General features: G+C 33.8%; 3 protein-coding genes across 3 annotated transcripts; 1 reads left to right on the top strand and 2 right to left on the bottom strand.

The window, feature by feature from the left end:
- Nucleotides 1-22,095: 22,095 nt before the first annotated feature.
- Nucleotides 22,096-36,388, bottom strand: LOC145304739 (fibroblast growth factor receptor-like 1). The gene is made up of 4 exons (XM_080146704.1): nucleotides 36,226-36,388; nucleotides 28,808-28,936; nucleotides 26,206-27,266; nucleotides 22,096-22,715 (listed from the first exon to the last, which is right to left on the bottom strand). The coding sequence occupies exons 2-4, from the start codon at nucleotides 28,875-28,877 to the stop codon at nucleotides 22,098-22,100; spliced, it is 1,749 nt and encodes a 582-aa protein (XP_080002830.1). The 5' UTR covers nucleotides 28,878-28,936; nucleotides 36,226-36,388; the 3' UTR covers nucleotides 22,096-22,097.
- Nucleotides 36,389-62,773: 26,385 nt separating this feature from the next.
- Nucleotides 62,774-65,103, top strand: LOC145303848 (uncharacterized). Its single transcript, XM_080145501.1, has one exon. It carries the CDS (start codon nucleotides 62,904-62,906, stop codon nucleotides 64,521-64,523), a length of 1,620 nt encoding a protein of 539 aa, XP_080001627.1. The 5' UTR covers nucleotides 62,774-62,903; the 3' UTR covers nucleotides 64,524-65,103.
- Nucleotides 65,104-67,958: 2,855 nt separating this feature from the next.
- LOC145303836 (fibroblast growth factor receptor-like 1) lies at nucleotides 67,959-120,259 on the bottom strand. The gene is made up of 15 exons (XM_080145475.1): nucleotides 120,102-120,259; nucleotides 111,302-111,446; nucleotides 96,523-96,647; nucleotides 84,628-84,751; nucleotides 80,376-80,444; nucleotides 79,369-79,480; nucleotides 78,540-78,603; nucleotides 77,796-77,915; nucleotides 77,153-77,266; nucleotides 75,423-75,524; nucleotides 74,842-74,952; nucleotides 74,269-74,424; nucleotides 73,529-73,669; nucleotides 70,043-70,240; nucleotides 67,959-69,694 (listed from the first exon to the last, which is right to left on the bottom strand). The coding sequence occupies exons 1-15, from the start codon at nucleotides 120,172-120,174 to the stop codon at nucleotides 69,534-69,536; spliced, it is 1,815 nt and encodes a 604-aa protein (XP_080001601.1). The 5' UTR covers nucleotides 120,175-120,259; the 3' UTR covers nucleotides 67,959-69,533.
- Between the last annotated feature and the right edge of the window lie 23,920 nt (nucleotides 120,260-144,179).

Raw genomic sequence — 144,179 nt, 5'->3', positions numbered from 1 at the left:
AGCTAGAAAATAAAGGAATCATTTTTAATATTTTAGTAACTTGTAACAAGTCATGTTCATTAAAATCTCATAAAAGGCTTGAACGGTAAATAATTCTCTGTGAAGCTTGGTATTGGTTCAAGGCAGGTGTATATAAGGAGTATTTAACCTTCATACAACCTTAAAGATCCCCCCCCCCCTCCAAAAAAAAAAGTATTTAAAATGAATCTGTATTAAAATCTTTTGGCTGTTGGTCTGTCAATAAGTAATGACATATAAGATACAGGAATGCCAGTCTAAACTGTCTAACTCTGTTTTCTCCTTTTTACAATATTCTCTCTCCTTTTTAGTCTCTCTTTTTAGAAGCGTGGCTACTCTATAAATAATATATTTCCATAGGTCAGACCGTCCGACCGCAAACCACGATTTCACCGTGCACAATTACCCACTAATTAATATTTGATTACAGTTGATTAAGAATGTTTTACTGTACAATAGTTTACTGTTCTAATCTGATTTGAAAAGATTTACATTTTCTGCGCTACTTATGGTCAAACTTGTCCTTGTATGGTCATTGTTTAACTAGATGTGAGAATGGTCTTGAAGAAAATAACATTTTTGTGGTGTGAATTCACTGACACATATTTTCACATCCATATAGTGCTTCATATTCGCAAATGACACAATAGCAAAGAACAAGAGGGACTGTTTAATGATGAGAGTGAAGCAATGAGAAATTAGCAACTTGTGCTGTTGTAATAGTATGCGGTTCTGATGATTCAATAAATGATTTATGGATATACTCCCTTTCGTGGCAATGCTCCCTAAGGGGCGATTCTTCGTATTTTCACAGTAGCTTTTCTCCTATTTCTAGCCCCTGCAGGGGGCTCTAACCCTGCGGGGCAATCACCTAACCCAATATAACCTAACCTAACCTAAAATAACCTATTGAAAGCCATTTTAAAAATAAGATGAATCGCTTCTTAAAGAGCGTTGCCACTAAAGGGACTATTCCCTGATTTATTTGCGGAATTACATGCACACCGACATATATGTACTACATTATACAGCTGCTTAAAAAATACCAAGGATACATATTTTCATACCAAAAGGTCCATAAAAGACAGAATAATAGATATGATATATCATTTTAAAAAAAAGTTATATCATTCGTAAATTTTAGGGTAATTTTGTATATGATTATTGGTTATGTACATTAATTTATCATTAATTGACACTTATCCCTTAATTAACTTTTAATGATCCCCCTCCCCCGGGATCATAGAGTTTAACTTAAAGTCAAGAAAATAAAACATTATGATAACCCGTTTTACCCCATCCCTTATCCTCTACCCCACTTTTGCTTTCATTACAAAATTCTTCCATCCTAACTTAACAACGCTACTCAATATATAGCTCACCAAATTTACACATAAGGTGACGTTAACATGGGAAATACATATAATTAATTATGAAAATAATATATCCAAGTGCGTCTGTCGATAAAAAGAGAAAGACGCAATAAATCATTTAGCTCTTTATTTTTAATTTTCTAAGTTTAAAAATATTGTACTCGGCTATTCCTTGGCCGATTTAGGCTTTTAATCATATCCTGGCCGATACAAATTTAGACCGTTGACTAATCAAAAATCGGTTCAGTTAGAGGGATACCCAACGTCTCAATTTATTGCTACCAAAAGTCTTATAACTACGTTGCAATTATATAAAAACCCGTAAATTGAGTTTAATCAAAGGAGTATACTACACATTTCAATCACGCCCCCATCCCGTGATACAGCGTGGCATTAATTTGTCATCGACCCAAAAAAAAGTCCTGTTTTTGGAAAGGGGAAATGGCTAAGAAATTTAGTTATGGTAAGGGGGGGGGGTAAATTTTAAAATTTTGTTTATTCCCCCCTAAATTTTTTTTTGGGGGGGAGGTAAATACCCCCAAGGTAGGGGTAAATTTTAAATGGGGGGTAAAATGAAAAATTCGTTTGGGGGGGGGGTGTAATCCTCACTTTATCCCCCCCCCCCCTTGGACGTCTATGGGAGGGGGGGGGGAATATCCCAATGCAGATTTTTTTTCATTGTTGAGAGAGTAAGGAAACCTAAACATTAAAGAAAACGCGATGCGTGTTGAAAATAAACCAACAATCACCAAGTATTTGTAAAAAATTGCATTCATTTAACTTTTTAAAAAGAAGTAAAAAATGCGCTACTTTTGTATCTTTAAATTAAACTATAGTTCAATTTTAGTTAAAAGAAATGTCTCTAAAATACAATTAAATTTTTACATGAAGGGAAGTGACATTGGACTGTAAAAAGTTTTATGACCATATTATCTTATTCGTTTAAAAGTCCTATGGAGTTTGGAGCTCTGAACTGGATATTTAAATCAGTTTAGTGGTGAGCCAGATCGGGGTGAGCCAACTTTCCACCAATGAGAGCACAGCATTTTATGAAATGCCGCGCTGTGATTGGCGGAAATTCGGCGCACCCCGATCTGGCTCACCACTAAAATGATTTAAAGATCCAGCTCCGTATTAAAAGGGGTAGAAAAGGAAGAAAATATCGTAAAATCAGCTAAAGACATAATTATGAAATAGCCTAAAACTATCCTGTGACTTATGAGGCGCTTCACTAAAATATTAACATAATCTTTCGAATTCTTAGATAAAACATTACAGCTTTATAAAGTAATCTGTTAACATACTCACATGGTTAAGTTAAAGGAAGCGAATTTTGACTTTGACTCATTTATAGTCGGAAATTTTGTAGCCATCTAGCTCTATTAGGAGCTGAGATAATGGGGGAGGGGGGATGCGTAAATGGGCCCGACTTTTAAAAGTTAGAAAAGATTATTTTTGTAATTGTAATTTGTTTGATTTTTATCATTCTATTTTTAAGATTTGATATTTTTCTTTTTACCTAACTTAACAGTTGTTTTTACCAGGGATTTAAAGGGATAAGATAATGGCTTATAAATGTATGTACAACCCCAATGAATATACACAAAAATACATCTACTGTAGATTACAATTAGTGGTTGAAAAACGTCTGGAGACTCAACTTAATCAATCAACCAATCAGAATGCAGTAAAGACCCTTGAGTTTTTAAACTAACGAATACAAAAACGTTGTGATACAACATTGGGGACTAGTACAATAAACAGCCAAATGTCCCCTCCCTCCCTGTATTTTTACCCCATCTATATCCATTTTTCGCTAAACTTTAGATAAAACTTAAAGTCTACTCTACCAATAAGTCTAAAAACTTCTATTCTATATAGTTTATTTTCTTGCCGCTAGATGGTCCATCCATAATTTTTTAAAACCAATATTTAAAATACCGTGATTTTATTTTTCTCTTTTCTCTTTATTTTTTATATCCATATCAAAATCTTTATATCTATTTACAAAATTTCACGACATTTTATCTAAATTTAAAAAAGGGTCTTTACAATAGGTATCAAAACTAGGTTGGGTTAGATCTTTAAACGTTTGTTAGTTGAATATAATCTCTAAAAATTGTATCATGCAAGGACTTTTCTCGGAAAGTCCACTAAAACACACAAAAACTAATACTGAAAAAACTACTCAGATTTAAAGGAATTGACTTTTCCTAATGTGGCTTTTAATCTGACTGATTTCGATTTGCACTGGATTATAACCGGTTCCAATTCATATGAAAACTAATGTTAGTTTAGAATACATCAAAAATCATCAACTTTATACCTGTTTTGTTGCCCAAGCCATTCAAAAATGATAAAATATTTGCAGTTGCAAGTAATAAATAAAAACAAGCTTGAAATTTTAAATCAAATCAATGCTTAACATATGTGGAATTAGTTGCTTTGCCCCTAAAGTGAGGAAATTGGGAGGAAAAAGATTTCCTTTAACGTGCAGTTGTCCGTGGATATGTATCAGTTTATTTCCAGCGGAAATTAATCAGATTCGGAGCCTTGATGAAAATAAAGAGCTCTTTTGTTAAATACATATGTTTAATATATGGTTTTATAGACATTTTTCCGCGGACACGTAAATGAAAAACTGGTTTTAATTCAGTGTAATTGAAACGGATTAGGATCCGTAGTGGAAAATAAATTACTAGAATGACTTGTACTAAATGTAGCAGTGTTTTAAAAACCCCAACATTTTAAATGTTAGCAAAAAAATAATTTAAAAAAAATCAATTTGTCAAATGTTATTTTTAGGAATAAATATTCAGGACGTTCAAGCTTTTTTTGTTGGGGAGGGAAAGGGTAATAACCCACAAATAATGATTTTTAGAATATTTTTTTTTGTGGTAATAATGTTGATATGTGTTATTAGCATTATTAGATTTATTCCTTTTCAGAATTGCACATTCGCTTTTTTTTCCGAACACCTTTTTAGTAACTGATTGAAAAATGGACCAAACTTTTTCTCTTTATAGAGACAGAGAGAGGAAGATAGATGAATTAAGCAGAGAGAGAGGGAGAGGGGACAATGGGCTGTTTATTACACTAGTCTTCAAAGTTTTATATAAATGTTTTCTTATAAGTTAGCTTGAGAGTGGTTGGTTAATCAAGTTGAGTTTTTAAACGTTTCAACCACTAATTTTAATATAAAAAAGGGGTAATTTTGTGTATCATTATTTGGGATGTACACTAATTTATCGGCCATTGTCTTATCCCTTTAGATCCCTGTGAATTAAGTTGGGATTTAAACAAGTTATTTAGCAAATAAAAATAATAAATATGCTCATTAGTAGCGCAGCAATAGCAAGCTAGCAACCATTTCTTGATAAGTTAGATAACCATTTGTAGAGTAGCTTGATCCTGGGATGGTCTTAGCCAACTTTAATTTTAGGATGGTTTAATGCTACTTTTCTACCCTTCCCAAATATAAAGCTATTAGTATTTGTATATATTATTAAATTTCAAGTTCTAATTTCTTAATTCATAATATGTAAAATGAGAATTCGGTAAATTTTTAATTGCGAAGTTACTCCATAAGTGGGTGTATAGCAAAGGACAATTTAAACATTCATGAGCTATCTGTCAAGTATTGAAAGATTTACGGACGGACCTACCTTAAATATAGAAAAGCTTCGCTTTAAAAATACTTAGTATTCAATACAACAAAACTAAGTTTAAGGAAAGGATAAAAAACTTACAAAAGTGTCTTAGAACTGAGACAATTAATATAGAAGATCTTTTTACACACACTCTAAATCAGCCAACAGAAGGAGTAATCCGGCCATAATATTGGTTAGCATTTACAGATTTTAGTGCGCAACTATAAATAAACAAAGGGGCCCGTTTGCTTAAAATCTATATATATGTATGACGGATTATGGTGCCAAATTGACCATTCAGATGTTCTATGACTGTAATTCTATTCTGTAATATTTACAAGGACGATTTTGTCAAACAGGAGCGAAGCTGTATGAAATGATAAGCTACAAGAGAGAAAAAAGGAAGGAAGGGAAAGAAAATAATAATAAATAAAAAGAATAGAAGAAAGAAAGACAATTAAAAAAGATATAAAGAACGAGAGAGATAGATAGAATAGTTATTTCTCGCATCGTATTATAAACGGCTTTCCGCGGATATAGAATGTACAATTATAAGATTAAAACTAGTTTTTTTAGCCCCGAGATGCCGAAGGCACGGGCTAAAAAACTGGTTTTAATCTTATGATTGTACATTTCTATATTCGTAGAAAACTGGATATAATACGATGCTAGACATAGTTTTTTCGTATGGATGAGAACCGGTTCCTATCCACCGGATTCGAATGAATACGAGAAAACAAATGATTGATAACGAAAGAAAGATTCTCTTTGTCACAATGTTACATGCGAAGCATCTCTATAATTAAAAACATTAAGCAATCTGTTTTTATTTGATTTTAGGATCGATTGATACCAGGGACATTGGGCTGTTTATTTCGCTAATCCCCAAAGTCTTATTCTAACGTTTTTTTTTTTATTTGTTGGCTTAACAACCTTAGGAACTTTATTGAATTCAACCACTAATTGTAATCTACAGAAGTGGTAAATTTAGTGTATCATCAATTTATCGGCCATTGACTTTATCGGTCCTTAAGATCCCTCGTTTTATACTGGGTTTTCTATTAAAAATTTAAAATATGAATAGTGTTTGTTTGTCTGACCTTCTGTTTTATTAAGCTTCGCTTTCAAGGATGTTGCCATCCTGGTTCTTTTTAATTCCGACTTCAATGAAAATGCTATTTAATGTTTACCGCCCTGGCTTAAAATTATTTAGAAACCTCTAATTCGGTTACCTTACAATTCAGCTAATTTCAGCAAATAGCAAAATAATTGTTTCAGCAATGGATATAAGATACACATGGATATATTGACAGGGAAACATTTTTCGTCTAATTAGCTTGCTATGCTAATATTGACCTTATTTTTAGGTCCTTTATTATTAGGGTGGGAGGGGATGGATGGGAGGTATCAATTTAGCCAGCTCCCACCATCACTTTATCAAATCTAGTAAATAAGTAAATAAGCGAATTATAGAAAAGGGTCCTAGGACAAACGCAGGAGTCCCAAACGTCGGGGTGGACAAACGTCGGAGTGGACAAACGTCGGAGTGGAAACTTAACCTAACCTATTTTAAACTATCTTATAGGTTTTTAAATGCCTGCGGGGGGCTTATTTGTATATTTACATCTTAACCTAACCTAACCTGTATATAAATACTGAATCAAATTAATATTTAACACTCATGCGTTTGTCATCTCCTACGTTAAGGACTCCTGCGTTTGTCCTGGATTCTAAAAAGGGATGGAAAGCTTTGCTATGGTGGTGAAATTACCCCCCGGAAGGTACATACACCTCCTCTATGAAATAATTTTTGATACTAGTCTTCTTTTTTAGCAATTTTAAGGAAACACTTTTATTTTTTGTTAAGTCATTTTTTCATCAAAATACACAATAAAATAAAATCCTTTTAGATTTAGTTCAAATCATTCCGTATCAATCCCTCCCAATCTTAAAAAGTAACTGGATGTTCGTCTGTCTATGTGTAAAATAAGATCTTGCATATATCTTAACATTTTGTTCCACAAGTTTTTTGAAAAATCAAAGTTTTAGTTAAGGGCATACCCACTCCCCCTTGGACATACCCCACTCCCCCTTGGACATAGGATATAGGATTAAAAAATCATCTAATATGAGATGTTAAAACTAATTACTAATGCTGCTATGCCAGATGCATGATAACATAATAGAATAAATACTTTATGCTAATTTTTGTGAAGATTTCTCGACAGCGTTTTCTCCAGTTTAAATACATGTGTCTGTTGTCTTCGCTACATCTATAATACTATGGGGAATATTAAGTGGATTTACTCGGCTGCGATTATAGTTAGACGCCGGATTTAAAATAATAAATAAATAAGAATATGACCGTTTGTTAGGCTTTTCAAAATTGATTTAGATTCATTCTTGTTTAATAATACTTGCGGCTACGCCCTCTTTAGGCCTCTAGGGGCACTTAAGGAGGGAGGAATTGAACTGAATTAACCCAATTTCTTAATTTAGATCTTAAAAGAAAAAGTAAAACAAATTTTTTTTGGGGGGGGGTAGAATTTTTTTTTTTTTGGCGGGGTAACTTCCCCCATTTTTAAATTTAGTTTAAAAAATTAAATTAAAAAAATATGGGGGGGGGATTTTTTTCTAGAGGCGATTTCTCTTGGGAGGGTTGTGGTACCCTCTCTCCAAAAAGTTAAAAACCTTTCCGGGACCTATGAGAAGCTACCCTGTTAAGGAGAACCCGATCGGTTCAGCAGTTAGCGAGATCCTTCGTTACAAACAAACAAACAGACAAACAAAGAGTGCAATTGGGGGTTAAAAATGTCCAAAACCAAATTGTGAGAAAAAATCTTATTTTGACTGAAAAAAGTTCAAATCATGGTAAACTCATTTAAGATTTTCTATATATATATATTATATTTTTCAACCTAAATATGAAATGTATTTAAGAATGGATAATTTTTCAAATCATCAAACAAAAATGACTTTATATTTATTTTTTAATCTAAACTTTTTAAATATTATCATTTTTGGGATGGTGGTGTATTTTTTACAGTGGGAAATTTTTCTTGGAAGGGACAATTTACCCTCCTACAAAATAGGTAAAACCCTTCCCTGAACGCATAAAAAGCTTCACTGTAAAGAACAAACATTTCGGTTCAGCGGTTTGCAAGATTTTACATAACAAACACAAATCCTGTTTCTTTTATGGAAGGATTCATTTAAGTTTACGTCTAAAACAAAAAAAATATAAAATCCGCAAATAAAAACTACAGATATATTGAAAACTAAGTGTTACAGATAAACAGACAGACAGACAGAGTGGCGAGGAAAGCTAAGCTCTGTAGAATATAATTTGCAATTATTGAATATGTTTAGGTAAAAGACGCACATGTAGTTTGTGAGTATCCTAAAAAGATATAATTATTTATTATGTTTGATATATTGATGAACAAGCGTTACAGACGAACAGACAGAGTGATAGATTGGGGAGGAAAACTAAGCTATATAGAATATAATTTGCAAGTATTGAATATGTTTAGGTAAAAGACGCACATATAGTTTGTAAGTATTCTGGAAAGATATAATCATTTATGGATTTGATATATATTGAAGAACAAGCGTTACAGACGAACAGACAGACAGACAGAGTGGGGAGGAAAGCTAATCTACATAGAACCAGGAAGGGAAAGGATATTTGGGCTGTTTATTACACTAGTCCCCAAAGTTTTAACATAACGTTTGTGTATTTGCTGGATCAGCAATTTTGGGGACTTTTTATTGAATTTTGATTTGTTGGTTAATTAAGTTGAGTGTTTAATCGTTTTATCTAGTAATTGTAATCTACAGGTTTAAGTAACATTTTTGGGGATGTAAGATAAGATAAGATAAGATTTATTTTCCTCAAAGGTACAACATATTTTATTAGATATATATTATAAATTATGTTACTATGCTTGATTTGTTTGATTCATCTGGTTTGTTGTGTTTGGTGCAGGTTAGATAATAATATACATAATAACAATTATTAAGTACCTAGCATGGAATTGGCCGAACTTCATCTCCACCTAGTTACCAGGCCAGTTTAAATTGAATGGAGACAATATTTTACAATAAAAATTCCATGCAACATTGTACCAGATAGTTGGCATAACCCTTTAAGGGTTGTGGAGCCACTGGTGTACTTTGACGCTTGCCAAGCCGATACAATGTTATATGTGCAAATAAATAATAATCTTAACAATGAAACAATATCTTGCTGTGTATTTCAGACATCCTCCTACTATCAGTTGCAACTTCTCCAAGCGTGAATTCGGAACAATTAAGGAACCAAAACCTCCATAAGGAGTCGCTATTCCCGTTGAGATCCCTTTTCAGCTCCAAATAGACAGTTTCCTTTATATCAAATTATTTTCATTATAGAGTGGAGTTTTGTCCGGGTTTTAAGGACATCTCCACACCAATAATTACAGGATAACGGCAAATTTCGCGATAACACTTGGTCCAATCCAAAAAATCCAAAAAAAAACCAAAGAAAAGTCCAAAAAAGGACAAGAATACCCTAATAATAATCATATCGTGTACTTAAGTGAACAAGGTGTAATGGTTGGTTTCGATTCCTACGGAATCTGATTTTTATTTTTGAGAATGGATATAAAAAATCCTAAGAATAGGTCATATGCGATTCCTACGGAATCTGATTTTGGTATTTTGATAATGGGAGTGTGTCCCTAAATATGTATGGTTCGATTCCTCCGGAATCTGATTTTTGTGTTTTGAGAACTGGTCACAGCATGGCTGTGAATGGGGCAACAAAATGGGAGAGGAAGAGGGGGGGGGGGAGGGGGTTTTAAGGGAAGGCGAAAACGTATCATTAATCCATTGATTCCACCCCTTTTTGAAGGTAAAAGGGTGAAAGTGGGTCATGTTAAAAAAGACTGTGGCGTGCTATTGCGCGCGTAATTTGGTTATAGCTTTGCTTTAGTGAGGTTTAAATCTTACTATTGTTTAGACACGAAATGTTCGGAGAGGAAGAATACCAACAAATGTGGCAGCCGCTACGCAATAGATTGACAATAACATATGAACGACTTCTCAATATAGTTAATGGTGACAATGTCAGTGACGAAGTACGTCGTGAGGTAGCCCGTCTTCTATACCAACAGGGTTATTTAGAAACCGAGTTGGCCCTCACACTATACGACCCAAACAAGGACATGGAGTTTCATGAAGCTAAATTGGGTGAAATTGCTGAGCGGATAACTGCTCAAGAGGGGGCCTGTCTCCAGCTATAGTTCCAGAAGTTGGCCATTTCCGGTTTGAACCAGTTACGGTCAAGTTCTCTACGACTTTATATACAAGATATCCGCAAAAATATCCGCAAAAACACCCGCGGAAATGTCCACATGATGTTCACAAAAATCAACAAAAATCAACAATGAATCAACAGAAAAAAACTGCAAAAAGTTACTGATATGGCTATTGAAATATAAAATTGTTTTTGAAGAATAATACAGTTTAGTTTTATCCAAAAAAGTAAAAGTATTAAAATATCATAAATTATCATAAATTCATTGATTTGTTTAATAAATCCTAGATATCTTGCTATGAACTTTTATTTTTTATGAAGGATGTATAGAGTAATAGGATGTCTGTTAATATTTCGCTATGGATTAATTTTCATTAGCATAAAAAAAAGTGAAGTGAGAAACTGGTTAAAATAAGGGAGATGGGTCAGGGAATTCAACAGGTTAGGGGGAGGAGGGGGGGAAAAAACTAGAAGGGGAGTGGTGGGTGGTTTGTGCGCGGCCGTGACTTCCAGCTAGACAGACGGAGCGGCGCCTATCGTTTGGTATATACTGGGGGGGAGAAAAATAGGGGGAGGGGGGAAGAGTGGTTTTCCGGTAAAGCACGGCAGAATAAAGCAAAAGAATAAAGCAAAAGAGGGGGCGGGGGGGAGACAATTGGTTGTAAAGCATAGGGGGAATACGCGGGAAATCGGAAGTAGGGAAAGTTATTTATTAATTAATAAGTTAAATTAAGATTGAATAATGTATGGTATTAAGACACAAGGGGGGTATAAATATGGGGGTGGGTAGGGTCAAAGTTCAATTGTCTCAGAAATGTCAGATCAAGAAGAGGAAGTTGGACAAGGCCAAGGTGCTTTACCGGATGGGGCGCCGGAAGTTCCGGAGGAGGCTGGAGGAGAAGAAGATGTTCCCCTCCAAGACCAGGTGCAGGAGCTCATCGCCATGTTGAACTCAAGCGATGAAATCGATGATCCTGCACCCGTGCACGGCGTCCAGCAGCTGCTGAACCTCGCGGCAGTGCCTGATCTACTCCCATTTCCGGGGGTAGACAGGCGCTGTCTGGACCTCTGGTTTATGGTCAAGAGGAGGTTAATGGGCGTCGTGTACGAGGGCGACAGACTTATGTGGAGGAGATTCCGCCAAGATGCCATCGATGAGGAGATCCTCCGCATGATGTACTCCAACTATGGGTTAGTCGTGAGGCTAATTTCAGTAATGCCCACGTACGCCCGCTCCTTCCAGGCCAACATGGATTCCATCGCCACCATGGACCGCTTGGTCACCGTCCAGCAGGACCTTGTGGAGGAGCTCCTCCAACAGGAACCCGACGACGTCGATGACTCCAGCGACTACGACGAGTAGATGGCTATGCCCACTACATGAGCTTAACCAGTCCAGTCAGCGATAGTCATATATTAAACAAAATTTTCGATATCTAAATTTGAATAAATAAATATATTTTTGGTCAAAATTATGAAAAAACTTTGTTATTTTTTTATTAGATAAAATAGAGGTAGAGGTTGCGCGATTCGTTAGTTGCTTGATAAAAAATATATAATATAATAGAAGAAGTCAAAGTCAAAATATAAAATGTAAAATGAATAAAGTGGATAAGAAACAAACTATGCTAAAGCTACTCTATACATAGGTATGTATGTCGGTTCCTACGGAACCTACTCGTTGAGATTTGAGGTTAAAGAAATGCTGTTTTATTATTTTTTTGGTATAGAAATTAAGTGCTTACAAAAAGTCGAGGGCTAAAGATACGAATAGAAACTTAGTTAGAACAAAAAATTGTTAAATAGAGGAAGAGAAAAAATAAAGTATTTGCTTTTTTTTTAAGAAAGTAAGTAATAAGTAAGTAAAATATCTTTCTTGAGAATAATTTTATTATCAATCAGTTTAATTTCAAAAATAAAATATTTGCTTTTTTAAAATATTTGCTTTTTTAAAACTCAATCTTGTTTAGGTAATAAGTAAAACATTTTTTCTTAAAAATATTTTTATTATCAATTAGTTTAATTTCAAGTGGAAGGTTGTTGAATATAGTTGGGAAAGAGTTAAGAGGGGCGTGCAGGAGAAAGTTTCTATTGGTGCCCGGTTCGTAAGCAAAGTTGTTCCTGTTCCTAGTGCCATACGTATGTCTGTCTTGAACAAAATTCCAGGTGTTTTCGAAAATTTTGGGAAAATTGCCTAATTTATAGGCGTGCATAAATTTACAAACATTGAATTCAATTAACAGGTTAAATGGAAGTATGCCATTAGATTTAAAGAATTCAGCTGTGTGAGCTCTGCTAGGTAAATTTTCGATTGTTCTAATGGCTTGCTTCTGCAACTTAATGATTGGTGCTAACAGATACATAGGACAGGCAGTGAACAGGAGACAACAATATTCGATATTCGACTTAATATAAGAAGAATAGAGTAGCTTTAAGTGTTTCTTGTCCAACAAATGACGCATTACTTTCATACTATAAATTATTTTAGAGACTTTGCTATAGACTTTTTCAAGATGATAAGAAAACTTCATTTTCTCGTCCAATTGAATTCCCAAGTGTTTGATACTACCCTCATTGGTACCGCTCACAAGATCCAACTTAGTGATTTTTGACTCATCATTTTCGTTATGATTATTCATGTTTACATAGACTTCAAAGTTGGTCTTAGCGGCGAGCTCAGCGGGGGTGAGTATCTCACGGGGGGAGGAAAAGACCATACATTTGGTCTTGCGGGGGTGAATAAGAAGTTTATTGGCATTGTACCATTGGGTCAGTCTGGGGACAAGCTCCTTTGCAAGGTTGATCAATTGTATAATATTCTGCTTTTCAATGAAGCCCACTGCGTCATCAGCAAAGAGATTGATTAGGATCTCTTCACTGCATGAAACAAGGTCATTGATAAAAATCAAAAAAAGAATTGGTCCCAGGACTGACCCCTGAAGTACGCCAATGATAATGAATTCAATTGTGGAGGAGAAAAGGCCCTTAAAATATACACGCTGTTTCCTATTTGCATAATAACTACGGAACCAATCAAGTGCAACCCCCCTTATCCCTGAATTCTCCAGTTTGCTAAAAAGGATGTCCCTATTTATCATGTCGAAACACTTCCTTATGTCCAAAAATATGGCCATACAGGAAGTGTCTCGACTGAGTGCTTGGGTGATCAATGTGCTTAAGTTCAATACATTGTGAAAGGTTGAGATTCCTTTCATGAAGCCAAACTGGCGGTTGCTAAAAAAAGACCGATCTTCCAAGAACTTAACCAGCGTTTCACAGACATATTTTTCAATGGGCTTGGAAAAGTTGTCAATGAGTGAAATTCCTCGATGATTATCTGCCTCGCTGAGTGAACCTGATTTGTGAAGGACAACTATTTTGGAAGTTTTCATTTTTTCAGGAAAAGTGCCATTTTGAAGTGATAAATTATAAACATGTGTTAAGGGAGTGGCAATGGTATCAGCACAGCGAGACAGAACATACATCGAGACATCATTTATGTCTGTGGAACGCTTAGGTTTAATACTACGAATGATATTAATAACCTTGAAGGGGTACAATGGCTCAAAGAAGAGGGAATCTTGACATGGGGGTGGTAAATATTCAAAGAAATTTTTGGGGGTGGAAGGAATTTCAGGCCTTAGGGAAGACCCAATCTGACTAAAATAACGATTAAATTCATTAGCTATTTCTTGGTCATTTTCAATTTTGTTTGGGCCTACTTGAAGGTATGTGCACTCAGGGGAAGATTTACTAAACCCAATGACTTCCTTTAGGGTTTTCCAGAGTTTTTTCCCATCCCCGTTTGCATCTCTTATTTGTTGTCTGTAATATTCAATCTTTGCTCTTCTCACTTGCCTATTGTAATTATTCCTATAGACATTGTAAATACTTTCATTTTCAATTGTTTTGTCTTTTAAAAAGTTGTACAAAATATCTCTATGCAATCTACAACGCAATAAAAAGTCTGACATGAAAGGCTGCTGAGGCTGGGTACGTTTGTTTTTTCGTTTTTTTCTAACTGGACACTTTTCATTATAAAGTCTCAAAAAGGTTGAAATAAAGTTATCATAAGCAATGTTTGTGTTGTCTTGGTTTAAAACGTGATTCCAGTTAGTGTGGTAGAGTGCATAGTTTAAGGCATCAAAGTTTTCATCATTCAATTCTCTTTTTTCAAAGAAATCTGGAGGTTTGGGTTTATTTACTCTGTCTATTCGGAATGAATTAATAATTGGCAAGTGATCGGAGATTTTTGAAGTTAAGACAAAGGAAGACATTAGGTTTTGAATAAAGTTACCTACCCCGAATAAATCAAGAAGGGTTGCAGTGGTTCTAGTTACTCTAGTAGCTCTGGTAACGGTATTTATGATACCGTTAAAGGAAAAAGACTCAATAATTCTCATGGAGTTGCTATTTATATTATTTATTTTGAAAAGATCAAAATTGAAATCTCCTACAATGAAGTATGGTATGCTTAAAGCTGCTATTCTATCAATCAGGTCCAAAAAAAGTTCAAAAAATTCTTCTATTTCAGCACTACTCTGATTGGGTGGCCGATAACAGTTTAGTAAGCAAAACTTTAGTCCATTGTGGGAAATTTTTAAGCAAATAGATTCAAGAATATTTTCTTTAAATGAAAATTTATCAAATAGTTTATCTACTTTATAATATTTGCTTACTAGAATACCCACCCCTCCCCCCCTACTTTTTGTGCGGAGTTTAACATGCCAATCGTAATTATTAATTCCATAGCAATCCATATTTACATCCTTATTCAGCCATAATTCTTGAAAACACAGAACATTTAAGTGGATATCATGTTGTCTAAAGAAGTCTACAGTGGAGACAATATCATTGTATTTAGAATGTAATGACTGACAATTAATACTAAAAATATTGAGAAGGTTTTCATTGAATGTTTTCAGTTTCTGTACGATACCTTGTTCACTTGAAAAAACGCAATTTATTCCGAATTCGTTCTCAAAATCGTTAAAGTAGTCGCCGTAAATCGGATTCATAAGATTTAGACCAATGTTATCGTTTAAGTTACCGTAATCCTGGTTAATCTGATCATTAGGGAGGTTTGTCATAGCAGAGCTGGTCCAGGAGCACCGCAGGAGGAATCGTCTTAACATCAAGTATGGACATCTGAAACACAGTAGATATTAGTGGACAAATAAAAATAGGTAATATACAATATATTATCGTTAAAGCGAAAAAAATTACCATATTTACTATGGTTATTCCGATAGCGTTTAGTTTATGTGTGTGTTGGGGGTGGCAACACATTTCAAGCTAGTTTAGTTCCCCCTACTCATTTTCATACAAGTTCCAAGTATTTTATATGCTAATCAGCAGAAAAATAAGAAAAATAGATTGAAATTAATATGCTATGTTGGCGTTCTAACAAGTTGGGTAATATTTAATATTAATATTATAATAATATAGAGTTTACGTGGATATAAACATTAAGTTTTTCGAAATAAATCACTTTGTAAATGAATTTAAAAATGATGATAATAATTTTGTTAAGTACCTTTTTTTCCGACGTATAAGATACTTAACCTCATGATGTGATTACCGCCTTTGTAGCTTTGCTTTGCTTAGCTTTGTTGGCGGTGTCTCTAGCTTTGGCCCTCGTGGCCACAGGATCAGAAGGTGCTGAGTCAACGACAGGGGCAACAGGTACAGAAGGTGCTGAGTCAACGACAGGGGCAACAGGTACGGAAGGTGCTGAGTCAACGACAGGTGTAGATGCGGCAGATGCGGCAGACGTGGCGGCAAGTGCGGCGGTGTGTGTGGCGGTAGGTACGGCAATAGATGCCGCAGGTACGGCGACAGACACGGCGGCAAGTGCGGCAGACGTGGCGGCAGATGCGGCGGCGGTCACGGCGGCAGGTGCGGCGGTGAGCGCGGCGGCAGGTGCGGCAGTGAAATCAGCTGTAGCGGCGGCTGCGGATGCGACGGCGGCAGGTACTGACTGTGTGGGCTGTGCGGCTGGTGCAACTAGATTTATCTATCGGCCATTGTCTTATCCCTTTAGATCCCTTGTTAAATAAATATGTTGCCACGCATATGTACTAAAAAGACACATGTGTATAATGTGTAAGCATCCTAAAAAGTTAAAATTATTCATGGATGTGAAATTTGATCTATTTCCGCTACATTTGTAGTAAGGACTAGGAAAGACCTATTTTTAAAAGCGAGGCTTTTCTATAATTAGGGTTGGTCCCTTCGCCCGTCTGGACGTCATTGACGGTTAGCTCTTTTTATTTATTAAGGCATGTTAGAATTGTCCTATTGATTTCAAACTTTGCATGATAATTCCTATAACAGTTACTATAATAGTTACCAGAAAGTCTGTACGCCCATTTAAAACATGTTGATTTTTAACCTTTCTAATAACATTTTTTACATGTGATGTAATTATCTTATTTGTCTAATTTTTAGAATAATGATTTCTATTACAACAAGGTACAAAGTAATAAGCGTAGCATCTCTATAATCAAGTCCTAAATATATAAGTGTAACCTTACATAGTATCCTGTATTTAAGGAGTTTTGAAAAATTTTACTTACAATTTTGTTTAGACTTTTAAAATTCTTGTCATACTAAAATGGATGTAGAATTCACGTGGATTTTATGAAAAATAGTCGTCAATGTAGGTTACTAACATGGAACTCGTTTATTGGTCATTTCTTTCATCTAGTATTAGGGGAGGGTATATGGTAAAGCGGATGGATAGGGTGAATCGTCATTTTAGCCTGCTACGAGTTTCACTTTATGAGAGAACATGAAAATCTGGTGTAAGACCTAAGTGATAAAATAATTACTTGAGTGAAAAAAAAATCAATCAAAAATTCGAATCACACATTTTATGATTTTAAAGATATCCATTAGTTGGATATAAACTATTTCTAAACCCTAACTATTTCAAATTTAGACAGTATTTTGATATATTTTCTAATATTTTAACTTCAATATTGAAGCTCTATAAGTAGTCACATTAAAAATCTTGAATATTGCCAATTTCCTCTATGTGTAAAAAGAACCTGTTTTTAAGCGAAGCGGCTACACCCCTACACCCCTAGTGGCCTTTAGGGGCATTTGAATTTGAGAGGAGGATAATCAATATTCAATCTTAGTTTTAAAAATAAAAAATAAAATTCATTTTTTTTTTGGAGGGGGGGGGGGGTTATTTTATACGAGGGGCGGAAGGTGGTGTTTCCATCCCCCAAAATAGCTATAAACTTTCCTAGGACCTTTAAATATGAACCATATCTGTTCAGCGGTTCCAAGATACGTATGTATAGACAGACAGACACATAGACATCCTGTTACTTTAAGATATAGATATGGTAAGTTTGAACTGTCTGTCGGTAATGCAATAGATTAGTTTGTAATTGTTTGTGTAATAGTGCCTATAAAATTTACGTCATACTGCATTGGTCAATTAAAATGTATACTGGCTTGCCATTGGTATTCCAGTCTGTATATTGGCCTATCATTAGTCATTTGTATTGTATGGCGTCATTCTTTTATTGGCACTGTAAAGAGCTTCGTTTGTGTATGTGTGTGCCTTATTATAACATTTATTTCAGTTGAAATTTAATGCAGTTATTTTATCAACTTAAAACAACTTTATGTTGATTACAAGTCAGTGATAAACACTATTGTCGACATAAATGTAATGTCTTATCATTCTAGGCATCACTAATAAAGAATAGATAAAGTTTTTCAAGTCAAAATTAGGCATGTATGAAATTAGCTTTCAATTATCAATTTAAAATGAACTTAATGACTAAGTGTCTATAGAGTGACTACATTGTACCTTATCGTTAGAAGAATCGCCATGAATTTTTTTTGTATTCTTTTAAACAACGGGAGCATTTTTAATTTTTTTATTAGAGAAATCTACTCAGAAAAAGTCTGTAAAAACTAGAGGGTTTAAAAAAATGATTTATCTTCATGGGAAAATGAAATATTAGGACTATTTCTAAATTGAAATCTTATTAGACCGTTTCAAAGGTTAAGCATTTGGGTTAAGAAATTGATATGTCCTTAATATTAGGGATACATGTATAGGAAAATGAAAATATTAAAGCAAAATATGTATTTCCTAATAAATCTTTACATATAATAAAACCAAGCTATAATCGTTATCAACAAACAAAATTATGAATGAATTTAACTTTAAAGCTATGTAAAGCATAATGTTTTTTTGCTTACACTTGCAGTTACCGAGATCTTACAGGGGACAGATAGACATATACGCATGATTTTTATTAATATTTGAAAATTAGAGCAAGACATTAGAGTTTAAATAACTTTCCCGAGGACCTGAGGTCTTTGAAAATCAACCAATAGCGTCGGGAATATAAACACAGCTACAAAAGAGCAGAAAGCAATCTGCTAGCAGACGAATAAGGCCCTTAATCGGGAGATCCAGGTAGTTGTCTGGTTATAGATCTATACTATATGTTATTTGAAAGTTATAATTTGAAATAAAAATGCTAGTATAACCTATGTAAAGCTTAATGTTTTGTTTATAAATTGAATAAATATTTATACTCCACACCACCATGCCTTCAGGGTACTGCCGCAGCTCAGCAAATATTTTTATATAGCTAAATCGTATTTTTTTTACATTTGAAAGTGATTGCTATTACTGCTGTATTAGTTACATAAAAAATATCCAAATAGAGGGAATTCCATGGCCTATAAACAGGCACTACTAACTAAAGATCGCGTAATAAATAAAAAGAAGAGTGAATGCCTTGGCCATAAAAAAGGAGCAACTTATTAAACCATGCAGAGATTAAACTTACAGAAGTACACACACAATACTACTACCGACTGGTACACATACTCATCAAAAATTGCTTTACTCATTGACACAGAATATTTTTTTAGCATTTCTATAAAAACACTTTTCCCCCACCACACCTGGCTATGCAGTATATTTCTTACTGCGAGATGTATGTCTTGGGTTAGATCCTTAAATATTATAATTTTCCCAGATCAAATTTACAAAGCTCAATTCTTAAAAAAAGTTAATATAAGATGTTGAAATTGATTTCTCTGAGGTTTGTTTACCTAAAGTGAGTGACAAAAGTTAGGTAATGTTCTTGGTCAAATACATTAAAATCGATTTATAAATTTAACTTGAAAATGTTTTGCCAAACAAAGCTTTTATGTAGCAAGTTAGATTTGTACAGATTTCAGTGAAAAGTTTGATAAGTAGTTTTACAATATTTTTAAGCATTGGACTAAAAAAAGTATTATTTAGTTTCTATAGTGATGTTTTAAAGTATTGGACGGTAATAAAAGGTACATTAATTTGTTTTTAGTGACAATTGTGATATTTTTAAGTATCCGACTGAAACAAAAGATATATTCATGTGTATTTGGTGAATATTATGGTATTTTAAGTATCTGTCAGAATGAAATATAATTATGTGTATTTGAAGTCTATTGTGATATTTTTAAGTATCCAACTGAAGTATCATTGGTGACTATTTTGATATTCTTAAGTATTGAACTGAAATAGAAGGTATATTTATGTGTGTTTAGTGTCTATTATGGCCTAAATTCCCTGCTTCAGGTTTTTACAAAACAAAGATGGAAATAATCTTTTGCTTAATAGAATTATCCTATCAATTTTGAACTTTTTACAATGTTCAATCATACATTTCATGGAATTGTATCTTAGAATTTTTTATTTTATCAATAGCCAAGATAATACAATCTCAATTGCTATTTTACATTTATCTACATTGTGCGATAACCGTTTATGTAGTATTTATAAAGTGTTAACGAGGGACGTTTCTTTAAAACAGCACAAAACTACAATAGAAATTAAAAAATCGCCCAAGGAATCACCCTTTAAAACAATTTTGATATAAAACTTCTATGTGGCAAATATACTACAAATTGGGGCTCAACTGACTTTCTGAATATTTATTTTATAAAAAAAAATTTTACTTGTAGTTTAACATAAACATACATATCTAGTTAGGTTAGGTAGAACAAGCTGCATACATATGGGGTTTTACAAGGCAGGGAGGGGACAATTGCCCCCCAAAAGTTTTTGAACTCGTTCTGTTATTTGTTAGAATAAAAACATTGAATATTAAATCAGGAGTTGTACAGTGTTTAAACTTTTCTCCCACTGATCTACATGAAATGGTAATTTTAGATGAAATTGTTAATGTTAGCTTTAGAGCTTTGCTTGAATGAATGTTGTTATCCTTGTTTAAATGATTTGTAATATTTCAAAGATTAAAATAATAAGAAGTTGGGAGATAATAATAATAAGATAACGACACCTTATTTCAAAATTTCTTCTTAATTTAAACATCCTTGAAGCCCCCTTTAAAATTAATGTGGTTATTATATCAACATAAGCCATAATGTAAATCGTATAATACTATATCTATAATACAAAGTAGTACGATGTCTGTCTGTCTGAAGCTTAAGATCTCAGTAACCACTGAACCGATTGGATTCTACTCTTCAGGAATATTCCTACTGGCCCCTTATTTCTTTTTTTGAAAAGTTCAAAATCAGTGGTTGCAGCTACAATTTTTTATTTATTTATTGTTTATTTTTGTATTTTTTTTAAATTACCTCTTGGGGCAAAGCTACTAGAGGCTATGGGCGAAGCCGCTAGTGTCAAATATAAAGCAAATTCTTTTTAATGCTATGTATCCTTATATAAAACTAGTAGGATGTCTGTACCGCAGGATCTCGCTAACCGCTGCATCGATATTCATATTCTCATAGGTCCAGAAATTTTTTTTAACCATTTTGAGAAAGGACAGTACCCTTATAAGGGAAAAACCCCACCCCAAATTTTTCTTGTTTTTTAACTAAAATTGAAAATGGGCTGAGGTCGATTTCTCCTCCCTACCTCAAGTGTATCTAGATCTATCTCTAATGGTGCAGCCGCTAATCCTAATATATGAAGTATTAAGGTTTACTTTTGTAAGCTTAATATTTCAAAATCTTTTTAACTGATCAAGTTCTCCTATAAAAGGACGATTCAAAATGATCCCGATGGTTATAGGCTATTTTCTGCCCCCCTATAAATCCCTAAATTGTAGAGGCGCAGCGCTAGTTTAAAAAATGAATGTCGAAAGAACACCAATAGACAAACGAACGGACATTTACAATTATAGAGTAGCTAGGTACAACACTTTAAAAAAACAGAAAAGAATTTTTTTTTTCAAAATTTTTATTACATTAATAATTGAAAAACTAAAAATAATACATTTATATTAATTAATAATAATATAGGTAGTATCACAGCGATTTTAGACATATTTTATAGTAAAAACTGGTCATTTAAGTTAGAATGAAGGTTTTCCCTCATTTTTTGTCTCCTTCCCCTGATTTTCTCCTTTGAGATTTAATCCTTTTTCTAACTAAAAAGTCAGTTTTAAATTTCAAAATAAATAAATTTGGTTTCTTTCACAGAATGTAATCTAATTTTAAAAATAATCTAATTGTCTTTTTTCACACTTTTTTTTACATAAAGCTACATAAATTGTTTACATAGAATTACTTTTTATTCCACTAAAAAGCTCTTATAGCACACTGAATGAATTTTTAATTCAAAAACATGTCTTTCTAAGGACTTAAAAGGCCTTGTTTTTAAAAATAATATGACACTTTTTAATAAAATATGGCACTTGTAAAGATTCTAAATATCTTTTTTTTAGTAGCGAAGCTACTTTTTATCTATCATTGTTCACATCAATGTCTATAACCGCCATAGACATAGGCTGGCTGTCCAACTGGCGAAGTTCTATGCTGTTGGTGGCTGTACAAACCGCCGTTATTGCTCCCGCCGCCTGCCGTTACATACCGAGGAACTTCATACGTATTGTTACCCCCGCCGAACTGACTAGAATGTGAGTCCGTGTAAATGCTCGAACTGCCGTTGCTGTTATTGTTGGAAACGGTGGTGCCGCCGGCCTGCAGCGTGGAACCGTTATTGTACAACCACTGGACCGGAGTCGGTGGCGGCGGTAGCGGCGCATTATTTATGCTTCCGCTAATGCCATTATACAGAGAGTCTAAAGATGGCGGCGGATTAATCATACCACCGCCGTTATTAGACGATGAACAGGTAGTCGGCGGCAGTTTCTGGATATAATTATTGCCGGTGTTCACGTTATTGTGGTGGTGATGACTGATTAAATTGGACCGCACTTCGGCGGATTCGTTTCCGACGGCGGTAAACGATGAGCTGGGATCGGCGGAGCCTTTCTTGGAGTTCCGGTTTCGGAGCAGGCATATTACAAGCGCAGCAAGGATGAAGAGGGTGAGAGAGGCGAGGCTGATTGACAGGGCAAGCACCAGAGGCGATTCCTGAAAGTTAAAAAAATAGTTAAAAATTGTACATAAATTTTATTACTAAATAGTTATTCCTTTTGTATTAATTCAAACAAAACCCGCCAATTTGTAATTTTGAGGTTTATATATTAGAGTAAAACTCCAGAGGGAGAAGGAGTTTAATAACTGTATCTGCCCATTGCAGTGTCCTTGTGCCGACTCTCAATTGGGTCATTGAAAATCAACCAATGGTGTACTGTGTATTAACACAGCTAAGTAGCAGAAAATAATTTGATAGCAGACGAAATAGGTCTTTGAAAAAGGGAGGGAGGTAGTTATCTGTATATACATTAGACTATAAAAGTTGGATAGATTTTTAATCAATATAATAGATTTGAAATCTGCATAAAATTTTAAGGATTTTTTATAAAATTAGTTTTTTATATAATTCTTTATTTAAAGGCGCAAATACAAATTAAGTTAAATAATTTTGAGATCTGTGATTGGTGGATTGAAAACTATCTGCGCTCTGATTGGAGAAGCTTAAGTGACGTACATCATTCAATCAATTAGAGCGTAGGTAGTTTCCAATCCAGCTATCCTATTGGTCAAAATTTATTAACTTAAATCGTATTTGCGCCTTTAAATAAAGAATTATATAAAAAACGAATTTTATAAAAAATCCTTAAAATTTTATGCAGATTTCAAATCTATTATATTGATTAAAAATCTTTAAAACTTTTATAGTCTAATATACATCTATACTATAGATCTGTTATTAAAATGACGATATAACTTTAGTATTTATCTTAATACAAAAATGTAATAAAGACGTAATTTAAAAATCATATTTATTCATATTATTTCATGAAAAAAAGTGCAAATTCTTTTGATAAAAACCATTGAAAATATTAAAATGACTGCCTTTTTTGAATGAAAATATTTCTATTTGAGAGAAATTCATTTTCCTATTCACTTAAAAAACACCCCTCTGTCAACTTTTGTTATTAGAATAAATATGTGTCGCAATTTTTTCACCTATGGTCATAATTTATACCACATATTATCATCGACATAAAGCTATGAAATGGTAAGTCAACAAGATGGTTCCAAGTTTAATAGGGCGGAATAATAGAGAGAGAGAGAGGGAACAATGGGATGTTTAATATACTAGTCCCCAAAGTTTTATAATAACTTTTCCTATTCGCTGGCTTAAAAACTTTGGGAACTTTAGTGAATTTTGATTGGTTAGTTTATTAAGTTGGGTGTTAAAACTTTCAAGCACTAATTTTACGCTACAGAAGAAACAATTTTGTGTATCATCATTGGGAATGTTCATCAATTTAACGGCTATTGTCTTATCCCTTTAGATACCTAAGAATAATGGCCCATTTTAAGTATATTAGAATTTAAAAATTTTGCAAAAATTCTTTCAACTAATTTGAATGTTGAAACTATTATTTCAAAATTTTTATTCAAACAAGAAATAGAAATCCGCAGGGCTCGGCAGCCGTGTGCAAGCCGAAAATTTACAAAGGGAACAGCGGAAATAGTCATGTGTGACGTCATAAAAATGCGTCTAAAAGGGAAGGATTAGAGGAGAAGTGAGAAAAGAAACCCTAGAACTAAACAAAGAGATGGACAAATGACGTCACACATGACACTTTCCGCTGTACCATTTAAAAAGGGTTAAAACACCAAGTTTAGTTTTAAAAGTAATAAAATGTTGATTTTTGTTCGGCTTTTGCACTGCTGCCGAGAACTTCTATTTATTCATCTAAATATCTATCCACCTACCTATCTATCTATTTATTTCTTTGCTTTTCTATCTATCGAACTATTTTATAATTAATATATCTATCCTATCCATCTCTTAATCTATCTAAAACTTTGATATCAACATGAAATGATATAAAGACCGCACAAAAAGAGCAATTACACTTCAGGTTTTAGCATTACAGGAGCATTTTCTAATATTTACGTTTAGTTTACTATAGATATTACTACTAAAAACAAATATCTACCATGTAACATTAGATAAAAAATGTGGATATAACTAAGATTGAAAGTTTTATAGGGGCTACCTTAAAAAACGTCTAAAAAGTGCTCCTTTTAAAATGAATTTTAGCGAGAGAAAAAAAACCTTTGTAACCAGTTTTACTACTTTTGATGTAAAATTATATGCAAAATTATTTTGCAATCGAAAAGATAGGAGAATTTAAAACGAACAAGGATGACAACATCCATGAGTAACAAAGCAAATAAAATCATGAATTGGACAAACGGGCAAAGTAAGTTAAAAAGCAGATGTTCAGGGGTCATAAAAAGAAAACTATAGGATAGAAAATCTCGAAACCCATTCATTTAAGTATAAGTCTTTTGTAGCATGACAGAAAGACTTACAGACCAAGTAAGTTGTTTTGAATGTCTTTAGTATGGTATGAGAGAGAGAGAGAGAGAGAGAGAGAGAGAGAGAGAGAGAGAGAGAGAGAGAGAGAGAGAGAGAGAGAGAGAGAGAGAGAGAGAGAGAGAGAGAGAGAGAGAGAGAGAGAGAGAGAGAGAGAGAGAGAGAGAGAGAGAGAGAGAGAGAGAGAGAGAGAGAGAGAGAGAGAGAGAGAGAGAGAGAGAGAGAGAGAGAGAGAGAGAGGGTTAGAGTAAACTATTGAAAAATTTATAAATAGAAAGATAGAGGGAGAGAAAGAACTCGAACAAATGGCTTAACAGATTAAAAAAAGAAATTATAACACATAAAAAACTATTCATAAAATCCAAAACTATAGAGTAGATGCGCTTCAAGAAGATAAAAGAAAATAGACCAAACCAACATTTAATTATTGCTTTCAGTTAACAAAACCGAAGGCCGGCTTGGAGTCCTTTAATTTCAATAATCACAATAATAATTCAACCGAAGCTATTCTAAAACTCTTCTGTTATAAAAAAAAATAAGTGTAAAATCCCGCCATAGAGCAATAAAACAAAATTGGATTTCTTGAAAACGTATGCCTTTTGAAAGTAAAATACTTAAATGTCCCCTTTTAGTATGAAAGTAAAAAGAGCTTATTTAAGCCAACTTCATGTTTAATAAAATAATTGAAAAAAACATTTTCTTTCTCTTTTATCCAAAATGACCCAGATGAATAAACGCAAAAAAGGATTATTTTGGATTAGTGGAAAAAGCCAAAACTATAAGTCTTTTACTTTCAAAAGGCGTAAAAGGAGCAATTATGTAAATTTGTTTAAGGTTTTTTTTACAGACCAAAACTTATGTCTTTTTATTGTGGTCAGTGTTTCTTTTTACAACTTGGCTTAATTTATTTACTCACAAGGATATTTCACTTGCAGAAAAACTATTCTTCCGTCTATCTTTATCTATAAATTTCAAAAATTAAGTTGCCTAAATGCAGTGTAGCTTACTTACACTCTACAAAAATATATGGTTACTAAAAGGAATCTACATGATAACTACGACACCTATCTTACATAGCAGATGAGATACTTTAGTTATTAGTAAAATTAAATCAATTACCTTAGGTATAACAGTGAGATATGCTTGCTTATAGTTAAACCCGCCAAGAGAATTTGTCACAAAGCAGATGTACATCCCGCCATCCGCCGGTGTCACATTATCCACCTCCAGCCGTGACATGTAGACATCGTTGCTCACTTGTACCGCCGCCGAGGAGCCGCCGTTATGATGCCGCCGTGATATAATGCTATAACTCTCATCGCCAACGCTAATGATCTGGTTATTGGCCGCCCCGTCGAAGCCCATAATGCCGCCCATATTGTTGTTGTTGACATTAGTGCCGGCGCCAATGGCGAGCATACTGCTGGCGGCACGCGCGTCTAGCTTTTTCAGCCATTTGATTGTAGTAGGGACAGTTGAACGGACCCGACAGTCTAGGACGGCCTGACCGCCAGCCGCCACAGTTTGGTTAGTCGGTGTAGTGTAGAACACTGGCGATTCAACAACGGCGGTGCGTACAGCCAGTCTGTATTCTTTCTTCACTTTTCCCGCCAAATTTTCGGCGGTGCACGAATAGATGCCGGTTTCGTCGCCCGTCAAGTTGATAAGGCGCAATTCTGAATCTGACCGTCCGTTGCGTTTGACTTTGTTATAGGCTAAAATTTCAACGCCATCTTTGTACCACGTTATGGTGGGTAATGGTTTACCGGTAGCAGAACAAGACAGCGTGATGGAATCGCCGAACCGTAGCTCATAATCCTCACGGAAATTAACGGTTTCCTGGGTGAGAGCAGGCGGCGCTAGCTCGGGCAGCTCGCCATCCGCCAACTCCGGATATTCGGCAGGGTCAATAACGATCAGATTTATGATAATCTCCTCCGAGCCGAAACCGTTAACGCCACGGCACAGATACACGCCGGAATCGGACAGCTCGGCGTCGCGAATCTTGAGATTGCGGCGGTTCGGCTTGAAGCGCGGCCACAGGTACTCCTCTATCTTGTCGCCGTCCTTGCGCCAGTCCACGTAGGGAACGGGCTTGCCCTCGATAGGACAAGTCAACTTGATTTCATCCCCCAGACGACGGACAAGGAAGAGGTTGTTCTTTGTAGCGACGGGCGGACCTAAAATTAAAACAATTTCAATATTCTTTTTTGTTAGATTATTTTCAGGGTTCTTTCAAAACAATTTTGCCTCCAACGTTTCCTCCAATAAAAAATCTACTCCAGAATAATGTACTTCACTTTTTTTGTTAATGATTATGGTATGCTTTTGTATAAAAGACATAAAATAATAACGTTTGTCTAAATAATGATCTCTTTCATACCCAAAAATTTCTTAAGAATTCCAACAATCAAAATATTTAAACAATAGAAAAAGTAATAAAATGCTTTATATGTTTTGTTTTTATATATTTTATAGGTATATCAAGTTATACTGCAAACATAAAAATATTTTGCTTCTTTTTTTTATGGCTAATTCATGTAAATAAATTACATATTTATTTTTATTGTTGTTTTTATTCCTACTTGTTGCTTCGCAATGAATTTATTTTTGAAAAAGAAAAAACAGTCAAATCCCTTTTTTTTTGGGGGGGGGGGCAGGGTGGGGAAAAACCCAGGGTTTTTTAAAAAAGCCCAACCCAACCCATAAAAACCCTTAAAACCCTGGGTTTTTATGGGTTTTTTAGGGTTTTATTGGGTTTTCTCATTTAGGAGTCAAATACATTTGATATATTGATGAAATATTAATGTTTATGTTGTTGTAGGTAAAAGGTAAGCAAGATTTCACAATAAACAAGATAGATAATGAAGAAAGCTGGCATTCCGATCAATTATAAACCCTTATTAGCAATGGTGCACAAAATATTCTATTAAGGTGGAGGGGAGGTTAAAAGCTTCAAAACATGGAACCTACTCCTCTATTCTTAAGCTGTCAACACCCCCCCCCCCCCCCCTCCCAGAAATTATTAAGGTCTTTTCCTTTTTACGTCCACTTAATAAAACCCTCTGCACGCCACTGTAACTATTTCCTTTCATAAATTGTTGTTTTAGTTTAACAAATCAATTATAATTATGTAATTTACACAATTTATATATCATCAATTTAGTAGCAAAGCGTTTTCTGAAATTAAGTTTTGAGAGAAAGTGATTTCATAAACATTTGAACAATAAGTAGGGCATCATTTATATAATTACTTCATATTTTTTTTATGTTTTTTAGGTAAAATTTGCTTTAAAATGTTATTAGATCCTAGTATTTGAGTAAATAGAGGTTTAATTTGTAAATTTTAATGTGAAATTTCAATGTTTTTTCAAAAACCCAAAAAACCTTGGGTTTTTTTTCAATGGGTTTTTTAAAAAACCCTGGGTGGGTTTTTTTGGGTGGGTTTTTTGTATGCCCACCCTGGGGGGGGGGGGGGGTGGAGGCTGAAGGCCCACTCCACCCTTAAAAAAATAGCATGAAACCTTTCCTAGGCCAGTACTAAGCTTCTCTAAAAATTGTAAACAGATCTGTTTAGACATTAAAAATATCTCATTGAACACTCATTTATCTACTGTAGTATATAATAACAGCTTAAGGCTTTACATTCTTTTCCGTGAGAATGAATTATTAAAAGAGTAATATAAAAAATAAAATGTGCAAGCATTTTTGCAAGTCTTACCTTTTATAACCGTGGCCGAAGTAAATGCGGCAAGCAACGAAAATGCGGTTAGAATATTACTCCACGCCATTCTGGATATGTTACTTAATATCTCTGATATTTATACCAGCGGTGAGTTGGTCATCCTACCTGAAATAAAAATACATTTTATTTTTGAAAGCGAAGCTTTATACAATTAGGTAAGTTAACACTTGTAAAACATCTGAAATATTGAGTTTAAAGTGTTTATTTTTTTCACCAATAACTTTAATTTGCAGAAGAAGTACCTAATTTCGTTTATTGTAATTGGGGGTGTACAACAATTGTCTTATCCCCGAAGATACCTGAACTTTAATATGAAAGAAATGTCTAATTGTTGTTAAACTTGGTGAACCAAACAGGGGCGTCCAAGCTTTTTTTTTTGGGGGGGGGGGGTAAAAAATTTTTAAGGGGGGGATAATTCGTTTTTATGGGGGGGGTAAAATGGCGCAAAATCGCGCCGCAAATTTTTTTACCCCCCCCAAAATTTTTACCCCGGGGGTAAAATTTGCTTGGGGGGGGGGGGTAATTACCCCCCCTGAAATCTGTTGGAAGGGGTAAATTTAGTTTACCCCCCCCCCAAATTTACCCCCGGGGTAAAATTTTTGGGGGGGGTAATTTAGATTTTATCAAATATATAGTATTAAAAATGCGCGTGAAGCGCGCAAAAATTTATTTTATTAGAGATTTTTTATTTTTTTTGGGGGGGGGGTATTTACCCCCCCAAAATTATTTGGGGGGGGGGGGGTAAATACCCCCTCCTAAAAGGTTGGGGGTGCCTAGGGCACCCCCAGGGTAGGGGTAAATTTTAAATGGGGGGGGTAATCGCCCCATTACCCCCCCCTTGGACGTCTATGGAACCAAAGTTACTCTATAACTGTGACAAAATATCAGTACGTTCATTCGCATGAATTGATAACGTATAAGGAAAGAAAAAGAAAGCAAGGATGAAAACATTCATAAGTAGCGAAAGCACAAAAAACCGTGGACTTTACAAACGGATAAAGTAAGTTATAGAGCAGGTGTTATGTTGTAACGTTATGTCTTATGAACAGACGGACATAACGTTATGGACTGACTGACGGACAGACAAATTTGATTATAGTTGCTGCGCTACTAAAATTTTATAGATAGGTTTCAAATGACAAAATGATAAAAAAAATCAAATTAAATTTAGCAGATGGTAAGAGTTAAATTATATTTTAATATCAGATTACAAATTGATACAAATTAAATGAAAACAATCAAAATATTAATATCTACAGTCAAAAAATAATATTAGAAGTTTGTGTAACTAGGAAAATTATGTCCTTTCAGAAACAAATTATTTAAAAAAAGTAAAATTTGTCAATAAAACATAAAATATGACATTTTTGAATAGGGCATATTAGATTAATGGTACATACAATATATTTGTAACAAATCTTCTAAACAAAGAAAGCTAACACACTAATGTATTGTCTATTATGGACATACGGACAGACGGACGGATGGACTCTAGTTGTAGAGTGGCTACACTTCTTATAAGCGGGGGAGAAAAATAATAGGGTTAAAAACTTTAAAATGTTTATACATTGTCTTTTAAAATTATTTCATCTTATAAAATAAAAGACCTGTGGGGTTTATCATAAACTAACCTAACCTTAGGAATAGGATAATTATTTGCCTTAATAGGGGTTTCACTTTTAAGTAAAGTTTTTTATTTCATCCTATAAAATAAAATAATTGAATTTGCTTGTTTATCCGTTTAGATCTCGCAAATAACTATTAAGAAAGAGTTTTTAATATAAGGAAAGCTACACATCGGTTCCGGGCTGGTTTTAATCTATTTTATTTTGAGTCTTGTGATGGTTTTATGCTCATCTCCCTCCCCAAACGCTAAGGGTGCAACCACTAGTTTTACAAATTTGCTATTTTTAAAACAATCAGCGCTTAATATTTTTTGAAAAAACATTTTCAAGAAGTTTGTAATATGATTCCACCCTCCCTCAAGTGTGAATTCAATACTACAAAAATTTGAAATTAGCCAACAAATAAAATATAAGATTTTTCTTTTGCATTTATTAAAATTTTTAAGAGGACAAAGTAAATATACTTACAACTTATCAAATACTTCTTCAGCTAATACTTTTAAATATCATTTTGTTGTATTTTCAAACACCTATCTCCTTAGGAAAGTGATTTTTTAAAATATCAGCAGAATATAAGCATTTTAAAGCTTAGATTCTATTGTAATATCTTGTTCTAAAATAACTCTGAAACCTCCCTAACACTTCTTAACCTCCTGAGGTGGATACTTAAAAACATCAAAAACACTTGAAGACACGTTCGACGACTCAGTCTTCCACGACTCGAGGTTAGATTTTTACCTCTTCTTAAAAAACACTTCAAGACACGTTTGAAGACACGTCAAGTTTTGTGTAGTTTCGCGTAATTTTCCGTTAAAAAATCCTACTGCTTTCCCACCTTTTATCCTGTCATTAATAAGAGTTAACAACTTCTTTTCTTAAGTTTTTTTTACATTTTTTCAAAATGAAAATCACAAGCGATTTCTCACCTAGCATTTAGGAACTCTATATTTGAAGGGTAGAAAATAGCATAAAACCATTTATAATTGGATATTGTATTGTATAACAAACAATTTTCAATGAATAATAAAATAAAGCTTCGGTCCCTCGGAAAATAGCAATTGATAATAAACTTATGATATTTAATTTTACTATCCGTGGAAATATTAAATAAATATTTAAATGAAAAAATTTGTAAAAATACTCGTTAGTCCCCCTATGACCTCCTACTGAAGGAAAGTGCCTATTTTACAGACTAACATACACACACTGTTCGATGTAAATTGAGAACACTTCGAAGACGTCTTAAACTACCTACTTGAAGACTTGTCTTCAAAGAGTAGCTCTTCAAGAAAAAGTTTTTAAGAATTACTTTTTGCCAAAATACTTGAAGACTACAATACTTCAAGACGTCAACAATGTTTTAAGTATCCACCTCTGTAGCTTAAATTTCTCATAAATTTCTCATAAATTCAAACGTTTTTTTAAAGAATATTTTAGACGATTTTTAAGGGTGAAGAGAAAAAAGTTTAAATTATCAAGTTTAAAGTGACTTATAGAGTTTTTGCTGTACAAAATCTATATTTTTTTACTTATTAATCCCTTTTATAAATCTTCAACCCATTTTTTACAAGAATTCTTATCATAATAAATGAGTTAAAAGTGTTTTACCATCTATTGTTCTATCTCTGTATGCTTAAAATTTCCCCCTAAAATTTTAATTGCAAAATAAAATTATGTGTGCCTTCTATTTCGCAAGTGCATCACTTTAGCTAGTCATCAGAACAGCATATAATTTTAATAGCTCAAACAGCATTAAAAACTCTTCATATTTTACTCAATTTCTTATTTCTAACAGCTTAAAAACAATAAGGTTTCTTAATAAGCAGTATCAAATATTTTTAATGACAGTGTTAAAGAAAGTATAAGTTGCCAAATTAATTTTGGAATTATTTGCAATACTTATTCATCTAATATTTTATATCTAAACCTAATCCTTAACTCTATTGCTTATATGCGATTGTGATATATTACTTTTATGCGGAATTGTAGGCCTACCAAATAAAGTAAATTTTATGTGCCCTATCTATAATTAAAACAGTTAATGAATGGAACAAAAAAAAGTAAAATAAAATACTCCTTAGTATTTCCTGTTTGTTTTTGAAATCTTTGCAATTTTTGGGAGGCGAATCTTCTCTAAAATTAGAGTTACTTCTAGATATTGTAGCATATTTTTATTCATTCCGGCAATAGCAAGTTATTGTTTAATCCTTATATAAAAGTAACAGGATGTCTATCTGTGTATGTATCTTTCTGTCTGTCTGAAGGATCTTGCTAGCCATTGAACCGATATAGTTCTCTTTTAAAGTGTAGCTTCTAATAGGTGCTGGGAAGGTTTATAACTATTTTGTGGAAGGGTAAAGCCACCCTCACAAGAGAAAAAAAAGCCCCCCCCAAAAAAAAAAAAAAAATCTCTTGGGCTTTTTTTTCTTTAAAATATTCACAATTTTTTCTATTTTGTACTCTTAACTTAGAAAAATGACTGACTAATAAAAAAAATAAGTTCTCATTATTGTTATTTTTATATAGAGATAAGATGATTTATTATAAGTGCAGCTACTCTATAAATAGAATCTGTCCGTGACTCTGCATTTTTTATTCTCTAGTGTCCTATCCCTAAGGTAGACAATCCCTGCGGGGCTTTTCTTACCTTGACTTACCCTAACCTAACCTAAGATAAGCATAAAAACTACGTTATGTGGACCAAATACAAAATAAGGACAACCACTTTATCTGTTTTCGAAATAAAATAAAAAGATTTCACTAAGACTTAATTATGAAGTAATTGCGCTACCGAAAATATTTTTGGCTTTTATTATCAGCTAAATATTATGAACAAGGATAATTTTGTCCTTAAGAAGCGCAGCCACATTTTTTATTATAAACTAAAATAGAAGTCTTAAGTTGGTTTTAAGCTATTTTCATATGTTAGAGGCGTAACCGCAAGTGTTCTATGCATTAATTTTTTATTTTTGGGGGGCATTTCGTATTATAAAATTCTCACAAAAGGAAATATGCAAAATTTTCAGTAAACAAACGTACAAACTGTACTTATAGAGTAGCTAAGCTTCTAGTAAGGGTAGCTTGTATAATAACTAGATAAAGTACCTTATCTTATTAAACAAATATGCAGGGAGGAATGGGACATTACACTAGTACCCAAAATTTTATTACAACGTTATCTAATTCGTTCCCTTCAAGACTTGAGTACTTTTAGTAGTGTTCAAACTTTTCAGCAAATTATCTAAACTACAAAAGAAGTAATTTTGTTTATTGCCATTTGGGATGTTCATCAATCTATCGTTCATTGTCTTATCCCTTTAGATCCCTGCAAATAAGTAAGCAAGGCCACTATACAGCATGTGTTTTCCGTTAGTCCGTATATGATGTAAAATAAAACCTATGTCAATTTAAATACCAATTACAAAAATAATTAATAAGAATTAAACAGCAAATTGTTTTTAAGTTATTTTTTAATCTTAAGGAAATTTTAGTAAATCAAATGAAGACATTTTTCTTGTTATATTAAGTAAATGTGCATACAAATAAACTTAATAAGTACAAAATTATTCTTCATTAATAAAGTAATTTATTCATTTTTAACAAATAATTTTCATGAATCATCTAATTTTGTTCAATTTCTGTTATAAGGTTATTGTTTGTCCGTTAACCACTAAACCGATTGAGTTTTCCGTTTTTGGGAAGCTTTACATCGGTCCTGGGATGGTTTCAAGCCATTTATGATTTAATACATATTTATTAACTAATAATTAAAAAAATTCTTAAAAATTATTTTTTTAAACACCATTGTTTGACAAGTTATAAATTAAGCTTATCATTAATGTTTTTCTACCGGGGATAAAACAAAAATAATAAATCTGTCATCAACCAAAAATATTATCATTCATACAATTTTTTTGTGAATATTTGTGACTCTCAGCCACTAGCTTAAAGGGAGAGTAGGAGGGGGGGGGGGGGGGGGGGCGCGAAAATAGACAGTTGAAAATGCTCTTAAAAGAAAATTTGAAAAATTAATATATTTTAAAAGGGAAAAAGACTTCAAAGAAAGAAAAAAAAATAATTTATTTTGGCTGTCATAAGTCCTAACGAAAATAATGAGTTAAAAATTTTACTTTTTAAACATTTTCTGTAATTTCCTTGCCTGTTAAACTTTGAGACGTTATAATGACATAAATTTGACATCAACCATAGATACTAGAAGTATATATCTACCATTTAACGATATTTTAATAGCAAAGCAATACTACAGTTTAATTGACATAAGCTGAATCATAATAAGGCTTCAGATAGGTTCTTGGAGGGTTTAAGGCTATTTTTTTACTATTATAACGTCGACAATATTATCTTGCGCTGGCCAATCCCTGCCCCCCACACACACATCATTCATTTTCCATGTATGGGTAGAAAAATAACAAAATATACCCCTTGTGTGTGTGTGTGTGTGTGTGTGTGTGTGTGTGTGTGTGTGTGCAAAAAGATTTCATGTTAGAAAATGAGTTTTACCAACAAAACTTCAAAATATTTTTTTTGCCTTAAAATTCTTTGCTTATGTGTATTTTCTGTGTGTTTTGGGAGGGTGGTGGTTCCCTTCCCAAGAATATCTATAAACTTCCTTGGACCTATAAAAAGCTACATATCGTAAAGGAGAATCAAATCAGTTTAGCGGTAATCGAGATCCTTCTGTACACACAGACATCCTGTTACTTTTATATATAGTATTAGTATATCTTACTCTATTTACATATTTTACCATTTCTTGTCTTTCTCAATGGTTTAACTTTTTTGCTGTTCAATGAAAATATAGAAAATTGAGAAAGGGTTAAAACTATGCAAAACCAGGCAGGAAAGGGAGGGAGAGTACAATGGCAGATAAATTAATCTACACCTCATTCTTTACCCGTCTAAAAATATTTTTAAAAAATACTACAGCCAATGCTACAAACATTGGGATTGGAAATTATTAAAAATTTATTGTCCATTGTGGCATCCCTATAGATCCGTGGTAAAACCTATTTTGGATGAATTTCTTCATATCTACAAAAATTCTCAGAAAACAAGACGGGGCAACATAGATAGATAAGACAAAATAGAGTGAAATAGATAAATAGAAAGAGAGAGAAATAAGGAGAGAAAGAAAGGAATAAGAAAAGAGAAAAGATATATATAAAAAAGAAAACTATAGATAAATAAGAGAGAGAGATAGAGAGAGAGATAGAAAGAGAGACAGAAAGAGAGACAGAAAGAGAGTGGGATAGAGAAAGAGACAAATAAGGAGAGAGAGAGAAAGAGAAAGATATAGAGAAAGAGAGAATGAGAATAAGATGAAAATAAATAAAGAGATGGATAAAATAAGATAAAAAGGAAAAAAAAGATAGATAGAAAGAGAGAGTGGGGGAGAGAGATTAGGGAGATAAATAATACTTTTAGAGAGATAGATTAATAGGAAAGAAAAGGAAAAAACTTCGACGGAGCTATACAGAAAAATGAATAGATAATTATTAAGAATAGATAGATAATTAGAAAAATATATAGAAGAGAATAGATATAATAAAATAGAAGATATAATCAATAAATATCAGAAACAGTAGGTTTAAAGAAAAAAAAATCAGCCATTAAGAAACTGAGAAACCTTTAGAGCGAAATATTAAATTACTTTGTTGGAAACAATTACAGCAGGCTATTTTACAAAAAATATAATTTTAAACACAATAGAATGACATTTGAGATTTTTAATAATAAATTAAAACTTACCCTATATATTTGATCTCCTAACTTTTTTATTTATTATATCACTTAATAATTTTTATATATTTGTGTTTTTTTTAACTTTAAGGGTTTAAATCATTTTTATTTGAATGTTTATAAAATTTTACAGCACTTTCTTAAGACACAACTCAAAGGTCCAAAATTTACTGAAAATTGTTGAGAAGAAAATAATATTTGTGTAGCTAGTGTAAGCACTTGTTTCAGGGATAAATATACAAAACAAAAAATCTTCTAAATTTAATTTTAAAAATCCTCTAAATCTTTACAAAAAAATCTGCGAAATTTAAATTTAGAGGATTTTTTACATATGATTTATTAAAATAAAATACGCATATTAGATATATTTTCCCCTGTTAAATCTTCTGAGAGATTTATGGTACGCGCCGGTACATATTTTGTCGCGTACCGTTGCAATAGTGACGCACGTAGTAAAGGCACATGAAAAGTTGAATTTTTTCTCCGCTTTTCAATCAAAAGCTAGCTTAATAAACGCAAAAAATTAAAGTTTAATTCATAATCAACAGGCGTTTTGATTAAAAAAATGCAACATTTCATGTAAAAGCTAGCTTTAGAAATATACATTTTAGTTTTAAAAAACTGCTTACTGCCTATGTTAGAAGAATTCCTACTGAGAGGTTTAGGGTACACCAAAAATATTATGAAAAAAACACTCTTTATATTCATTTCATTGCTATATTTTTTTTAAATTTCAAAAACATTGAGCTACATCTGAAAAATACACAATGATTTTTTATATTTTTACAATTTTTTAAAAATATTTGAAAAGCCCTAAAGCCAATGTTTAGACTGTTTAGTATCTGTCAAGTTGGGTTAAAATAGGGGCAGGCAGGGGGTTAAACTGCCCCAAGGGGGAAAGGAGCCGAGTAGAAAAATAATATTGTTTTACTTTTCCCCCATGATGGGTGAAAAATGGTGAATACAGAGAGGGGCGCTCAAAGATGAAATTGAAATCTCCAGGAATTATAAAGAGGGGGGGGGGGGGATTAAGAGTCATGTGTTGTTCAGATTATGGGTTCAAATGGGTTAATGTGGGGGGAGGGTCAATTGTCCGGGAGGAGAAAGGAAACTAGATTCCCCGGGGGATTAAGATTTGTTTTGTGGAGGGAGAGGGAGGGGGGGGGGGGAATGTTAGTAAGGGGAATGGGGGACACTAGAAAGGGTCAAATTGCAATAAGACGCACTGTGTCTCTATAAGCATAGTTTTTTAAAGGAGCAGCCAAATTTATAAGCGCGCTTCGCGAACAAAAATTTTTACTTCTGTTTTTTTTTAATGAAATGTGGGCATGAAATGTGTAGAAATTCGCCATAAATATAGTTATAATAGAATTTATATTGATAAAAATTTTCCTAAAATGTCCCCCTTAAAAATCAAACTGATAATTGACAATTGTATATGAGAAAGAAGGGATTTAGTTGTAAGATGTTTGGACACTTGAGAAAAAATTCTAAGTAACTGCAATGTTTGCATATTTTTGGTAAAAATTTTGGCATTTGTCACATTTATACGGTTTTAGGCCATTTCACGCGAGTATTATTTTAGTTTTTACCTTTAATATATAAATAAATATATATATTGTACCGCGTTTGTTTGAAATATAGGCTTTAAAGCAAGTTGAAAATGATTTTTTTTCATTTTTTTGGAAAATAAATGGGATTTAAAAAAACTGGAATGAAAAAAACGACCATAGAGTTTTTACAGTTTAAGGTCACCCTTGAACGTTTTTTTTTATCTCTTAAAATGTAAAATTACTTGAAAATAAAAAAAAATGTGTTGCTTTGTTTGGATGTAACAAGGTGATGAGATGGGGCGGATAATTAGGGAAGCTAATGGGGTGATGGACCATGGAAAAATCGGGTAGTTGGGGGGATTTTTCTTTACGGGGGTAGAAAGGGGTATTATGAGAAGTGGAAAGGGGTTAATCAGACAGGGGATGCTAATGAGTTTTGTCTGAGAAGAAAGAGTGAGGGGGGGGGGAGGATAAATAGGTCCATATTGCAAAATCAGGAAAATTAAATTTTTCCGAGGGAGGGTTAGAGGAAGGGGGTTGGGCTTATTTGGAAAACTAAATGGAAAAGTATAGTAGTGATTTCGGGGTGTTTTCTCAAAATTGGTAAAAGTAGGAAACAGCAACAAATAGATTTATATTTAGGATATTAAATAATTATTCCCTACTCTACAAGGGGGTAAAATAAAGGGGGGGGGGTAAAAGGATGATTAACCCCCTACACAAATTTTTGGGATGGTGTAATTTAGATTACCCCCCAGACATTTGAAAACCCTCACCCCTCCCCCCAAAGAAAATATAAAGCTTGGACGTCCTCTTGATACTCAATTACCTCTTTTTGAACAATTATTAAAAATTTTAATTTTGCTATTTAGTATTTTTTCGGTTTTGTCTGACACCTAAGATTTTAGAAAGATGGATTAAATGAGGGGGGGGGGAAATTTTGTTGTTCGTGTTTAAATAATCTGACATTCTAGGGTTAACTTGGGGGGAAATTGATATAGGCATTAATTTGGAACGGATGATAGACATATACATATTTGATTTGTCCCTAAGTAGCAAAGCAATAACAGAAACTGCTTAAATAAAGGATACTGTTTAAGGACGTACTTTCATTTTTAGGACTTTTAGGACTTACAGAGATGCTTAGCTTATATTATTGTACCTTGTTTTTTAGGAATCAGTATTGAAAATAGGATAGGATAATTATATTATACAAAAAGTTGTTGTCAAAAATTTAAAAAAAACTTGAATGTATATTGTTTAAATGGACGTACGGACTTTCTGGTAACGATTATAGAGTTTCTTCGCTTCCTAAATCGAACCTAACTGTTATAGGAATAATCATGCAAAGTTTGATTCAAATTATAGAAAAGCTTCGCTTTTAAAAAAGCAATAATAACAAGTAATAGATATTTAGAATTTCGGGATCATGTTGGAAATGCATGCAAAGTAAGCCCCTTGCATAAATTATCAGGGATATAAAGGGATAAGACAATAGCCGATTAAGTGATGTACATCCTCAATGATGATACACAAAATTACCCCTTCTTTAGATTACAATTAGCGAACACTCAACTTAATGAACCAACCAATCAAAATTTAATATAAGTCAGAAAAGTTGTTAAGAATACGAAAATATTATTATAAAACTTTGGGGATATAGTGTAATAAAAGGTCTAATAACTCCTCTCTCCCTGATGACACAAGTAACCCTACTGCAGATCAAAATTATTGGTGAAAACGTTTAGACACTAATAGTTTGTACGAACCAATCAAGATTCCCCAAAGTTTGTTTTAATAAAACTTTGGGGACCAGTAAAATATGCAGTCTAATGCCCCCTCCCTTCCCCCCTGGTACATAATACATGATTATTTAATTTTCTATCCCAGCATGGCAAATACTTTTCATTATTTACAAAATTTTGTAGTGATATAGTGATATATAATTACTTGGATATTGCAACAAATTTTTATGTACTCGATCTAATAAAGTGATAATAACAGCTGGCTAAAATAGCAATACCCTCCATCCAAATCCCCTTTACCCAATCCCCTCCTTCCTATGGGATGAACGAATAGACCAATAAATGAGGTCCATATTAGACCACAGTTTTCGTTTGTCAATAAAAAACTTCTCTATAAATATGTAAAAGTTTTTACTTGTTCGTATATGGATAACACCATGTCATAGTAGAGACGTTAAAAACTGCTATCTATGTACATTGTCGTGTGCGTGACATTTATTGTAGTTTAGTTTAGTTTTAGAATAGACAATAGTCGTTTAACTAAAGTCTTGGAGCTAGTAAAAGTGGTGGCACAGATTATGACGTCAAAAAATTAACCAATGAGAGGCCAGTATACACTGTAATTGACCAATGGTAAAATTTATAGTGGCTTCTCATTGGTTAATTTTTTTGATGTCATAATCTGTGCCGCCACTTTTACTAGCTTCTAAAGTCTTGGTTGTCTGATTAATTTATGAAAGATATTGATTTCTTTTTTATTTCTGATATCCTATCATATTATTTGGGGTTTTTTCTCAGGTAAAAACTCACCACTGAACCGATTCAATTCACCATTAAGGGAAGCTCCATCATGTATGTAGCTGGATGTCAATTCAATGCAAGGGGTGCAGTCACTACTCTAAACAAGGATGACAACATCCATAAAAGCGAAGCACTGGAACGATAGGACAAACGGACATTAACACTTATATAGTGTCAGAACTGAATAAGCAGACTATAAATGTATAAGAGTCGAAGCAAAATTGTGAGTAAATTTGTTGAACAACTGCTTGAAACAGGATAATGTTTATGGACATACTTACATTTTTAGGACTTGATTATAGAGTTGCTTCGCTTATACCATTATACTTTGTTGTCCCAGGAATCAACATATCAAAAATCAGATCAATCGGATGATTAGATCACATAAAAATGTATTGTTAAAAAAGTAAAAAAAATCAACATGTTTAAAATAGACGTACGGACATTCTGGTAACGATTATAGAGTTGCTACGCTTTCTAAAGGAATCCCCATGCAAAGTTTTAAATCGATAGGACAATTCTAACATGCCTAAATTAACGAAAAAAGCTATCCGTGTGTGACGGACGGACGGACGGACGGATAAATGAATAGGACAACAAACGATAAATTCCCCAAATAAGTTTAAATATACCATTTAAATATGTAAAGGAAAGAAATTGGCGTAAATTAATTTAACTGTCATTGCCCCTTCTCTCTCCTGATATGATATACAATTACAAATTCAAATATAAAATTTTCAAATTTTGAAAGATCAAGTAGGGTCAATATTACTTACACGCCTCCCCATCACTTTTCATTCTAAAAGCAAAACTTTTCTACATTTAGGACTTGTCCGTACGTCTGTCTGTTGGTTTGTTTGCTATGTGAAGCATCTTGGAAAATGTTTATTTGTTTTAGACATAAGCAAATTTTAACAAGAATGGCGACATCCATGTGCTATTCAAACTATTTACAAAGTTTTATGACGATAAGATAATTCTTTCATGACTACAAAGCAAGAAGAAATAGAAAAAAGCTTCGCTCTTAACAAGGATACATTTAGAATCAATGGCGTGCACAGGTTTTATCCAGGGGGTGAAATTTTATGGGGTAAAGAAGGGAAATCGCCCTACCGATCAATATTTAGGGGGGTGGGATATTCACCCTTACTCCCCTAATTATATAGAAAACCTTAAAAGTCTGGCAACATTCAATCTACCTACATACAAAACAATTAAACAAACACCCCCCCCCCCCAAAAAAAAAAGGGAATACCCCATCCCAATTTTGCTTAATTGCCTTCTCTCTGATGATACTTATGCACCACCAATTTACATTATTTACCCCTCCCCCTTCCTCTCAGGGTTGTGGCACCTGATTTTAAATATATTTTGCCTTAAACTTTTGTTCTTTCAACATGAATAGTCCTTAGTTTCATTTACAATATTTTTAAAGATTATTTCTTTTTAACTTGTGTAAAAGTTTGAAACTAATTAGTTTTTTCTTTTGGTGCATTTTCACTACCTTGCCTATGTATTTCAAATTTCACCTATCTACAACCCTACTCCACCCCCCCCCCCTCCCAAAAAAAGAAGGTAATTGTCCTCCTAAGGTGGGATGGGGGTAAGGTGGTTTTTGGACAATAATTAAATAATAAATAAGAATGCAAAGGGAGGGGTTGGGGGCATTTAAGAAGCACTGGAAAAAATAAAGGGTTAGGGGGGGTTGGGGGCATTTAATAAGAAGCATAGGAATGAAGGAAGGGGGAGGGGCTGAAATGTCCTCAAATTTTGTCTGATGAGCATCTCAGAGAAATAGGGATAGGGTAAAATAAACAAGGTTGATTACATTCAATTTCAGCAAAGCTCCATTGAAATATTATAACAAAAAAGTAAATAGAGAGAAAATAAGAGAGAGTGAGATAATGAAAGAGAGAGATAGAGAAAAAATTGAAGAATGAGAGAGATTGGGAGAGCGAGAGAGAGAAAGAAAGCGAGAGAAAGAGAGAGAGAGAGAGAGAGAGAGAGAGAGAGAGAGAGAGTATGAATAAGAGAGAAAGGGAGAGAAAAGGGTAAGAGAGAGAGAGAGATTAAGAATGATACAGAGAGAGAGATAAAGAATGTGGGAGAGAGAGAGAGAGAGAGAGAGAGAGAGAGAGAGAGAGAGAGAGAGAGTAAGTATAATACAGAGAGAGAGATAAAGAATGTGGGAGAGAGTAAGAATAAGAGAGAGAGAGAGAGAGAGGAAAAATTAGACTGCGCAATGACTGTACTTTTAGGATCAGTAAGTTACCAATGAACAGACGTTTGATCATACCTCACATATAGTGTAGTGAAGCTTCGCTAAACAAAAATATTTTATAAGTAAATATACTCTACCCTAGTTCCCTGATAAAGGTAGACTATAATTATTTGTATGTTTATTTGTTTTAAATGGGACAATTTACTCGTATATTATTTTACTTAGGTTAGGTCCACAGTCCCATACACAAATAATCAAAAGACACACGCTTGCAGCAGAAATTCACTGGAAATGAATATAATTTCAGTGAATTTATTTGTTCAATTGCATATTATACATAATATTTGTATTTTATTAAGTAAGGCCATAGAAATTATAATAAAATACAATTATAATACAACATCCAAAAGTAGCAAAGCATAAAAATATCATTGATGGACAAACGGACAAAGTTGGTCTACAGAACAGATGTTTCATTGTCATAAAAAATATAATACTGTCAGTTACGCACTTGAGGTTGGTGCAGAGTTGACCACGCCCCTCTTCAACTTTCTAGTTTAGTTTTTAAAGAAAATTAAAAAAGGGGGATCATTATTTTCTAGGGGCGATTACTCTTGGGGGGATGGTGGTACCCTCCCCCGAAATAATTATAAACCTTCCTAGGACATATGAGAAGTTAAAAAAAGACCCATATCGGTTCAGTGGTTAGGAAGATCATTCGGTGCACACACAGACAGACAGACAGACATCCTGTTACATTATATAAGTATATGTATGAGGATTACCTTGGATTGCCTCGTACGGGCGGATTTCAATCCAGGACTTTTCGACTTGATGTACTGTCCAGGTCCTGGTCCAGCAATCCAGGAAGACTAAGGGCGACTGATACGCACCCTTCTATGTCCAAACACTCGAGGATATTAGGTGAAGTAACATCCATCAGACAACCAACTCTCTGTTATGCACGACCTTTGTCTGAGAAGTCCTAACTGTGCATGGTAACGAGTTGCGCCTGTTTTGGGCCAAGAAATTCCCCCCACTCTAACTCTTTACGTAGTACATCTGACATAGTTGCAGTGGGAACCATTTTTAACGTCTTTAGTTATGACGCAGAACTATATTTAGAAACCTTGCTTTAAAAACATACAGTTAGAATAGATGAACAGAACGATATTCTATTCATGGAATAGCATTTTTTGTAAAAAAAAAAACAAGGATGACAACATCCATGAAAGCGAAGCTCTGAAATGGAAGGACAAACGAACATTAACACTTTTTGAATGTCAGAACTGAATAAACGGATTATTAATGCACATGTCTATACAAAATTATAAGTAAATTTGTTGCAAAACTGATTAAATACATGTTACTGTTTAAGGACATACTGACGTTCTTAGGACTTGATTATAGAAATGCTTCTATTTTAACACTATACCTTGTTGTAATAGGAATCAGCATTCCAAAAATCAGATGAATCGGATAATTTTGACATACAAAAATTTGTTGTCAAAAAGTAAAAAATCAGCATGTTTTAAATGGAAGTATTGACTTTCTCGAAACGATTATAGAGTTGCTGCTCTTTCTAAATAGTACCTAACTGTTATAGGAATCACCATGCAAAGTTTGAAATCGATAGGACAATTTTAACATGCCTAAATTAACGAAAAAAGCTTTTCGTTCCGGACGGCCGGACGTACGGACGGACCGACCCTTATTATAGAAAAGCTTCGCTTTTAAAAATCTGTTCTTTTATCTGCAGAACATCTGTAGCATTTATTCGGTATTCTTTCAAAGTATTTATTTATGTAGCATTGTGTTATTTTTTGCCAGGGATCTTAAGGATAGGACAATGGACGATTAGTAAAGCGGAGGGGGGGGGGGGGGTATTTCCTATGCCTAGGCAATGCGGGGGGCTCTAACACTTCGGGACTTAACTTGCGGTGCCCCAACCCTGTTGGGCTACCCAGTACCCAAAATAGCCTAATTTAACCTGACCTAAAGCATAAACAAACAAATGAAATTTTTTATTAAAACTATGGGGGGGAAGGGTGTGGGGTGTTACCTGTGATCCAAAAGGTATTTTGTGTGAAAGCGCCAGCAAAATTACTTTAATTTAGATCATGATAATTGGTAGAAATGTTTGGACAGTGACACTGTTAATTTGTACAACAAAATCAAAATAACCCCTAAGATGTTTCTCCTTGTTCCCTTTCTCCCTGGTTATTTTACATTTGATTCTAATAAAACACAGCTTTTCTATGACTAATATTTTCGATAATCATTTGACAATTGACTCGTCCGTGAGTCAATAATTTTTATTTCGAATAAAACTGTTTGTTCCGTGTTAATATTTATTTTCCAGCGTTTAGGTGGCCGTTACCCTTCGGGGAAACCAACAGATCTATAGTATAGATGTATATACAGATAACTACCTCCCTCCCCTTTTCAATGACCTCTTTTGGCTGCTACCAAATAGTTTTTTGCTACTTGGCTGTGTTAATATAATCGACACCACCATTGATTAATTTTCAATGATCTAATTGAGAGTCGGACAGTGCGATGGGGAGATACAGTTATTTAACCCTTTCTCCCTCTAGTGTTTTACTCTAATGGAAACCCTGTACCTAATATAACTTATCCTGACTTTAAATAAAGTAATTAAATTAGTTTCATGTTTCCTATGCTTGACATTAAATTTTACTTATCCTTGCTACTTCTCTGTGAACATTGTTATACTTGATAAGATCATTGTAAAAAACCAGCTGGTTAAAGAAATAGAAAAACAAGGATGACAACATCCATAAGTAGCAATTTTCTAATACCATACGGTTGGACAGACGAACATTAACACGTGTCAGAACTAAATAAGAAGAATTTTAGCTTATAAGTCTATTATATGTAAATTTGTTCAAAAATTGCTTAAATACTTTGGACATGCTTACATTTTTAGGACTTCAACATTAAATTAGCTTATAATATAGAAATGCATTGCTTTTTAATAGTAAATTAAGGAAGATTAATTTATCTTCCAGTTACCTTGAGCCTTGCTAACAAGGAGCCACATTTTTTGTGGAAGGGGGGGGGGGCAAGGTTGAGGTTGGAGGCGGTTCAATATAATTTGGGAGGAGGGGCTTAATTTGAATAGGGTGGGGTTTGATGACAAAAAGGTCTAAATAATGGCGATTGACAATGATGGATCATTTAAAATTGGGTTCTAAGATTATTTTATTCTATTAGCTGTATAAGAAAACTTTAGGGTTGTAATCTTGCAGTGATATTATAACGTTAAACATTTTTAAAACATACCTGAAAAAGAAATATTACTAGCTTTACTAATCCACACAAACATGATAATAGGCTAAAATTGCAAATTTCTTGTTGATTTTATGAAAAAAAATTTAAATTTCAACTGGTAGGACATTCGACTCTAAATTAAAGTTTAATAACCCCAAATGTTATTCGTTGGCTAAAAATTTTAAGTGCTTTTATTGAAAATAGATTTGCTGTTTCGAAACTAGTAGCGTCTTAACTTTTCAACCAATAATGTAATCTACAGAAGGGATAATTAACATTGGAGATGTATATCAATTTACAGTCCAGTGCATTATCCCGTAAAATCCCTGTATCTAAAATATAATTCAAAACGAAATATCTGATTGAAGATCTAAATCTCGCACTGTTTCTTGCTTTCCAGGGAATATACCTACTGGTCATTTAGCAGTTAAACGCTGTAAAGAACTTTGCTAAAAAGTAATTTTATAATTAACATATAAATACCCTTTTTTTCTAAATCCTCCATCTTTTGTCCAACCCCTATCTCTCTCCTTATCTTCTTATTGATTCTAATTTTAGGGTTGTAGATAAAGTATATCTGACATGAAAAATATATCTTCTAACCGGTTTATGATAATAACAATAATAAAAGGAAAATCTCATTATTCGCTCTTTTTTTAAGTGCAACTACAAATCCTAGCGATTTTAAAGACTAAAAATGATAAAAAGATTTTAGAATAAAATAAGCATAATATTTGAATTATAAACCTATATATTTAATAACATCCAAGAAAAGCCACAAGGCAAATAAATTAAAGAGTAACTGCACTGTTGATCAACAATTTTTTGGCTGGAAATCCATAGTTTGAAAATTATAGGACAATTCTAACATGCTTAAATTAATCAATTTATCGCATCATATTATAGACAGCTTTCCACAGTTATTTAGAATGAAAACATATACAAATAAAACCAGTTTTGTGGGCCCTGAGGTGCCTAAGGCCCATGGTAAAAAAATTAGCATTAATTTTATGATTTTTATTTTAATAATTGTGGAAATCTGATTGTTATACCAAGCTAAACATTATTTTTCAGTATTGCATAGAGCCGGTTCTAATCCAGCGGATATAAATCGGTTTGGAAGCCATACTGGAATAGGTATTTATCGCATTGTATTATAGACAGCTTTCCGCGGTAATTTAGAATGAAAAAATATACAAATAAAACCAGTTTTGTGGGCCCTGAGGTGCCTAAGGCCCATGCTAAAAAATTTAACATTAATTTTATAATTTTTATTTTAATAATTGTGGAAATTTGATTGTTATACCAAGCTAAACATTATTTTTCAGTATTGCATAGAGCCGGTTCTAATCCAGCGGATATAAATCGATTTGGAAGCCATACTGGAATAGGTATTTATAGGTATTATAGACAGCTTTCTGCAGTTATTTAGAATAAAAAAATATACAAATAAAACCAGTTTTGTTTGCCCTGAGGTGCCTAAGACCCATGCTAAAAAATTAAACATTATTTTATGATTTTTATTTTAATAATTGGAAATTTGACTGTAAAACGAAGCTAAACATGATTTTTCAGTATTGCTTAGAGCCAGTTCTAATCCATCTGATATAAATCGGTTTGAAGCTATACTGGAATATATATTTATCGTATTGTATTATAGACAGCTTTCCACAGTTATTTATAATGAAAAAATATACAAATAAAACCAGTTTTGTAGGCCCTGATGTGCCTAAGGCCCGTGGTAAAAAAATTAACATTAATTTTATGATTTTTATTTTAATAATCGTGGAAATTTGACTGTAATACAAAGCTAAACATGATTTTTTAGTATTGCTTAGAGCCAGTTCTAATCCATCGGATATAAATCAGTTTGAAGCCATACTGGAATAGTTATTTATTGCATTGTATTATAGACAGCTGTCTGCGGATATTAAAATGGAAAATTATAAGATTAAAACCAGTTTTGTAATAAAGGCCTGTGATAAAAAAAACTGACATTATTATTTATGATTTTTATTTTAGTAATCGTGGGAAAATGTGGAAATTTGACTTTAATATGAAGCTAAACATGATTTTTCAGTATGGCTTAGAACTGGTTCTTATCCAGCGGAAATAAATTGGTTTGTAAGTCATACTGGAATAGTTACTTATTGCTTTGTATTATAGACAGCTGTCCACGGATATTAAAATGGAAAATTATACAATTAAAACCAGTTTTGTGGGCTCCAAATGGCCGAAGGCCTGTGCTATAAAAACTGACATTATTCTTTAGGATTTTTATTTTAGTAATTGTGGGAAAATGTCTGTAATACAATGCTATACATGACTTTTTCAATATGGCTTAAAACAGTTTCTTATCCAGCGGATATAAATCGGTTTGGAAGCCTTACTGGAATAGTTATTTATCACATCGTATTATAGACAGCTGTCCGCAGATATTAAAATAGAAATACAAGAGTTAAAAACTTAAAAACGAAGTGAAAAACGTTATTCTATAGCCATTAAATTACTAACAATATTTGTTAAAAAGTATCGTTAAATTGGATGGTTTGTAACGTAAAAACAACGTAAAAAATTGATTAAAATAACGGTTATTCTATAGCCATTATATTGCTAACAATATTTGTTAAAAAGTATTGTTAAATTGGACAGTTTTAACGTAAACATGATGTAAAAAACTATTTAAAAAAACCGTTATACTATAGTTATTAAATTATTAAAAATATTTTTATAAAAAGTATTGTTAAATTGGATGGTTTTAACGTAAAGACCATGTAAAAAAGGATTAAAAGACGTTATTCTATAGCCATTAAATTACTAATAATATTTGTTGAAAAGTATTGTTAAATTGGACGATTTTTAACATAAAAACAACGTGAAAACGATTCTAAAGCCATTAAATTACTTACAATATTTGTGCCAAATTGTCTGTAATATGATGCATTTCAGTGTGGCAGAGAACCAATTATAATCTAGCGGATATAGCCATATAGGTTTATAAAACTTTAGGTACCAAATGTAATTTACAGTCCAATGTTTACTAAAGGTTATGAAACTTTGGGTACCGAGTGTAATTTACAGTCCAATGTTTACAAATGGTTATAAAACTTTGGGTACCAAATGTAATTTACAAACCAATTTTTACTAATGGTTATGAAAGTTTGGGTACCAATTAGAACATGTTGTATAGTTAGGTTGCTAATATGGACCTCATTTATTGGTAAGGGGTAAGGGGTTGGGGGCAGACCCACATGGCAGGATTTATGCTAGCTTTCATTTACTAGGTTTAAATTTCGGATCAATTACTTTTTTCCTGTAACAAAATTTACATTAACTTTTTGTGCAAAAAAACCCACTAAAAATAAAGAAAGGAGTCTGAATTTTTTTGTGTAGATTTCTTAGGCAAATAAGAATCGCAGTTCTATTATGCTTTGTGCCCGATTTTTACGTTTAAACCCCTATAGTTATGTAATCCGTAGTCCGTAGGTTTTTCGTTTAAATTTCGGATCAATTATTTTTTTCCTTTCACAAAATTAACGTTAACTTTTCCTTGTAGATTCTTTAGACAAATGACAATCGCAGTTTTTTCATGCTTCATGATCAATTTTTACGTTTAAATCCCTTTAATTATGCAATCTTTGTCCGTAGGTACTACATTTAAAAAAGTCTTTTTTTATACTATTAAATAAAAAATGTTGATTGTCTTTGAGTGTCGTTAACTCGTTGGCCTCTCAATGTAGATCGATGAAATTTTAAACATAGCTAGTTAAAGTAGTTGGTAGTCTCTGTATGAAATTTCTTTAATATCACATGAATACAAAAAAACTTATTACAATCATAAAAAACGACGCTAAAAACCATAAACCCCAATTGAAAATAAAAAAAACATTTTTAAAATAAATTATTTAAGACTGTTCACGTTATCGTCAGCTAAGGGGTTAATACGAGCCCACTTATTGAAACCATTTTTAAGATTTTTCATGAAAGTGAAAGTGTTCCCCATTTTCAGGCCATAAAGGGGGAGAGGGAAATGGCCACAAACCGGTTTCAACATATCCAACACAATACAGAATTAATCTATACTCAATCAATTTTAGCTATCTACAAATAATACAAAATATTTACTACCTAACCCCCCCCCCCCACAATTTTTTTTAAGACCCCCCATCTTATTTAGTTTGGGGGAGGAGGGTGGGGGTGTGGTACAGCCGTCATAATTAAACCCATATTCAATGAGCAATTGTAGATAATGGACGGAAATGATTAGGATAATCATCATCGGTTGTGGGGGGGGGGGGGGGGGGGGTTCGGAGGGTGGTGGTGTGTTGGAAGATATTTTTAAAGGAAGCTTGAAAATGACAAAAAAATATTTTTCTAGTATCGCTTCAAAAACAATTAATATTCTGTTCTCAGCCACACTAAAAAATTATGTATAGCATCAAATTATTATATTACTAGCGGCTTCGCCCCTAGCCTCTAGGGGCTTCGCCCTATATAGTTTTGGGAAGTCAACCCTCCTTAATAAAAATATTCAAAAAATTATTCTTTGTTTAATTACTCTGTGGTAAAATTAAACCCAGGTTGTGCCTTTAAGCACAAAATTTTTAATTTGTACAAATTAAACCCAGGTTGTTTGCCGTATACACAAAAATTTCAATTCGTAAAAATCAGACCTAGGTTGTTCGCATACACAAAATTAAAATTAAAAAAAAAACATTTTGATTTTTTTTTTGGGGGGGGGATTTATGGGGGCTTCGCCCCATGTTGCAGTGGGGTTCCCCCACCCCAATTACTGGTTTTTGTTTTTAAAAAATTAAAAAAAAAAATTTTGGAAGTGGGGATTTTTTTATTTTTTTGGGGGGTTGGGGTGTCCCACCCCCCAAGAAAATAGCTTAAAACCACCAGAGGACCAGTAGGTATATTCCCAGAAGGGTAGAGCCCAATTTGATCAGCAGTTACTGAGATTTTACAAAAAAATGTAAAAAAAAAAATTTGGGGGGTTGGTTTTTTTTATTTTTGGGGGGGTTGGGGGAGTCCCACCCCCCAAGAAAATAGCCTAAAACCACCACAGGACCAGTAGGTATATTCCCTGAAGAGTAGAATCCGATCGGTTCAGTGGTTACCGAGATCTTAAGGGACAGACAGACAGACGGACAGACAGACAGACGGACAGACAGACGGACAGACGGACAGACATCAAGCTACTTTGTATTATAGAAAGAAGCTTCACTGTAAAGGAGAACAATATCGGTTCAGCGGTTAGCGAGATCCTTTGGGACAGACAAAAAACGTTTACTACTTTATATAATAGGATATGCAGTTTTCTACGAATTAAAGATTAAAACCAGTGTTTTAACCCGTGCCTTAAGCATTACGGGGCTAAAAAAAGCTGGTTTTAATCTTATAATTGTACATTGTTATATCCGCTGAAAGGTGTTTATAAAACGATGCGATAAATAATTATTCTTTAATTTTTAGCATCAAATTATTTAGCTAAAATAATGTAAAACAAATGAAAATCCAAAGAGCTAAGGGCACTGGCTCTAGCCTATTAAAATCGGCAATATGGGCAACTGTAAAGATATAGAATTTTTCACCTTTGAAATGGATTGGGTATACTTTACACATTTTAAAAGGATGACAACATCCATAGAAGCAAATCTAAATAAATAAGAATATGTTATAAGAAATATTTTAACAAGGATAGCAACATCAATAATTCGCGAAACACATGAATGAAGATTCCCTTACGTCTGGGGAATCTTCATAGCAAAACTTGGGCGCTTATCTCTTTAAGCAGTGAAAAAAAACAGTTTTAAAACTATTAAAATTGAATTCATACAGAAACTTTACTTAAATAATTTTCAAGAATTGTTGGAATATATCAGATTAAAGGACCTATTTACATATCAATTACAGCTATGTAATCATGATTATACCTAATCGTTAAGGTAAAAATTAAACAATTAGAACCTGTGCAAGCCGTACAGACGTACACGCTATTAATGTATAAAAGCCTTGTTAAAACTGTTAAAATATTGGCTAAGGAAATTGATATGTTTAATTTACAACCGTATGTTCCTTCACCCTTAATTTTTTTTTCTTCACATTTTTGACATAAACAAGAATGAACACTAACTGTTTGAACATTTTATCCGCAAAGTAAAGACATTTTTTTCAGTTTTGGCTCATGTGAAGTTTAGAATCCAAGATTTCATCAAGTGTAGTTAAGTATCCATAAGGACGGGAAGTTAAAGGCGGGATTCTCCTTTGATTTTAAGTGATCATCTAGAGAATCCAGAGCATAATCCACGTGCAATGGGATTCGATACTCTAATACCAAAGGATTTAAGGTGAAGTAACATTCATCAGACAACTAACTCTCTGTGATGCACGACCTTTGTCTGAGAAGCCCTAGCTGTGCATGGTAACGAGTTGCGCCTGTTTTTTGCCAAGGCATTCCCCCCACTCGTTATTATTTACGTCGCGCATCTGACATAGTAGCAGTGTGAACCATTTTTAACGTCTTTAGTTAGGACGCGGTGTTGGACCGAGATTTGAACCTATCACCTTCCCGACGAAGAGCGGATGCCACGGTCGCGGTTTTATTGACAATAATTAACATTTTGAATTTTGGATTAATTTTATCATTGCTTCTTACGTGATTTTAATGTGACTGAACGATTTTTACAATATTTTGCATGGTACAGATAGATATAACCTTAAATATAAAATCTTTACTTACTGTTTATTAGTTCTCTGTATTGTGCATGCTTAGAATATTAGTGACAAAAGTAAGATGATCTGTCTAATTTGACCGATCCGCTTTAGGTCAATGAATGAGGAGAAGGGGGGGGAAGGTGATGGGATGAAGGAATGGGGTTAATCTAGGACAAATAAGTTCGTATGCAGCGCAGCGCGTTTATAAGCACAAAACTCAGGAGGGAGGGGATATTAGACTGTAAATTATACTGTTACCCAAAGGTTTATAAGCTATTATCTTATTCGTTGGCTTATAAACTTCAGGCACTTTTAACGAATTTTGATTGGTTGGTTCCAAACCAAAGGTGTCTAAACCTTTCAAACACTAATTTTAATCTTGATGATTCATATAAATTATCATCTATTGCCTTATCCTTGGGTTGAATAGACCCATGCAGTATTTTTTACGAGGGATATATGGCAGAAAAGGGAAGAATTCAAGGTGGCTGGGGGAGAGAGACCGATGGAGGGAAAGTTTAGCAAAAAGGGTATGGAGAGAGGTCTAGGTAGTAATCTGACCGCTATTATGTTTTTTCAATGGATTATTTGTTATTCATGGTTAAAAATAGTTTCCTCTTACAAATTAAAAATAAACCTAGATAGTATCAAATTTTTCTAAATTCATTAAATGTTTCACTTTAATGTTTAAAGTAAAACTTTTAATAATTTATGATCGTCGGTACGTACGTTTGTAACGGTTAGCTCTGTGCAAAAACTCTAAAATTATTACTTAAAGGACATATTGATTTCAAATCTACATTTGTGCACAAATATATTCAGATTTAGATGATTCCTAGGAAAATTAGGCAAAGTGTTAAGAGTAAAGCATCTCTATAATCAAGCCTGGAAACGTCAGTATGTCCTTTATTAGTAGCCTGTCTGTCATATATTGTTTACAAAGTACATTTATCTCGAAAAAAACCTCATTTTTCCATAGATACACACACACACACAGACCAGTACAAACACAAACACATATACATACGCTGACAGTGGCTTTTTATTTACGAAAAATATTAATCCCTTAGAATCATATTTATATATGTACTAACCTTGATTAACTTTCTTTTTTATATTCTCTTTCTGTTAAACGGTATTATGGATTACGGTTAATTTTATATTGAGATAAAATATACATTTGCTCTGATATGAATAAACATGATTTATTTAATCTTTATCATATAAGTTTAGTGATTTTTTCTTCAAATTTTTAATAAAATTTTAAATCAATGAACAAAGAGTTTGAGGTTACTCTGTAAATGGGGAGGGGTTGGGTCATTTCTTCCGCTATTTCTAACCACTGCAGGGATTCCTAACCCTGCGGAGTTACCAAGTACCCAATACAATCTAACTTGACCTAAAGTAATAAACAGTCAACTAAAAACACCCCATTTTATTTTCCATTTTAAAAGAACAAGGATGACAACACCCATAAAAGCGAAGCTCTGAAACGGTAGGATAAACAAACATTAACATTTGAGTAAAGTGTCAGAACTGAATAATTAGAATATAAATGTATCAAAGTCGAACCAACAAAATTGTAAGTAGATCTGTTGAAAAACTGCTTAAATAAGGATATTGTTTAAGGACATACTTACATTTTTAGGACTTGATTATAGAGATGCTTCGCTTATACCAATGTACTTTGTCAGTTTTCCAAAAATCAGACCAATCGGATAATTTTATCACATAAAAATTTGTTGTTAAAAAAAGTTAAAAAGCAACATGTTTAAAATGGACATACAGACTTTCTGGTAACGATTTTAGAGTTGTTTTGCTTTCTAACTCGTACCTAACTCCTACAGGAATCAACATGCAAAGTTTGAAATTGATTGGACAATTCTAACATGCCTAAATTAACAAAAAGAGCCATCCGTTAAGGACGGGCGGACGGACCGACCCTATTTATAGAAAAGCTTCTAAATTATCGCTGTTTTCCTTGGTCAATTTTATTGTACCAGCGGCTTCGCCCCTAGCCTCTAGGGGCTTTGCCCCAAGAGGTGATAAAAAAATTAAGGCGAAATTCATTAAAAGACCAAGGAAATCTTAAGCAAAAAAAAAAAAAAAAAAAAATGGGGGGGGGGATTTTTTTGTTTTTGGGGGGTTGGGGGTGTCCCACCCCCCAAGAAAATAGCTTAAAACCACCACAGGACCAATAGGTATATACCCTGAAGAGTAGAATCCGATCGGTTCAGTGGTTACCGAGATCTGAAAGACAGACAGACAGACAGACGGACAGACAGACATCGTTCTACTTTGTATTATAGATGACGTAATTTTTTGGTGCACCTTACGCTGCCTCTTTAGACGTCTATGAGTAGATTTGTCGATGAGTAATTAATTCAGTGCCCCATGTTTGTAGATTTTAGCAGGGGTAGCTATTGTAACAATCAATTCTACAAAAAATCACGAAACCCTGTGGGGAAATTTTCCTTTAGAATTGTTTGTCAGAATATCATTCCCTTGTCCCTGACATTTTAGTAGCGAAGATAAATTCATTTATTTGTTCCTTCATCAGTCCGTAACGCTATTTGGGATATATATTTTCTTACCTGCTATTTAAGATAGATGGCTGAATTTTTTTGTGAGGTTTCCCTTTACCAATAAGGTGGTTGTCTGATGGGTGTTACTTAATCTTATACCATAGGTGTTCGGATAGAAAAGAGAGATTTGGTTTTCCTGGGTTGTTGGACATGACGTTAGAGTGTCATGGACAGCAGACTTGCCCATATGAGGTTATTGATAGGTACGTCTGATGTTTTTGCCCGGTCAATTGAATGTCTGTTATTTAACCGTCCATTAGTACTCTTTATAATTGATCTAATCCTTTCAATAAATTAAAAGGAGGTATGTGTGTGTCGTCTGTACCAAAGGATCTCGCTGGACCGATTTGGTTCTCCGTTAAAGTGTAGCTATTCATTGATCCTGGGAAGGGGGATAGTTATTTTGGGGTAGGATACCACCACCCACCAAAGATAAATCGTCAAAAATATAAAATTTTTCCTAAAGTTTTGCTGGCAGCGCCATTGTATGTATGACTCACTGGTTTTTCCTTTCTACAAGGGTGCCAAAACTTTTTCTTTTGAAATTTATAATTGAAAGTGGGAGGGTGGTTACTCACCCACTCCCCCACATCAAGAGCCTTAGGGGCCTCAAGGAGGCGTAACAGCTTGTAGTTACAAATAGTATAGAGCATTAATGTCTGTAGCAGCTTAGAGCCTAATATCGAACCATATACTGGCCTCTCGTTGGTTAATTTTACTGTATGACGTCATTTTTTTGTGTGGCACTTTACGCTGTATCACTAGTCGTCTGTGAGTAGATACGTCGATGGGTGGCTAATTTAGTGTCCAATTTTGCACTGCTTAAATTTACAAATTGAAAGAATAAAGGACAGATGATAAGTGTAGCGGCCTGTAGCAGCTGAAAGCTTAATATCTAAACGTGTGGCCGCATAAAGTAGTATTCAGCAGCAGCTGCCACCAGAAAGTCAACAATTCGCAGAATTAGTCGAGCTCCTTCGAAAAGAAACGACTCGTAAAACCTTAAAAGATATTTTTAAAACAAATTTTATGTTTTGTAAGCTTTTATGTTTTGTGAATAAAACTATTAAAATACAATTTTTTAGATTTTTTAATTATAGATTTTTTGGGTATAGTCCCTTTCGTAACAACGCCCCTTAAGGAGCGATTCTTCGTATTTTCACAGTAGCTTTTCTCATATTCCTAGCCCCTGCGGGCCAATAGCTTAACCCTGAAGGGCAATCACCTAACCCAATATAACCTAACCTAACCCAAAATAACCTATCAAAAGCCATCTTCAAAATACAACTAATCGCCCCATAAGGGGAGTTGCCACGAAAGTGACTATTCCCGATACTTTCATTTTAAGTAGCGAAGCTACTCTGTAATGAGAAATGTCAGTCCGTCAATATGTAAGAAACTGTTAAGAGACGTGAATTTCTTGGCTGTCATTCAAGAATGTCGGTTGTAACTTTTTGTGAGGATTCCCTATATTAATGAGCATCCAGTATATAACTTATTTGTTCCGTCGGTCTGTCGGTGATGCTACAAAAGACCAATACATATGTTATACATCAAGGATGACAACATCCATAATAGCGAAGATCTGAAATGGTAGGACACAACTGAATAATCAGAAGATAAATATATAAAATCGAAACAAATTGTAAGTAAATTTGTTGAAAAACAGCTTGTTTCAGGATAATGTTTATGGATATACTTACATTTTTAGGACTTGATTATAGAGATGCTTTGATTATAACATTGTACTTTGTTGTTCCAGGAATCAGTATACCAAAAATCAGATCGATTGGATAATTAGATCACATAAAAATTTGTTTTTTTTTTTAAATCTGAAAAATCAACATGTTTAAAATGGAATTAAGGATATTTTGGTAACGATTATAGAGTTGTTACGCTTTCTAAATTGTACCTAACTACTACAGGGATCACCATGCAAATTTTGAAATCAATAGGACAATTCTAACATGCCTAAATTAATGAAAAAAGCTATCCGTCTTGGAAGGTATTGTAATTTAAACTATCGTTAGTCCCTCCACATCTTTTTTTGTGTTTCACTACTTATGGTTGTTGTCATCCTTTTTAGTAGTGAAGCTACTCTATAATTCCGAATGTCCGTCCGTCTGTCCGCCCGTCTGTCCATCCGTCCGTCCGTCTGTCTTGGAAGGTATTGTAATTTAAACTATCGTTAGTCCCTCCACATCTTTTTTTGTGTTTCACTACTTATGGTTGTTGTCATCCTTTTTAGTAGTGAAGCTACTCTATAATTCCGAATGTCCGTCCGTCTGTCCGCCCGTCTGTCCATCCGTCCGTCCGTCTGTACGTAATTAATGAATTGGGGGAAACGTGATTTTCTCAGCTCCTATTCAAGATAGACAGCTGAAATTTTTAGGATAGATTCCTATGACATATGCCCATTTAATCTATACATTGTTTTGTCAATCTGTCTGTTATTTGGGGTGCTAGATCGATTTCTAGATTTTAAGTTTTCGTGATTTTCTTAATTCCTTTTCAAGATAGAGGGCTGAAATTTTCAGGGATTAATCTATTTAACATTCTACATATGTTCACCAAGTTTTATTAAGATTTGTTTATTAATTGGAGTTCTAGATCGATTCCTAGATTTTTAGGTTTTCAAGATTTTCTCGATTCCTATTCAGGATTGATGGCTAAAACTATCAAGGAATCAATATACCCATATTTAACATATTTCCATCAAGTTTCATTAAAATTTGTCCATTAATTGCGGTGCTAGATCGATTGCAAGATTTTTAAATTTTCGTGATTTTAAAGGTTTCGTTATTTCCCTGTTTTATCAAATTTAATGTTTATTGTATGACACTGCTCTATAGTAATTTTTTACGATATCCATTCATAATTTTTGAGCTTCGCTACTTATGGATGTTGTCATCATGGTTTAAATCAAATTTTTAGAATTTTAGGCCCGTAAGAAAAATAATTTTATTCCTCTTCTGTGTTTTTTTTATGTTTAAATTAGTAGTATTTCACTTTCCAGTATGGTTTTGTAACCAATTCATATCCGCTGTATTAATAAATTGATAAAATTACAATATTAATACCACTTTGGTTCAAAATATTTTCATTAAACTATCCTCGTAAAGCTGTCCATAATACGATGCGATAAATAACTATTCCAGCATGTAAAATAATTAATTTCACCAATTTTGCTAAGGATCTCGCTAACTGCCAGAAACATTTTGTTTTTATGTACAGTGAACATTCTTGTAGGCCCAGAGAAGATTTTTAAATATTTTTTTTTGTGGGGGGGGGGGGGTCGACAAGGAAACCCCCTAAATGATTCGAGTTGGGTAACCCGCGCAATTAGAAAACATTGTCATTATTTAAATTATTTAAATATGATCATGTATATATCACGTATAATTTTTTTCCTTATCTCTTGTTGTTTTCTAAAGTTAGGACGTGGCCTTATTTATTATCTCTTTTCAATTCTTTAGAAGGTTCCAGACGCAACAAGAACAATACTCTTCATAGGTATTATCTTATCTAATGTTCAATTCTACGTTTGTACCAATAAAGCGTTTATCCTACTTTGCATTAGTCTTATTCTGCATTTGTCCTATCCTATGTTTTGACTTATTATGCATATGTCTTATCCTGTGTAGTGTTTGTCTTATTCTTCATTTGTCTTTTCACGTGTCTGTACTGTGTTTGTACTCTATTATGTTTGTCCTAATCCATGTTTGTCCTGTCCTATAGTTTGTTTTTCTATTCTCCATTTGTCAAATGTTTGTCATATGAAGCACATAGCTTATTTATACCGTGTCTTATACTGCATATGATCTGTCATTCCTTAGTCTTATCATACACCTGTCTTTCATTTTCCCTACCTTCATTTCTACTATTTAATTATTAAATTATTAAATTTTAATATATCTACACAAAAATTCCAGATTCAACTCGATGACTTCATGTTCATCAAAATTCTTACAGGTTCACTACAATGCTTCAAAGTTTGAATGCCTCCATTAAAGAAAAAGTTTCATGGTTTAACACAATGCTTTCAGGCCAGACTGAACACAATATCAATAGGTTCTTAACAATGATTTCAGGTTGGACAAAATGTCTCCGGTTATAACACAAAAAGTCCAGCTTAAATACAATGCTTCCCGGTTCAATAAATTGATTCCAGGTTTAACCCAAAAACTTTTATGTTCAACAGAATGCTTCTAGTTTCAGTACAACATTTCCAGGTTTAACTCAATGCAGAAATGTTCAATACAGTAACTCAAATTACAAAACATCACTTCCTGGTTCAATACAATATCTCCAGGTTCAATACAAAGACTCCAGGTTCAATGCAATGACTCCAGGATCAATACAATGACTCCAGGTTCAATACTATGACTTCTGCTTCAATACAATGACTCCAGATTCAACACAATGACTCCAGGTTCAATACAATGACTCCATATTCAACACAATGACTTCAGGTTAGATGCAATGACTTCAGGTTTAATAGAATGACTCAAGGTTCAATACAATGACTACAGGTTCAATACAATGACTCTAGGTTCAATACAATGACTCCAGGTTAAATGCAACGACTCCAGGTTTAATACAATGACTCCAGGTTTAATACAATGACTCCAGGTTCAATACAATGACTCTAGGTTCAATACAATGACTCCAGGTTCAATACAATGACTCCAGGTTCAATACATTGACTCCAGATTCAATACAATGACTCCATATTCAATACAATGACTCCAGGTTCAATATAATGACTCTAGGTTCAATACAATGACTCCAGATTCAACACAATGACTCAAGTTCAATGCAATGACTACAGGTTCAATACAATGACTCCAGGTTCAATACAATGACTCAAGGATACAATGACCCCAGGTTCAATACAATTTCCCTAGGTTCAATACAATGATTTAAAGTTCAACACAATGATTTCTGGTTCAACACAATGTTGGCAATATACACGCTTATATACATTTTGCTATTTACTACATTGAACAACTGAAAAGACTTTTCGCCGGAAGAAAATTTTATTTCGATGAAAATAAACCATAATATGGCAAACTGAACAAACCAGATAGGAAAAAAAAGTATGAATTACACAACGAACACCTTTTTGAGACTATTGCTTTGATGTCATTAAGGGCACTACAAATAACTTTTTAAAATTGTATTGGCAAAAAGTGTAAAACCTATAAATGCCTTTTTTGAATTAAAGGTATAAAATCTAGTGTTAGAGAAGACTGACTAACTACCTACTATAAGATTACTTATAACATAGCTGCAATACTAAAAAAAACTTTGAAAATATATTTTTTAAAGGACAATATATTCCTTCTTTGAGTATCCTTGAAACCAACAAATATATAATTAATACAGTAGCTACGACACTAAAAAGCTAGGCTAGGTTATTTTTTGTTATCTCAAAGTTTTAGCAAAATATGTTTATCAGTTTGATTTCTGTATTTAAAGTTATTAAATTACATTCTGTATATTTATTATTCATAAAAGTGCTAGTTAAGTACTGTCCCCACCCCCCATAATTCTTAATTAAAAAAAGAAAAAATTGTTTTTCTTTCCCGTACCTAATCCTTGCAGGGGGTCCTAACCCAACAGGGCTACCAAGTACCCAATATTACTTAACCTAACCTGATTTTTTTTGTAATAAACAACCAAAAATAAAACCCTAAAAAACAGCCAACACTAAATGTCTAAAGTAACAAAATGTATGTATGTTTGAAAAGATCTCGTAAACGTCTTAACTGATCCACAAATTCTAAAAACTTAGTATTAATTCAATTTAGTGTGAGGTGGCAAGGGTTTTCATTTAGGCAAACAATTATTCAAATAAAAACTAATAATTTGACACATTTAGCCGACACAGATAAATTATATAATTGAATTGAAAAGAACGTGTCCTAACTTTTGTGATTTTTTTGAAAAATAGCTTGTCGTTGCTTTTAGTAAGTAGTAGATGTAAAATGATCCATAGAATTTAGATATGCAATCGGTTTTTTGTAGACTTCTTATTTTTGAAGTACCCTAGGTTTTAAAAAAATTAGTTAGTTTTAAGGTACTAAAACGCAACCAAAAAAGAAGAAATTGCCATAATGAACAAAAATAGTAATATCTTTAATTTGACACCTTACTTTTTTAAAATTAAGGTGAGTAATTATTGAAAAAATCTATTTTGTTGAACCCAGGTGAATCAAAACTTTGAACTTTGAGAGCTCGTCGAATGGGTTAAAAAGTTAGAACACGTTCTTTTCTATTTTATTTATCCCTGAATAGATGGGATTTATTAAAATTTACCTCTCGGAGGTAAGATGTTAGAACGTTAGAAAACATTTATTTCATTGCATTGCAATACTAATGTAGATTGAAATAAATATGAACAATATTGTTTTATTTTGATATGACTAAAATTATTTCAGATTACTATACATTGTAAGAAAGTTCAATTATAATTTACAAGTCTTCAAAAAAACAGCAAGGTATAAATTAAATTATCCTAAAAGAAAATGAAGAAATATCATAAATAAAAGCCCATACTCTAGCCTCAATGTAATGCTAAGGAAACCCTTTTTTTCAAGGACGTCCAAGGGGGGGGGGGTAAAGGGCTGATTACCCCACCCCAAAAATATTTTTCATTTTACCCCCCCCCCCATGTAAAAATTTACCCCTACCTACGGCACCCCCAACCATTTAGGAGGGGGTAATTACCACCCCAAACAATTTTGGGGGGTAATCTCCTTCACCCCCAAAATAAAAATTTTTGCGCGCTTTTTTACTACTATACATTAAATAGTATTTTATTATTAGGTAGGTACCTTTTTACATTATTAAATTACCCCCACCCAAAAAAAAAAAATTTACCCCTGCCAACATATTTCAAGGAGGAGGGGTAATTACCCCCCAAGCAAATTTTACCCCCGGGGGAAAATTTTTTTTTTTTTTTGGGGGGGAAATTTGCAGCACGCTTCGCACGCCATTTTATTCCCCCAAAAAACAAATTACCCCCCCCCCTAAAAAATTTTACCCCCACAAATAAAAAAGTTTGTACGCGCTTGGATGCTAGCCTTGGAATATTTTCATAATTCACCGTGATATCTTGACTAGCAGCTTTGCACCTAGCATCAGGGGCCTTGTATTTGAAAAGTGAGGGAAGAAAAATAGCCTAAAACTATATTTTAAATAGGTTTAGGGGGGGGGGGGGAGGGGGTATACTACAGACAGCAATAGGGTGTTATTTTAGTGTTAGGGGATTGGATACAACCCCATATGTGTCCAGGCCACCCCCTTATATGATTAACGTAAAAAAGTCAAATAATAAGACTTTGATTGGTAAATTGATGGCAAAGTGTGCAATTTTTTTACCTTGACACAACCCCTGACTGTTTCAGGGTGGTGTAGAACTCTTGTAAAGAGAGATGTATGGGGGTGGGGATATTGACATCTGGGACCATGAATCCTCCCACATAATTTTGCCATGGGGTCATAATTTGTCACAAACAAACACAAAGAGAGATCATAGGGTCATAGGGTAACAAAAAGTTTCAAAAGAATACCTACCTACATTTTTTAACAATATAAAAAATTTAGGATGGGAAACGATTACAGTAAATCTACAAACAGCGATGGTACATCAACAATCGAAAAGCAGCTAAGACAAACTCATAGTCCTTCTAATAAGCTGGAAGTTAAAGTTAAGAAAGCAAGAGAAGTAAAATTTGGGAATGTAGAATGGGGTACATATCCAATGAATTCTACTCCAAGAGGTTTAGCTGTTATCTTTAATTATGATAACATTCCAGATGAAGAAAAAAGGGAAGGAAGCCAGATTGATGTTGAAAATCTTCAGGAATTATGCAAACAGCTGGGATTTAAAGTTGAGACTTATCAGGATTTGAATAAACAAGATACATTAGATACCCTAGATTTGGTTGGAAAGAATCCTGTGATGCTTAAAGGTGATATGCTGATGGTGTTCATGATGTCACATGGAGATGAAAACTATATAAAATGCTCAGATGGATTAAATTTGGATATAGATAAAATCTTAAGAAAATTTACCTGCATTGAACTGAAAGGAAAGCCAAAGTTTATTGCTTTCCAGGCCTGCAGAGGCCATGAACATGATGTTGGAGTGACAAGGATTCCTCAGACAGATGCAAAACCAATTAAGCCAATTAGAACTCAGACCAAGGATCCCAGTTGGCGGGACATGGTCATTGCCTTTTCAACTGTGCCGGGATTTGTGGCTTACAGGGATAAGTTCAATGGTAGTTGGTTTATAGAATCTCTTGTCAAGGTATTCATGAACAGTGCTTGTGATAAGGATCTGTTATTATTGCTTAGAGATGTCTCAGATGTTATGGACAACATTCCCCATACACTTGGATTTAAACAAAGCTTTGAATTTTTAATTCGCTCCTTTAAAAAAGCACTTTATTTCAACCCAGGCTTGCCCAAAATTAACAATCACTTGGAGAAAGGTAGTTATAACCTACAAAAAATAGAGACTGGTTCTGCTGTTGCATGTTTACAATATGATGAAAAGAAAATTGTTACAGGACTATGGAATGGTTCTATTCACATCTACAACAAAAAAACATTAAAATTAGAACATGTTATTAAAGCTCATACTGATAAAGTTTGGTGTTTACAATTTGATAATAATATATTATTGAGTGGTTCTGAAGATAAGCATTTGAAAATATGGCGGTTTAATGGCAACTATGAACTTTTAAACACATTAAAACTTGATAATGCAGTGTTTAGTCTTAAATGTAACTTTAAAGGCATTTTAGTTACAGGTACCTGGAAGGATAAATTATCTGTATGGAGAATGAAAAGTCTCACAGATATTACATTAAACAAAGTATTACATTCAGTTGGAATATATCATTGTATTGACTTTGATGAGGCACATATAGTAAATGTATGTAATCATGATATTCAAGTTTGGTCAACCAAATCATTAGAATTACAGAAGACAATGACTGGACACACATACGGGGTATGTAGTCTGCAACTTAAGAATAATCTGGTTGTATCTGGAAGTGCTGATAAAAGTGTGAGAATCTGGGACATTGAGACAGGTCAGGGCCTCATAAAACTAGAAGGTCATAATCATTGGATCAACTGTGTCAGGTTTGATGCCACAAGAATAGTTTCTGCATCTGGTGACGGAACTATAAAAATCTGGGACCTTGAAGCAGCTCTGGATACAAATAATGCAAGTGATGCAGTTTGTATCAGAACACTGGAGGAACATACAGGCTCTGTGAATTGTTTCCAGTTTGATGAAACACAAATAATATCTGGTGGTTCAATTGATGAAACTATCCTTATTTGGAACTTTCAAGCCACTCAATAACAAGAAATGAGAAACTCTACAAACAAATCAAATCATATAAAGATACCTTTCTGTATCACACAAGAAAAATTAGAGTAACCATTTGTTTCGAACTGCCACAAAAAAGTTATCAATCGATTCATAATAATTTAGCAATATACAGATGCTATAATATTTTTTTCTTTATTTTATTATATTAAACTTTTCAAACTTCAACATCTAATTAGTTTATGGTTTATTTTAACTTTAGATATTGTTATAACTTATCTTTCTGATAAACTGCGCCTTGCTATTGATTGTCCTTGTTTTAAAATATATGTAATATTAATCCATTGATTTTAAATTCTAAATTCTAAGCACTTTTATCGATGTGGATAATGATATAGAGGACAACATTTTTAAAGGGGGGTATGCCGCCTTAGATACTACCTTATGGGGGGTTAGTCAGTAAAATTTATTTTTTAACCCCCTGGCCTATAAATCATCCCTAGAAAATGCCTATGAGTAAATGATCAGGGGGGGGGGGAGGTGTATACACCCCCCTTTAAAATGTAATTCGCTCGCATATAATTTTTGTATAGTTTAACATACTTGTGTATAATATTCATAATGTATATAACCAATAATGTAGTAATTTTAGAGTTTGAATACTGTAAAAATATACCTAATATACTATAAATAAGAAAAAATCTATTTATATATGCAGAGCATCTCTATAAGTATCCTTATTACATACTCAATACTAAACATTGTTTTTGTATGTAAAAAATTCTACATCTAGAATCTATGTATTTATGGTTGAATCTAGTATTGTTATCAGTTAAACAAGGACGTTATTGTGCAAATGTAGCTCATCAATAACAGCTTTTACATATTTACATTGTAATAAACTGTGTTTATGTATAAAAAATTTAGGACATATTGAGAAGTAAGTTTTTGTCAAAAGCTTAAAATTTCAAAAACTAAAGAACCTCTCCCTTTTAAGGAAGCTACACTTATGTCCCTGGATGGTTTTAGACAATTCTATTTCTAGATTTATGCATTGGAATGGTTTTAGACTATTTTTCTGTCCATTTTTTGAAGTCAGAACTCCTAGATGCTAGGGGGGTAGATGCTAATCCTTATACTAAAGTAACAGGATGTTTGTGTATCTGTGTGTACTGAAGGATCTTGCTAACTGCTGAACCCATCGGGTTCTCCTTAACAGGGTAGCTTCTCATAGTTCTAGGGAAGGTTTATAAATATTTTCTTGGGGGGTTGGACACTACAAACCCCCCCCAAATTTTTTTTTTACTTTTAAAATCTAAAATAAGAAATTGGGTTATCAAATTCGACTCCCCCCTCCTCAAGTGCCCCTAGAGGCCTCTAGGGGGCGTAGCCGCTAGTATAACATAAAACATCAAAGGTATATTATAATGTGTGTTAATAAGTCAGCGATTGTGTAGAAGCGTTTAATTCAAACATGGAAGAATAATAACCCGTAATCGTGTAGCGCATCCGCTCGTCGCCGGGGAGGTGATAGGTTCGATTCTCGGTCCGACACCACGACATAACTAAAGACGTTAAAAATGGTTTCTATCGCTGCTATATTAAGAGTAGGGGGAATGCCTTGGCCCATAAACAGGCGCAACCCATCACCATGAAAAGTTGGGACTTTTCATACAAAGGTCGTGCAATCAAAGGGTTGGTTGTCTGATTGATGTTACTTAACCTAAATTCCTTAGGAGTTAGAGTATCGCATCTCATTACACGCGGATGATGCTTTGAATCTCTAGATGATCACTTAAATCGAAGGAGAATCCCGCCCTGACGAGGTAATGGTAAAATAATGTGATAATAATATGTGGTATTGAATAAAAGTAATATGAAGTTTGTCTGTTTGTACTAAAGGATATCTAACTGCTGAACCGATATGGTTCTTTTTACAATGTAGCTTCTATTTTGGAGGAGGGTACCACCACCATCAAAGAAAAACTAAAATTTAAGAATAGGGGGGGGGGGGGGTGACTTCCCCCTTCCGACCTCAAGTACCCCTTAACAAGTTTCTTATGAACTGTTCTTTTAAAAACTTAAATTTAAAAATAAGGGGGGAGGGTGACTTCTCCATTCCGACCTCAAGTACCCCCCTAACAAGTTTGTTATTAAATAATCAATCATCGCCGTTGGTTTATAATGATACAGGTTGCTTCGCCCCTATCCTCTAGGGGGAGGGAGGGGTAGCCTATAACTGCTAAAAGACATTTATAAAGCCTCACTGTAAAGTAATAAAACCATTTAGGACTAGCATGTCCGAGATCTTTACTCATTAGCTCCAGCCATGAAAACTGAATACTACCCCCCATCGTAATCAATATACTTGATTTATAAATTGACGCCCAAAAAAGGAGAAATATCCACCAACCCTCCTTAAATTTAGGGTTGTGTGACTTTTTACTCTGGCTGTTTTAGATGAGTGGATACAGCTGCTTCTGCCCACCTAATGGCAACACCCAAGAAATTTAAAGTTTAAGTCCGGTACCCTGTCAGAACGTTAAACTTTGAAAAATTTACCTGAACATAATACTAGCAATACTGTTGTGTGTCAAAATAACTATTGCACAAAACTTTAAAAGGAATGAGCCGGTAGTCAGATAAATAGGTATATTCACGATGTACGTACTTACATATACGTTGAAGGGTAGTTCCGATACTAAAAATATATTAAGGATGACAACATCCATAAGAAGCGAAGAACCTAAAATCATGGATGGACAAACAGACAAATTTAGCTATAGAGCATATATTCAAAAAGAGAGAGAATATGTGCTTAATTATAAAAGAAAACATCACGAAACCTAGATAAAAAATAAGTATCTTTGTCTTTTGAAGCATGGCCGACAGAAAGAGCGACCAAGTACATTATATACTAAGAGATATAAGTTTTCCGGAATTGTAATGTAGGGAGTAGATTTGAAATCTGCATCAAATTTTAAGGATTTTTTATAAAATTCGTTTTTTGTATAATTCTTTATCTAAAAGCGGAAATACAAATTAAGTTAATTAATTTTGGCATCTGTGATTGGTGGATTTTAAAAATCTGAGCTCTGATTGGATGTCGTACATCATTCAACCAATTAGAGCGCAGGTAGTTTAAAATCCACCTATCCTATTGGTCAAAATTAATTAACTTAAAATGTATTTTCGCTTTTAGATAAAGAATTTTACAAAAAACGAATTTTATAAAAAATCCTTAAAATTTGATGCAGATTTCAAATCTACTCCCTACATTAAAATTCCGGAAAACTTATATCTCTTATTATATACTAGTTGCTTGTTGTAAAAGGGAATCATCACTAAAAATTTCAGCCGTCTATCCTAAATAACATCCGAGAAAATCACAATTCCCCCAAAGCGTTATGGACTGACAGACAAAGTAAATAATTGAATAGCTACTCTATTTAACAACATAAAAAGGAATTATCTCAAAACATTTATTTTAATAATAATTTACATAGATAGGTAACAAAAACAAATATAATCATGAAAAGCCTGTTTCACAATAAAAGGATTTGTAGCTTATGCAATAATAAGTAAAGTTGTGAGTAAAATTCCAGTAAATTGCGCTTATTAAGTCAAACTGTATCTAAATGTGCGTTTAATTATACTAAGCGTTTGGTCAACATTAAGAACAGTTAGAATTAATAAGCGCATTTGACTGGAAGCTTACTCACAATTTTACGGATTATTAACAGGATTCTGCCAAACAATTCTAAAGGAATTATTTCTCCTGATTCATCCAACCCGCTCAATTTTATTTATACTCAGGGGTAGCTATTCTAGCAATCAATTCTACAAAAAATCACAAAACCTTTTAAAGTAATTTGGACGTATATTTTGTTTTTTCATGTAATTGAACAGGAGTGGGTAAGAAGGGGGAGGGAAAAGGGAAGGGGGTTGTGGGGAAATTTTCCTTTAGAATTGTTTGTCTGAATATCATTCCCTTGTCCCTGGTTATACTAAATAATATTATACTAATATTTAATGGGTTAAAAGCCTAAATTATTAATTATTGGTTTAATTCAAAGTCTGCTTAAAGCCAAAAGTAATCCCTATTAAGTTTCTTCCGGTATGGCTCCGAATTCAATAAAATTTTCACAGGAATAAAACACATTCTGAGCTGTACTGAAAAATCAAGTATCGTATCACATTTCAAAGAATTTCCCACAAAAAAAATGAAATAACAAATAGTAGAAATAAACTTAGTTTTGTTGGTTCTGTTATCCTTGATTTTTTTATCCTTGGATAACTGTTTAAAATACGATGCGATCAATAACTAGAAAAATTGATCATTTATGTAAAATTGTCTATGTTACGACACATGATTTTTCAGCATGCCTCATTACCATTCAAATACAGCAGATTTTTGATTGGTTTCGAAAGCATAGTGGAAATATATTCATATTTTTGTCTACAGAATGAATCACAAAAAGTATTGGTTGACTGAATATCAGTAATTTAAGAGTTGGAATATTTTATTTTGAAAAAAGCAAGAACGTTTTATAAAAACAATTGAATATATATATATTACTACAGAAAATTTCTTCTATTTAATGTTAATCTTTCTCTTTTTTCTTGATTTTGAAGATTAAATCCCCCATTTCAAAACGTCCAGAGAATGGGATGGGAAATTTTAAAATCCCCCCCCCCCCCCCCAACCAAAAAAACCCCTAAAGTTATGATTTTGTGTCCCCCCTCCCAAAGGAAAGCCTGGACATTCTTTCCCCCCGATTGTTATCTTTCTTGTGACCAAAGGGCAATAACGCCAAACCAACCAAAAAGAAAAACTTGTTAAGTAGCTTTTTATCAGCATATTTCAAGTCACTTTGACGAGATTCTTTAAATTAATAATTTTTCTATCATATTAATTTCGTTATTGCTATAATATTTTTAACTGTATGCATTTATCACAAAAAAAACTGTATTTTAAAATCCTATTTTTCTTCTATTTTCATAGTTCATAATATCACGATATCACACAAGCACAGTTGAAGCTCATCTCCTCGCGCCATAATATCCGTTTGGCGCCAAAAAATAGCCGCCGCCATTTTGTTTTGGATCACGTGACTTTGTGTGGGCGGGAAAAACGTGGGGCACCTCGTACGTGTTCTCCTCCCCACCAGCTCCGAGGTATTTTCCAGATTTTGTGGATTTTCCTGTAAAAGTTTAGAAAGTTTAAACGAGACAAGGACAGTTACGTCTCCCAGTATCGCAGCAATAGAAGTTAAATGTTAGAAAATATCTCTTGTGTACCAGAGAAGTCATAAAATGTTGTTAATGAAAAATCTTTGAATGGTACTAAATCAGTTAAAATTGCCAAATATTTTAATTTTGCAAAAAGAGCATGTCTTAAGTTTTCAAAATCTATAAATAAGCATTAAACATAAATTTCAAGATTATTGAATGCCTTGGCCCTAAACATCTACGAGAAAAAGGTCATGCAATAAAAGCGCTGTTAATCACGCTTTATTTTTAAAGCAGTGTGGCTACACTATAATTAATACCTGTACTACTAGATTTAGTAGATTTTCTGCTGACCGCCGGGGAACTAGACGAATGTTTAGCTGTTGCTGTTGTAGTAGTAGTGGTTGTTGTCATTGGTTGATACGGGTAATGATGTTGTTGCAACAGCTGTTGGGTGTTGTGGTTCAATAGGTCATCCATGTTGTTCACCACAATGTTCATACCACCACCTCCGCTACCTACAAATATTTTTAGGTTGCAGTGTTTAGTGTCATAGGAAAATGGGGATAGATGTCACAGCTTTTGGCCTACCCATTCTATTGACGTCATAGTAGAGGAAAAGAGAAAGAGAAGGGAGAAAGAAACCCCCTAGAAAAGAGATGGGGTATAGGGTATTTCCTGACGTCAATAGAATAGGTAGATCAGAAGCAGTGACATCTATCCCCATTTTGCTATGACCCTATAGACATATTTTAGTTTTATATTTTAGTAAGATTAGTTTACATAAAAACTACCTAATGCACAGGAATAAGGTATAGCCAACAAGCGAAATAAATTTAAAATAATATTTGGGGGGCAGATAAAAAGGTTGTAAATTTTACTAAATGTTGCCCCCCACCCAAATACAGCTTAAAAGCACGTATAGGTTTCGTGATTTTCCCCCGAATTAATTTCGTTGTTGGTATAAGCTGCTTATTTTCTTTTTTGAAATGAAAAAAGATCATTGTCCGTTCGTGTAAAGACATACAAACCCCATAGAACGCCAAGAATTTATTTTCTCGTATTCATTCGAATCCGGTGGATAGGAACTGGTTCTCATCCATACGAAAAAACTATGTCTAGCATCGTATTATATCCAGCTTTCTACGAATATAAAAATGTACAATCATAAGATTAAAACCAGTTTTTTTAGCCGGTGCCTTCGGCACCTCGGCGCTAAAATAACTAGTTATTAAACTCTTAACCTCTTATTCATTCTATACATAAATGATTTACCAAATGCAACATCCTTTTTAACAAATTTATTTGCTGATGATACTACTTTTAGCAAATCAAACAACAACTTAAACTGTTTTTAACCCATTTTTAAAACGTATATGAAAAATATACTATGACACCAGTAGAATGAGACTGCAGAGCCTAAATTTGAATTAAGTCCCCAATAAACTTTTTTGGGGGGATTTAAATATTAATTTTTACTGTTGCCGTGATCATTTTGATCCGAGCAAAAGGTCTTTCTTTTATTTGGGTAAAATTCGTAGCTTTTAGAGTGTTTTGCTTCATAAATATTGTATTCTGGTATAGAGTAAAATTAGGCCTTATGATTTTACTATAAAAATTCACTAAAAAGTTAATTCTTTATAATATATCAACGAATTAACATTAACATGTTTGTGTTCTCTCACTTATTTTAAAAACATAAAAAATGGCTGTAAAGGGTTAAATGACAACAAATGTTTATGCAATACAACAAATTTATTTTTGTCACATATACAAATGTGTTATAAAATAAGATTATTCAAACTTATCTTTTAAAATAATTTTAAAAAGTATGTATCTTTTATGTGTACGGTTTTCATTCTTTTCATTTTAATTAAATAAAAAATATTTAACTACATTGGAAATAAGTCACTTTGTGAAAACACTCTTTTTTTGAATTGTAAAGAATTATATAAAACAAGACTTGTTATTGGTTAGATTTCAGAATTATTTGTTTTATTGTAAATGTTAGATTTTTCAATGAAATTAATTGTTTTGGAAAAAAAAAATATTTCCAATGAACAGAGTAATGTTTTTTTATTGTATCAATATAAAGTGAATTATATAAAAATGTTCTGTAAGCCACAATATTACCCGAAGTAAAAAAAAGCTTTTGCTTCGGTCAAAATGATTACAGCAACACTAAAAATTAATTTTTAAATCCCCCCAAAAAAGATTACTGGGGACTTAATTCAAATTTGGGCTCTGCAGTCTGATTCTATAGGTGTCCTAGTATATTTTTGACCCCCCATTCAAAAATAGGTTAAAAACAGTTTAAATGACTTAATTGCAGATTCTAATTTAGAACTTGATAAAGCAAAAAATTGGTTTAGAGCAAATAAACTAGCCTTGAATGTATCAAAAACTAAATATATGATTTTTCGCCCACATAAAAAGCCATTTGATCCAGAGTTATGCACATTGAAAATAGGAGGGGAAAAAATTGAAAGAATTGGCAGAGATTGTAATACTAAATTTTTCAAGTTTGTTGGTGTTCTTATAGATGATGAACTTAAGTGGGACAAACATATAAACTATGTAGAAAATAAAATAGCAAGCTCAGTATATGCCCTATCCCAAACAAAAAAGCTCTTTCCAACCACTACTTTAAAAACAATTTACAACAGCCTCGCTAAGCCCCACATAGAGTATGGCTTAATTGTTTGGGGGGCGGCAAAGGATGAGCATATTACAAAAATTCATAACCTACAGAAGAAAGCTGTAAGAAATGTTTTAAATGCTAAGTACAATGTGCATGCCGAGCCCCTGATGGGAAAACTAGATATTCTTAACATTTTTGACCTAAGGGATGCAAATGTAGTTGAATTTGTCTCTAAATATTTAGAAAACAAACTTCCCAAATGTATGCTTAATTTTCTAACACCATTGCAAAATACTAGATCAAAATGTCTTAGAGTAGAGAAGCCAAATTATAAAATCTATGAATCTTTCCCTTCAGTAAAAATTCCAAAAATTTGGAATAGTTGGGCAGGTGAGCTAAGATCATTAAATTCATCCAAAGCTGTTAAAAAATATGTAAAAAATAAGTGTATATCAAAGTACAAAACATTTCAATGCAGGGAGAGAAAGTGTTATCCCTGTGGAAAAATATAAATATAATTTAAATATCGCAACCAGTAAGCTACTTTAATGCCATACCCTGTAAATAGCTAATATTATTTTATATTATTTGTGAAACTTGTAAACATTTTAAAAAAATTAAATGAAAATTGGGCCGAAGGACAGTCAAGATTGACTTTAAAGGCCCTGTAGTACAGTTACCCTAATTATGTCAATATAAATAAATATATCTATAAAAATGATGTAATTTAAAATGTATTACATTATTTGTAAAATTAATCTGTAATTTACTGCTAATAAATCATATCATATCATAATTGTACATTTTTATATCCGCGGAAAGCCGTTTATAATACGATGTAAGAAATAACTATTCCATCATGGCTTCAAAACCGAATAATATCCGCTGGATTAGAACCGGGTCTCAGCAATACTGAAAAATCATATATAGCATCGTATTACAGGCAATTTTTAGACCAATAGTAAACTAGCAAATCATAGAATTTTGTTAGCCCGGACCTTCAGAACAGAACAAAAAAAGCGAAGACACGCCAAAAATGTTACACAAACAAACTTTTTTCATACAATATTTAAGACTATAATAATTTAATAAGCATACCTAGGCACTTGTTTAAATCTAATGGTAATCAACTAACTATCTCAATAATCAGCCAAGATATTGATACCTGTAGACTGATGATAGTCTGAGTAGGGATGGTAGGCGTGCTGTTGGTGATAGATCAACTGCTGTTCTTGTCGATTAATGTTGTGGTGTTGGTCAATGAGAGCTTCTCTGGACGGACAGGGTAACTGCTGCTCTCCGCTACCTGAAATATTGTTGGCTGGTAAGTGCGTTCACAGGATGTCGATAAATAAGTGCGCGAAGCGCAATAAAATTTTATTTGACCTAGCATATAAATTGTTCACTAGGTAGTTTCCCCCATTAATTTACTTTGTCTGTCCGTCAGTCAGTCCATATCTTTAATGTAACGTAAATGCAATTTCCTCAGCTGCTATTGATGATAAACAGCTGAAATTTTCAGTAAAGATTCCTATGACTTAGGCACATCTACGCTTTATCTTCTTTTTTTCATAACAACTGAACATGTGCTCTATAACTCATTTTGTCCGTTTTAATCATTCCCTGACTTTTTTTTGGGCTGCGCTACTTATGCATTTGTCATCCTTGTTTGATATACAAACAAACTTTTAAAATATGATATTTGGGTATAGTTCCTTTCGTAACAACGCCTCTTAAGGGGCGTTTCATCTTATTTTCACAGTAGATTTTCTCCTATTTCTGGCCCCAGCGCGGCAATCACTTAATTTAACCTAATATAACATATAAAAAGCTACTATGAAAATTCGACGAAACGCTCCTTAAGAGTCGTTGTCAGGAAAGGGATTATACCCAGATATTTGATACCTGTAGAACCCGCCTCCAGCTGTTTCTGGCGTCGCTGGTAGCAGCACAGGAAAAGCAAGATGGCGGACAGAGCAAAGATGGCGGCCACAGCTGCCAGCAGAATTGTTAGCGGCACTGTATCGTCTGCACTACTTATGTTGGGCTCCACAGATGATTCTAGAAAATATATATTTCATCTGATAATTATTATTTTTAAATTCTTGGTATAGACGCTACTCTAAAAGTTATGTCTGTCTGTCTGTTCTTAAGTATCTCTTTTTACACGACCTTTATCAGGAAGTCCTTAATATGCATGATAATGAGTGGTCCCTTTTGTTGGATAATGCATTCCCAAAACTTCTAGTAGTGTCAAAAGTCTTATAAATAATTTTCTTTTTCGTTGTCTCAACAACGTTGAGAACTTTTATTGAATGTTGTGTATCATCATTGGGGATGTACATCAATTTAACGGCCATTGTCTTATCCCTTTAGATCTTTTATGATACGAACATTTTTTATTATGAAATTTAAGGATTTGGATGGATTTAGGCTATTTTTTCCACCTCAATTCCTAGTATAAATATATAAACTTACTTTGAATGACAGTGAGATATGCAGGAATGACATCAAACTTGTTCATCCCCACGCCATACCCCACGCCCCCCAGGGCTGAGGAGGAGCTCTGTGCAGCGTAACTAAGGCTTCCTGCAGGGGTAAAGTATTTTTATTAAAGAAATAGTGTTTTTTTTCAGTTCACCAGTACCCAAAGTTTAAAACCCAAGTTTTCTTGAATACTTTTAATGAGTTTTTATAAGTTGAAACCAAACTGATGCCTAGTGTCCAAACTTTTCAACCAATAATTCCAATCTAAAGAAGGGGTAATTTTTTTTATTATTCGGGGATGTAATGTAAATCGATTTATCGTCCATTGTCTTATCTCTAAAGATCCCGGATTTTTAAAAACAAAAATAATAAATCACGCAACCTTTCCCAATCCTAATATAAAAAGCAGTAAGGTTAAGATCTCGGTAACCACTAAAACAATTGAGTTCTAAATTTTTTGGATGTTTCACATAGATAATAAAGTAATTTGATGAAAATAGGATTATAAAATTAAGCCATGGAATGGTTTAAAACTATTTTCGTGCACCATTCTTGTAATTGAAATACTTTGCCTAAAGAGTTGAGATTTTGTTGAGTGGCCAAGAAACATAGGTATAGTCCAGCAGAGGCTGCTGATACTGCGGGTATCTCCAGCTTTGACACATACTCTCCACCTAGAAATAAATGTCGCATTTGAGTAAAACACTAGAGGGGGAAATGGTTAAATAACTGCATTTCCCTAGCGCAATGACCTTGTGCCGACTCTCAATTTGGTCTTTGAAAATCATCTAATGATTTCGTGAATAATACAGCCAGGTAGCAGAAAACAAATTGCTAGCAGACGAAAAATGTCATCGACAAGGGTGAGGTAGATATCTGTGTATATACATCTAAACTATAGATATGTTAATGTAGCATTACAGAAAAATGACCACTTTTTGTCTAGCAGAAGGTTCGTACACAGAGATTTGTAATTTAGAATGTATAAAGGGGAAAGGTGCCCATTACTTTCTTCTACAAGACTAGTTTTCATGAAAACTGATGCCTTTTTAAAAAACATGCAAACTTTGAGCATTTATAAATTATTTTCTGAAACGTAAAGGCCAAAACAACTTTAATTTAAATATAAAGCAACCTTGCCCTTTTAAACCACTAGCAAAACCCTGTACACGCCACTGTACATGAGCCTTGCTCACAATTAATGATTGTTTTGTTTAAAATTAAATCTAAGTTGGTAACTTTCATAGGAAGTTTGGATCATGTCAAGAAGACGAAGAATTTAAGCTTTAATTTTATATAATTTAATTTCTTAAAATTACAATTCCTTTAATAACATTTCAAAAGTTAATTTCATATACGTTAGGTATATTTCATAAAATTGCACTTCCAATAATTTTATTATATATTAGGTTAGGTTATATTGGGTAAATGGTACCCCCACAGGGTTAGGGCACCCCTCAGAGGTTAAGCTTAAAGACAAAATTATAATCATATCAAAAACTTTTGAGAAAAGTTATTACATGAAATATGATTAGGTATATGAAACAAATTATATGAATTATATTGACATTGACATGCTCCTAGCATTTTTCCCAATCGTCCTAGAGATCAAAATTTACAAAATTCAAAACCTTTATACTTGATATACTTTCAAATTGCGCCTTTTTCCTCTATACAAGGTTTGAAATTCATTGTATGATTCTAAAATGCCTTAATAGACAATCGGACAAACGGACAAACAGCATAAATGTAGAAAAGCTAGGATATTCTGTGTGTTTTAGACATGGTTCGAAAGTTAATGTTAGAAATTTAAAAGTTTTTATTAATTACAAAACTTAAACTATTAATCTCAGTAACCAAGGGAAGGATTTTTCAATGGGAGAAAAACTAAAATTCCTCCAAATTTCCGCCATTAAAACTAACATAGCCTACCTATAGAATAGATTGTTTATAAAATTTCAAGTTTCTCTGTTAAAACATGAAGTATTAATTATGTCCACTATGAGTGACATATTAACGACACTAATGACATTATGACGACAAACTTATGTTAATACTAGCAGCTACGCCCCTAGAGGCTTCAAGGGGCAATTTAATCGGGAGGAGGGGAGGTCAACCCCGCCTAATTTCAATTCTAGCTTGAATGAAAAGAGTAATTTTTTTTGGTACCCTTCAACAAACCTCTCCAGAACATATAAGAAGCTAAATTGTACAGGAGAACCCTATCGGTCCAGCGATTAGCGAGATCCTTTAGTACATACAAACGGACATTCAGTTACTTTTATATAAGGATAGGTTTTACCTCCCAAATCAAGCAACTGCGTCTCCTCAATAAGTTGGTATTGGTCCGTACCGTCCACAGATATCAAGTTGTCCATTAAGATCCCTGCTCCGGTCAAAGTGCCTGCCCCACCTCCTTAATTTAGAAAATTTAATTGAACCCAGGGATGCAAATCCGCAAGAATGTCAAAGCTTTTACTACCAATTCCCAGAAATAAAAAATTAATGGTATCTAACCCCGCCCCCCCCCTATCACCTTAGATTTTTTGAAAGGGAAAAATTCACCATTTTTTTGTATGTAATGTTAAAAACTAAAGGGTCTAAACCAATTTTTTGAGAATAGCAATCCGCAAAAAAAGACAAAGCTTTTACCCCTCCAAAATGTTTCATCAAGGGTTCCAAATTAACATTTAGAAGTAATTACCACCTAAGATTGTTTTAGAGGGTGAAAAATCCACGTTTTAATAAATGAAATGTCCAAATTTTTTTATAAAAACTAAGAGCCCTAAACCAATTATTGAGGATCATTGATTTTTGATGGAGGGTATTATCCCTTATATTTTTAACCCTTCTTTGAATTTCATTGAGAGGGAGTATGATTTTCATAAAAATAAGAACCAAAATAATTTTTTTTCTGGTTGTGCCGAAGGCCCTCATCAATTTACCTAAAACGCCGCCGCCGTTATTCATCCATTGTGGAGTGTTGTCCACCCGTCTGAGCCATTTGACTGCTGGGTATTCTAAACTGTTGTGCACCCGACACTCAAATTTGGCAGTATCGCCCTATTATTTTGAAATCAACATTAATTATAATTTTTTTTTGATTTATTGTTGTATTTATTACTAAGGGGAGCGCAATAGAAGATAGAAGAGTAGCCTAAAACCACCCAACTGACCCATTCCGACAAGCAAAATTTGAGATAGTAAGCTTCAGACAAAAGAATCTTACTATTTTATATTGTTCTCATTTATTGAGATGAGATTGAATAGTCTTTCGATTTCTAATAACCTCAGATTACAGAACCTAAACCTTGCCTAAATATGGTGTATGTCCTTCTTTTATCTACCTTAAAATTCTAATTGACTGCTTTGTTAGTTGCATGAAATTTGGGAAAATTGTCCTATTTTATAATCAGGTTTTTCTATTACACTAGTCCCCAAAGTTTTAAAATAACGCTTTCTTGTTCGTTGGCTTAACAACTTTGGAGACTTTAGTAAATTTTAATTGGTTGGTTAATTAGGTTCAGTGTTCAAACGTTTCAACCACTAACTTTGATCTAAAGAAGGGGTAATTTAGTGTATCATTATTAGGGATGTACATTTATCTTATCACTTTAATTTCCTGTTATACTGTAAATAAATGAAAAATCAAATTATCAAGTATCTTAAAACAAATGTTGATCATTCCTGAACAACTGTTTGGTTACCAGGCCCTTCCATGCGGGGTCCAACACCTCCATCCAGGCTACCAACCTAAATTAAGCAATATATGTTAATAATAATATTAATCTCGGAAATTAATACAGATAAAAAAGTAGCTGTATCTAAAAAATTAGCCATGTCACATGTGACGTCATAAAAATGATGTAGATGAGAGGAGAAGTGGGGAAGAAAACCTCTAAAAAAGAGATGGATAATCCCTCATTTTTATGACGTCACAAGGCTGATCTTTTAAAGACATTTTGTCCAGCTACTATAGAAAACGATTTTTTTCAACTTAATAGGTACCTAGATTAAAAAAGGATTTTACAAATATTCTATCCTTAATCTAATTTATCACTGTCTCTGTCTGTTTGTTACTTATGATCTCGCTAACTGCTGGATTGGGTTGTTTTTTCATTAAAGCTCCTCAAAGAGAAAAATCCCTATTAAAGATATCCTTCCTCAATAATACCTTTTTTCTCTAAAGCTAAAATTACAAGGTTAGCCCCCCCCCCCCCCCCAGGGCTACGGAGCCAGAGCTGGAAAACCAGAGAAATTGAATTAAAGGGGGAGGGAAGTCGACCCTCCATTTTTAAAATTTAGATGTTAAAAAAAATTTAAGAATATTTCTTTTGTTGGGGGGTAACTTTAATATAGGGACAATTTCTATTGAAAAGGATGGTAGTTCCCTTCCCTAGACCTTGAAAAGCCTTACTGTAAAAGTGAACTATTTTCGTTTAGCAGTTAGCGAAATCTTAAACTATACACATAGACAGACAAACATTATGTTACTTTTTTACAAGGATATGTGTTGACCTGCAGGTTAAACTCAGTAGAGATAGATCCAATGATATTCTGCGCATTACAGGTATACAGACCAGAATCAGAGGCCTGCAGGCTACCAAAGGTCAGTATGTGGCCTGAATCCCTAAATTAAAAAAAACTAAAGCATATCAAAGGAATTTTGAATTAACCTTGAATTAACCTGTTAAGCTAAGATCCCTCTCCAACTCTACAGAATCTATAAAACTGTCTGTCTATATATATGTCTATTTATCTATCTATCAATCTGTCTGTCTGTTTTTCTATCTGTCTATCTGTTTCTCCCTGTCTATATGTCTGTCTGTCTTTACCTGTAAAGTTTTCTGTCCTTGTACCATTAAACTCTGGGTATAGCACGGACTATAGAATCTATCTATCTGTCTGTCTGTGTGTCTGTCTGTGTGTCTGTCTGTCTGTACCTGTAAAGTTCTCTGTAATTGTACCATTAAACTCCGGGTATAGCACGGACTATAGAATCTATCTATCTGTCTGTCTGTGTATCTGTCTGTCTATCTGTCTGTACCTGTAAAGTTCTCTGTCATTGTACCATTAAACTCCGGGTATAGCACGGACTATAGAATCTATCTATAAATCTGTCTGTCTATCTTCCTATCCCTCTGTCTGTCTGTACCTGTAAAGTTCTCTGTCCTTGTACCATGACACTCTGGGTATACGACAACCTTCAGAATAAATCTATCTATCCATCTGTCTGTCTGTATGTCTATCTTCTGTCTATCTGTCTGTACCTGTAAAGTTCTCTGTCCTTGTACCATGACACTCTGGGTATAGGACAACCTTCAGAATAAATCTATCTATCTATCTATTTGTCTGTCTGTCTATCTGTCCCTCCCTCTGTCTGTCTGTACCTGTAAAGTTCTCTGTCCTTGTACCACGAAACTCTGGGTATAGGACAACCTTCAGAATAAATCTATCTATCTATCTATCTGTCTGTCTTTCTGTCTGTCTGTTTTATATCTGACCCTCCCTCTGTCTGTCTGTACCTGTACAGTTCTCTGTCCTTGTACCATGAAACTCTGGGTATAGGACGGCCTACAGACTCACAATTCAAACTAAAATAAAGAAATTTATTAGGTAAATCAGTAGCATTCGCGTTCAATTGACAATATTTTTTGACAGTTACGAAAAAAAATCTGTTTCAAAACTGTGCTCCTATATAAATATAACAAGTTACTCTTTTATTTCAATATCTTAAAAAAGAAGCTTCAAGTTATTAAGAAATCATGAAAATATGTAATTTTTTTTTATGTATATCCGTTTCTCCCTGGCAAGAAACTATTTTAAACTATTTAAGTGAAAATAATTATAATTTCACACCTAACTTCAATTGTCTGCCAAATTTAAAACAGGGAAAATATGCAGGGATCTTCAGGGATAAGACAATTTACACTTAGTTGACATAAACAAAATTACCTATTCAATAGAGTAAATTCATTGGTTGAAAAGTTTGGAAGCTACTTTATTATAATGCAAGTCTGAAACGCTGTAAAAGAATTGTGATTTTCTCGGCTACTAATTGAGATAGACTGCTTTTTTGTGAAGAAGTTTACAACAGACTTGGTCCGTCGTTCTGTCGGTCATGCTATAAAACATTACTTATCAATGATTACTTTATCAAGATTTTTTGATTTCCAATTCTATATAATATCCAGCTTATACCAATAACTAAATTAATTCGGGAAAAAATCACGAAACCAATACGTGTTTTTCAGCTGTCGTTGGGGGGCAACACATCGTAAAATTGACGACCTCTCCATTTGCCCCCCAAATTATCAAATATTACTTCAGATTTATTTCGCTTATTTCGGTTCGTTAGTTTATCTCTAAAGCTACAGATAAAAAAACCTTACTACTTTATAGGATATCCCGTATCCCTCACTGTAAGCACAAGGAAAGGATTATAGTAATTGGAAATTCTTTTGTAAATAACTCATTCACTAACACACACACATTCACTAACACTTATACATACAAACATACACACATACGGGTACATGGCAGATTTACCACTAGCAAAAATACAGTGATATTACTGTCATAAACACAGTGATTTGCTGTCATAAACACAGTTTTACTGTCAAATTCACACCCGCGTTTTTAGGGGGTATGACAAAAATACAGTTATTGCACTGGCATATTCACAGTTTTGCTGTCAATTATACACCTACATATTGACAAATATACATCTATCAAATTTATACCTACTTATTTATCCATAATATTTAATACATCTATTACATATAGAAAAATATGTGTATAAACCCTTGACCGTTTCAAGATCAATTGAAACCGAATGGAAATTTTCTCTTAGCTGTTTATGAAATAAGTTATTTTATATTTATTTATGTTTTATTATTTTTGTGTTTTATTCTATCTTCTATCTTTTATATAATTTTTATATACTTTTTCAGAATTAAAATTGAAATCTAGCTTGGTGTTGTAGCATTATACCGACCCCTTGATTTATCCCCCTCTTTCTCCCCTTCTCTTTATCCCCTTCTCACATCAGATTAAAAGTAGCTACTCACCAATAAACATCTGAGCGGTAAAATATTGTTTATATATTGTGAATGTAATTACAAATAAGTTTAGTTTCAATTATGTCTTTGTCCGAAAGTGAAGCAATATTTTTTATTAATGTTAAACAATCAGGCAAGAAATGCCATAAATTTGTTTTTCAAGGACACTCCTTTTATCGGCGTTCAATGAAAACCACAGGTTATTCAACATTTAGTTGCACACAAAAACAGTGCACATACCTGAAACTGTACCTGAACCTGTACATAGTAAAATTCCGACATCTACACCTGTACCTATATCACCACTAGATCCTGATGCAGTCATAGAAGAAGGAAGAAATGTTTTCTTCTCCTTTGATATAGGTTTGGCTATTAACACTGATTCGGAAATAACTCTTTCTTAATTAGAAGACGAAGTTTTCTCATTAGAAAAATCAATTTTAGATATCCAACAAGCTGGCCCTAGTTGTCACCAAGTTGGGGAGCTTTATGGTCCACCTCGCCAACATAATCTCAACATGAGCTCCCAACTTGTTGATGACTTTGGTCAGCCTATTTGTAAAATGGTGACTTGACCAATGTCAAGATCTTAACAAAATTAAAATGTATGTTGTAAATAAAATTTATTCATAACTTTTATATGATTTTTATATTATCATGACGAAATAAATTATATATTTAATAAATGTGTTAAATAAAAACAAGATTTTTTTTATATTAGTGCAACACTACTCTATAATGTCCAATATTTGTCTGTTACCTTCTTATATTTATAGGTCTTAACAACTTGGTCAAAATACTTTTATATGATTTTATATTATCATGATGAAATAAATTATATATTTAATAAATGTGTTAAGTAAAAACAAGATTTTTTTATATTAGTGCAACACTACTCTAAAATATCCAATATTTCTCTGTTACCTTCTTTTGAAAAGTTTAGAATTCTCGTTGTGTAGATTGATTTAACTATTATTAATTGTTATACGTTTTAATAACTTGGTCAAAATATTTATAATTAATATTAATTTAAAAGTAGGTGTATTTTTGTCATCAAAACTGTGAATTTGACAGCATACTTGAATTTCATGGATGTGAACTTGACAGCAAAACTGTGTTTATGACAGCAGAAAGATGTAATTTTGACAGTGGATAAAAAAATATTGCCAAAAATACAGCTAAAAACGAAATTGACAAAAACACACCCAATTTTTGTCAAAAACACAGTGGCTGTATTTTTGCTAGTGGTAAAAGTGGCAGCACCCCACACATACACACACACCCACACACATTCTTAGTATGCAAATCTACTATGATAATTATGTGTTTTGCTTATAGCAGCAATAACTCTACAGACTACTCACTCACCCTCCAATATTTTACTTTTCTTTTGACAAAGTTAGCAGTAGAAGGTCTCAACCTCCCTCCCTTCCTTCAAGTACCCTTAGAGGCCTCTAGGTGCACTTAGAGGAAGATAGTAGCGGAAATACAATATAACCATAAATATAGATCCATACATTCGTATATTTGACTTTGGGAAAGTGTCATACTACGCCACATTTGAACATAATTGTCCTTTCATATTGGCAAATAGACAAAATAGGCGATTAATAAAAGGATCTTTTTACTGATGAGATTTAAGAAAAGTAGAAAAGACAATTTGTGCTGTTATCTGCAGTTACATATGCGGAAGTAAATGTACACTCAAAGTATGCATTTTTCAATAATTAAATTTGTATCTTAGACCTTTTGTTTAAGTTTTGAAAGATCTTTGTTTTAATTTTAAAATTATTCTCTTTGTTACCTATATAATTCAATTTACAGTATGACTTTGAAACCGGCTTTCAGGAGTTTTTGAAAAATGAATAAACCTATTATTTGTTAGTAAAGGTTTTTATTGCAAAGTTTACATACTTATTAGTAATCAAAGTGATACATCTATAATACAAAGTAGAATGATGTCTGTCCGTCCGTCCGTCTTACCCTTAAGATCTTGGTAACCTTTGAACCGATCGGATTCTACTCTTCAGGGAATATACCTGCCGGTCCTGTGGTGGTTTAAGCTATTTTCTTCGGGGGTCGGACACTCCCCCCCCCCCAAAAAAAAATCCCCCTCAATCTTTTTTAATTACTTCTTGGGGCAAAGCGCCTAGAGGCTCTAGGGCGAAGTCGCTAGTTTTACATAAATTAAAAGAAAATCACGAAACCTTTTAAGGGAAATATTGAAAAAAAAATAAATCTAGACCTATGTCTATTGTTACTTAAATTGCAACTTTAAACAGGGAGGGAGGGAACATTGGAATGTAAATTATACTAGTACTCAAAGTTTTAGAACCATGTTATTTTTTTCATTGGCTTCAAATCTTCGGGTACTTTTACTGGCATTTGATTAGTTGGTTTCAAACTTTTCAAACAATAATTCTTATCTACAAATGGGTTATTTTAAAAAAAATAATTGGGAATGTATTTAATTTATCGTCTATTGTCTTATCCCTTAAGATTCCAGAGGTGGATTCTTAAGAAAATTAAGGTCGCTGCATTGCTGCCAATCCAAAATCACACATAAAAATTTACAAAAATTAAATAAAATTTTATGGTAAAAAACATTCTATGATTTTATTTAATTTTTGTAGATTTTTGATGTGATTTTTTTGAGTTTTCACAATAAAAACATAAAAAAATCCACCTCTGGAATCTTAAGTTATGATAATCTTACCTGACAGACTGACCAATCTGACGGTAGATGTTCTGAATCTGATTGTCAGCACCCTGTGTTCTGAATTCTGGAGCTGACAGCTTGCTCAGTTCTGTATCATCTAGCTGCGGAAAGTCTGAAGGATCTGAAAAAGAAAAAATAAGAATAGTTTACATAAAACTAATAATCCCTTTTTGAAAATGAAACAAGCATAAAGAATAATTACTAAAAATTAAGAACTAAAATTTTATTAAGACTGACACATATACATCCTACTACATAAGCAGAGAGACTTCCAATTACCGCATTGAACGATTAAAAATAATTCTTCATAAAAAATGCATGAAATTGATATCTTTAAGTAGTACAGAGGGGACAAAGGGCTATTTATTACGCTATACCCCATAGTTTTATATAATGTTTTCTTACAACTTTGGGGAATTTGATTGGTTGTTGAGTGTTCAAACGGTTCAACCACTAATTTTATTCTACATAAGGGAGATTTTATGTATCATCATTGGGGATGTACAGTTATTTATCGGCAATTGTCTTATCCCTTTAGATCCCTGCATTTAACCTCTTTTTGTTATTGATTGTTTTTATACAAGTTTTTTTCCTTTTTTGATTAGCTATTAAATAATAAATATGTTCTGTTTATAAAAGGAATAAATATAAAATAGGTTTAAATAATGTTTTGTAAGAATGCAGGAATAAAGGGGATAGTACAATAGATAATAAATTCCTGGGATCTACAGGGATAAGACAATGGCTTTTAAATGTACATCTTCAAATGATGACACTCAAATTACTCCATCTGTAGATAAAAAATGGTGGTTGAAACGTTTGAACACTTAACTAAATGAATCAACCAATCAAAATTCACCAAAGTACCCAAAGTCGTTAAGCCAACGAATGAGAAAATGTTATATGAAAACTTTGGGCTTTAGTGTAATTCCCTCCATATCTGACCAATGGTAGTTTATTATTACAGGGAAGGAAGAACGTGTGTAATATTTTATTTTCCAGTATGGCTTAAAAAGTAAAAACCAAATAATACCGGTTCTTGGAATAACGGAAAAATCATCGTACTACAGAAAATTTTCCGCAAATATCAAAATAAAAATTACAAAATTAAAACCAGTTTTGTTAGACTGTGCCTTCGGCACTTCGGAGCTAAGAAAACTGGCTTTAGTGTTTTAATTTGTAATTTTAAAATCCGCGAAAAGCTGTCTATAAAACGATGAAATAAATAACTATTCCTACCATTGCTCCCTTCCTCTCTGGTTTTTAAGTTTATTCATTAGTTACTTTTTAGTTACATATGTACGTCAATTTACATACAATGGATGAGAAATAGATATCATATACAATACATCCCCAACGAAGATGAAGGAAAGTACCCTTTCTGTAGATTTAATTTATTGGTTGATAAGTATGAACACTACATGTTTGGAACCAACAAATCATGATTTAATAAAAGTATTCAAAGTTTTTGAGACAACGACAACAGAGTAGTTGCGATACTAAACAAGGCAAGTATGGAGAGGTCTCTGGAATGTAAAATAAACTGGTCCCCAAAGTTTTATAAACACGATATCTCTGTAGTTAGTTACAAAATTTTGGTGACTATTATTAAATCAGTGTGCATCAATTTATCGTCAATTGTCTTATCCCTTAAGATCCCTGATATTCAGTTAGTTAGAACTAAATTTATCGTATAGGCGTTGCCCCCATTAACTTTTATTTTGATTCAAATCAATTTAATTAAACTAAACACACACACACATTCACACACACACACACACTCACTCATACACACACATATACACACACACAACCACACACACTCACATACATAAAAAAACATTGAAAAGGTAGCAGAGACCTTTTTGTGGGAAGCAAAGCGACTCTCTACCGTAAACTATTGTAAAGGAGTCGGGATGTTTGTCTGTCTGTCTTTACAACTTTAAATAAGCCTTGGGGCGCAGCCAATGTTTCTTTTCCCATTTACTAGCTACCAAAGACATATTTTTTATGTCAAGTATCTTTCAATCTTATTTGCCAAAATAGTTATAGAATACATGGATATTGTGAGAGGTTTTCGCATACTCTAATAAAATGTTTCTCCCAGCTGGCTAATAATAACGATACCCCCCCTCCCTCTTTCTTATGACTTTACCCCTTCCTTGACTATGCAAGAAAGTATTGACCAATATCTAAGGACTATATTAGCAACCTAAGTTGATGACAAAAATTACCCAGTAACAATATCCACGTATTCTATCTTGTAAATAAAATGTGGAATAACACTGCTGCGCTGGTATAGAATAAGGTTTTACTTGTCCACAAAAGCGGGGGATGAGAAAAGGTGGAACCCTTCAGTTTTAGTCCTCCCTAACATTCATCTTAGGAAACAAGGATGACAACATCCACTAGAAGCGAAGCATTAATTAAATTGTTTTATTTACTGAAAGCTCTTTGGTAAGGGGGAATCTTCACCAAAAAATAGCAGTTTATCTTAAATAGCAGAAGAGATATTCACATTGCCCCACTGCGTTACAGACGGACAGACAATGTGACTTATAAAGTAGATTCGCTACTTCTAAGTGAGAATTAAAAAAAGAAGATGGGGAAAAAAACTTAACTCAAAAAATACCTATTTTGGAAAAAAAACAGGTTTTGAGATATTTCTGGAAACGACGGAAAAACCGAATATTTTTTTAAGGCCAATTTGCCAATTCCTTATTTTGTTATCTCTCTTATCTAAAAAGATGTCTTTTTTTTATGGACTAGTAAAAAAAGAATTCAGTAAAAAAATACATGGCTCTCTTTTTAAACAAGGTTTTCTACAATTAGGGTCGATCCACTTGTAACGGATGGCCCTTGCAGTTAAAATCGTCATATTTTTTCTCGTATTCATTCGAATCCGGTAGATAGGAACTGGTTCTCATCCATACGAAAAAACTATGTCCCCGTGTCTTCGACACCTCGGGGCTAAAAAAAACTGGTTTTAATCTTATAATTGTACATTCTATATCCGCGGAAAGCTGTTTATAATACGATGCGAGAAATAACTATTTCAAACTTTCCATGATGATTCCTGTATCAGTTGGGTACAATTATGTCTAGTCACTGCTGTTCTATACGAACCAATACAGATGAAATAAAAGTACCCAAAGCTTTAGAATTGGCTGAATACTTTACGTCCCAATGTCCTCTCCTTCCCTGAACCTTTTCCCCTGTTTTATCTTTAATGTGGTTTTATATGTTTTCCAAAATGGTTTTAATTTATTTATTAACATGAGAATCTAAAATTACAATTTCTCCTCCTAACTAGGATAATAAAATCCATAAGTTTATTAGCAATAACAACATTTTTGTGGATTATTAGACCCTATTTAAACAATTAATTAAACCCAAAGACGTTATGGTAACGGTTAGAGTTGTTACGCTTTCTAAATTGTATTCTGTTCCAACTGTTACAAGAATCATTTTGCCAAGATTTAAATTCATAGGACAATTTTAACATGTCTAAATTAACAGACGAACGTGGGAGTTCGATTTTAGTAATTTTATAGACCTACAAAGTGGTTAATGATCCTATAATTTTGTTATCAGCGGAAAACAGTATATATGTAATTAGGAACTGCGATGCGAAAAATATACAATTCCCCTAAAAACTTGTAAATTGTTCTAATTTATTGCGTAAAATAATAGTTTTGACCTTTAAATATAAAACAATTAAATCCAAAGGCCTGTCTTACATTTAAATTGGGAATAGTCCCTTTCGTGGCAACGCACCTTAATGGGCGATTCGTCGTATTTTTAAAATGGCTTTTTATAGGTTATTTCAGGTTAGGTTAGGTTATATTGGGTTAGGTGATTGCCCCACAGGGTTAGAGCCCTCCGCAGGGGCTAGAAATAGGAGAAAAGCTTCTGTGAAAAATACGAAGAATCACCCCTTAAGGTGCGTTGCCACGAAAGGGACTATAACCTTTAAATTTCATTAGGTTAGGTTATATTTATGGCTAGTGAAGATAGTATGACAACATCCAAAAGTAGCCACGCACAAAAAAGTATGGTTTGACAAACGGACAAAGAGAGAAAGTCGATAAAAGTATGGAAAATAGATAAGCCCTTATTTTGTCTTTTGATGTATGAAGGACAGGCAGACGGTCCAAGTTAATTTTAAAATAATTGCTCATTTGTACAGCTTTCTATATTGAAACAGCAAATTTACGTTCCCCCCATTACGTTATTTACAGACGGACAGACAATTCGATTTTTAAAAAGTAGCTTGGCTATAAAAAAAGAATGGAAGATTATAACAACCTTTCTTTGATTTTCGTAAAATCCACAAGTAGCTAACAAATGAAGAATTGTACACATATAAATTTAAAAGAATGGAATGGGATCTAAATCTATCGTCCATGGTCCTATTCTTAAAATCCTGTAAAAATGTTCTATTTTTAATGTTTATTGATTTTTACTTTTGACCATTTTTCCGTTTTCTTCCCCTATTTTATTCCGAATGGGAATTAGTGTTTATTTATTTTAGCAAAAAAAACTATTATGACAGCATAAAAACTGAATCTTTACTTTAACAAGGATAAAAGCGAAGCTCTTAAATCAGACGACAGGACAAACACACATTTTTGTAACTTAATTATAGACATTTTATACCTTGTTATTTAAGAATCATTGTTCCAAAAATAATATGACTAGGATAATTCTTATCATATACAAATTTTTGGTAACGATCGCAAAGTTTTCTAAATAGTATCTAGATTACAGAAATCATATGACAAGTTTGAAATCAAAAGGACATTTCTCACATGCCTATATTAACGATAAAGAGATTTTTTTAGGATTCTACATCAAATAGAAGCCAAGTAAATTACATTTTCCCTATAAAAAAAATTAAATAATTTTATACAATATCGACAGACAATACAACAAAGTTAATAGGTTATAGAGTAACCACGCTAATAATAAATTTGCTGTTTTGAACGGTTTTTCAGGGAAGGTTTTTATGTCCTTAATGATGTAATTTATTGCCCTTCTATGTGATACATTTCAATATTGTTCAACAGAATTCCGCCAAAATATCTATAATACCAAGTAGAACGATTTTGTCTCTCTGTCTGTCCGTCTGTTCCTTAAGATTTCGGTAACCACTGAACCGATCGGATTCTACTCTTCAGGGTATATACCAATTGGTCCTGTGGTGGTTTTAAGCTATTTTCTGGGGGTATAAACACCCCCAACCCACCCCAAAAAAAATTGTTTTTAGGCGGTTACTTCAAAATAATTGGCAAGCACCAGAAAAACCTAATTTTTTTTTAAGTTTCCTCTTGGGGCCTGTGCCCCAAGAGGCTAGGTGCGAAACCGCTAGTATTTGACAAAGTATCAAAAGTTTTTAAGCTAACAAACAAGATATCGTTATTAAAAACTTTCAATGTTCTATATTAGGGCGTGAACAGGGTTTCACAAAGTAAATAAAATATACACTTAGGGGGCGGGAAAAGAGGAGAAAAGAAGTCTTTTCCAAGTTTAATGTAAAGGGAGTGTTGAAATTTATACCCAATAGAACCTGTCCTAAAGTAAAACAAAAAACAAAAACTACCCTTCCTCCTTAGGCATTTTTTATTTTCATTTTTCAACCTTCTCTTAATGAATAAAGCATAATAAGGTATTTGAATTAAGAAGTAGGAATTATGGGGGAATATATTTCATTAGCCCACTTTGGTAATTACTGCTGTGACACAATACATGGTTTTAGAGGAGCTTCAAATTAAATAAAAAAATAGCAAGAGAGGCGACAATAGTCTTAATAGTCCTTAATTATAAAGTTTTCTTAATCTTTGGGGGCTTTTATTGAATTTTTTATTGGTTGGTTCATCATGTTGAGAACGTTCCATCCAAAAGGTGTATTATAAAGAAGGGGTAATTTTGTGTATCATCATTGGGGAAAATCCCTGGATAAATAGACGATAAGCAACAATAAAGCAGGCTGTTTTCCTCAAAGTGTCCTGTCGAACACAGAAACCATCCAATCTTCTTATTTTAAAGTAAATGTTATAATAAAGTAAAAAGATCTCTGTTTGTGTGTCTTTCTGTCTGTACCGAAAGATCTCGCTGACCGCTTAACCGATATGGTTCTCCTTTAAAATGTAGCTTATTAAGAACTACAATTTTTAAGGGATAGGATTTTGTTAAACATACCTTTATTGTAATCATTAAAATAGATATTTTTTTATCAATAGTATGCTTTAAGTGTAGAATTCTAGTGACTTTAAAATGTCACAAATGGCGCGCTTACATATTATATATTTTGTAGTGCTACCCTTTGAATAAAACATATATGTAGGGGGGAAATGTCCATTTCTATTTCTTCTATTGTCTCCAGAAAATCATTAGCAAAATCAGGGATATAGAGATGGTTAATTTGATTAAGTGTATAGCGACAACAATACGCCCCCCCACCTATTTTTATATAAATTCAATTTTGTCTTTGGTTAGGTTATATTTGGTACAGGCTAGACCCGCACAATGGGGTTATGCAAAAAGAAAAAAAATCATATCTCCCCTTAAATTAAATTTATTATTTAAGGGGGTTCTTTGGTTCCTTGACACTTTGAGAAAAAGTACCACTTTCTCTGTAGTATCCTTACACAAAAGTAACAGGATGTCTTTCTATGTACCAAAGGATTTCGCTAACTTGTGTACTGATATGGTTTTCCTTTTTAAAATTGAAGAAATATTTAATCATTTGCTATTGCCTTTTCTCTATATCTCTGATATTCTAGTAAATTATATTGACAATTTTACATAGAAAACAATAAACAATAAAAATACGCTGTAATTGATGGAATTGTAGTAATGGTTTAAAACCTTGCATATCATTAGAAATTAACGTTAAGCAAAAACACCTTGTTACTTTAAAAAATAGTACTAGCGACTACGCACCTAAAGCCCTAATCGGTATTTAAGAGAAGTTTTAAAAAGAACCAAAACGTGGGGGTAGCAGGGTCTTTTTTTCTAGGGAGGGTGTTCGAAAATTTGAAAAAATAGCCCAAAACCTCCATTAGACTTATGTAATGCTTCCCTTATATGGAAAACTCAATCAGTTATGTAGTTAGCGAAGTATTAACGTACATAACTTAATTTAAAAATTTAAATAAATAGAAATTTAAAATCTATAGGATTTTTGTAAGTTAAGCAAATCAAAGATTTTAAGAAAATCAAGTATACTAATCTTTTCTAAGCTAAAAATGTCGTGATGTTAGGACCCATAATTACAAAGACAAAAATTAAACAAGGATGACTTTGTCCATAATTAGCGCAGTAATACAAATAAATACAATGGATCTAAGATATCTGTATGGGATAAGGCAGAAAAATAGCCTAAAACCACGGCAGGACCTATATTGAGCATACTTAAAATGGTTCAGTGGCTAGTAAGACCTTAAAGGGCAAACAAAAAAACCTTGCTACTTTATGTGATAAGTAGCGCCTACGCCCCAAAAGCCCTTAGGGGAAAGGGGTAGGGTCAGTCTATATTCTAACCTCCATTTTCAATTTAGTTTTTAAAAAAGATTAAAAAAACTGTTTTGTAGGGTTATTTTTCCTAGGGTCGATTTCTCAAAAATTAGTAAAAACCTTATAGACTGTAGACATATAAGAAGCCTCTAAGTAAAGAAGAACCATATCGGTTCTGCGGTTAGCGAGATCTTTCTCTTCAGACAGAAAGATCTTACTACTTTATATCATAGGACAAGCATACTTTATTTTAAGCAAATGACATTCTGAATGACTGCCAGACGGACGGACATTTTAAAGTTATAGAGAAGATTCGCTACTAAAAAATTAGGCATCTATTACTGATTGCCATGGTAAAATCAGATTATAATTATTTACAGAGAGCTTTTCCGCGGATAGAAAAAAAATATAAGATTATTTCAGTTTTGTTAGCTCTGATGGTTCGTAGGCCCAGGCAAACAAACTTTATGTTTTTATTAGGTTATTCGTAAAAAGTGTCTTTCGAACCCATACTTTAATATAAATTGGAGTTAATCATAAGTACCTAGCATAGCTACTAAATTATAAAATTCTGTGAGTAATACTGTTTTTCAATATGAATAAAAAAATTCGGGTATATATAATGACTAGAATGATTTTTTGTGCTTTTTAGGTAAGCTCTACTATGTTATTGGGTAGTTTTTGGCTATTTTTTTGAATGTCCCCTTGGGGGAGGGAGGAAGGAGACAAGATTTTAATTGGACGGGTCTTAAATTTTAAGAGGGAAATGGGGTGGGGGGAGGGGGGAGAGGATAGGGCTAATTTAAGTTTGACAGTAAAACCATTAGCGATAGCCTAGTGTTCAAACATTTACACTAAAAATATAAGATAAAAAATTCTTTCGTTTCTGTAAGTATAATCAACCATAATACAATTTAATTTAAAAAAATAAAGGAAGAGTTTTTTATTATAAAAAATATTTTCAGCTATTCTAAACATTTAGACTTTTTTCTGTGAACATCTATTTTACTATTTGACAGTAACATCCATTTTGAGACATTTTTAAAACGTTTTAACAAATTAACAAAAACAAATAATAGCAAAAATATCAAAAAGTAAAGTGAAACAAAAGTGTGGAGAATTGGGGTGTCTACACTCCCCAAAAACAAGATATAATAACTGCCTTACCCTTATCCCCTAAAGGTCCCCCCCCCCCACCTTGGTGAAAGCCTGTGTACGCCACTAATGCCAACTGTATGTTGTTGTTGAATTAACGCAAGACTGTCATGAGCAAAACTCTAATGTCGATTATATGTCAGCGCAAAACAACTTTTATTTTATACCAAACTAGAGGCTAGGCCCCTACCATTTAAGGACTCTGTATTAGAAGGGGTAGGAAGGGGTTACAAAAAAAGCCAAAAACCTTCCCTGGACCTATGTAAAGCTTCCTTAAAATGAAGAACTCAATCGGTTTAGTCCCCAAAGTTTTGAAATAACGTTTTCTTATTCGTTGGATTAAAAATTTTGATTGGTTGGTTCAGTAAGATAAGTGTTAAACCGTTTCAACCACTAATTTTAATCTACATAAGCGGCAATTTTGTGTATCATCATTGGAAATATACACCAATTTATCGGAATTTGTCCTATCCTTGGTTATATTGTGAGGACACCAATTTGTGCAAAGTTTTGCTAGACGACATAACACGACATTGACGACACACTTATCTGATTTCCGTTGAAACAACTGAGATGGGTTTTTGAAAGATGCCGCGTTTTTTCGACAATTTTTTAGACATTGATTGATTGAACGAAGACGATGAAATTTCAACACAGAGTATACAACATAAGAATTCAAAATTTTAAAATTATTATTTTAGCCATTTGTAAGAATTCAAATATTAAAATGTCTAATACAACTTAAATCCATTTTCGTTGCATATTTATTAATGCATCTTTTTAGAGCTGTGTTAGACATTATACAAATGGCTAAAATAATAATTTAAAATTTTGAATTCTCAAGTTGTATACCCTGTTAAAAACCTTATTCCATCTTGAAGATCAATGCCCCGTACGATTTTAACAGAGTATTCAACTTGAGAATTCAAAATTTTAAATTATTATTTTAGCCATTTGTATAATGTCTAACACAGCTCTAAAAAGATGCATTAATAAATATGCAGCGAAAATGGATTTAAGTTGTATTAGACATTTTAATATTTGAATTCTTATGTTGTATACTCAGTGTTGAAATCCCATCGTCTTCGTTCAATCAATTAATGTATAAAAAATTGTCGAAAAAACGCGGCATCTTTCAAAAACCCATCTCTGACTATTAACATGCCCTGTGACGATTTTTCAAAGCGAAGCTTACTACTTTTAGGGTCTGTCAGTCAGTCATTCATTTAGACATGTCAATATCATAGATATAAACCTTGATGATTCCTGTATGTTGTTAGGTATAATTTAGAAAGTTGGTGTGTCCTTAATCTTTAGACTATAGATTACTAGGACAATCAGGCAAAGTGTTATACGTGAAGCATCTCTAATATTTTTATCTGATAAAATAAGATTATAGGGGTAAAGGGGAGAGATATCCGAAAATTTGTTAGTTTGAAAAAATCTTTTTAATAAAACAAGAAAATACGCATTATTAAGATATTCTAGAAATCATCATATTTTAATTAATATGAACCTATAGGTCCTTGTTTAACCTAACCTAATTAGGATAAGCATAATGGTATAATATACTTCACTAATCCGTTTTAATTAGGGTTAAATAAATTCATTTGGATAAAGATGACAACGTCAATAAAAGCGAAGCTAAAAAACAGAAAACTTGGAAATGAATATTGTCCTAGAAATCATCTTTTACAAACTGATGATTATTGACTCTTATACAGAAGTTAACCCTCCCAATAATGGTTTTAATCTGATAGGATTATTCCAACAATACCAAATTTACGATTACGCCATCCATTACTATCTTACGGAGGAACTGACTAACCGTAAATATAGAAAAAAAGTCAAACAAATTCGATCGTTGGATCTTTTTTCAAAAATTGTTGTGAATCTAAAATAGAATGCCATTGTTTTTTTTCAAATCAGAGATATATTTATAGTATCGTATTAAAGACAACTTTCCGTAGATATTAAAAGAAACAATATAAGATTTAACCTTTGTGGCAATCAAAACTGGTACCTAATAGTTTTATAATTTTTCATTTTTAAATTCGTAATACGATGCTATACAGGATTTTTCCGTATGGATGAGAAGCGGTTCTAATCCAGCGGATATTAATCGGTTTTAAAGCCATACTGGAAAAGTAGCAAAGCACAACAAATTCATGAACGGACAAATGGACAAAGTGAGTTATAAATTAGATGTTCAGTGGTCAAAAGAAAAGAGAGGGAGAAAAAAGAGAGATAATGTTCTGAAAATGTTTTGAAAATCACGAAACCTTAATATACAAATAAATATATATAATTATGAAAGTTAGAATTAATGGTGGTAAAGTTTGGATACTGTTACTTTTTATTCGTATTGTGCCTATCAAAAATAGCTTTTTTTTGGCCTACAATTAGTCAATTAAAATGTATACTGGCCTACCATTAGTCAATTAAAATGTATACTTGCCTACCATTAGTCAATTAAAATGTATACTGGCCTACCATTAGTCAATTAAAATGTATACTGGCCTTCCATTGGTCAATTAAAATGTATACTCGCCTGTCATTGGTAATTTAGTCTATGTATTAGCCTATCATTGGTAATTTGTTTTGCATAACGTCATTTTGAACGAACAAATATTTTTTAAGAACAGTATATTTTACATTTTAATATCCCCCCTCTCTTTCTTCTCTTTTTCTATATCCAGTTCATAAATAGTACTACATCGTAGGAACATATGAATAAGATTTTAATCAAATTGACATAAAGATTTATAAGTTAGTGTCACCCACCCGACATACAAACCTTATCTTTTTAATTAACGTTCATCATTTAGTGCCTTTTTAAAGTCCGGGTTAAAAAAAGATAATTATGTTCATAAGTTCCTAGCGTACTAAAAATATCAGTTTATAAATAAAAACAACAATAATGCTTATATAAAAGAGCGAGGATGTTTGTCTGTCTGTGTGTACCGTAAAATCTCGCCAATAGCACACTATTTTTAAGCAATATATGTGTTCTTTTTCTATTTTAAAATAATAAGAAGTAGGTCCGCTTTAAGAAAAAAAGACATACTTACCAAAGACAGTTGTATACCTACGGACAAAGCAAGTTTTACAAGAGCTACGCTACTTAGAATAAAGACGTACTTACCAATGGGAATTTCAGACAAACAGACAAAGCAAGTTATATAGTATCTACGCTGCATAGACTAAAGACAAACTTACCGATGACAATAAGCTTGATCTTAATTTCTGCCTTGCCGAAACCATTGACACCCTTGCAGTAGTACACACCGCTGTCATGGATTTGCACACCCTTGATTTTCAGGTTCTTCTTGGTCCCGCGAAACCTAAACAAAAATAAAATTATTAGTAATTCATTAAGAACAAACTTTGGATAATGGAAAGAAAACGAAATGGCGGGTTTCGTCGTTTTTTCATTAACAGTAGCTTTTGATAGGTTATTTCAGTTTAAATTAGGTAACTGTTAATGATTGCCCAATAGAGTTAGGAAATTAGCCCCGCAGGGTTAGAGCACCCTAGACGGGCTGTAAATAGAAGAAAAGCTACTGTGAAAATACAACAAAACCCACTACTTTGTTTTCTTTCCATGATCCCATACTTTTATTCCTTCTGTCCAAGAAAAATGTCAAAAAAATCAGCCATGTGACGTCATAAAAATGAGGGAGATGAGAGGTGAAGTTGGAAAGAAAACCCATAAAAAAGAGATGAAAAATCCCTCATTTTTATAACATCACAAGGCTGATTTTTTGAGTTCACTTTGTCCACCTACCAAAAAACCTTTTCGTCAAAAAACCTTAATTAAAGTTTGAATGATTTTTGCTCTAACTGAAATTAACCTTATTTTAAAACCGTAAAGGGTCGAAAAATTAAGCGTGTTAGAATTGTCCTATCGATTTTAAAATTGCAATGATATTTCCTGTAACATTGAAAGAAATACAGACATCCTGTTACTTTATGTAAGGACTAGCGGCTACGCCCCTTGAGGCCTCTATGCACTTGAAGAGGGGCTAGTTGAATTTAATAACCCAAAATAGTTATAAATCTTCCGGGGACCTATGAGAAGCTACCATGCAAAGGAGAACCCGATCGGTTCAGCGGTTACCGAGATCCTTTGGTACAAACATACACACAGACAAACAGATAGACAGACATCCTATTACTTTTATTACAAGGATTATGAAGTATTTTCATATCAGATTTTACTACAAATTTTACAATATTAGAAGCAGTTTAAAATTTGGATGATAATCATAAAATTCAGACTTTAATCTTAAACTTACAGATGTATACTACCTCCCTCCCCTTTTTCAATGACCTTATCCGTCTGCTACCAAATTATTTTCTGCAATTTGTCTGTAGCGAAGGATCTCAATAAACGCTCAACTGATATGGTTCTCATTTACAGTAAAACTTCTTATAGGTACAGGAAAGGTTTTTGACTATTTTGGGTGAGGGTATCTCCCACATTCATTGCCCCTAGAGACGTCTAGGGGCATAGCAGCTAGTTAATAAATAAAATGTAAGTAAGCTTTTTTGTACAACTGAACTCATTAAGTTCTCCCTTTTAGGTAAGATTTAAATATGTTCCGGGGTGTGTTTAGACTATTTAATTGATAGATCTAAGCATTTGGATGGTTTAAGACTATTTTTTATTACCATTTAGAATAGAGCCCATACAAGGGGCGCATCCCAAAGTATCTTTAAAAAGTTTAAATAAACACAATTTCTGTGGTATATCTTAAACCTGTACAATATCTATCTATATAAATTTTAATAAAAAATATATGGGAAAAATATTGGAATAAAATTACAAGGCGCGGCTACTATAGTCAATATTTTAAAATGTACAAATCCATCATTAACGTTAATATGTACGTAAAATTTCAGCAATCAAGGGAAAAAGATAAAAAGTATTAAAAATCAAGAACGTCCAAGGGGGGGGGGGGGCGAAAGTTATAACCCCCTCCCCGGAAAGAAAATTATTATTTTAGTACTAGTAAGTCAACTAAAAAGTTTCATTTTATATTTATTTAACCAACCAAATTTTAATGTCATTCGCCTGACTTTGGAGCAATATGTCCCCCCAAAAAATAGCTAGATAATTCATTTTTATGGGACCATAATCTTTATGGTTCCCTTCCATATTTACTACACTAGTCCACAAAGTTTTATAACAGCGTTTTCTTATTCATAAGCTTAAAAATTTTAAGGACTTCTGTGAACTTTGATTGGTTCGTTCATTAAGTTAAGTGTTCAAACACTTCAACCACTAATTTGAATCAACATTAATTTATCGGTCATTGTCTTATCCCTTTATATCTCTGAAATATAATAGTAGGTTACTAATCTCATATTTACTAATACTAATCTATAACATTTTAGGTTTACAACAAATATTGGTATTTCTCTTGGAAGCAGCGCATCTTCTCTACATTTTTTTTGGATTGGTCAGTCAAAACGTCTTTTTTGCCTAATTTATAGTCCTTAGCCTCAATGGGGCTGTATATTTAAGGATTATGTTTTAGGAAAATGGCATAAAACCGTATCAAATCATATTAAAGAACAAAAATAAGGGGTACTTTTCATTTATTTATAAAAACTTAGGTAATACTTCGTCAAAAAATAACAGCGTCCATAGATTCTAGTAAAGAAATGTTATAAAAATAGCATAAACCATTCTAGGACTATTTTAAGCTTCCCAAAAATGGTAAATTTAATTGGTTAACGAACCAATAATAGTTATTTCTCGTATCGTATTATAAACGGCCTTCCGCGGATATAGAATGTGTAATTATAAGATTGAAACTAGTTTTTTTAGCCCCTAGGTGCCGAAGGCACCGGCTAAAAAAACTGGTTTCAATCTTATGATTTTACATTTCTATATTCGTAGAAAACTGGATATAATACGATGCTAGACATAGTTTTTTCGTATGGATGAGAACCGGTTCCTATCCACCGGATTCGAATGAATACGAGAAAAATAAATCTTACTACTTTACATAATAAAAGTAAAAAATAGTACCCTCCGAAATGTAAAAACAGAATTCAATAAAGTTCCAAATCTTTACCATCATTGGATGTAATCATTCTTGTTAAAAAATAGGCACGGGACAAAAAATTCAAAATTCAGACAATCAAACAAAATTGAAAAAAAATCTTTCAACATATAGTCCAATATTGCCACAGAGAAGGATGCGTGAAGTGAACCCGAAAATTTTTTTCACCCCCTTAAGCAAAAATCTTGGGGGTGTAATACAGACCACAAGAGGGGTCCTTAAATTTAAGGGGGTTGATGTGACTTTTACCTTAACGCCCCCTAGACTATTTTAGGGGGTGAAAGAGGTGTAGGGGGTTAGATCAATTCCCCTTAATTTTGTCAGTAGAGTGAATACACACCCCTTAACACCCCCCCCCCTTTTGCACTCCAGTAGACAAAGTTTGCAAGTGTATATAAAACCAGCAAAAACCTTGAAACAACATAATTTGTGTATGTTTGGTTAGTAACGGTTGGACTGATATGTCAAAAACTTTTACGTATGCTTCATATTGGTCCCTATTTAAAGTAAGAGGAGGTGGCAACCCTAATTAAATACAAGGCCTTTTTTCACATTTTGTAGGTTTGATTGGACACTTTTATAACTAATACACAGCTTCCCTAATTTTTATGTAAAATAAATAAATTTGAGGTTGGGCTTAGACAAAAATATGATAATTTATAATAGAGCATTACCAATTTTTTAACACACAACAACTACTAGTAAGAGTAGCTATTTACATATGTAAAATATTCGTAAACCTTTCGCTCCCCCGGCACAATGCGTAAAATTATTAATATTTGAAGGTGGAAGGGGGGGGGGGAGTAAAAGGGCTGTAGATTAATTCATTCACCTTCCTTTAATTCCCCGAAAAAAACTACAACACATATATTCTAAAATGTTAAAAAAAAAGTTGGGTTGCATGATTTTACAGAATTTTTGAAACCATTATTATTTTGGTATGGGGGTGAGGGGACAGTCTTATAGTTGGAAAAAATATTCTTTTTTTTTGGCAGATTTTTAAATTTTTCAAGATTTTCATTTAACATTAGGCCATGAAGTTTTGAATTCCACCAAAAACAAGTTTTATAGGTAGTTTTTTTACTAAAAAAATGCATGCCTTGCCGTAAGTCAGACGGTCGGTCATGCGCATTTATTAAAATGTGGGTCCCGAAAGATATCTTTCTATGTATTGGTCTGAAATATTTTGAGAAGCTTTAATTTTGTCCTCAGTAGATTTAGGTTTTTTTAGTGGATATAAAAAATCACATTTTCCTCCCCAAAACTACAAAATTATGAAACAAATAAACATAAAATATCCTTTGATAGTATTATGTTTTTGCGATAAAACCGATTAAGTTCTCCATTTTAAGGAAAGCGTATCATATGGTCTTAACAAGTTTTTAGCTCTTTGTTTAGTCTAAACTATAAGATACCATTAGAGGCTAGGTGTGCAGTGCAGCCGCTAGTGAACAAAATTGTAAGCAAGGAGCTTCCTCTGAAGAGGGTGAGTGGGTGAGCAGCTAAGTTTTAGATTCGGCAGCCGCCGTCAAATAGCCGCTTTTTGTAATCAACATAAAATAGTTATTTCTAATACAAAGTAGCATGATATATGTCTGTCTGTATATAGCATAAAGATCTCGGTAACTGCTTATCCGATTAGGATTTGCTTGTTAGGGTATATACCTATTGGTCCTGTGATAATTAAAGTTATTTTCCATGGGGATGAGAAAACTCCCCTCCAAAAAAATGCGTATATGCATATATAAGCCAAAAATCAACATAAACCATTAAAATTGTCAGGAAAGGGGATTTTTTGCGGTTATCTATCCCTGCTTTTTTATATTAAATACAATCTTCTTATGCAGAAAAATATTTTTGAAGCTTTACTTTAAAACCAGACACGTATGTACATAGACCCAGGAAGGAAGGGGACAATGGCTGTTTATTACACTAGTCCCCAAAGTTTTTAATAACGTTTTCTTATTCGTTGGCTTTACAACTTTAGGGACTTTTAATGAATTTTGATTGGTTGATTTATACTTAAGTTGAGTGTTCAAAAATTTTAACCAGCAATTGTAATCTACAAAAGAGTGAGTTTTGTGTACCATCATTGGGGATGTTCATCAATTTATCGGCCATTGTCTTATCCCTTTAGATCCCTGACATATCTACATAGTTGTCAGGGATCTTAAGGGAAAAGACAAAGGACGATAAATTGATGTACATCCCCAGTGATAAACCTCATTATATTCTTAGTAAATAAAATTATTGCGGTAAAATAGTTTTTTTTTCTATGGCTAACCCTGCGGGAAGTACTATATTTTGTGGGGCTATGCTGTATCTAATATAACCTTACCTAAACCGACTTCAAGTAATAAAAAAAATGAAAAACTACACTAATACATATTATTTTTATTCATTATGAAAATTAAGGAGGGGGTGGGGGTTAACAGTGATCAAGAAGACATTTTGTGTGAAAGCGCCAATATGTTTGTCTGTCTGTCTATTTATATGTCTGTTTGTCTAAATGTCTGTCAGTCTATATGTATGTCTGTCTTTCTGCCTGTCTGTCTAAATGTATGTCTGTCTATGTGTCTTTCTGTCAATGTGTCTTTCTGTCTATATGTCTGTCTATATATCTGTCTAAATGGCTGTCTGTATATATATGTCTGTCTGTCTATATGTCTGTCTCTCTATATGTCTTTCTTTCTGTCTGTCTATAAATCTGTCTGTATATGTGTCTGTCTATGTGTCTTTCTTTCTGTCTGTCTATATGTCTGTCTATCTATGTGTCTTTCTGTCTCTATATATCTGTCTGTATATGTGTCTGTCTGTATATATGTATGTCTGTCTATATGTCTTTCTTTCTGTCTGTCTATATATCTGTCTGTATATGTATCTGTATATGTGTCTGTATATGTTTCTGTTTGTCTATATGTATGTCTGTCTATATGTCTGTCTGTCTGTCTATATATCTGTCTCTCTGTATGTCTTTCTTTCTGTCTGTCTATATATCTATCTGTCTATATGTCTGTCTGTCTATGTGTCTTTCTTTCTGGCTGTCTATATATATGTCTGTCTGTCTGTCTATATGTCACTTTATCAAAACAATGTCTCTTTTTTATCGGTGCGCTCTCACTTCCGCATATTTATCAAATTATCATAAATCATAACAACAGGATAGGTATTATTACAACATCATAAAAGCCCCAGATCATGGAAAGAAAACAAAGCAGCGAGTTTCGTCATATTTTCACAGTAGCTATTCTCCTATTTCTAGCCCCTAACCTAAAAAACCTTAAAAAAAGCTACTGTGAAAATACGACGAAACCCGCTAATTCGTTTTCTTTCCATGATCCTAAGCTTGGGTTAAAATATTTAAAACCCTTTTATCCCTTTTAATCATTTGATAATACATAATTACATAGTTTTTGCGCTTGTGAAGCATTTTGCTGAAAGAAAGGCACATCATTTATACTTATTTTTTTATGAATTTCAGTTATAAATTTAAAAATCTCGTTTTTATATAATGTGGAATGTTTTATTTAAGAGCGGAGCTGCTCTACAAATATGTCCAGTCCATATAACACTACGTCACTCTGTCAAATAAAATGCGTAAAATTACTCTTTTATATTCTACTAGCGGCTTCTCCCCTAGCCTCTAGGGGCTTTGCCCCAAGAGGAAATTTAGTAGTTTTATGTGAACTAACTTCCCCATAAGAAAAAAAAATTGTGGAAAAATAGATACCTACGCAAGAAAAAAAAAAAAAAAATTGGGGGGGGGGATTTTTTATTTTTTGGGGGGTTAGGGGTGTCCCAAATAGCCTAAAACCACCACAGGACCAGTAGGTATATTCTCTGAAGAGTAGAATCCGATCGGTTCAGTGGTTACCGAGATCTTAAGGGACAGACAGACGGACAGACAGACATCGTTCTACTTTGTATTATAGATTATTAAACTAGCAGGCAAAAAACCACAAATACAAAAGTGAGTCGTGTTGAAAACAAATGTATCGTGTGGTCTCACAGTAACTTTTTCTCAGGGTATTATGGGTTAAGACAATATATGATAAGTTGATGTACATACCCAATGGGGATAATCAAAATTACCCAAACTGTATATACAAATTATTGGTCGAAAAGTTTGAATACAAATATTGTTCGCTTCTCCTCGCTGCGCTTCTTATGAACACGGTCTTGCATGCCAGTTTATCCGTTGACAAATAAGATGCTTTTTAGAGATGATGTTATTGTTTTTTTGGGGGTGGCATTGAAAAGGGGTATCTCATTTTTTTTATCTTAATCCGTATTTTTGTTCAAATAAAATATTTTTTTTGTTTATCATTGTATTAAATCAAAGAAACAAGTAAGTAAGTCTGTCTATACCAAATGATCTCGCTAACCGCTGAACCGATATAGTTCTTCTTTAGAATGTGGCTTCTCATAGGTCCTTGGAAGGTTTATAACTATTTGAAGGAGGATACCAACCTATTGAAAATTGGCGGAGGCATCCCTAGTGTTCCTAGAGGCCTCTTTTTAAGAAGAAAACTACTATTAATGTTTAAAAGTCAAAATATTAATAATATAAAACAAAATGCGGATTTTAACGCAGAAATCATTGACACCCGTGTTCATATGTCAATTTTATGACAACTGTCAATTTTTTGACGCTAAGTGTTGATTGAAAAGCCCATGTTTTTCTTTAGAAAGGGTAGCATCTCTATAAATTACTCGGTCGGTTTGTATGAAATTCTTTATCTACATTTTACTAGCGGATACGCCCCCTGAAGGCCTCTAGGAGCAATTGAGGTAGAATGATCTTTATCATTTTGAGGAGTGATTTCTCTTAATGCTAAAACTTAAAGAAAAGCTTCGCTTTTTGAAAATCAACGAAAAAAAGCAAAAAAAAACGCGGTAAAATAAATTTCCAAATTACGTGCCACAAAAAGTCATTTTGTTTTTCTTAAACATAAAATCAATTTTGTTTTTGGTTCAAAATTATTGAATGTACATAAAACAACCAAAAAAATGTAATAATCTAAATTATCTTTTTTTTGCTTTAAAATTTGGTATACATAAATGTATTATGTATATCTTAAATGGATATACTTTTAAAGTTTTTATATGGGCATACTTAAATAAAAGGTGGTTCTACTTAAATTAGAGAAATAATAGTATATATTTGATGATTTAAGAAATCTTCCGGAAAAGATTGTCGAAAAAATTGTGCTATTAAAATAGTTTTAAAACAAGGGCAACTATGATAACTAATCATTTAAATTTTAGAAATCAATATCTTAATGTCATGGGTCTTCATGGACCCTACTATTAGAGAAGCTACACTGAATAAAATAAAATATATATTCAGAGTAGGTATACACTTGAATTCTACAAAAAACAAGGATGACAACATCCATAAAAGCGAAGCACTAAAACGGTAGGACAAACGGACATTAACACTTACATAGTGTCAGAACTGAATAATCAGAATACAAATGTGTAAGAGTCGATGCAAAATTTTAAGTAAATTTGTTGAAAAACTGCTTTATACAGGATAATGTTTATGGACATACTTACATTTTTAGGACTTGATTATAGAGTTGCTTCGCTTATAACATTATACTTTGTTGTCCTAGGAATCAATATACAAAAAATCAGATCAATCGGATGATTATATCAATAAAAATTTGTTGTTAAAAAAGTAAAAAAATCAACATGTTTAAAATGGACGTACGGACATTTCGGTAATGATTATAGAGTTGCTACGCTTCCTAAATTGTACCTAACTACTAAAGGAATCACCATGCAAAATTTGAAATCGATAGGACAATTCTGACATGTCTAAATTAACGAAAAAAGCTATCCGTTACGGACGGACGTACGGACGGACGGACCGACCCTAATTATAGAAAAGCTTCGCTTTTAAAAAGTGATTTGCAAGAAAATTGTTGAAAAACAGGATCGAACATATTTTATGTCGTTTTTAGGGGCTTTAAATTGACCAATTTTCGACGGATTGGGAAAAATATTCACAAAATACAGACAATCATGTCTGATGTAACTTTTGAGTTATTATAGAATAAATGGATTAAAAGTTAGGGATCTAAAGGAGATAAAAAAAATGTACATCCCCAATGATGGAACACAAAATTATCCTTTTGTATATTAATATTAGTGGTTGTAACGTTTGAACACTTAACTTAATGAATCAACCAATCAAAATACACCAAAGTACCCAAAGTTGTTATCCCAACGAATAAAAAAACGTTATAATAAAACTTTGGGGACTATTAAACATCCTATTGTCTCTCTCTCTCTCTCTCTCTCTCTCTCTCTCTCTCTCTCTCTCTCTCTCTCTCTCTCTCTCTCTCTCTCTCTCTCTCTCTCTCTCTCTCTCTCTCTCTCTCTCTCTCTCTCTCTCTCTCTCTCTCTCTCTCTCTCTCTCTCTCTCTCTCTCTCTTTCTTTCTCTCTCTCTCTTTCTCTCTCTCTCTCTTCTCCTTAACCGAAATCGAGGGGGGTGTAGAGGGGTGCGAGCTTTAGAGGGGTGTATTACAGACATCAAAATGGGTGTTATTTTAATGTCAGGAATGGGGATATAACCCACTTTTACACTTTTTAAAGAAAAGACGAAAAAATTGGTCACTTTTACAAAAATTTCATAAAATATTTATCTTCATAATACCTCTCCCCCTCTTTATATTGTTTACAGCGAATCTTTTCTATTATTAGGTCTTTACGTCCTTGTACATTGACGGATTTCAGCAGTTGTTATGACAGGTATTTTTCCCATATTATTTTGGTTTCATATTCCCAAAACTGTTGTAGAAAAATTAGCTATTGCAAAACATAAAATTGTCGTATTTTATATTCCATTTGATTTTGCTCAATATCAATTAATTATTGCAAAGAGTCTAAAAATCATGAAGATGCAAAGAGTACGGTAAGTTTTATTTTATATCTTTATTTAATTTTTATCGTTTTTTTATACTTAATTTTAGCTTAATTAACATCTTTTATTAATTCTTTCATTATTTTTAGGTATAATAAGTCTATTTTATTTGTTTAATTTATTAAAAAATCGTTGTACATGTGTACAACAAAACCTGTTCATTCTCAAATGTAAACAAATGATTGGCTATATAAGCATAGGTCAGGGCATATTTCTTTAGTGTATTTTGATATTTCAATCACTCAACATCTACTTTTTATTAGTTTAGTTTATTACATTTTATTATTTTTATTCATTCTTATTTATTGTTTATGGGAACATTTTATTATTTTAATATTTATTCATGACACATTGCATTTCTTTGCTTTTATTTGTCATGTTATTTTATTGAATTTTAATCTATAACCGCAGTTCTGTGCAGTTTTATAGATTTTAAGTTTTATTCCCATATGCAAATTTTATGTCTAACCAGCTTATTTTAGTAATATAAGTTAACACTGGTGATCATAGTGCCAAGTACAGTTCTTGTTTTCATCCCTGGATTAGCCAGCTTAAAAAGTAAGAATAATTATTTGATATTTCTATTGATTTTAAGTTTATTTTATGGTTTACTTTTTATTTATAAACTTAAATATTTCAGTTCAACATCGTTAGAATTTTGCTGTGTTATCTGGATAATTTCTACCTTTTATACTATATATTTAATGCTCAATTTGTTGTTTTATGTTAATTTTATGTAAATATATGTGTTATTTTAAATCTCTACTTAGTTCTTTATTTAGTTGTAATCATGCATATTTTCATTCTTGATGCTCATTTTTATTAGTCCTGTAGCTATTCCAGAGTCTTTAAATGAATTGAAATTAAGCTGTCCCCTTAATTTTGGTTCTACAATATTGAATTTTTAAGATGTGCTAATGCCATTGAATTTTTAAGATTGGCTGTCGCCAAGGTTTGTGTTTGAATTGTACTGTTGATTTTTTGATAATGGTTAAAGCTAGACTACATTTTTGCATCTTGAACCCATTAGCATGGTTGCTTCTTTGTAAAGACATATTTTGAGATTTTATTTTCATATATTTATATTCTTAATGAGACTTCATATCATATTTCTGAGCTTTAAATTTAGTATTATTATATCATATTAGTATTCAAAATGTCTACTAATGTTTCATCACCAGACTGGTGTTTTTATTTGCATGAGAATGATTGTCTGAATCAGAAAGAAAAAGATCTAGTTAAATTATATTTTACAGACAAATCTCAATTGCTTCATAGAATTAGAACATTGATTAATATGGTAAATAATTCCACAAGATTCTTAAATCCTGACTTAGTCTTTATGAAATTCAAGTTTAGGGAATCAATTGTGGGAAAATATATAAATACTCTACTGCATTGTTCAAAGCTTACAAGATTTGTTAATGCCCTTAAATACATTGCCCTAGAGACAGAATTAGATGATGAATTTGAATGTCTGTATACAGATATTCAGGTTTTGAAAGATGAGTATTTTGAGTTTACAAAGATATACAGACAATCTAGATATATACAAGAATTTGATTCAGAGATACGAGCAAGCAATCTTGAATCTCATTCCAAAATTCTTGGACAACATTCCTTTCTTAGTAAAAACGATGTTATTGATATTATTGATTGTACTGTAGATTCTTCTGTCACAGAAACTAATAGTACAGAGAGTAGTACTATTGAGACTTCTATAAATTGTAAGGCTATCAACTTGTCTATTTCCACAGACTGTGATGTGTCTTCTGTAGATGAAGTGATTACTTCTTCTGAAATTTCTTTGACTAGAATAGAAAGTTCTAGCTGTATTGACAATCTATCCACTATTGTTATTTCTGATCTAAGCACCAAACAGGCTGCTGTAAGTCAACCTGAAGGTGAGATTCTGAATAGTAAGGTTGTTACTTGTATTGATGTGAATACACGTAATGATCTTATTTCTCCAAAAGTTGAAAATGTAGTTATTGATGAGAGTAATTGTCATGATGTTAGTGATAACACTAATAACACTAATGACATTATTGATGATTCTTTACAGCTTCTAAATGCTCTTTGTGAGTCAAAGAAGTTTCAGGTAATTTCTATATCAAACATTTTGAGCTTGATATCCAATGAAATGATTACATTCTTGGATATTCCACAGCCTACTGACAAACCACCACCTTAATTTTTATTTAAGGTTAGTAGTTGTAGTAACTAACTAATCAAGTCTGCCAAACTATTATTTATTACTACAAGTCTAAGATAACAATCTCATTAATTGAAACCTATTATTATAAGCCAGTTTTAAATCACATATATTTGTCTTTATATGGCAAATACCTGTAGCATTGATAGAATATTCTTATATTATTTTGAATTTTGTTGGTACTAATTCTAATCTAGATGTTAGCAGGTTGATTATAAATGTATTCTTCAACAAGATCAGAAATCATGAATCAACATGTCATTCAGGATCTCATGATTTATTTTTAATATTATTTTTGGGAACTTCCATATTTCAAAGTTGCTGATATTTACTATTTTATTTTTTTAAATTTTTGGTTAGCGTTTAATTTTAAAGACTAAATTATTTTGAATCTAATTACTTAAAATTAGCTGGATACTGTTTGTTAATTTTTATTTGATAAATCATATTATTGATTGAGATTAACAAGGTTAGGATAGTCCTTTATATTTACTTTATTATTATGTATCATAAGTGTCACTTAATCATTGTTCTTTATGATTAAAATGAGCAGATGTGTTCTTACTTAACAAGTTGTTCTTAACTTGAATTGCTCTAGCTGTTCTTGGCTAATTCAAATTATGACATTTAAAACATATTATTAAGTGAATATTTTTTTTTAAACTTGAAGTATGGCATTTCTGTGCTAAGAATATTTGTTCATCTCAACTTTTTTATAGAAAATGTTTGAATTTAAATAACAGATCTATTTAGTCATATGAGTTAAATTAATTTAAATCTTTTAATATAGTTTTTGAATTAGTACTTATATTATCAGCAAGAAGTTTTTTTTTATTTTAGCTAATTAAATTAAATTTTGTTTTCATTTATATTTCATGTTTTGCAACTTTTCCTGGCCAAGTGTTGTAGAAAAATTAGCTATTGCAAAACATAAAATTGTCGTATTTTATATTCCATTTGATTTTGCTCAATATCAATTAATTATTGCAAAGAGTCTAAAAATCATGAAGATGCAAAGAGTACGGTAAGTTTTATTTTATATCTTTATTTAATTTTTATCGTTTTTTTATACTTAATTTTAGCTTAATTAACATCTTTTATTAATTCTTTCATTATTTTTAGGTATAATAAGTCTATTTTATTTGTTTAATTTATTAAAAAATCGTTGTACATGTGTACAACAAAACCTGTTCATTCTCAAATGTAAACAAATGATTGGCTATATAAGCATAGGTCAGGGCATATTTCTTTAGTGTATTTTGATATTTCAATCACTCAACATCTACTTTTTATTAGTTTAGTTTATTACATTTTATTATTTTTATTCATTCTTATTTATTGTTTATGGGAACATTTTATTATTTTAATATTTATTCATGACACATTGCATTTCTTTGCTTTTATTTGTCATGTTATTTTATTGAATTTTAATCTATAACCGCAGTTCTGTGCAGTTTTATAGATTTTAAGTTTTATTCCCATATGCAAATTTTATGTCTAACCAGCTTATTTTAGTAATATAAGTTAACACTGGTGATCATAGTGCCAAGTACAGTTCTTGTTTTCATCCCTGGATTAGCCAGCTTAAAAAGTAAGAATAATTATTTGATATTTCTATTGATTTTAAGTTTATTTTATGGTTTACTTTTTATTTATAAACTTAAATATTTCAGTTCAACATCGTTAGAATTTTGCTGTGTTATCTGGATAATTTCTACCTTTTATACTATATATTTAATGCTCAATTTGTTGTTTTATGTTAATTTTATGTAAATATATGTGTTATTTTAAATCTCTACTTAGTTCTTTATTTAGTTGTAATCATGCATATTTTCATTCTTGATGCTCATTTTTATTAGTCCTGTAGCTATTCCAGAGTCTTTAAATGAATTGAAATTAAGCTGTCCCCTTAATTTTGGTTCTACAATAAAAACGCTGAAAGTTTTTATCATTGTTTTTAAAATAATTTTGCCTATCATTATGCGCCAATTTTCGTCCTTTGTTTCAATAAAATAACAAGAATTTTTTAGGGGGAGAAATATTTTTACATAACAGCCTAAATTATAATAGCAAAAGTTTTTTTTGTAATACTCTTTATTATCTCTAAATGAAAGTAACAGGATGTCAGTCTGTATGCCTGTTGAGAATGATCTCGCTAACTTCTGAACCGATAGGGTTCGCTAGTATGGTGAAGCTCCCTATAGGTGTCCAGTGAAAAAGCCTCAGATAGAAAAGTTAAATATTTAAGTAGAAAATTTTTTGGTTGTTTTTACAGCTTAACCCAAATTTTAGAAAATTTTAAGATGTGGATTTAAAAAACCGAAAGAAAAAAGTCATTAAAGGATAAATAGTATAAAATATCAGATTTTGGTTAAATTAAAATATTAGTTTCTTTAATTCTGCCTATATTTTTTGATAAAAATTACCCTAAAAATCTTCATTTTGTTTTTTCTTAGAATTCTTTAAGACTAAAATATTACCAAATATAAAATCAGAGAGAGAGGGGACAATGGACTATTAATTACACTCCAAAGTCCCCAAAGTTTTATAAAAGCGTTTTCTCATTCGTAGGCTTAACAACTTTGTAATTTGATGGGTTGGTTTATTAAGTTGAGTATTAAAACGTTTCAATCACCAATTTTACGCTACAGAAGGGGTATTTTTGTGTATCATCATTAGGGATATACATCAATTTATCGTCCATTGTCTTGATACTTTAGATACCTTAGATATTACAGTAGTTTTCCGCGGATATTAAAATTAAAATTATATCTGACCTGTCCCAAGTGTAATCAATATTTTCGTCCCCCTTGCTCCATGCGACCATGGGTGTGGGGTAGCCCTCAATGGGACACCTGATTCTGACGTCATCACCCAGGCGGACAACCTGCTGTTGCTCTGCACGCTCAGCTCTTGGCGGGCCTGGAAAAAAATAATTTTAGTTACTTTCCCTCAAAGCATCTTGTGAGCACAGAAACCCCCACCCCTTATTTTTTAAATAATTGAATATAAGGAAGGGGTGTTAATAGTTTTAATTGTTTATGCATAACCCTTACAGGGCCTATACAGCTACTCTGTACCTGATATAACCTAACCTAACTTTAAAATAACTTTTCAAGCCGTTTAGAGATCTATAATAGAATATTTTGAATTTCAAACATCCGAATAATTTAATTAATGTTTAAAGTGTAATATTCTGCTAATTAAGCTTAGCTACTCATAATAATCTTATCTTCGAATATCAAAATAAAAGTCATAAAGCTGTCTATAATACGATGCGAATATATAGCTAATATCTCCTTCTTCTATATTTTCAGGGAGGGATGGACATTGGACTGTAAATTACAATGGTACCCAAGGTTTTCTTATTTGTTGGCAACTACTCTAGCATCCCAAATTAGTAGCGTTCTGGCAAGGAGTGGAAAATGTACTTTAAATTAATAATTACTAGTACCTAATATATTGTTTTACAACGTTTTCTTATTCGTTGGATTTTGGGTACTTTTAACTAATTTTCAAATGGTGGTTCTTTAATTAATAGTATCAAAACCAATAATTTTTATATAAAGAAGGGATAATTTTGTTAATAATCATTGGGTTCGAACATTAATTAATCTTTTATTGTCTGATCCCTTAAGATCCTTATAAATATTCTAATGAATCATCTTACATCACATATCCTATAGAAAAGTTTTTGCTCTAAAAGTAAGAGTAAAAGTATCTAGGGGGTATCTTTCAGGGATACAAGGAAAGGTTAATGGAAAATATAAAAAACTGCAACCCAACTTTTGTCTTTAGAAGCTTTGGAAATGTCCCCTCCCTTTTTCTCTATTTCTATATCTTTTTCAAGTTGGTAATTATCACTATTGAGACAAAATAATAATAATAGTTAGATGAAAACTTCCATAAAAGCGAAGGTTACAAATTAATTAGGTCTTTGATAACGTTTGGGATACAATTTAAAATCTAAGTATTATATTACATAAAAATTTATCCACTGAACCATTAGTGACTTTTATTTCAAGGAAGCTACATCCGTGATTATTTTCAGTGATACATTAGAGGTTAAAAAACAACATAATCAAATTTATTGAAAGTACCCATAATTTTTAAGTCAATGAGTAAGAAAAAAAATGGTTGAAAACTTTGGGTACCAGTATAATTTAGAGTCCAATATCCCCTCCCTCCCTGTCTGCCTGTAAATATTCCCTAATTTTAGCATGGAAATAATCACTCTTCTTTTCTCAGGATAATAAAAACATTTATAGATAGATACTCGGATAGATTAAGATAGATAGATACTTTGATAGATTAAGATAGATATATACTCTTATTGATAAGGATAGATAGATAGATACACTCATAGATCAGGATAGATAGATACTTTGATAGATTAAGATAGATAGATACTCTGATAAATTAAGATAGATAGATAAACTGATAGATTAGGATACAGATAGATACTCTGATAGATACATACATAGGTAAATGGATGGATTAAGATTTAAGATAAATAGATAAATAAATGAATTAGAATAAATATATAGATAAATGGATGATTAGGATAGATAGATAAAAACTTCATGAACAAAAAAAATCAAAATTCAAAAGAAAGATTTTTTAAAATTACCAAACAACTGTTAAATGCTAAAAACTAATTATAAAAAACTATCTGTAAAATTTTGCTGTCAACTTTTCGTCTGAGATGGGTTTTCATAAAGTTACTGATTAATTTAAGCGCAGACAACAGAAAAAAATACCTCGTAGGATTTAAACAAAGTATACAACTTAGGAATTCAAAATTTTAAAATAATTATTTTAGCCATTTGTATAATGTCTAGGTAATAAAGCTCTAAAAAGATGCATTAATTAATATACAGCAAAAAACGATTTTAGATTATTTATTTTTCTTCTAAAAAGCCGATCAACAAAAGCAAAATAATTAAATAAATAGTTGTATACTCTGTTTAAATCCTACGAGGCATTTTTTTCTGTTGTCTGCGATGAAATCAATCGATCAGTAACTTTATGAAAACCCATTTCTGTAACAACGCCAAAATATTTAAAAATAGAATACCTAGGTATAAAAGTAAAGCTTTTGGGACAGATAAAAAAAAATATAAATACTTTTAAGTATGAATAGTTAGATAGAGAGAGAGGAAGAGAGCAAAAAAAGAGAGATTAAAGAGCACTGAAAAGTTATTATCTTCTATAGCCATATCCCCTTCCTTAATATTCCCTATTTCTGTATGGAAATAATCATTCTTTTCATAGGATATTAAAAGTAAATATACGCAAACATAAATCCGTCCGCGGACACGAACAAAATCTTAGACAATAGAGTATTTTTAGACCTTCCTTTATGGCTCCGAAACCGTTTGATATCAACTGGATAGGAAACAGTTATAAGTCTTTCTGAAAATGCATGTATTGTATCTTATTAAAAACAAATTTCCATGAAAAATAACATAAAAGTCATAAAATTAATAACAGTTTTAGTGGCCCAGACATTTGGACCCTTTGGGGCCAAAAACTTAAATTAATCTTCTCTTTTTTTTATTAAACTATTTGGAGAAAGAGGTAGCATCTTTGAAAAGAAAATTTCCCAAATGTAGTATAACTTCGATTTTAAAAGCAGTAGAACAGCCAACCAAAAAAAGTCTACATCAACCAATTTACTGACACTCTAGTATTTATTAATCTGATGTTTATCTTATAGACTTATAGCGGGGGGGAAGTATTAATACCCAGGGAGGGAGGGGACATTGGGCTTTTTATTATACTAGTCCCCAAAGTTTTATAATTGTTGGGTTAACAACTTTGGGTACTTTTAATGAACTTTTATTGATTGGTTCATTACATTGAGTATTCACACGTTTCGCTCATTAAAATCTACAGACAGGGGTAATTTTGTGCATCATCATTCATTGGGGATATACATCATTTATCGGCCATTGTCTTATCCCTTTAGATTCCTGATAACTACTAGCTAACCTTAAATAAACATAAATATAGGAAAAAATATATATTAACCTTAGAATAAACAAACTTCTGTATATAAACATTACATATATTAAATGTCTCCTGTAAGATTAATTATGTAAAACAAAGTTTTGTTTATCAAATTAAATAGAATAATAAAATAATGTCTGTCTATAATGATTCAAAATAAATATCTTTAATTTACATTATCTCCATGGCTTTACTGGCGGACAAACAGACAATGCATATGAGAATCATAGAGTAGCGTCGCTACAAAAACTTTAATATTTTCACATTAGCGACGCTGCTTTATAATTCACTTTGTGTCTGTTCTATTATTATCCAGATTAAAATATTTGGCTAAAAACTCAGATTATTTCATTCTTTTTATACAAAAATAAAAACCACTAAAACTAAAAATATCTGTAAAAGGGAATATCCACATTAATTTATAGTCTGTAATTGAGTATCTTTTGATAAGACAGGATATAGGGATATATCAATTGAAAATAAATCAATCTCCCACATTTTTAATTAGCGATGCTATCATAAACTTAATTAATATTTCAAGTTATAACGTATGTTATATCGTTTGTCTGTAGGATTTTTATCATGTATGTTTTATTCCAAAAGATGAATAAATCATTTAAACACTCTGTAGGAAGGCTCTTATACCTAGTTATACCTAGTTGTTTTTTACCAAAAAATTATTTTAAAACCATCCCATGTAAAGCTCTCTTGAAAAGAAACACTCAAAAGGTTCAGTGGTTAGTGAGATCTTATACAATATTATAAAATAATTTTCATTTATTTTACTTTATGATTTGTTGAGATTCTCTATTATGAATGTTGTCATCCTTATTTTTATAAATATTTTTTTCCCACAATTTATCTATCGCTTTAACCCGCAATCATTAGGATTAGTGATGGGAAAAAAAGATATTGATAATAAATGGGTTTATTTATGGAAGCTAGAGGCCCCAAGAGCCCCCCCCCCCCCTTAAAAAAAATATTTAATTTTATTTTAATATTTAGATTGGAAAAAACAGTAGGTACTGGTAGAGGGGACCATATATCAATGGGGGTTAACCTGCCTTCTAAAAATGGCAAAACCTTATTGAAAGCTCAAAGTACACACATATAGTGGTCAAGGCTGACATGATACCGACATTTGGACATAGTAATAATCTTCAACTTAATTATTAAGGGTAAATTTCTGTCAATAAGAGCTTGTAATTTTACTAGCGACTGCGCCCCCAGCATCTAGAGGCTCTATATTCGGAGGGCACAAAATTAGCCTAAAACCATACCCAGACTTATTTGAGAAAAAAAATTAAATAGCCTAAAACCCTCTCAGAGTCTATAAGAGGCTTCACTGTAAAGAGGAACCATATCGGTTCAGCGGTTAGCGAGATCCTTCGTTACAGACAAAAAAAAGCTTATTACTTTAATGTAAGGATAATGTAAAGAAAAGAGTTGTAGAATAAGATAACCATCATTGTTCTATCCCTGTATGTATTAGCTTTGCTTGGAAAGGTTAATTAAAGATAAACAATACCTAACTGGTCTATTCAGGGATATAGGGATAAGACAATGGAAATGAAATTCGTAATTTTAGTTGTCTGGTATGCTGTTTGGGGAAACTTGATCTACTAAGTAAAAGATTTTTGGGAAAAAAATAAAAATCTTAATATTCTTCTATATCTATAATACAAAGTAGAATGATGTCTGTCCGTCCCTTAAGATCTTGGTAACCACTGAACCGATCGGATTCTACTCTTCAGGGAATATACCTACTGGTCCTACTGGTGGTTTTAGGCTATTTTCTTGGGGGGTGGGACACCCCCAACCCCCCAAAAACATAAAATCGCCCCCCCCCATTTTTTTTTTGTAGAAGATTTCCTTGGTCCTTTTACGTATTTCGCCAAAAAAAAAAAATTTTTTATCACCTCTTGGGGCAAAGCCCCTAGAGGCTAGGGGCGAAGCCACTAGTCTATAATACAAAGTAGAATGATGTCTGTCCGTCCCTCAAGATCTCGGTAATCACTGAACCGATCGGATTCTACTCTTCAGGGAATTTACTAGCTTGTCCTATTATGGTTTTAGGCTATTTTCTTGGGGCGGTGGACACCCTCAACCCCCCCAAAAAATGAAAATTTCCCCTCCCCCAAAACAAAAAAAAATGTTTTCGGGTAATTATTTTATTAAAATGCAGTAGGTATTTATTTTGAGGAGGAAAAAAACAACTTTTGTTCAGATACCATATCCTTTTCACTATGAGTTCCCAGAATGGGCGAAAAAAATTAGATATTCATAAAGGGTAGTAAGTCAGGGAGGGAGGGAACATTAGGCTATATAATACACTAGTCCCCAAAGTTCTACACATAAAGGGTGTGCAAAAAAAATGCGGACATTTTTAAAATTAAAATTGCGCGGCTTGTGTTAATAGTAGAAAAATGATACGCATACCGTTAGAACCGCTAAGAAGTCTATTTTTTGGAAATATAAGAACGATTCCTCTGCTACGTATAGTTACGGAGCTACGTGTTAAAATGTCCCAACTGATGTAAAACTTGACTTGCGAGTAAATTTTAAAATTAACTAAAAATTAGAGACGATATTTTGCAAAAAGAGATGCCTACATTTTTAATTTTAAATTGCGCGACTTGTGTTAATAGTAGAAAAATGTTACGCATACCGTTAGAACCGCTATGAGCTTTTTTTTTTGGAAATATAAGAACGGTTCCTGTGCTACAAATAATCTAGGAGCCAGATGGTAAAATGTCCCAAAATTTACTCGCAAGTCAAGTTTTAAGTCAGTTGGGACATTTTAACACGTAGCTCCTAAACTATGCGTAGCACAGGAATCGTTTTTATATTTCCTAAAAATAGACTTCTTAGTAGTTCTAACGGTATGCGTAGTATTTTTCTACTATTAACACAAGCCGCGCAATTTCAATTTTAAAAATGGCCGCATTTTTTGCACACCTTTTAATAACGTTTTCTTATTCATTGGTTAAACAACTTTGTGGTTTTTAATGGATTTTGATTGGTTGGTTAATTATGTTGAATGTCCAAACGTTTTAACCAATAAGTGTAATCTACAGAAGGAGTAATCATCATAATTGGGGATGTACAATAATTTATCGACCATTGTCTTATCCCTTTAGATCCCTGGTAGTAGGTATACATGCATATATATACATTAGGATTCAGCACCCACATCCGCATTTGGCCGCATTATTTCTAAAACAAGCCGCTTCACGATTTTGTGAATAAAACACCACCTCAAAGAGCAAAGCATATAAAACACCCCCTTTATTTTGAAATAGTTAAGAATAAGGGGGGCCGGGGGGGGATAGGGGTTTACATATTCCTAACCTTGCAGGGGTTCCTACATCTTCGGGGCTACCAAGTACCCAATAACCTGACTTGAACTAACTAACTGACGAAAAACTAGCCCCACCATCCTTAATTTAAATTTCAAAATACGGGGTTGGGTTGATTTCTTTGCTCGAACAGTCAATTAGAGGGAAACCGCCAAAATCAAATTAACAACCGCAGCTAAGTTAAACTTTTCTCTAAATTCAGCAGCTTAAAATCTGAAAACAGCATAAGCAAACGCCATACGGCTGAATTTATTTCGAAATGAATGTTGGTTATCTGCAAGGTTTAGGCCATTTTTAATCTTTAATTTAAATACAATTTTATATTATTTAAATATGTATGAAGAGACGTATGTTTTAAATCAAAATTAGCAAGGAAAGTCATATACAAAAGAAGCGCAATAATAACAATCTAATAGCAAATCCATTGTTTAACATGAATTGTCAAGAAATTACACATAAAAAACTGCAATTTAGTCTTTTTTTTAATTGTCTATAATCCAGAAAACCATACCTAACTCATTATATGCACAGCTAATACTTACTAACAGCGAAAGGAATTTAAAAAAATACGAAACCTTTACGTGATTTTCAGCTGTTGTTGGGGGGAAGGGGGGGGGGGGGACACAGTAAAATTAACGACCTTTTTATCTGTCCCCCAATTAACATTTTTAGATTTATTTCGCTTGTTGGCTATACATTATTCCTGAATTTTATGTACCTTCAGTGAAGTGCACATAGATTCTCTTGAGGTTGTAAAGTCATAAGGGTGTTAAAAGTTAAACGACCTTTTCCACACACACTGAGTAACTTTGATCCCGTTTATATAAAAAAAATAAGTCAAACCTACATGCCCCTGTTATATAGGGTAGCTTCGCTATATTTAAAATGCTGTCTTATCTTTTAAATTAGAAAATTTAAAAAATCGTTGTAAATAAAAACAAATGTTTATGAATAAAAATGAAATAATTTTTCAATGTAAATTATACTGGTACCCAAAGTTTTAAAATCACGTTACGTTATTTACTTCGTTTTGGATCAAAAACAATTTTTTGAATTCTCTTTGATAGAATCGACTAAAAGACTTTTTAAAGCAATAATTTTAATCTGCATATTGGGTACTTTTGTTACTTATCATTGGGTAAGTATAACAAATTATCGTCAATTGTCTTATTCCTTAGGATCCCTATATGATAAAATTAAAGATGATTAAAGTCCCTCCACAGATTATGACGTCATACGATAGAATAGCCAATGAGAGGCCAGTATACACTGTAATTGACCAATGGTAAAATTTATGCTGGCCTCTCATTGGTTATTCTATCGTAAGACGTCATAATCTGTGGAGGGACTTTAATCATCTTCGATAAGATTGACTAAAAGTTTTAAGATTTTTTGGATAGGCCTCCAGGTTCCGGAGCTCCAGGCCTCCAGGTCCTATCCAAAAAATCCTAAAACTTGGGAAAATTCATCATATAAGAATGATTTTATCCCTAATAACCTATCCTCTCAGTCCAAAGATAAAGCCTATGCTCCCTGTTTACGCAAATGTGTCAAAACTTCCCCCCCCCCCCCCTTGGTCATGAATGAATGACATATTACCTACATGCCGTGTTATTTGGATGATATCATTGACATTGCTTATGTCGACACTATCGCATTACTGTCAGAAAGGGAGGGGGCATTGGGCTGTTTATTACACTAGTCCCCAACGTTTTCTCATTTATTTGCTTATCAACTTTGAGGACAAATTTATAGACTATTGATTTGTTGGTTCATTAAGTTCAATTGAGTGTCCATAAATTTAAACCACTAATTGTAATCTACAAGAGGGGAAATTTTGTGTATCATCATTGGGGATGTACATCAATTTAATTATCGTCCATTGTCTTATCCCTTTAGATTCCTGCATTTCATCGAAATACAGGGAGGGAGGTGCCATAATCTTTGCTAGCCCCCAAAGTTTTAAAATTAGTTTTTCTTATTCGTTAGTTTAAAAATTTGTGGTTCCTTAATTAATTTACAACCAATAATTTCAATCTACAGAAGGGGTAACTTATTTATTCATCATTGGGGATGTATATTAATATTCATCGTCCATTGTCTTATCCCTTATAGGATTCAATGGAACGTATTAGAAGAAAATCTTGGTACTGCTATTAGGCAGGATTTGAGCTATTTTCCAAACTTATATAAAACGTAAAATTACCTTTAATTACTGAAGAAGGTTTTATAAAATGAAATAAGCACAGCAAAACAGCACAAATTTTTATATATTCCATTTTTAACTTATATTTTATTGTTATTTCACTACTTTATCTATTTAAAACACTTTTCTTCTATTTTACATGTTGTTTAAAATTCACTTTTTTGTCATAAAATATTTGCGCACTCGTTTTACTGACAGAATCTTTATAAAACTGCCGGACGGTCCGACGGACGGAGAAATGTTATTTACGTGTATGTTCGGCATAGTTTGATATTATACGAGAAGCTTAAACTGCCTGGCTGGCATAGCCGGGAATAGCCGTGACAGTACGACATAAATGGAAAAATAAAAGGGGAGACGGAGTAGCTATGATAATAAGCATGCTGTAAACGGAAAGGGGATGGGACATGACACGGGTTAGTTAAATAAATAAACATCAAAAAGGGGAGGGAACATTAAATGGGTGTATGTATGACTATGTGGTGACATGAAGAAATCACTGTGGGCTAGAATTGAATCAAGACAAAAGTAAGTGCCGAGCCCTGGGACCTATGTATGGTGAAAAAAGACATAAAACCATGATGATTCCATGTAAAACCAAAATATTTCAGCGGGGGCTTTTTGAGAAAATTAGATTTGAAAATTTCAAGTTCAATTTTCACCCGCTAGGAGTTGCCGCATAATCATGACAAGAAAAGCAAATATCATTTATTTTAAATTTTGAACAACTTTGCTTTTATGAAGTCCTTCTTAAAAACTCTCTATGTATGATTTATTTTAGGCTGAATTTTCGTGACCATTGCAAAGCAAGAGATAAAAATGGCCATTTATTAACTCCCTTCAGGAGTGGTTTTATGAAGAACTTTATAAACGTAAAGTTGTTCGAAATTTAAAATAAATAATATTTGCTTTTCTTGTCATGATTATGCGGCATCTCCAAGGGGGTGAAAATTGAACTTGAAATTTTCAAATCTAATTTTCTCAAAAAGCCCCCGCTGAAATATTTTGGTTTTATCTGGAATCATGATAGTTTTATGTCTATTTTCACCATACATAGGTCCCAGGGCTCGGCACTTACTTTTGTCTTGATTCCATTCTAGCTCACAGTGAAATGGTTTATTTGGACAACTAATGGGTTAAGAAGCAGGTGGGAGGGGTAAAAAATTGAAGGGGGGACGAAAATGGGGTGAATGGAACCCATCTTTTGACCAAAAAAGGGGGTGGGAACGCGGTTTTGTGGGTGATGCCAAGATGTTAGAGGGAGGGGGAGAGAAGGGCGATTAAGGCAGTTAGTGGTTAGATAAAAACATAACATAATTGGAATGAAATCGCTCAAATAGATGAGTTTACAACCCTATGTCCGAATTCGTGTTTTTAGACATTTTAAACAATTCGTCTGAGCATGTATTAACTAGAAAAAATAGATCTAATCTGGAAGCTTTAACAATTTTAACTCAATTAAAAAAAAGATTTGAACCCACAACCTAAACAAGAAGTGGAAGCTTTTATAATTACTTTCTCTCTTTTGATAGCCTTGAAACTCTGGGGACTTTTATTAATCTTAGTTGGGTTGTACAAACTATTAATGTTTAAGATTTTACCACTAATAAATTCTGATCTTAAGACAGGGATAATTTTGTTTGTTGTAATTGTAAGTGCACATCGATCTATGTATTACATTCTCCCCCCCCCCTCCAAAAATTTTGCCTAATTTTTTATTGGAGGGGGGGGGGGGGGATTTTCTAACAGAAATTAAAGTGTGGCAAGGTTACCTGGATATATCGACACCCAAACTTTATAGGTGTTTTAATGATTCTAAATTATTTGAATTCTAATCTGCTTGGTTAGATTTTGGCTGGCAAAACAAAATCAAAACATTCTAATTGTCAGGGCTTAAGTGATAGATAAATAGACTTCAGAAAATGACATTTAAGTTAATTATTAGCACAGCAGCTAATAAATAATGAGCTTTTAACTATATATTAAGGTATAACACAACAAACTTTAAATTAAACATGCATATCCAGTAAATGAAATGTTTGTGTACTTTCTTGTAGAACAAATAATTGACCATTATGAGATTTAGGCATTGATTTTAAAGCTTTTTTAAAAGCGAAGCTTTTCTATAATTAGGGTCGGTCCGTACGTCCGTACAAGTATTTATCTAATTATCCGATTGATCTGATTTTTGGTGTACTGATTCCTGGGACAACAAAGTACAATATTATAAGCGAAGCAACTCTATAATCAAGTCCTAAAAATATAAGTATGTCCATAAACATTATCCTGTATCAAGCAGTTTTATTAACAAGTTTACTTACAATTTTGCATTGACTCTTATACATTTATATTCTGATTATTCAGTTTTGACACTATACAAGTGTTATGTACCGTTTAAGTGCTTTGCTTTTATGGATGTTGTCATCCTTGTTTAATTATATGTGTCATTGGGAGTATGTGATGGTATTTTAATTTGGAAGGAGTATAAAACCCCCTCAAAAATAATTTAAACCCTTGATTTTACCTGAAAAACAAAGCCTCCTCATTGGTCCAGCGGCTAGTCGGATAATTGGTTTTCTCGTATTCATTCGAATCCGGTGGATAGGAACCGGTTCTCATCCATACGAAAAAACTATGTCTAGCATCGTATTATATACAGCTTTCTACAAATATAAAAATGTACAATCAAAAGATTAAAACCAGTTTTAATCTTTTAATTGTACATTCTATATCCGCGGAAAGCCGTTTATAATACGATACGAGAAATAACTATTATCCGGTAGGACAGATAGACAAACAAACAGACATTCATTTGTCTATCCGTTTATTCCAGTTTATTTTTCTCGCCTAATCACCTTTCCCATCTTTTTCTGTCTACCTTTTATCTTTCTATCTATTTATCTAATACTAGCGGCTACGCCCCTAGAGGCCTCTAGTGGCACTTTAAATGGTTTTTTTTTATATTCAAAATATGGCTATTTTGCGTTTGACGTTTATTTTTCGTTGAACTCTCTTTCAAAAATCGAGAAATTTAAAAAAAAAATTATTTCTCTAGGGAGGGTGGTGGTACCCTCCCCCAAAATAGTTATAAACCTTCCCGGGACATATGAGAATCTACCCTGGTAAGTAGAACCCGATCGGTTCTGCGGTTAGCGAGATACTTCGGTACAAACACACAAACACACAGACAAACACACAGACATCCTGTTACTTTAGTATAAGGATTTTCTATTGAAATATCTCTATTTACAATACTGGCTACGCCCCCTAGAGGCCTCTAGAGGCACTTGAGTGGGAGGGGTATTCGAACACCCACCCATAATTAATTTTTGCTTTAAAAAGCATGTTTTTTTGAGGGGGAGTAATTTTTCTTAGAGGTAATTTTTCTTGGGAGGGTTGTGGTGCCCTTCTCCAAAATATTTATAAACCCTCCCAGGACCTAAGAGAATCTACCCTGTAAAGGAAAGCCCGATCGGTTCAGCGGTTAGCAAGATCCTTCGGTACACACAAACAGACAAACATCCTATTACTTTAGTTCTCTTTTTTTGTAATTCGATGGTACTTTGTCTCTAAAACTCATTCCGTCTGTCTGTCTGTCCACCAGTCCGTCCGTAACGTTACATATGTGGAAAATATGAATTTTTAGATTAATAAATTGCTGTTTTTTAATGAAGATTTCCCACATTAATGAGCTCATTATGTAACATAAATTTTTTTCTTCAGCTTCTTAAAGGTTTATTAGGGAACCTCCACCCTCCACAGTGAAATCACGAAACAAAAATTTTTTTAATTGTTTCTATTTAAAACTAAAATGCTAGGTGAATGATCGACTTATCCCCCCTCCTTTACCTTAAGTTCCCCAATAGTGCTCTAGGGGCGTAGCCGCTAGTGAAGAAAATATACACAAACACACTCTGTAATAAAATGTAATATTTGAATATCAAATGAATAACATTACAATATACACATTACATTATTCCAGAGAGAAATGGATGGGTAATCATAATTATCATGTATCGCATTGTATTATATACAGCTTTCCACGGATATTAAAAGTTAAAATGATAAAATTTAAGCCAGTTTTGTTAGCCCCGAGAGGCCGAAGGAGGCGGCTAACAAAACTGGTAGGTATTGATTTTATGATTTTTATTTTAATATTCCTGGAAAATTATTTGTAATACGATACTATGCATGATTTTTCAGTATGGCTGAGAACCGGTTCTAATCCAGCGAATATTAAGCTATACTAGAAAGAGAATTATTTTCTTATGGAATTTATAATTTTAACGAACGCCTTTCAAAAATGTTCACATTTAAAGACAAGGATGACAACATCCATAAGTAGTGAAGCACAAAAATAATGGAATGGACAAACAGAAAAATTGAGTTAGAGCATAAGTTCAGAAGATGATTAAAGTCCCTCCACTGATTATGACGTCATACAATAGAATAACCAATGAGAGGCCAGCATAAATTATACCATTGGTCAATTACAGTGTATACTGGGCTCTCATTGGCTATTCTATCGTATGCCGTCATAATCTGTGGAGGGACTTTTATCATCTTCATAGGTTCAGTTCTCATTACTAAGAAATGAAAGAAAGAGAATATGCAAAAACTCAAAGAAAATAAAAATCTTTTAAAAAAAAGTTTGATGTATTTTGAAGAATGGTTTAAAAAACAGACATACAAAATAATATATATAAACTAGATGTGCGTATATTATAAAAATCTGAAAATTTGAGCTGTCTATCTTTGACAACAGCCGAGAAATTCAGATTTCCTCCATAGCGTTATAGATTGACTGGCGGACAGACAAAGTGAATTATAGAGGAGAGAGGATAAAAAATGAGGAAATTTTTTGTACACTTTATCCCTGAAAAGTAAACTTAATATTCATGCTGCCTTTTTATCTCTCTCCCCATCCCCCCATCTTGATATAAAATTCTTTATCCCCGCCCCCCCCCCCCCCATATTCTTAATATAATCCATACCAAATAAGAAAGTCATTCTATCTCCTATACTAATAATGAAAAAAATGGAAAGATAGAGAAAATAAAAAGGGAATTAATAGAAGCGATGGAAAGTGTCATATGTGACGTCACTTTTTAATGGGTTCCTTTCCAACTACTCCTATCGCACCTTTTTTTTTTACTTTTTTATGACGTCACACATGACACTTTCCAGCGCTTCAATTAAAACAGCGACAAAAGTAATTAGCTACATTTTTAGGGTTTGCAAAGTCAGCTGCAGCCGATCTTGTCTTGATAATATTAGATCATCTTCAGCCGCAGAAAGCTGCTCAACTTTACAACCAACCGCTTAAATGTTCAGAAACTCTTATTGGATTTTGATTGGTTGGTTCATTTAGTTGAGTGTCCAAACATTTCAATCACTATTTGTAAGCTATAGAAGGGGGTAAAATACCTATAATTTTAAATAATATAAAACATTTTTAATGCACATGTAAAAAAAAGGATGACAACATCCATAAAAGCGAAGCACTGAAACGGTAGGACAAACGGACATTAACACTTGTATAGTGTTAGAACTTAATAATTATCATAATATAAATTTATAAGAGTCAAAGCAAAATTGTAAGTAAATTTGTTGTAAAACTGCTTGATAATTTTTATGGACATACTTACATTTTTAGGACTTGATTATAGAGTTGCTTCGCTTATTACATTATACTTTGTTGTCCCAGGAATCAATATACCAAAAATCAGATCAATCCGATGATTTGATCACATAAAAATTTGTTGTTAAAAAAGTAAAAAAATCAACATGTTTAAAATGGACGTACGGACATTTTGGTAATGATTATAGAGTTGCTACGCTTTCTAAATCGTACCTAACTACTAAAGGAATCACCATGCAAAATTTGAAATCGATAGGACAATTCTAACATGCCTAAATTAACGGAAAAAGCTATCCGTTACGGACGTACGGACGGACGGACGTACGGACGGACCGACCCTAATTATAGAAAAGCTTCGCTTTTAAAAATCATATAGCACCCTCTTTTAACAAGGAAAAAATCAATCAATCAAGCGATTTAACAAAGATTTTTAAACAGTAATAAAAATCAAATTTCAGTAATAATGAATTTTAAAAATAAAGAAAATCTGAAGGAATATTTAGTAAATATGTTGTAAAAAGTCATGGAAATTATACATAAAGCTATGCAGTAGCTTCTCGACCAAAAAATTTGTGTATTAAAATGATAAAAAGCCACAATTAACTGACGAACGGACCCTAAATTAATAATAGCTTTTCTTTAAAAAATCAATATTGCTTGTGTAATAGAATAGAATGTTATACCTAACTAACTTAATAATAAATTAACTATAATAACTTAATGGCTACAATTAGAGGTTTATTGATTTTTAAACTGCTTTTAGTAGCGAAGCTACAGTTTAAAAACAGGGGTAAAAACCTGGAAATTTAGAAAACTAAGGGCAATAAAAAATCTAAGGCGATTTTCAAGGTTTTGGGGGGCATTACAGCCCCTGAAATTTTAGGAATTATTTAAGGGGGGGGGGTTAATAATAATATATTTTCATAAAATTTTGGCGGCTTCTAAATGAACATCCCTATCATTACCGACACACAGAAAAAATCGTCTTACAACAAATCCGAAGTACTAATTACCTAAAAACATAATCCATTACACCATATTTTTAACATTATATCCAGAGATAGAGGGATACGCAATTTAGGATGTAATTTTCTCCTTTCAAATAGATAAAAAGAGGGAGGAGACAATGTCATGTAAATTATACTGAGCTGGATCTTTAAATCATTTTAGTGGTGAGCCAGATCGGGGTGAGCAAACTTTCCACTAATGAGAGCATTTTATGAAATGCCGCCCTGTGATTGGGTGAAATTCGGCTCACCCCGATCTTGCCCACCACTAGAATGATTTAAAGATCCAGCTCTGGTACCAAAAGTTATCCGAACACGTTCTCTCATTCGTTTGCTTAAAAACTTTGGTTATTTGAAAAGTGTACAAACATCTCCACCAATGATTTTAATTGGTTCATTGTCTTATCCATTAAGATCCTGTATCCGCGGTAAAATGAAAATAAAAACATTATAAACATACTTCTTTGTTATAAATATATCCAAACACCCGTTTCTAGGCCGAGTGCTTTCCCCCTTTTTTTCTGTGAAACCAAAAACATGTGTTCCTATTCTTTAATCATTCTTTATCATGGAGAAATTAACGTTCATACGCTACTGAAAATTTTTATTTATAGTGTAGACTTGCTTTATGTTATTTATTCTTATTTATAACTTTTGGCAAAATCCTATTATGTAAAGAAGCAAGATCTTTTGGTTTGTTCGTGAACCGATAGGTTTCTTTATTTTTAGGAAGCTTTAGATAGGTCTTAGGATGGTTTTAGCATACATTATATTTCAATTTTTGGATTGTGTCTATAAAAAACTGACGTCATACAATACAAATGAACAATGATAGACCGATGCACAAAATATATTACCAAAGGCAGTCCAGTATACATTTTAATTGACCAATGGTAGGCCAGTATAACATAATTTTTTAGGCACCCTAAAAAGCTTCCGCGGATTAATACCAAACACAATATATTTTTAGCATCAATGTAAAAACACTGTGGTAAAGTAAAAATTGATTAGTGTAAAAAATGATGTATATGTTACATTATTGCCAAAAAGTATATATATGATATATTAATATGTTGTTACAAGCGAAGCTATTTTTGAGTTAGGGTTCGTTCGTCCGTTTAGAACTAACGAGGAAAGGATCATTACTTAGATTATAAGTTTTGGATCATGTTACTTGTAGATGCAGCGCTTATCACATGTTACTTGTAGGTGCAGCAAACTCATACATGTTACTTGTAGGTGCAGCAATATCCTCCCTCCATTCCCTATAGAGATACTAATATGATTATAAATAGAAACAATTAAGATTAATTCGTTAGCTAAACATTTATTAGTAATGGATTTTGAATATATGCAAAAATATTATTAAATAATTACACATGATATTGAATAGCAATCTGGTTGCACAAATTGTAAAATGCATTATCATTATAGCGATCCCTCCACCTGTATTCATCCAAATAACTTTGTAAGAAGGTTCTGGTTTAATTTGGTTCAAGATGAAGGAAGTTGTTTGGGGTTTTGAAGTTCTTTAGAAATGACTAAAAAGCTCATTTTCAATAAAAATATAACTAACATTGTCTGCCTATCTCCTTTTTTTTTATCTCCCTTTAACATGTTAATTGTATGTTTAGCAAAGTTAAACATGTTACTTGTAAGTGCAGCGCTGCATCTACAAGTAACATGATCCTAAGTTTTTTAAAAACATTTTTCCATTCGTTTGCTTCAAAACTTCGGGTATTTTTTTTAAATCTTGATTATTTGGTTGAAATTTGTAGTGTCCAAACTTTTATACTAATAAATAAAAGTCCCCGAAGTTTTAAGATAGTCAATGAAAGATCGTGTTTGTAAAACCTTGGGTACCAATACAAATTCTTGCATATCCAATGAAATATTTTGAACTTGAAAACTTGTTCTGGATAGAATTCTCCTTGTTATTACACATTATGTATATGTTTCCACCCTATTTCTTGGTTTCTTTTCAGAAGCGCAGCTGCTTTATATAGAAAACTAGTGGCTAAGCCCATAGAATTTAGAGAGGGGGGGGGGAGCAGGGATCTAGAGGGACAATACAATGGCTGATAAATTGTGTACACCCCCAATGAGGATACACAAATTATAATTTTTGGTTGAAACGATTAGACACCTAACAAGTTTGAACCAACCAATCAAAATTTAATAAAAGTCTCCACGGTTGTTAAGAAAATAAGTCCCTCCACAGATTATGACGTCATACGATAAAATAACCAATGAGAGGCCAGCATAAATGTTTTTACCATTGGTCAATTACAGTGTATACTGGCCTTTCATTGGCTATTCTATCGTATGACGTCTTAATCTGTGGAGGGACTTTAATCATTTTCGGTTGTTAAGCCAACTAATAAGAAAACGTATATTAAAACTTTGTGGACTAGTGTAATAATCAGTCCAATGTTTCCATTTTAGGCTTTTAAAAAGTAAAATAATTTTTTTCTTCTCGTATTCATTCGAATCCGGTGGATAGGAACCGGTTCTCATCCATACGAACTGGAACTATGTCTAGCATCTTATTATATCCAGCTTTCTACGAATATAAAAATGTACAATCATAAGATTAAAACCAGTTTTTTTAGCCGGTGCCTTCGGAACCTCGGGGCTGAGAAAACTAGGTTTAATCTCATAATTTTACATTCTATATCCGCGGAAAGCCGTTTGTAATACGATGCGAGAAATAACTATTCTGGGGGCGATTCTTCTTAGAAAAATAAAGGTACCCTTATCCAAAATTGTTTAAAACCTACTCGGGACCTAGACTATAAACTAGAGGCAGACAGACAGACGCACATCCTGTTACTTTTTATTGAACGAATATGATATAAAATAGATAGATGTTACTGTTTTAGAGATCTTTAGTCGTTTAATTTAGATGCTTTACCTCAGATCTATTTAATGAAAGGGACAGGTTACCCCTCTTTTTATCCTCATTATATTTCTACATCCAACGTTTTTAAAAAGAAGCAAAATTATGTATCTGCCTTTAGCTTCATTTAAAAAATGTTATCACTGCTGTATGCCAGCTTAAACCATCTTTATTTGATAATTTTTAAAGTGGACTGGACATATGATATTTTATGTCAGCCAATAACTCTATGTTTAAGATCGTATAGTCGACATTATAAGAGTTATTCTCGTATTCATTCGAATCCGGTGGATAGGAACCGGTTCTCATACATACAAAAAAAGCTATGTCTAGCATCGTATTATATCCAGCTTTCTACGAATATAAAAATGTTCAATCATAAGATTAAAACCAGTTTTTTTTAGCCCCGAGGTGCCGAAGTTAAAAGTGCTTGAGAGGCAAGTGCTTGTAAAACTTCGGCACCTCGGGGCCAAAAAAACTGGTTTTAATTTTATAATTGTACATTCTATATCCGCAGAAAGCTGTTTATAATACGATGAAAGAAATAACTATTAATTACTGCATGGCAATTATCTGTTAGTTGTAACCACTTTAATTTCTTGATTACATACAGTTTAGGTTTCTTAGAACGTAGTTCTGAAATTTAAATGTCAAAAATATTAAGTCTAAGCATGGTTGTTTCACACAATGTGCCTCTCAAGACCTTTTAACTCCCCCACCCCTTCTTAATTTTGAGGGTAGGAGGAGTTTTTTTTCCTATGCTTAAAGCAGACTGGTGGCCCTAACCATATGGGGTTACCCAATACCTAACCTAACCTGACCTAAAGTAAAATAAAGAAATGAAAACTAACCCCTTCCCTTATCCCAAAAATAAGTGGGTCGGGGCGGGGGGGGGGGTGGGTGATCAGTGTTCAACAAGGTTATTTTTATGAAAGCGCTCAAAATTTTTAGCAGTAATGTAAAAACATACCTATAGCATATCATTGTTAAGTATAAAAGTGATTACAGCAACAAAAAAAACAGGGATCTAATTCTACAGGGATAAGACAATGACCGATAAATTGATGTACATCCCCAATGATGATACATAAGATTACCTCTTCTGTAGTTAACAATTAGTGGTTCAAATCAACTTATTGATCTAACCCATCAAAATTCAAGAAAAGTCACTAAAGTTGTTAAGCCAACGCATAAGAAAACGTCATTATATAACTTCGGAGACAAGTGTAATAATCAGCCCAATGTCTCTACCCTCCCTGGCAAAAAACAGAGAAATAAAACACATTGTATATCTGTCTTCACCTTTTTATAAATAGGGATCGAGGGTGGAAAAAAGTATATAAAAAAAGAAAAACTAATGTGTAGTCTAGTCTGTAGAGGTGTGTGTATGTGTATTCGGGGAAAAGAACAGTGGCGTGCATACAGTTTTCCTGGGGGGGGGGGGGGGGGGGTATTTCGGTATAGTGACCAGGGTCGCAGAGCTCGGCCCCCTAGCCATATAACCATAAGGGGGGGGGGGGGGGGGGGAGGGAGAAAAATTTTCAAATTAGGATAAAAAATTTCTGAGAGGATATCTGCACTCCCCTTCATATTTTGACATTTCCCTTAAACCAAAATCAAAGATGTCTATGCATTCATTAGTTCATTAGTAAAAAAGGTTTGACACTACTAGTTTGTAACAACCAATCAAGTTCTAATAAAACTAAATTTCCATGAATGAAAAATAAAAAAAATAAGATTTATATACATAAATCACAACAGAAGAACTAGATAGAGAATGAGTATGATAAATAGCCTTGTTTTTCTTTTTCTCCCCATATATGTAATATGTATTTGTTTTTTGTTTGGCATTCCAACAATTCAGCAACTATCAAGTTTAGCTAAATGTGGACACGGGAAACGTAGCGCTGTCTATAGTGCCCCAGCAAAATGGGGATAGATGCCGCTACTTTTGGCCTACCTATTCTATTGACGTCAGGAAATACCCTATACCCCATCTCTTTTCAAGGGGGTTTCTTTCTCCCTTCATTTTCTCTTTCCCTTTACTTTGACGTCAATAGAATAGGTAATCCAATAGCGGTGACATCTATCCCTATTTTCCTAGGGCACTAAATACAGCTACGTCAAACACATTTTAGTCAAGCAACCCTTTGATTGTACGGATTTTGTCTTAGCATGGTAATGAGTTGTGATGTTTTTATTTGGGTTGGGCCGGATATTTTTTTGGCCGGATACCGGATATCCGGCTAATTTCAAATGCCAAATATCCGGTTATCCGGCCAAATTACCGGATATCCGACCGGATATCCGGCCAAATTACTACATATTAAAGTATCAAAAAAGGATATAGTCCCTTTCGTGGCAACGCACCTTAAGGGGCGATTCGTTTTTTTTTTAAATTGCTTTTAATAGGTTAGGTTAGGTTATATTTGGTAAGGTGATTTCCCCGCAGGGTAAGTCAATTGGCCCCGCAAGGTTATAGTCCCCCATGAGGGGCTAGAAAAAGGAGATACGCTACTGTGAAAATACGAATAATTGCTCCTTAAGGGGCGTTGCCACGAAAGGGACTATTCCCGCAAAAAAAATTTCTTCATAAACTGGTGTTTTATATTATACTAGCGTGTGCGTCCCTAATATCTAGGGATATATATTAGGAGGGACATGAAAGTGCAGAAAAATAACTTAAAACCTTACAACGACTTTTTCATAAAAATTAAACAGCCTAAAACCACCCTGGGACTTATAAGAAGCTTCACTCTAAAGGAGAACCATATCAGTTCAGCAGTTAGCAAGATTCTTTGCTACAGACAAAAAAAGCTTTGTAAATAAATCTAATTAACTATTACTACTCTCAATCTGTAATATCATTTCTCTAACGGTTGGTGGATTGGCAGGGAGGTGGCGTTGAATGCCTCCCCCCCCCCCTCTGATTTTTTTCTATCCCATTTTCTATGTATAAAAGGTAGAGGGCTATAACTAAGTGACTTTCGAAATATGGGTATAACACATAACTGAGAGTTTTTTTTTAATACCTCCTTCCTGGTGGGCACAGGATACCAGCAAATCTGGTAAGGTCATTTAGGTAAAAAGTAAAAATATTTTTTTATTTAATCAAAGCATTTCATGTTATCTAATACTAAAATATCCTATAGTCGTACATCCTCATATTTAATAAAGGTGTTCAAGTCGATTTCAGGTTCCAGGTATAATCCTGCAAGTCCTGAACCTCCAGGTCTCCAGATATCTTTAAACGGTTCCTGTGACCGCAAATTTTTACTTGAAGATTTCAAATTTTAAACTTAGGTTTTTTTTTATATATTGCGGCTGGCAGCTGCCAAGTACTGATGCCACCGCCAAAATTTATGTTTTGAGATTTCTAATATAAAATTTACATAAACATAAACATATTCAGAAAAAATTGTTCTTCTAGCTTCAATAATAAGAAAATTAAAGCCATTGAAGATTAAAAAAAACAGAGATTTTTGTTGTAAAATATGAAAGATTATATTGCCGGATATCCGGCCGGATAGTTTCAATATCCGGTATCCGGCCGGATATTGAAAATGGCCGGATATCCGGCCACACCGGATATCCGGCCCAACCCTAGTTTTTGGTTAAGGCATTTCCCCTATTCAAAATATTTATGTTGCGAACCTGACATAGCAGCAGTAGACATACATTTTAACGTCTTTGGTTATGACTCAGTGTTGGACCGAGAAAATCCAGGTCTCTAGGAAACCTTGTACAGCTAAAATATGATGTGAAAAAAATGTCCTTCTAACTACAGAGATATCTTTTTGCAATATTAAAGTAAAAAAAGGCGCTAAAACAAAATTAAAAAATAAAATATAGGGCTGGCAAAAGTAAAATGACTTAAACATTCTAAAAAGGTGAATACATTACACTCATTTTTTGCCCTCTAGCTTTAACAGAAGCTGAGATACTAAGGAGATGACTCAGCTCCTACTGTTTAAGACTAAGGTTTAGGATTCTAATGTTAAACATTGATTAAAACTTTAGCTTCTTTAAATAAACACCTCATATATATACATTTTCTTTTTTTAACAGACATATTAAATTTTAAGAAAATAAAGATTTTAAAACTAAGACCTATTTATTTGAAGATTTATTGTAAATAATAATCCAATTGGTCCAGTGGATAGAGAGATTTTTGAAAATATCTAGATATGTAGACATACATAAATCGTAGCGCATCCTCTCGTTGTCGTGTAAGTGACTGGTTCGAATCTCGGGCCTATACTGCGTCATGAATTAAGATGTCAAACATAGTCCCTACTGATGCTATGCAATGGCATAAATAGTAGGAGAAGGGGAAATGCATTGGTCCAAAACAGGTAAAACTTTTTTTTATGAACAGTTAGGACTTCCAGACAAAGGTGCCAAAATCACAGAGTTGGTTGTCTTTAGTACGTTTGCCCTCGTAATCATGCACTTTATTAGCAAGATTTGGTTCAAAGATACACACAAAAATATGGTGTATCCCGTCCTCTGTGTTAACTAACTATATGTCGAGAATCAAATAATGTACTGGCTTTAAAACCAGTATCAAACTTATTAGTAGAAAAGTTTGGACACTATTAGTTAGGGCCAACCAATTAAAATCTAATAAAAGTCCCAAACTTTTTAAAGCAACGAATGGAAGAGGACATGTTTAGGAACAGAATTATATACATTCCATTGTCCAATCCTTTCATTCTACCAAAGACATCTCAAAATTAAGTATTAAGTTTAAATTGACTTGCATTGTCCTATCCCCGTAACCCTGCATATAAGAAACCCTATTATTGCTTATCTTTATATCTCTCATTTTATTCATAAATTATTCAGAAGCTTTTTTAATTTAAATACATAAATTAAGAATTATCTTTTTCATGTTTATTTTTATGATAAGTAGTTGCTTCCAAGGATGGAGATGACATTGGGCTGTTTATCCCACTAGTCCCCAAAGTTTTAGAATAACGTTTTCTTATTCAATGGTTTAACAACTTTTATTGAATTTTGATTGGTTGGTTAATTAAGTTTAGTGTCCAAACGTTTCAACCACCAATTGTAATCTACAGAAAGGGTAACTTTTTTATCATCATTGGGGATAAACATCAATTTATCAGCCATTGTCTTATCCCTTTAGATCCTCGGATTCCTTCGCATCTAACTTTAGGATATTGACTCGCAGAATTTATTTTTGTAAGTAAAAGGATGTTTGTGTGTCTGTATTTCCCTTAAGATCTCGCTAACCGTTCCTTTACAGTGAATCTTCATATAGGTCGATCCAGGGAATGTTAATATCTATTTTGGGGAAGGATACCTTCACCCTCCTAAGAGGAATCCCAATACAAGTCCCATATTTTTTTTTTTTTTTTGGGGGGGGGGGATTGAGGTTTATAAAACAGCTAATTATGGTGTATTAAATAACTAATATTTACTGGATATGTAAAAACGCTTCAATTTCTTTAGGGTTACAGCGTTTTAAGATATTTCAAGCTTCGCTTTTATGGATGTTGTCATCCTTGTTAATGACATAAACAATAAAGCTAAATAGTATTAGTATTTATGTTATCTAATATTTTGAAAGAATTTCAGTTAGAATTTTTATTAAATAAACAAAGATTATGTCTATCTGTGATATAATAGACGTATGAATATAGATAGATAGATTATAGATAGACCCTCTTTCTAAATATTGATTATCCTTATATAAATGTAACAGAATGCCTATCTGTGTGTCTGTATCGAAGGATCTTGCTAACCGCTTAACCGATATGGTTCTTCTTTAAATGTATCTTCTCCTGGTAAGATTTATGACTATTTTGGGGGATGGTACCACCAACCTTCGAAGAGAAATCGGAGTAGGACAAAGTGTCTCAAAAATCAGCCAAAAAAATGATGGATTATCCATCTCTTTTTTAGGGGTTTTCTTTCCCATTTCTCCTCTCATCTCCTTCACATTTATGACGTCACATGGCTGATTTTTTAGAAACTATGTCCCAATACAAGAATTCAATTGTTTTATGTTGCTTGTGAGATCTTAAGAGCCAAACAAAACAGCCAACCTAGTTTTAAATCAAAAAGTCGCAGCAATAAATTTCTTAATTCAATTACATTTCTTTTAAATAAATTTTACAGAGATTTAGAGAAAATCAAATTGGGCAATTTTGTGAGTTTAAATTTATAGACAAACAACCCGCTCAACGCCGAATCTACGTCTGAAATGTCTGTCTGTAGCTTAGGATCATGTTAACCACTGGACCAATATGGTTCTTCTTTACAGTGAAGTTTCTTATCGGTTCAGAGAAGGTCAAGAGAAATCCCCCCTGAGAAAATATTTTCCCCCAAATAATTTTTTTAATAACTTATCCTTTTTACAATTTTAAGTGGAGGATCGGATTCACACCCCCCCCCCCCTTCAAGTGCCCGTAGAGGCCTCTAGGTGATAACAGCTAGTTATATATACAGGTACTTTTGGAGTCACGCACTTGACATAATAGAAATAGATAATTTTACAAATTAATAAACAAATTCTAGGCATGCCTTGTAGCCTGATGTATTTATACATAAGCATCAGCAAATATTGTATTTAGTTAAATAAACAAAACTGGATAAACTTAACCCACAAAAACTCTCTGTTCTACTTCATATATTTACAGGTGTGCATGCACTTCCGTGTATTCACATCTTTTTTACATTAGGAAAGATTTTAGGACGGGATACACCACGAGATCTTATTTTTGTGTTTCTCTGAACAAAACCTTGCTTAATGATGGGCATGATTATATGGTCAAACTTTCTTCAGTCAACCAAACTTTGATTGCACGTCCATTGTCTGTAAGTCCTAACTGTGCATGGTAATGAGTTGTGCCTGTTTTCAGCATTCGCCCTACTCTAACTATTTATATCGTACATCTGACATAGCAGCAGTAGGAATTTATTCTAACGTCTTTAGTTATGACGTGGTATCGGACCAGGATTCGAACCTATCGCGTAATGAATAGAAAAAGGGGAATTAATAATGAGAGTGATTCCAATCAGATATAAGGTATGACCAACAAGCGAATTAAATATAAAATAATATTTGGAGTGCAGATGTAAAGGTCGTCAATTCTATGATGTGTTGACCCCAAACGACTGCTGATAATCATGTATAGGTTTCGTTGTTGGTATAAGCTGGATTCCAATATCCTTATACTAAAGTAACAGGATGTTTGTCTGTTTGTCTGTGTGTCTGTACCAAAGGATCTCGCTAACTGCTGACCCGATCGGGTTCTCCTTAACAGGGTAGCTTCTCATAGGTCCCGGGAAGGTTTATAACTATTTTAGAGGAGGGTACCACCACCCTCCCAAGAGAAATCACAATAAAATCGAAAAAGATTGAAATATTTCCGCCGCATAGTGTCGCTAGCGTAGTCGCGCTGCGTAGAGACATGGATGATAACATTGACAAATTGTTTCTCAAATTAGATATTTTAAATAAAGAAAAACATTTAAATGCCACTAGAGGCCTCTAGGGGCGTAGCCGCTAGTAATAATATAATGCAATAAATGTGCGAAAATGAATGTACACCTCAACTTCATATAATGCAGTGAGAAAAGAGATCGCATAAAAAATAAAATTTATAATTGCTAAACTTCTATAAAAACTAAAGGATACGCCTTTAGAAGCATTTTAGCTTTAAATTGTTTTTTTTAAAGGGGGTATATTTCTTTCCAGAGGCCAGATCTTGCGAGGTTTAAGGGACCATCACCAAAAATAATAAAACCCTGTAAATGTAAGAACCTTTTCTGTAAAGAAGACACACACAGACAGACAAACATCCTGTAACTTTTATATAAGGATATTTAAAGAAAAAAGTGCAAAATTTAGATCCAATTTGCTATTTGTAAGAATTGTTTATCTTACGATTTTGCAGAAACGTTGGATTTGTATCTAAGAATTGACAGTAGCCTGTTAAAAATTGTGTTTGCTTTACAAATATTGGTGTACTATCACTGCAACGTAATATCATTACCGCGAAAAAGGCAAATAAATCCAGTGGGTGTTCAGTTATGAGAGGGAAGCAAAAGGGAATGGACAGTTTGTGCTGTGTTAATAAAAAGAACACAGCCAAGTCTGCATAGAATAAAATTTTTGTTAAAAACAATCGAAAAACTGCTACCTCCCCTGTCATGTTAAATTTATTTTGAAAAATAAGAGGGGGCTATTTTTGCATCTACAAGGCACTTTAAGGGAAAATTACCTTTAATGCACAGTAAAATGATGTTTGTCCGCCTGAAGTAAACGGATATAAATCTGTTTTTTTTAGGGAGTTTGTCTTACTGATAAATATAATTATAGAAACGCCTCTTAAAATATTTAGCTAAGTCTCTTTTTTAAGGGAACACCTTGGCAAATAATGATTATTCACACTACTGCTATCTCCCAAGGGGGGAGGGGAGGGGACAATGGCAGAAAAATTATTCATCGCCAATTTGATTTACTAATAATGCAACTATGGATAGAATTTTCACATATGTACTTTGGAGTGAGATTAATTTAGGTTCCAATGTTCTATCCCCCTTTTCCTGGCTGCAACTTAAGTAATCTTATCTATTCTATTTAATTCAGGTATTATATAAGATGAATTAAAAAATTTCAATTTTTATCTTGCAAATTATTTCTTAAAAAGTGAGATTTTATATATATTTTGTGTATGTCCTACTTCTTCCTTAAGTTCAGGCTAAAAAATCATAAGATCTATTTCAAACCTTTAATGAGGATTCCTGTAACAAAATAAGGTACATCTTGAAAGCATAAAAGCCCATTCATTTGGCTATTTTTAACACACACATATAAATTTACATTCAGGTAAGCTTTATCAATATCTTGTGGTGGTTTTAATGTATTTTTCTGTCCTTCTCCGCTCTCCCCTGGAGGCCAGTGGCAAAGACTATAGTGGCAGCAATTTAATAATGTTAAACAAATAACTATACACAAATACAGATTGGATATCGTCATTAGATGAATCCAAAGGCGTGCAGAATTGGGTTGTTGAGGGGTTAAACAACCCCTTGCAAAATGATGGAAAGTTGATAAATTCTCCTACACCTTACACCCCCTTGACAATAGTCTACATCCCCCTAATTTACCCCCTTTTGCAGACTGCTGGATGTTGAATTCAGAGAAAACCTAAAATGCTGCTAAAATGTCACTTGTGACGTCATAAAAATCTTTCTCTTTTTTTGAGATTTCCCTTCCTACTTCTCCTCTTATCCCTACCCTTTTTATGACGTCATGCGTACCATTTTAGCAGCCTTTTAGGCTTTCTTAGTTTTTAAAAAATCACAACCTTTTTTAAAATCATGTAAAGGCAACTTATTAAATCTGACAAACTGACATTCAAATATTTATAGAAAAGCTACGTTGTTTTATTTAAATATATGCATGAATTTTAACCGTTGTTTCTGTCCGGGTTAAATAATTTCCCAGGCAGGTCTTTATGAGCGTGTAGGGGCGCCCCACTGTGCCACCAACCCAATCCGCCCATAGACCCCCTAAGGTTTTAACCCCCCCCCCCCTTGCCCTAAAACATTCTCCAAAACTCGACAACTTTTTAAATCATTAATCCTATGTATCTAAGTAAGGGATCTTATAAGGGAAAAGACAATGGACGATTATTTTTATATATAACCCTAAATTACCCTTTTGTAGACGAAAATTAATTGTTAAAAGTTTGGACACTACTAGTGTGGTATCCGCCGAGGAAAAATGGCAGACACCAGAGTTCAATTAGACTACGGCAGTGTGAACAGACGTGAACACCTTACTATAGAGAAGCTGCGCTTCTCTAACAATCACTAAATAACAAACAACATCTATTTCAGTTGTCCCTTTATTGAAGGTCTAAGGAATACTAAAGCTATATACAACAAACAATAGTTACACAGATAGCAATAAATAATCATAACATAAAAGCATTATAATACATATACAATAGTCAGTTTGGGCAATAATGATCCCCCATCCCTGGAAAGGGTGGGGGGAATTAACAATGCAGCTTAACCATAATAAAGCTTGTCAGATTCAATCATTAATTTTAGGCATAGGGAGGGGGTCGGCAGACCCCTTCCCCAGGACTCGGGGGAGGGCCGTTGGCCCTTCCCCGAACCCCGGTCAGGGGTGCCATAGGCATGGCTCACGGTTGCCGAATACCACAACTCTCCCCTCGGAAGGCTGGGAGGGAGCCTCCCTACCAGACTTCCGACAGTGGTTGAGGCCTTCGGTCCGCTCCTTAGGGCTAAGATATATATACAAATGATAATGATTCAATGGAATCCTAGTGGTGATTTTCAGGGCTGATGGGCTCCCAACGTGGGGTAGAAGGTAGAGGCTGGTTTTGGTTGGACACGTAGCTCAGCGCCGGCAGGTGTCAGGTTGGCGTGTGGCACAGCTGTGGCTGGGACGGTCAGCAGCGGGGCATCCTGGTTGTTGTTGGCAGCGGCTGGGGCACTGGCTGCCAAGTTGACCGTCTGGGCGGCAGCCTGACCTCCCGAGGGGCCGCGGGGTCTTCCAGATGGCAGTCCTGGCCTGCCTGGGCGGTCATGCCCGCTATCGGCTGATCGCATGGACACCATTTCCTCGGCTGCTTCCCGGCCGATGGGAATGGCATCCCAGTCTACTGAAAAGTCCCGAGACTTGGCATGGGTGAGCCGGGCTCTGGCCAAGGCCTTCCTGTACAAAGTTGGATGGTACAGGAACACTTGTGACATCGCATTCATGGCGGCCCGTACACCTCCTTGTGCGGCTGCCAGGGAAATGATGGTCAGGTCCCCCAGCAGTTTGAGGATTAACAACAGCAAGCACAGTATGGCTGCGCCATCTCCCCACTCGTGGATAGCTTGTCTGAACCCAGCCCAGACATCCAGGGCGGCCTCTCCTTCCTCCGCCAGTCGGTCGATGTTGTAGGACACTATCCCATGGTCCCCAGTGGCCAAACAGCTACCTTGCTGAACGCATGAGCCATAGGACAGGCCGGTTAGCATGGCGCTTTTATACGCTGGGAACGCCAGCAGTTGCTGCCAGTCGTTCAACTCAGCCTGCGAATACAAGCCCCCTGAACTGAAGTCATCCAAGGGTTCTGTCAGCAGCTGCTTGGGCGTATCCAGCGGGGGTGGCCTCTTCTTAGGTGCGGGGGTTAACTCTATCCAGCCTTCCTCCGCGTGCACAGTCAGGGGGTATGTGGAGGAGCAGGGAATCTTGGTGGCGTGGCCGCTATACACTCGTGTCACGGCGTCTACAAATCCTGTGGGTTCCACTGGTACTTTGTCCCAACATTCCTTGCTTTCACGGACAACGTATTTGTTGCGTTGGCAGGTGAGCTGGAGCAGGACATCTCCCCTCAGTACTGAGAACGTGCTCCCCTGGACACGCACCGGGTGGGCCGGGTCTAGTTGCTGGAGCTTCCAGCAGTTGGCCGCTACTTCTTCTGCTGCTGTGCTTTTCATGCGTGTCTCCAGAGTAAATCCAATATAACCTGCATGTATCTGGGCCTGCAGGGGGACATCAACATCCCTGGCCAAAACTCTGGGCAGCGCTGCCGCGGCTGGATCAGCTGCCACGAACAATGCTGGGTGGTTGGTGGCATGGGCCTCAAAGTCGCAGTTCACTATTGAGGTGGGGTTGGTCATGTTGATGAAAAACTGGGCTTGATGGTCAACCAGAAACGCATCCATCACTAGGCTAGGCTGGAGGCTGCGGATCAGCCTCAAGGGGCAATCTCTCCCCAGGTGGTCCCACACGTAGGTTGCTTCCCCAGTGATGCAAGACAGCTCAGAGTGGGGACATTCTAAGGCCAGGTGGTCAGATTGGGACTCCACCCGCCCATCCTCTACTACGTAGGTCTCTTCCTTGACCAGCAGCCGTCGTTCCTGGAGCACTAATTCATTGCGGTACAGCTGGCCCTTGAAGTGGACGTCCTCCCCTTCACAACCCACCCCCTCGGGGCTGTTGACAAGGGCGCCCACCATATCGAGGGTGAAGAACAGGGGATGGTTCAGCTGGAACGTCAGTGGCTGGGTCTTGCCTGGCAGCGTGTAGACTCGGTTCCTGGCCAGGTCTCGGCACGTTTCTGGATCGATCTTGGTTGGCCTCATGAGGGTGGGGACCGAGGTCACCTTGAGGTGACCCCATACCCCACACCTGAATGTCATTGGGACACAGTGAGCTGACAACTGTATCCTGTTGTTTCCCTAATCTTGACTTGCTGCAGGACGTGTACTTCATGGCCCAGGGGCACCTCCTGGTGTAGCGGTTCCGTGCTACACATCTTTTCCTTATTGTAGGCTGTGACGTGGGTGGGGTTGGCGCAGTCCCACCCCACCAGGACGTAGCTGGTTGTAGGCCACACGGCTGCCAGCAGTAGTCCCCACAGGACCATCCACCAGTGTGAGAAGCTACCAGACAGCCATCTACCTCGCGCACGCGGCTGGGGATCTTCGGCTCGGGTCACGGCTGCTTCTCGGGGCTGGACACGGCTGAGCTGCTCCTGGCTAGATACAAATTTCCATTGAGCGTTATCTTTGTGTGGCCGGGGCACCCCGATACCCTCCCCAATGACAGACTGGCAGGCGACTGGCGCTTGCCTAGGTGTCGGCTCCCCTAGCCCCAAGGGGTCCCTTCCCTTGTCCATGGCATGCCCAGTGGCATGGGGCTGAAGTGCGTGTGGCACAGGCTCGCCCTGACTCACGTCCCTCCCCTGCCCTAGGAACTCAGGTGCATGTGGCACAGGCAAGTCCTTATATCCCCAAATTTCAATCTCCCCAGCCTCTGGTGCAGGGGGCACAGGCAAGGTTGGGGTTTTACAATAGTTTGGATACAACACATTTGTTAAATTCAACTTATCCTGGCTCGACTGGAGGTGCTGGGCAGCTGGGTTCCTTCGGCTGGCAGGGGGCGCTGGATGGTGTATAGTTGGGCTCTCCCTACAGGCTGGTGGCGCTGGCTGACTGGGGGTGACGGGTGTCACCCCTTCCTCTGGGACTGCTGGCTCGTTCCAGGATCCAGGTATCTCGGTGGCGGCGACGGTTGTCGCCCCAGGCACCAGGATGGAGGCTGGCTCGTTCCAGGATCCAGGTATCTTGGTGGTGGCGACGGTTGTTGCCCCAGGCACCAGGTTGGAGGCACTGGATAGCACCCCCCAGTCATCGCAGGTGGCGGCGCCGGGTGGCGCCCCATACATCGACTCTGATGCGCTGGCTAGCGCCTCCTGCCTCTCTCGTTCAGCGGCTGCCAGGGCCTCCCCGTACACCGCCTCAGTGACGCTGGGTAGCGCCCCTCCACTCTTGCTGGGTAGGCTCGGTCGAGCAGGCTCCATCATGTTTAGGCTAAAAGGCTGGGGCCTCAGAACTTCTGGCTCGGCGATGTTGTTGGGTTGCACAAACTCTGGCCCCAGGTGGTTGAGACTGAAGCCCAGGCCAACCCGGTTGGGTTCAGCCGCGCCTCCCAGTACGTTGTTCCTAGCTGGAACGGTCCCAAACTGCGGCATTCCGTCGGCTCGGCCCGCTGCGTTGGGGGCGGCTGCTTGCTGCGGTGGTGCTGGGGGCGCGTTCCCTTCCATGTGGGCTACTCTGCTGGGCTTTCCTGGGGGAGCACCCTTGTCAGCGGTGCGCCTACGGCCGGCTACCTGGTCCCAGTCGGCTCTGCACTCGGCCGCCGTATGGCCGGCATAGTGGCAACGCTCGCACTTGGCAGGACAGTCACGGCGTGGCTGGGTGCGTCTCTCCTCTAGGCTGACTTCCATAGGCGTCGGGGAGTCTCGAGCTCGGTGGCCTTTCCCTTGGCAGCGGAAACAGCGGCCTGGAATCTTGTCATCTGGAGCGACCTTCCCCATCTGGTGGAGACCCGGAGCCAAGGCGCCAATCTCCATTGGCTCCGACTCGTCGTAATGGGGCAACTGGACGCTGGCTGATCCCGTGAGCCCGTCGGTGGCGTCCACTAGGCACACACCCTCCTTCAGCTGCTTGGTAATCATTGTGACGGTGAACATGGCTCACCTCGTGTACTCAGGTACAGAGGCGATCTCATGACTCATCATTTCACGTTTCACATTAGCGTTACGAATGCCACGATTTAATTCGTCGACTAATAATTCGAGATCCTCATGGCTGTAGGCGTCCCTATACAAGGCACACTTTGTAGATATGTATGCTTGTATAGGCTCTGTCGAGTGTTGCCTGTAATCCCTGAACGCTTGTTTCAGCGTCTGGGATTCAAAGGCGGGACGAAATAACATTTCACACTCGGCCTTGACTTGTTCGTATGTCAAGGCTTGGCCTGCCTCGCCAAACAGATGAGAAGCCATTTCCGCCGCTTGCCCTACCAGTGACAGTAAAAGGGCGTTGCGGCGGTTGAGGGAGTCATGGGGCGGCACGCGGTAAGCCGCCCATGACATCTCGAGCCTGCGGATGTGGGAACTCCAGGATTGCTTGGGCGGTCCTCTATACTCCGGCAGGTTACTCAGCATCAGCTTGCGGTACTCGGC

Source organism: Acartia tonsa, chromosome 13 (genome assembly GCF_053477335.1).
Source record: "Acartia tonsa isolate MP-2025a chromosome 13, ASM5347733v1, whole genome shotgun sequence".
In the NCBI taxonomy this organism is placed as follows: domain Eukaryota; kingdom Metazoa; phylum Arthropoda; class Copepoda; order Calanoida; family Acartiidae; genus Acartia; species Acartia tonsa.
The sequence above is the reverse complement of the archived record's forward strand: the minus strand, read 5'-3'. Positions and strand labels throughout refer to the sequence as shown.

Coding starts and splice junctions, on each gene's coding strand:
- LOC145304739 (XM_080146704.1), bottom strand. CDS start 28,877: ATGGCGTGGAGTAATATTCTAACCGCATTTTCGTTGCTTGCCGCATTT. Junction 27,267..28,807: donor TTCGGCCACGGTTATAAAAG/GTAAGACTTGCA, acceptor TTTTAATTTTAG/GTCCGCCCGTCGCTACAAAG. Junction 22,716..26,205: donor ATCTCACTGTTATACCTAAG/GTAATTGATTTA, acceptor TTTAACTTTCAG/GAATCGCCTCTGGTGCTTGC.
- LOC145303848 (XM_080145501.1), top strand. CDS start 62,904: ATGAATTCTACTCCAAGAGGTTTAGCTGTTATCTTTAATTATGATAAC.
- LOC145303836 (XM_080145475.1), bottom strand. CDS start 120,174: ATGGAATATATAAAAATTTGTGCTGTTTTGCTGTGCTTATTTCATTTT. Junction 96,648..111,301: donor ATTGATTACACTTGGGACAG/GTCAGATATAAT, acceptor ATTTTTGTTTAG/GTTTCGCGGGACCAAGAAGA. Junction 77,267..77,795: donor TAACGGCGGCGGCGTTTTAG/GTAAATTGATGA, acceptor TTCTAAATTAAG/GAGGTGGGGCAGGCACTTTG.